The sequence below is a fragment of the Lepeophtheirus salmonis genome, chromosome 4 (genome assembly GCF_016086655.4).
Source record: "Lepeophtheirus salmonis chromosome 4, UVic_Lsal_1.4, whole genome shotgun sequence".
Classification (NCBI taxonomy): domain Eukaryota; kingdom Metazoa; phylum Arthropoda; class Copepoda; order Siphonostomatoida; family Caligidae; genus Lepeophtheirus; species Lepeophtheirus salmonis.
This window is the reverse complement of record NC_052134.2, coordinates 13,974,930-14,119,108: the sequence shown is the minus strand read 5'-3', so window position 1 is coordinate 14,119,108 and position 144,179 is coordinate 13,974,930. Positions and strand designations below refer to the sequence as shown.

The 144,179-nt window shown below is 29.4% G+C and overlaps 1 protein-coding gene across 2 annotated transcripts; it reads left to right on the top strand.

Annotated features, from left to right (window-relative positions):
- Positions 1–40,810: 40,810 nt before the first annotated feature.
- On the top strand, positions 40,811–130,221 carry LOC121116847 (FMRFamide receptor). 2 transcript variants are annotated; one of them, XM_040711150.2, is made up of 9 exons: positions 40,811–40,937; positions 110,018–110,198; positions 110,260–110,498; positions 111,364–111,385; positions 120,826–120,991; positions 127,226–127,342; positions 127,415–127,674; positions 129,459–129,551; positions 129,616–130,221. In XM_040711150.2, exons 2-9 carry the CDS (start codon positions 110,047–110,049, stop codon positions 129,812–129,814), a joined length of 1,248 nt encoding a protein of 415 aa, XP_040567084.1. In that variant the 5' UTR covers positions 40,811–40,937; positions 110,018–110,046; the 3' UTR covers positions 129,815–130,221. The 2 variants fall into 2 exon arrangements, with proteins under 2 accessions (XP_040567084.1, XP_040567083.1); XM_040711149.2 differs by having other exon boundaries at positions 129,613–130,221.
- Positions 130,222–144,179: the final 13,958 nt, after the last annotated feature.

Sequence of the window (144,179 nt, the reverse complement as noted above, 5' to 3'; positions counted from 1 at the left end):
TTATAGATGATCCTTGTAAAGTTGCAGTAAAATCCTGAATATGAGGAATTGGATATCGATCTGGAATTGTAGACGTATTCAAGTCTCAATAATCTCCTTAGGGACTCCAATCACCATTTTTCTTTGGTACTATATGAAGATGGGACGAGTAAGGACCACCAGATGGATGAATAATTCCAAATTCTATCATGTGATTAAATTATTCTTAAATTGCTTTAGATCTAGCTGGAGGATGTCGCCTTGCTTTGGCATGAGCCGGTGGACCTTTAGTTTCTATATAGTGGTAAACGTAGTGTTTAATATTTGCAACATAAGTTGGAGGTATGAACAGGGAAGGAATTTATTGAAAATGCATTGGAAGTGATCAGTAGAAGAATGAAAAACAGTGAAGTTGGCAGACGATAGTGAAGTAGGTATCCTTACAGCAGAAAGTTTGGTAAAACCATCAATGAGTCGAGATCTTCGTACGTCCGGCAACAAGTCAAAATAACACAGAAAATCATTAAACGTTTCACAAATAATATCCTCAAAACATTGTCGTCGATGGAGGCTGTGCCCACAAGCTGACGCATCCTACGCAGTAGTTGAGAGGGCATGTTGTCTCCTAATTCTTCTTTTAGAAGGAGCTGTTGTAGTCGTCGCTGCTCAGATGCCGAAAGACGATCAATGATATCATTTGTGAAGGATTTGAAAGGATCTCCAGTTGGGGGATTAACAGTCCCATGCCATGCCTCTGTAGTGACTTCCTGATTGAGGGCACCGACTACATAATTAAATTTAGTATCTGAAGAGGTTATTTTTCTCGATTTGAATATGGCCTCGACCTGGCCGTACCACATTTGTAAGTTGCTAATCCCAAGCTCAGGCAATTTAACTTGCGCAACTGTCGACTGGTGAGAGTTGCTGGGAGTTTCAGCCAATGAAGTGGCTTTGTCTTGCTCTGAAGTAGGTTTCGACGTCTTCAGGTCTAGTTATTGCACCTGGTAATAAGTAAAAGATGAATTAGTCGCTTGTCGGGTTAACCAACATATATTACTAGTCATAAACAAATTAACACAGTGAATAACGTCTCGTCGACTCTATATTTCACACACTACTCTTAAACGGAAAAGGACAAAAATAATCTGAAATAATATAAAGTAATTAAGTGATGCGCCAATTTGATTTGTATTCGCTACATATGTAACATAAATGCTATTTACAGTGCGAAAAAAACTTGTAGTGACAGGCACAAAAGTTTAGACGTGTTTTAAGGATCCCCTAGAAATGCTGGACATTCATTACTGATATGGGAGAAATCAATCTGGCATAATTCATATTTATGTTATTATTAATCTTTTATCCAGTTTAATTTTTTTCTTCAATACATTGCTAAGTTTAATTGCGTTATTTGTTGAAAAATAAATTATCTCAAAATAATCTTCAAAATCACAAGACAGGTGTCATGGATTAAATAAAAGATATAATGGACGTTAATAAATTATTATATATTTAGTTTGTTAAATACATGCAATACTACAAAATACATAAATTCTGACCCGCCATTAGCACCTTCTACCTTTATTAATCTCATATTTTTACTTTTTTTTTGTCAATTGTAAGTATTTAAAAGTAAAACTTTTTGCACTAATTTTATACGAAATTTATGAAAATTTCATTCAATTCTCTTTATATTTAAGTAAATTGTGTTGTTTTATTGAAATATCATATTAAATCACAGACATGGGTTAATGTTATTTCATAAATAGTATGGGTTGATTCACATAAGGATCCAAATTCTAATTTCGGTAATATTAGGCGAAGTACTTGTAGAAAAAAACTAAAAATTGCCTTGTTTGATCATTTTTTGATGTAGAATTTAAAAAAAAAAAAAAAAACAACAACACATTAGAACATCCATAAATGTAGATATTACCTTTAAAAACACTATTTCTGTGTCCGTGAATAGACCTTCATCTGCGTGCGATATTTCAAAATACCCCAATTTTTCAATTTTTTTTTAGACAAGTTTATTTACTATATAATCAAAGCTACCTTTATGGGAATTTGGGTGATTGACAAATGTTGTCAAATTCAAAATTCAGATCTACGCAAAATTTTCACTTCAAGAGATAAAATCAAAATAATTTCTGCAAGATTTTTGTAGAAAAATTATCCGTTTGAAAGCAAATTTGTTTTAAATTATATAATTGAGTAATATATGTAATTTGTAACATATGATAAAAGTCGCTCGTTATAACTCTAAAGTCACAAATATTAAAACTTTGAACAAAATAAAATACATTTTTAACGATTCTGTAATTATCTTTCTTGTAGATGGAGTAGCTACGTGCAGATCCCTTTTTATCTGGCATGCCAATGATTTTTAATACGCAGTCAAATGGTATCAATCATACATCCTCATGTTGGGGCCAATGATTTTTTTTTGTTGGAGTTAGTAGAATGAACTACTATTAAGATTGGATTCTGGGAACAACATCATCAATTCCAATATTGCACTTAAATATGTACCTAAGAATGAAATAGAAGAATAGCGAACTCTGAATGCAGATCAATATGACGGAATTGATGATGCTGTTCCTGGAATCATATCTTAACACCAGTTCATTCCACCAAGTGTTGATAAAATTGGGGCAAAACGGTGTAGTGATTATGAGGAGTTTGCTTGTACTCATGATTTTAAAGTTGCATTCTGTTTGGACGAGATCAGTGTTGGCTCGTATGCTGCAGTTGCTGGTGGCTCTACTTGATTTTATAGAAAAAAAACCAAGACATGGGCATTGATGTCAAGTTCTTACAACCTAATGGTCTATCAAAAAAATTTTATTGCCTATCAAGCTATGAACTTTTCTGCAATGTGTCTCATAATCCCAGTTCGTTTTAAAAATGATCATTGTTTGATTTTTTGAAGACTAGCTGGAGTACTCGACATTGCGTAGAATTATCAAACGTCTAATTTTTCTATATATTATCCTTAATATGTATTAATATTAACAAAACATCAGTACCACAAAAAAACATATCTGTTACAAGTTACAACAAGACCATCGTATAATATCGATTAATTCACTATATAGTTAAACTGTTGAATGACGATTATGACCACGATTCAAATAAGTTAAATAAAATTTTAGATTAATTTGTTGGACATAAAATTAAGAATTTTGTTTTTGTGAGGTAATCAGTACTTGTTATAAAATATGATATAGTCCTTCTGGTATTACTCGTATTATTGTTATTATAAGATACTTTTATAATTATGAAGAAGTCTACACAAGTTGGCTATCTTAGTTCAACTAATATGTATACAAGTCCTCCTATGAGACTTAATTACACGCTATAACCAAGAAGATCACTAAGAGGTCCTTCAATGCTCCCCCTAGATTCTACGCCAAGATAAAAAAACCAATCATTTAAAACATTAATAAATGGGAACATTCAAATAAAAAACATTGATAAATGACAGTATTCAAATAAGAACCTAAAATGAGAAAATAAAAGTAAAAAGATAAAATGAAGTTGTAGTTGATATTTTTAAAATGAATGATAAAATCCTTGGTGGAGGATCTATAATAAGTTTTTAAAAGCAGGGAGAATGTCCTGAATACCAAAAGCAGGCTTCAAACGGTTGTCCAATATAATATCGCACCAATGACTAAGGTCTATTTTGAAAGTCCAGTCGGATTTAGACAATACTTTGAATTGATCAGTTTGTATTTAATAAACACATAACTTGCCTTTTTGAGCGGATCTAGAGAAGTATGGACTCGCCTTATAGGCTGAGAAACAATTCTCGGCAGGATGTGCTTCATATTCCTCATTTTATTGAAAAGGTCCCTGTCCTTTGGATCATCGGAAGAATCGGCCAACACCATGGGTAAACAGGGAGCTGATCCAAAAAATTGTCCATTAGCAAAAATGAGGCTCCCGGTAATGATGGAATGAATGCCTGAATCCCTATAGCGCAAACGGAAGCTCCTTAAACCATGACTCGCCCTCTTGGTCCATCCTTGCAGCAAATGCTACCTTAAGAGTTCTAGGAAATCTTTCCAGTATTCCATTCGAGTCGGGATGATAAGCTGTAGTTAAAAAACTGTTTGATCCGAGTACTTCTCCCAGTCTCCTCCAAAGTACTCCCGTAAATTGAGCTCCACTGTGGGAGGAAACAAAAACAGGCACGCCGAATCTTGATATCCAGCCCGAAAAGAAAGAATCCACAATGGTCTCAGCCTTAGTATTACTCATCGGAATAACTTCAGTCCATCTTGTGTCCCAATCTGAAACTGTTAAAAGATACTTGTAACCATCTGACGGAGGTAAGTGACCAACAATATCTATGTGACGTGTACAATATTTTGGAGGATCAAAAGAAAATGGAGAAGGACCGGACGGTTTTGGGTGAGCTACCGCTTCGTTCTTCTGAAAAGATAGGTACTCCTGGGTTCATTTTTGACAGGTTCTCTCAAATTAGACGACGCGAATGACTTAGATACCTCACCTAAAGTAGCTTTAAAACCTCTTGTGTGAAAGACCGTGAACGAAATATTTTTTATTTTATTTAACTTATTTGATGACACTATGGCTCTGAAATGTATTTCCGTCCATAACCAACTAGAAAAATACTTCTAAACTTCTTACTAACAAAAGACCTCGTGTTAAAATCCAGGCTACGCGGGTCGTTTGAAGTCTGGTTCTTTAACAACTCTTCAAGGATACATAATTAATTTATTAAAAAAATATGCTTTTTTTGACGGATAAGTTTTAGGGAGCAAAAAGAGTAAGAGTAGGTATCGAGTGTTAGGCAAGTAACGAGTATTCAGGCAAGTAACAAGTATTCAAGCTAGTAACGAGTAAAGCTCGTAATTCCTAGATTATTTTTTTAGAAACTTAAAAAATACTCATGTAGTAAATTCAGCTTGCAGCATATCACTAGTATTTATGCTTATCATCATAAGGTAAGAGACCGGAAGGGGAGGGAGAATTTATTGCATACCCTTGAGGAAGTAATAGGGCTGCTCTTGAAGGGGGGCGATGGGATATTATTTGAAAAAGTTTAATATTCAGTTTACATACTGAAAAGTAACTTTTATAAAAATAACATAAAAAAGTAGAAAGAACTATTATTTCCTCAAAAACTTCAGTAAATGAATTATGGAGACTATTAATAATAAAAAAAGAAATGAGAAGACTTGGTCTTTTCTCAAAAAAAGGTAATTGTAAGAATAAAAAGTAGTATTTTTCTTCAAAAAAAAAAAAAAAATTCCAAAAAGTTCTACTCAGAATATTTAGTTAAAAAAAATCTACTCCCAAATACTAATAATTATCATAAGAGCCTTCAGATTTAAGTGATTTTCAGTAAAAATATGTAACTCTATTGTTTTTGTCTAATCTCAACCATCATCAAGAATTCGAGAAAAATGAAAAGTTTTCCAACTATCCCCAATCTCCGCTAAAAGCACATTAGACCTATTCAAAAAAACAATTTTTTGAGTTTTGTTAGGTTTCTGTATTTTTTACCATACTTTGACATGTAAGAAGAAAGAAAATCATTTTTTGGAGGTTCTGAATACACACTTGACCCTCTCACTTTCTGCTTAAAGTTGTGAAAATTGTTGGTTTTTTTCGAAAAATAGTACTTCTTCATCAATTATTTGAAAAATGGTTGGCTGCACAGGTTTTTACGTTTAAAACTTAATACAATTGACGTTTCAATCTTTTTATGTCTTGTTGCAAAAAAAAATACCTTAAGTGATATTTTTTTGGCAAGGTATTAGGTAATTTATTAAAAGCTAAAAATCTCATCCATTTTGTCTTGCAGGCTCTTAAATCTACAAAAAAGAAGAAATTACGTATTTTAAGGTTTCAAACAGAGTATTATTAAAGTAAATATTAACCCACAATTGATTTGTCCGGATAACTCTTCTGGGCTGTCCTGATTTTCATGTTAAAATATCCTCATGAAGTAATATATTACTTTATAAAAAAAGTTGTCAGTTAGTTAAGCAGGCTTTTATGGAACTACCATTTTAGAATAAAAACATGTAAAGTGCTATAAATGTGTTATTTAAATACACTTACACGTGCTCCAGATCCTGGAAGTACCTTATACACAAGCTCTTTAGCTTGTTTAGACAAATAAGAATGACACATATAGAAAATAAAAAGATTAAATTAAAGTAAAAAAAATGGTGTCACGTAAAACAAAAAAATGATAAATTACACATTAACATATGGGCAACACTTGTCATATATTTTTTATTGATTTTTCGTGCCATTGCAGAAAAAAAAATAACCAAGTTGCTTTGTCAGTGTTACGTTGAATATCAATTTGGGAAGTAATATTAAGTAAAATATGTATATTATTTCGGTGTGGTTAAATGAAAGGAGAGTTATTGTTCGGATAACAATTTATATTCTGTGAATAAACCTTTTACTCGATCTCACACTTGTAAGGACTTCATTGGATATCCTTCATCTTATATCAGTGACTCATAGCTTCCAACTAATATACAAGTCTCTCATTACTTTTTGTATCTCCAAAGTTTGTCTGAATATAAAGGAAACTTTTCAGTGAAAGATCTTGCCAAAATTATAATTGAAGCAATTTTGCCGTTTTGGCAGATGGCTTGCATAAAAAAAATGGTATTTAATAATTCGATTCAAAGCTTCACAAAATTACATGATAAATATGCCCTTCTTAGGAAGTATAAAGGAAGAGCAGGGGAATCCAATAGAAAGAAAGATGAATTTATGTTGGAGCTGGATAGTTTATTTGACAATGTAGCTGGCTATGCTATCAAGGAAATCATGTCCAATAGATTATTATCAAAGGAGAAGATGGAGGAGTACATCTAGTTTTATCAGAATCAGAGAACAGCGCAAAAAGCTCATATGTCAGGCCACGACAAAATATATGAGATAAAATGTAAAAAAAAAAAGAATGTGGAAATTAATAATCTTGTCGAGAACAACGTAAATTATCAATAGTAACAATTTCCCCAGAGTCATTTATAACTATTAGTATGTAAATGTATATTAATTCATTGTAACACCTTCTGAACTTTCAAATAATTTAACACCGCCATCTTGGACCAATTTGGAACATGAAGACGCAGTTAATAATGAATATATCTTCGCCAAAACATCATCACTTTGACTTCCCTCCCCCAAGAAAAAAAAATAAAAATAGAATCTGACATCATCTCCAACACAGCTGATTGGCTAGGATTGTCTTACAATTCATTGACAGCTGTTACTTATGCCAAGCTAAACTCTGGTGGTGCAAACTTAAACAATTTTGTTATATCGGCATCAACCACCAATAGAAACCGCATGATTAGAAGATATAAAATCAATAAAGCATTTATGTCATCGTCTATTGGAGATCCTGCTAAATATGCTGCACTTCACGGGGACAGCAAAATCTTAAGAGACTTTCACGGATCTAACGCTGAAATTCTGGCTGTTCTAGTTTCTGTCCCTCCCAGCTATACTGAAGGAAAACTATTGGGTATACCTATGATAAAGAACTCATCAGGAGAATTTCAAGCCAATAAATCAATGGAGTTAATGAAAACATGGAAAATGAGAGAGATAATAACTGCTCTGGTGTTTGGCACTACATCAAGTAATAGCCGAATACATAAAGGAATTTCAAAGCTAATAGAAAACCAATTGGGGGAAAAAACTATTTCACTTGACATGTAGGCACCATATATTCGAGATTGTTGGAGGCATAGTTTGGGAAAAGTTATTTAAAAAAGTCAAATCTCCAGAAAATCCTTTGTTCAAATATTTTAAAAATCGATGGGACAACTTGAAAAACAAAAAAAACCCCAGGACCTTAACTTGGAAAGAGCCATGTCTAAATGAAAAAAAGGAGAATGCTTACGGAGAATGAATGAAATTTTGGCATCTTACAAATCTCCAAGAGTAGTTGCAGAATATAAAGGTGCAGTGCTTTATTGCATATATATCTTAAAGTATCAAAATTACAAAGCTATGTTTAAGTATTATTATGTTATTTTGCAAACCTTAAACGACTTAAAGAAACTTTCCCTTCAGTAAACGAAAAAATGAAATATGAAGCAGTCCAACGTATTATAGATTAGATTAAATGTTTCTATGGTAAAACAAGAATAGCGGCACTCACTAAAAAAACATTGCAAGTAAATCAATACCCTTTATGACAAAAATCAAAAAATTGTCTTAAAATTCCTATTATCTAAAAAAATGGTTTTTATTTTCCATGGAACACTAAAATAAACCATGGCATTCTTATCTATTAATGCCAAGGGAATTATGTTGAACAGACTGAATAAGTAAATAATATTGTTCAATATACCTATAAAGACTAAAATAACATTAATCTTTGTATCAAAAGACAAAATTTGTCAAGATATTTTATTTTAACAAAATATTATAAATGTGTCTGAGAATTTGTGATAAAAAAAAAAGAAATTAGCCAGTTTGAATCTTCAATTTAACTAATTACAATTCATCTGATACAAAAGTAAGTTACAAATATTTTTTAAATTTATTGTTCATTTGTTTTCAACTTTATGTAAATATATTAAGGAATATTATGTAAATATATATTTTTTTGAAATATTCTTGTCAATATATTCTATTTTCTCCATATGCATCTTTAAATTTTCCGATAAAAACCCAGTTGGAGTTTTTTTGTTCCTTGAGCACGTAGTACTAATCCCTTATCAAGGAGTCAATATGGAATTTTTTTCAATGAGTAAATCTGAGGTTACAGGTTTCTGGCTACCTGATGTTTTTAAAAATCTCAACTTTGTGATAAAAAAATAAAAACGTAAAAATTACATGCAACAGTTAAATGAATATGAAATAATTATTTGTATTATTCCTTGTAATGTGCGGCCTATATTTTTAAATGAATATGTTTAAGCTCGTAATATTTTAATTAAACTTTGTATGGATTAATAAAACGTGTAACTAATGAATAATGATAGTAATAATAGATATACATATACTAATATTAATATACTATATATATGTATATTAATTATAACTTGACACTTGGTAGTTGAAAGGTTATGCATTTTTCTTGCTTTCATACCTACTTATCCAATATCCAAGAGTACTAAAAGAAATGGTTCAATTATACTCAACTGTATTAATATGTATCTATACTTTATAATGTACTCGAGTTACCTCACTAGCATGAGAATGTGCAATGTATGTTATTGTTAACTTTCTTTTTTTCCCTCATACCAGTTTTCTAAACGTTGAATGGTTGAATTCAAAATAGCTCTGTTTGAGCTGCAGAGTCTGGAAAAAATCCTTATATTGCAAGTCTAAAGCGAGTTTTTAAGTCTTTGCTTTAAATTCTAAGTCAACTTAAAGTCTTTGAATAATTGTTTAATAGATAAAAGATACTTTTAAGAGTACTTTAAATTATGTACAAAAAAAATAAAAATGAAATTACTTTTGAATTGCAATTATTCAAAATATAGACTCGAGTACAAGGTCCCACCTCTGTTAAGTAATGATCAGTTAGTTATTATTATCGAAGAATAGTCTAAAGGGCGGGAAGAATTGGGTAACTAACAGCTAAGGAAAGGTTGTTAAATGCAATTTAGATAAGGACATGATAATTACGATTTCGAACTCTCCTTGAACTCCAAGTGAAAATACTCGTGACTAGACTTGAACTCGATATTTAAATATTCTAATTTATCCAACAAATTGAACTGCAGACTTGTTACTTCTAATATAAATCTTTTATTTAATATTTCAGCATCATTTACATTTTTAAAAATAAAAATTGAATTTTAATATTGATAATGAGTAAATAGGAGCTGAAGTCCAGTATTCAATACTCCGAGACGATTCGTACTTAAGTCTAACTAAACTAATTTTCGAAGAAAAAAGATTAAAAGACTTGATATTGGACTCAAACTTATAATAGTTCTGACGTTTGGGTTTTTATTATTTAGATAAACATATGAGCCTGTGATGAAATCCTAATGTTGAAAAACTTTTGTAAAGTTAAATTAGCATACTTTCTTTATTGAAACCCATACATAAAAATACATAATAAAAATGAACCTGTTGTAAATTTAAAATATCCCTTAATGCCAACATTTTTCTTTATGATCTCAATAAGTACAAATAATTATTTTAATTAGTTACTTCACAATAGTAAAACTAGTCGTTTAAACCTCATAAAAAATACTTATAATTTAGAACCTACGGGGCTGTATCTTTTGAAATATAAAACTCACATTTTATGTCATTTGATATTATATAAAATTTGAAAAAACACATAATATTTAATTATTCCTTACCTTACATACTTATTTAGGGATGTAGTGATGTTGACATCCCATCCGGTTTCGTCTTAAAATTTAAAATCACGCCCAAATTAAACTTAAAATCTGTCCCTTAGAACCTGTGACATCCTCATAAATCAATCTTCTATAATTATATAAAGGCTAGCTTATCATTGATTTGGTTCACAATATGTAAAAATTATTATCAAAAAATCATCAAAATGCTAGTTTCTTTATCTTAAAGATATAAGAACTCAATGTTGAATTGAGTTACGGACCCAATAGTTCATTTCTACGTAGGACTAAATTCAGTTACCAACTTACAATTGTTTATACTATTAGACGATGTCTACCAAATCTTTGTTTTTGTATTTTGGATCCTAACGTGATCTCTGGGAATCAAAGGGTTACGATTTGTAGAGGTGCGATCGTAGTATTTTTTGGATGAGAGGCCCTTTTCTCTCTTCTTTTCCTCTTCTCTCTTGAAGTCAGAAAGCAACATGCGAGTGTAGACAATGGACAATTCTGGGACCCCAGTTCTTTCGAGTTACCAAATATGTCTCTATTGGGCTGGACTGAGTCCTTCAGTTCTTGGTGTATATCTACATTCTAGGAGTGATGAACAAAATGAAGGTCAGTCATTAGATTTTTTGAGGATTATCTTCATGGATTTGACGGTAGCCTTTACGTACCTCTTGGATTTGAATGAGTATGGGGATGTTAACTCATGTTTAATGCCTAAACCTTTGCACCGTCTGTTCGAATATGTATTGGAAGCCCCCAATCTTCAAACCACGTAATCATGATATCAGTAATTGATGAAGTTGAAATCTTTTGCAACTGAAAATCGGTCCACGAAGACGGGATATGTTTTCCTATTGACTTCCATTAGGTCGAAAGACATGGATTCATAGGACATTGACACTATATGTAGATTAATGGAGTGATGCTAGAGGTAATGAAGGGCCTAGCTCTTGGGATGAATTACAGCGTAATTACAGCCTTGAATTACTTGAGGATAAGATTCATGTATAATCCTCAGTTTTTGTTGACCATGCCATGAAACAATTAATTCATATTGCAGATCTGGAGTAAAATATGCCGTATGTTTATACAATTTTGATACAAGATAGACTGCACCCCTGTATCTCTAGCTTTAATTGTTCGATGCTGTGATGGAGAGTCTTTTGTTGAGTCTATATCGGTATTGTACTTCAATTCCAAGTCGTGAGAAATAAGATACTTAGTTGCTCCTGTATCTGGCAGAGCTTTCATTGTATAAGGTTGGCCTGACCTAGGATACACTTCAGTCTTGAGATATTGAGTGATGTGATCAATGGATAAAGTTTTCTCTGGGATCGTTGACGTTTTGATTGGCTTGGCCTTACTTTGCACTGAAGATTTAGCATATTTTCTCTAAATGGCCCTTTTTTATGCATTTCTTAAACCTCTCATTTTTAGCAGAACATTTAAAGGGTCAATGTGATATATTTGACTCGCCCATTTATATCAATTACATTTAAGTTCTGGTGGATGATGAAATTTCTTGTTTGTTGTTGCCTTTGTCTATCTTTGTAAGTTGAATGTGCTGCAACATCTGCTTGTGTTTCCTTTTTTTCCTCCATAGATGATGCCCACTCCCAGGCCATGGCTATCTGGATTAGCTTTTCGTGTTTTGGCTCACTTCGCAGGAGAAATTCTTCACGTAGACGTATATTTTTGTACTTGGGATCAAGCATAGGTTGTACAAATAGTCTTCATCTGTTATGCTGAGCTCTGCTTCTTGTTCTTGTAGTCTGAGATGGAGATGCCAGTCTGATAACTTTTCTCTCTGCTTTTGAAGACATTGAATGAAGCCATACCGTCGTGTTAGGAGGAGAATCGCTTCAATAATTTTTTTTATATATTTCATCTGAATATCCTTTGCTACACATTATTGGAGTTTTTGGAGTTCTTGTGAATGATATTACACTTTGTAATCTTCAATCTATACAACTTTTTAAATATCCCTGTTGTTCTGCTTTGCTCATTTGCCCCATCCTATTTGTTGAATTGTAGAGCTCGTAACTTTTCCGCCATGATCCAAATTCTGATAGTGTCGAGTGTTTCTTTCTTTTGGTTTCATGAAATTTTTGGATAATTTTATGATTGATACCCATAATTTCTCGACTGTTTCAGAGACATCTTGAAGAATAATCTCTTCAATCTTGGCCTCCTTTTCTTCCCATTCTAACTTTGAGTTGAAACTCGTTCCCGTTTCTTAATAAAGTTGTTAAGTACTGTAACTTGACGAGTTATTTCGTGACTTTATTCGTGAATTAAGCACTTTAATTTTCGGCTACGCCACGTTGAGTTACCAACTTAAAAAACTTTTATACTATTACACAATTATGTAAAACATTCTATATAAAGATACATTCTAATACTATATCCATACAAGTTTTAATCTTTCTATATGATGACATCACAGACTACTATCAATGATACCACATACCAAATTTGAGCCGAATCTGTTTCTTTGTGAAATGGTGTCGTAGAATGAACCATATATAAATAATCATTTGATGGCATATTACGAAAATATTAACCCATTTATATCTAATGAAAGAATAACGCTAAAAAATCCTAAACTAATAAATATCTGATCAGATGAATTTCTAATTGATTCGGTCTGTACGTACACAACCATACAAAATAAATTAATTATGATGTGGACTGGGCGTCAAAATGAGTCTTACAAGCTATGTATTACAATCGGTCAAGTCCCGGTCCTGACCACCTGATGGTGCCACTAACAAAATATTTTTCAGAATTACAAACATTCAAAAGTTTATTGTCAAAATTTTATGACATTTGGTCTATTATTTATCGAGTTACAGTAGTTTAAATGACGTTACTTTTGTGATTCTTAAAAACGATGAATACAAAGCAATTTTGTGTGTTTTATCATTGCTTTTTATGGGAAATCCCCGTTCAAGCCCAAGCTTGGCTTGAAAAATGTTATCCAAACTCAGCCCTACCAAAAACAACCATCAAATAATAGTTTGCCGATTTCAAACGTGGTCGTGGGAGACCGATTATGCTAAACGCCCTTGTCGGCCAAATTAAGCGGTTATTCCGGAAACATTGAAAAAACCCTCTCACTCACAAAGTGAAGTTGCAAAAGATAGGTGATACTCTGAAATTATCAAAACCTAGTGTTTACATCATCATACACGAACATTTGGGTATGTAAAAGCTGTTTTCTAAATGTGTGCCGCGTTTGCTTACACCAAGGCAAAAGCAACAACGAGCAGATGATTCTGTTTGGAGATGTTCACGCGAAATAAGAAGGAGTTTTTGCGTCTGTACATCACAATGAAACATGGATTCACCACTTCACTTCGTAATCAAAACGGTAGTCTGCTCAGTGGTGTGAAGACGGAGCATGCCATGCCAAGACTCAAACATCAGCTGAGAAGGTGTCTCTATATTTTGAGATTTGGATTGAATTTTATTCCTTGACTACCTGGAACATGGAAAAACAATCAACAGCTACTATTATATTGGTTTGTTGGATCGTTTGAAGGCCGAAATTACCCAGAAAGGACCTCATTTGAAGAAGAAGAAGGTATTTTTTCACCAAAAAGATGCTCCGTCGAAAGAGATTGGGCTTAGATTTGAAGGTCTCAATAAATCGTTCTACACCCGTGGTATCGAAAAGCAAGAGAAACGTTGGAATGATTGTATCGTTCTAAAATGAGATTATATTGATGAAAAAAAAATGAATTTTGGCAAAAAAATGTTGTTTTCCTATCAAGGGCCGGGACTTATTGACTGATGTGTTATGTATGTATACATATGTATCACTTATGATATTACATATAAGTTAGTATTAATTTCTGATATTGATCAATTCCTTACTACTTTTAAGGGAACAAGTGTCTCAATTTAAGAAGATTTGTCTAATTATATAGCTAGTATATAATACATATTAGTATTATCACGATTCCAGTACCAAAAATTAATATCAGTATTTATAAAAAAATTTCAACTAAAAATATTGAACAAAAATGTCGTTTAGGTAAATTTATATACATTTACAAAGGCAATCTGAAGGATTTTTTTGGGGATAGTGGGAGGGAGCTGGCAATGAAAACTCCAAAATTTTGGAGGTTACATTATCGACAAGACAACTTTTTATGACGTAATGGCTCTACAAGTGTGGGTATGAATAACAATTGAGTAAAGTATCGTATTAAATAATGCGTCAGTACCTCATTATCACCATAGTACCAGTATACCGGATAACACCGCTACATATTGTAATTGTGTGTGTGGGGGGGGCTTAAGACTTCTTTCTCTATCGCTCAACTTATAGTTAGCCTAAGTAATTGGGATATCCGAGAGTCAAATACCTTCATATCTATCCTTTCTGCAATATCAGGTTCTGTTCAAGGGATCTACCTTCCTCACTCCCTAGATCGGATATTATTTCCTTGTGGGCATTTACCTTTCACATAAAAATCTGACATCTGTGTCACTTCTCACCTCTTGACTTATTGTCTCTATCTTCAAGAATACATCATTTTCTACAGATCTTCTACGGTCTCATCATAGACTTCAAAAGATGTACGGTCTAACTGGACACTTCAAAAACCACGCCCCTAATTTACTTTTTGAGTCTATTTTATCACTCAAAAACAAGTGAAAGATGATTCTAGAGCCTTATAAATAATGTGACTCTTTATTCTCTATAGTTAGAACTGTAAAACCTATCATATTCTGCTATTAGATATAAATAGTTATTGTATATTGTATGAAATCATTTTAAACATATATTAAATATGAAAGACTTTCATAAAGAAAAATATTATGGAAAATACAGCAAAGAACATAAGAAGAACTGTAGGTGGAGTATTATAACTTTTCCAGTTGAATCCTCTTAAAGTCAACTCCGCTTCGTCTCCTAGTCTAAAAAAAATCTTTCCTTGATAAGAGTCGTTTAGTATCCAGTACAATTGTCGTGACAATTTCCTACTTTATTAAATAGGGAATCCTCTTCAACGCTGCTTGTCACATCTTGGAATAATACTCTTGTGAATATCATGGTGGTAAAATTTTCCGACTCCACCAAAAATGGTACCGACTCCGACTAAGCAACCCTGCTTACATGAAAATCGTACTTTTTTATTCTAAATATAAAATAACTGAATAAATGGCATAATATATTAATTTCATCTTTTGATAGTTCGGTTAATTTCCAAAAAATTGAAAAAAAATAATTTTGAAGGAGGTTCTGTCTTGATCTCCGTGAGTTCTTCTTCGATCAAGAATCTCTCCTAAATAGGAAGAATGTTCAGAGTGATAATTATTCGACTTCACATCTTTAATAGATTGACATAATCCTATTAATCTATGACGATATCCGGTGGGGAACAAGATTGGTTTCATCTTTTTACTGTTAAGTGTGACGAGGTCCATCATCATCATGGACACAGCATACATTGTGGTGGTCACATACGTGGCAGATTCATCCTGAGGTTTGTTGGGGGATGTCAATACCCGGTTATTATGTCAGTTAAACATAAGTCTTCTCATCTGAAAATACAATGATGACAGCTAGATTTTACTTCCTTATGTTCAGGAGTTTTTTTGTGTCTCAAGCCTTCCACTAATATACATATTAAAAATTTAGTATGAACCAAGGTTAATAGAAATAGGTCATTATTGAATTCGGAATTTATTAAGCTTTTATAGTTTACCTCAGATGAAGGATATATTCCATAATAAATTAAAAGAATTATAGCTTGTAAATTATGGTTGAATATGTGTTCCTTCTTCTCAACTTGTTTGCTGTAAAGCTTTTATTTGCTCTTTAGTATTGGATTCATTTATGGGAAGATACTCACTTCGCACAAGTATCGCCATCGGAATGGATCTTCTCATGAAGAATCCGCCTACTAGATATAAAAATAATTAGTCTCCAATGATAATATAAAATAATTAAAACAATATATCGACAATTGAGAATCTTAATTTATTTCTTAAGTGGTTTACAATTAATTGTGTATTCCATCAATTCTGATTAAGTTATATATCTAGTTCATGACTATTTAATGTATTTATTAGTAATTTGAGTTCATATTAAAATTTGGTACCGAAAGCGAAGATCCAAAAGATTTATTGGCAGACAATGGAGGGAGTATAAGATAGGAATAGGAGCCACGGAGGTCAACATTCATCTAAGGATAAATAAAGGCATTGGGGCTAAAGTAATATAAATGATATTTTTGATCTGCATTGAAACTACTCACCCTTCAATAGCAGTCTCATACATTTCACCATCATTTAAAGTAACTCGGTCGATGATAATCTTATTATAGTTTATAAAGGAATCATTTTCGTACCATTCAAAATGAGTCTTCGTGTCATCGAAAACATCGTATGCTCCCTTGAATGACAGTTTCAGAGCTAAGAGACTAAATCATTATTCGAAGGCTTTGACACATGTTTTAACATCTGACATTATTAATTAATAATTAAAAAGTAAAATAATTGACTCAATATAACTTTATAAATACTAGAATATCAATATGAAAAACCATAAACATAATACATGTGTTAACGTCTTCAGTATAAATAAATGATTGGATTTATAGGAAAAGCACCATTTTACGAAAAAATATGAAAAATACTGACCAAACTATTTCCTAACGCTAATGGTTCTTGATGTGCTACTTGGTTTAATACTTTAGTATATACAAACTAATTTTTGACTGTCTGCCTTTGTATCTTTTTGGTGAAAGGTTGAGTGATATAATACTAATCCCATCCTGTAGAACATATTAAGACCCCGATGATGTATATCAAACGTATTGTTTTCAATAAAATAGTTATGCATTAATTATTTTTTATATAATAAGGTAAATATATATTTATATAGATTAATCAACTAGTGTCCAAGTATGTTAAAAATTATAGATTCTTGCTAAAATTTCAAAAATAATAATAGTAAATATGGAACATTATGAAGTACACAGCGTCCACGATAAATTGGAACTACTTTAAACTTCATCCAGATCCATAATGTGGATATTCGGGGTTAAATCATACTAATATAAAAGGTTACGTGAACAATACACTAAAACTTCCCCCACAATTGTTTTGACAACAAAAAATAGTCATCATGGAACAAGCAAGGAGAGACACCATCCTGGAATTGGCTCGCGCGGGACACAAGCCCTCTGCTATCTACAAGCTTCTTAACTACCCCAAGACCACGGTGTACCGGGTCTTCAATGCCTGGGAGGTTGAGGGGAAGGTCTGCTGCAAGGCTGTGAATGAGGACCTCGGGTACAGGTCATACCGAATGGCCAAACTACACATCCTAACGGCATCCATGAAAGCCACCAGGCCCACCAACTGTAAGCGTCTCCTCAATGACCTGAAGAGCCATGGAGGAAGAATCATATTCTTCTCCGATGAGAAGATATGGACTGTCGACAGAAGCTACAACGTCCAGAATGACAGGTGGCATGCCAAGGAGAGAGAAGAGGTCCCTGCGGTCTTCACCACAAAGTTCCCGGCCTCCGTGAGGGCCGAGGTGTCATCTGTAGCACCGGTGAGGTGATGCCTCCTTTCTTCTTCAATCCCAAGGAAAGGGTTAAAGCGATAAGGTACTGCGAAGTCATGAGGAGTTCATCATCCCCTGGATGAAGGATGCCGCCGCTGGGAGGGAGTTCATATTCCAACAAGACTCAGGGCCTGTACACATCGCCATGAGGACCACTAACCTCTTCAAATCCCACGACATCACTTTCTGGGATCACAACACCTGGTCCTCCAACTCACCCGACCTCAATCCGTGTGATTACTACTGGTAGGGGAAGTTGGAGAGGAGGTGTGCAAGGTCAGCCTCAAGAGCATCGCAGCCCTGAAGGGATCCATTACCAGGGAGTGGAATGCTGTCGTTTCCTAGGATGTCGTCAGGGCATGCAAATCCTTTAAGGGCAGTATGGAGAAGATGGTGGCTGCTGAGGGAGGACATGTTTAATAAATTTATTGTTTAATATCATGTCTAACTTTTTCATATTAACAAATACACTCCAAATTCCATTTTTATCAAGCAGGGTGAATTTTAAGATAGTTCCAATTTATCGTGGACACCCTGTAAAGCTAATAAAAAGTTAAATTGGAAAATTAGAGTCACTTCAAGTCTTGAATAATTATCATAAGTTTTTCACAATTAAAATAATTTCCTTGGGTGGAAAATTGGTGTTAAATTATGTTTTTACAATGACAGAAACCTTTTTTTTCATTCTTCCTTCTTCTTTTCTTACAGATTTCTTCGTTGAAATAATTATATTGCTATCAATCACACTTACGATATAAATGAAAAAGTTCAAACCCTCAAATGATTTTGGTTTAAAAATTTTCTACACATCAATCATCAATACAACTTGTCTACGTGTTATAAAATAAGTTTATATGTATTCCAATACATAACGACATAAGGAACACGTTGAGTTGTGTAATATTTTTTATTTTATGATTAATTTGGTGGTTAGGAACATGGCCTTTACAATCTTACATAAATGTGTCTTAAAAGCATAGGTAAATATATACAAGATAGAGGTCATGTACAACTTTTACAAAAATGTAATGCTGTTTTTGATATTTTTTTGTTTTTTTTTATACACCCGCATATTCGTATTTGGTACTCATAATCTATGTACTTTATTATAGCATGTGTTCGCAATTTCAGCCCCCCTTTCCCCTCCTACCTACATACACTATAATTATGTATAAACCTAAAATATATAGAGATGACAAGAATTTTTTAACTTGACGCCTTGGCTACTTAAACAGACAAAAAATGAAATTCTGATCTTAAAAAGTGTAGTATAGTTGTTGTATTTGGTGTCATTGTAGACACGTTTAGAACTGAAATGTTAGTAATGAAAAACGGCGTTTAAAAATTAGAAAAGAAAAAATGTTTTTGCGTGTACTGTTTCTTTTTGTTCATTATTTAATAGGTCGTCGTTGTGTTAACTTCACCTATAAAGTAAGCATTATCGGCTATTTTTGGTGTAAATTGTTTTAAAACTGAATCATAAGGCCCAAAAATGTACAAGGCACGCTAGTAACATACGAAGGAGGATTAGGGATTCCCAAAGGCAAACACAGGAATACCAAATCAAGGCTAATAGACAATGATTAAAGGTCTTACTACACTAGATTCCCATCTAGAAGTGATTACACTTTTTCCTTTTCTAATTTTTAAACGTCGTTTTTTATGACTAACATTTCAGTTCTAAATGTGTCCACAGTGACACCAAATACAACAACTACACTAAACTTTTTAAGATCAGAATATTCATTTTTTGCCTGCCTAAGTAACCAAGGCATCAAGTAAAAAAAAGTTTTGTCATCTCTATATATTTTAGGTTTATATATAATTATAGTGTATGTAGGTAGAAGGGGGAAGGGGGCTTAAATTTGGAACACAGGCTATAATAAAGTACATAGATTATGAGTACCAAATACGAACATATGTCATATGTTCGGTTTATGTTTTGAAGCGAGTTAACGTTAACTGAAAGAATATATACTGCCATTCTTTTCGGGGTTGCTTATGAGGCTGATACATTGTACTCAGGGAAGACTGGGAGTTAGATATAGTTCTTTATGAGTTAAATGCAGATATTGATCTAGATGGCAGGATTTTATTTTTTTGTTATAGTAGTAAGAGCGTTTTTAGAAGTTTCCCTGATCGAAGAACTTCTAAGGCGTTCATCTTTTTAAGTAACAGGGGTGAGCTGAAGATATTATCTGCTAACAGATTGTTTGCGTCATTCTCATTTTCTTAAGTTTCTTGTGAACCTGGAACACAGATTTATTTGTCAGGATTTAGAGAATTCGAGTTTCCAGCATCCACTTCTTCACGATCCACTATATCAAGTTTCTTTGACCCACAGTTCTCCTCTACAATATTTGCTTAATTAGTTTGTTTTGTATCTTCGCTTGTCCCGGATGATTTTCCGGCTTGAGGTTCATAGTTCGGGATTTTGTGGTCTTTGAACTCTTTGATTTTCTGAATCAATACTGATTCGTATTCTTGGAGCCGCGATGTTTTTTCCTGACAACTTACCTGCGCATATCCAAACTGGAAACAGTTTTCACTTAAAGTGTACGCCAGAAAATCTTAGATTGACAAGGTTATTATTAGCGGGCATTATTTGAGGTATAGTATAAGGATCTGCATGAACTTCAAATATATAGTTCGACGTCCTCCATACTCATTTATATTTTCTAAATTTCATTTCAGCGTCTTGATGTTCAGGGTTTGTTTCAGGATAGGAGTAAATTATTTCAAAGAATTTACCGATCCATTCTTTTAATTTATTTTCATCCACCCTTTTAAACGTATCAATTGGCTTTATTCTTATTCTCTTCTTTTTATTGATTTCAAGGTTCTCCATTCCTTTAATTCTCATCACTATTTTAATGACATTTTCGTTTTGATTCTCCACTTCTGTCGTATATACTTTTTTAATTCTTTTAGCCTTGGAGGATCTATGGGTTAATTTGTGTAAAGAGAGGCATAACCATAGCCGTACTGAGCTTGAGCGCCGGCTCTTTCATCCAACCTTGAAACCGAAAAATAGACCTGCATTATAAAGGGAACTTTGATTAATTTTAATTTTATTAAAAATCCTTTCATTACTATCTTCCGTCAAGGCGAACAATTTTTTTTGAAGCATCACTGATTTTTTGTTCTCTGTTAAGCGCTCTAGCATAAGTTATTATATTTTTTTCAGGAGGACGATCCGTGGGACTGGATTCCATTTCAATAAAGAGGTATTTAGTTTAATATAAATTTAATAAAAATGGAATAAATTCGAACAGGTAGAATGAAAGTACGTCGGTAAAGTTTATATTGACCTGCTCAGTAAGTCTGTGAGTAAGCACCTAGAGGAGAAGGAGAGCGCTTCGAGGCGATGATGATAAAAAGGAAGACAAAAATGGAGGAACAAAGAAGGAAAATCTCCTTTACTTAATTATCCTTAGATCCTTACATCATGAAAATCACTAATTAGTTATTTGTGTAGACACTTAGCACTTCTAGAAGACACTCTAACAATCCCTTATGGCGTCACAAAGTAATAGACACAGTTTTTATTAATAAAAAACAAACTCTATCCGCACTTTTTACAATTTTTATGCAGAGAGGAAGATAAAAATACCGTCACTCTAGCAATACATATACTAAAAAAAAAAGATTCGAACAGCTTGGTATTACGGATGGCATGGTACATATAGATCCAAAATTCATTTTTAAGAATCTATTCACTGTTTCATGTCAAAAATGGCAAAGGTACAGACTAAGGACGTCTTGTATTTTAGAAATAAGTCCTGGAAGATCCACAGGAGAATTTTTTTGTTATTTTTTCCAAAAATAAATGCATACATTTAATTTCTTTTTAAAAAACAAGAAAAACCTTTAAAAGTAATTATAACAATTTGATGGTGGAGCCCTCTAGGTTTGTAACCTACCTCCTAATAAGTAATCTTGATACTATACACAATATGAATATGCTAATACATATTGTTTACTAACATTTACTTGTCAGATTCGCTCGGGAACCTCACTTCTTGATATAATTAGTTATCTACCGGGTTTTTTTCCTCATTCATTATTGTAATTAAACTTATAATATTTCAAATTCTTTAATTGACTATTTTCTATAATTATTATTAGGACATTGTATGTTTTCGGGGTTGGATTACAAACTGTTATGATCTTTGACTGATATAATATGTGTAAAAAATATGTGTTAAGACCGGGGAATCACCAAACTTATTTTTACTAAATGATAAATGAAAAAATGACGCGCAGGGCGGCATACTCATTCTATTTTGATTCTTATAGCAGTGACAGATTCACTTTCAAGAAACTTTCTCGTGAAGAAGTTTGTTTGAGTTTCTAAACTCCATTTCATGGATTGATAATTTTCATAGTGTAACTGTTGTGTCTTGACGAGGTTGAAGAGACACAAACTATTTATATAAAGGAATCCAGGACTACCCAGAGAAAATAGGAGAGAATAATGAGTTTAGAAAGAATGCAAGAATTGTTAAATAGGAACACGTATATTCTTATTAATACATAATACACTACTCTGATATATATATAAATAACACATGGCTATTTATATGGATAAAAAGGTAAAGACTGTACTTTACATACATACATATATATATAAACGACAGTACTAGAAAAGGAAGATAAATAATAAGAGAATAAGAGTGAAGGAATGGAGACACGAATACATTATAGTAACGTTCCAGAAAACTTTTTGTAGATGTTTTGCTTCATTGTGACGAGAAAGATAATAGTCTTTCAAAACTGCAACACTTTTGCTACATATTACGCACCTCGCTTTTTTCTGGTCCTTTGTTTCCAAAAGGAAATACTTTATTACCCACTCTTAATTGAAAACGCATCACTAGGCGTTCATTTCTCTTTTTTTATTAGTCGTAATAAAGAGTGAAGGAAATGGGATCTGAAAATGAAAGAATAGAAAGGATAAATAATTGTAGGATAACCAAACGGAGATGGAGAAAATGAATGTAGCTCCTGCTGGTGCTACATGTGCACTGAATAAAATAAATTCATAAAATTTCATTAAATACATAAAACAAGACAAAGATAGTCTATAGTTATTTAAAAGATAATATTAACTAAATACAATACAAGAATAGTAAATGTAAGGAACATAGCAACCAATATCTTCTAGTTTTCCGAACAACATATTCAAATTTATTTTTTCAAAAAGTTTCGAATTCCATACGTTTTATAAAGCATATTCAAGTACCGACAGCTGGCCAGATGAACTGACGTCGAAGGTTGGATCTGTGCTGTGGCCCGTAGTTTGGTAACCCCTGTATTAAGACATAAAAAAAACACCCTGCTGTTTATAAATGAGCTGAGAAATTCAAACAGTTTACAAAATTGGCCCATGGAACTTTCAATAGTTAATATTCCAATGATCCCTTGTTATACTGAATTCTTCTTGGGTCATTTGATAAATATTGGTTCTTTGCTGTTTACATCTGGTCAAGTTTGAGTTTTTCTTTTTGGATCAAAATGGCAGTCAATAGAGGAGCGTCTATAGAATTTCCATCAATGCAGTCGTCATCACGAATATACAAAACAAAGATTAGATCATAAATGTATTGAATTATTACACTATTTCGGAGCTATCGGTTCCTTAGACCCATGATTGGTAAACACCAAACTCTATCATTTACATAAGTAATTAGCATTTAGATTTTCCATGATAAAAGAAATCGGAGTATAGTTTCATTTATTGTTGATATTACTAATTAGCGTCATCAGAGTTAGCTAGCTCATAAATAATAACGTCACATCAAAATATCTTTGTCGTCACTTATTTTCAAGAATTCCTTGAAATAACCGGTTTTAATCTGTATTGATGTTCTCAACTAATATCAATAACTATAAGTATTAAATTGTATCGCAATATTTTTTTGACTGTCATAGTTTGTTGTAAGAAAACTTCAGCTCTGGAGTGAAAATATATTTTACAACATTCTTATTGAAAAAGGATACAAGGAAATACTCGAACCATGTTAAATAGTTTAGCTGTTTTATTTCAAGCGTATATAGAAGTATCTTTTCTAGGGTCTACACAATGCCCAGATACATATCAAATTTGATTGCTGGTACCTTTATTTTTTTTTCTGGAGACATCGTTTTGATAGTCGTAATAGCTTAAGGGAGTATTAAAATCTCTATTGACAACAATACCGTCACAAACTCTGGCAAAGTTAGTTATGAATTCGTTTATTTAACTGTATTAATTTAATTCGACGTTTGATCTATAAACTGTTGCACGAGATAGAGTCCATTTATTGTTATTGAATAAATATATGTCACATTTCCCTTCTTCCTTTTGTTTAACTTTGGTAAATGACACTAATTCCATGGGCCATACTTATATTTATAATAAAACGTATAACAAACAGTTTCCCTGTCATATTATGTCGTGTGTCTATGAGGCTAACAATTTCGTGAGGTTTAAGTAGTTTCAAACAGTAGTTAATTTTCTTATTCTTCGACATCGTTATTAATGAGGTTATATTTATAGATAATATTCGAAGTTTCCTTGAGTTCATTAATAGTATTTTTCTAAGGGATTGGAGGATTTTAAGTTAGCAATTTTCTATACATTCGAGTTCCTGATCAACTTCATTCAATATAATCTCAAAATATTATTTTAAAGTTGTCTTGGGGTTTCTTGCGATCCTTCATCCACATTTTCTCTGCAAATGTTTGGAGGAAAAACAGAAGTTGCATCTTTCAATAGCACTGCCAAATTTTAGGACTATTTTTTTTTTTTTTTGCTTCCTACAGTTATTACACATAGAACTTTAAGGAAAAATTTTATTTTTAACTTGTAATCATTCATTGTGCAGAAGCCATCCAAAATGGGGAGTTTTTTCCCCCTTGTATCATCTCTTCATTTTATTGTATTAATTTTTTATTTTGTTTTTATCTTTTATATTAATTTGATTATTTTTTTTTAATATTCAAACTCGTAGTTTTATTGAGTATTTTCCACAACATTTATTAAATGAACTCCTTCCTTCATAAAAAAGGAGAATTCTCTAGGGATCATTATCGCTAATTTGAGCTATTTCAGTCAATTTCCTTTCCAGAGATTGAATAAGTTATATATTTGTTTTCATATGTGGGTTCCAGTTGAATGCTTTTTTAACCATATTCTCATTTCAATTACCAAGATTCTATTTTTATTATTTTGCTTTACATTGAAAGGTCCTTGTTCATATAAATATACTTTTTGATGACTCATTAGTTTATTTGTTTTAAGAACCTTACATGCTGAAATGTTGGGAGATTATAAGAGGACCACGAATTAAATATTTATTTAAATTACATCGATTTTCAATTATACTTATAAATACTATTATTTTATTTTACTGTTTTTATATAATATTTAGTCTCTCAACGTACGCAAGAGCTGTTTCATTTTGATTTATCCACAGGCAAAGTTGACACAAGAAGTTTCAACCATTAAAATTAATGTTAAAGAGCTATTCAATACCTATGTAAGCTCTTCGTACCCTTTTTGAAAGTACAGATAAATATAATAATTTTATATACGTCAAAATTTGATAGATTATGGGTCTTCTCCCTCACTGTTGCACGACCCCTGCTGTAGTATGAAAATGGTGAGATAAGTTACATATTACTTAGCACTTTCGAACAAAGTGTCATATTTCAATATACCTTCTAGAAGCTCTGAATTTCATATCCATGACATATTAAAACTGTCAAAAATGGTTAGTGTCAATATATATATATATATATTATGTAATATCAAATGTAATGCATGTAAATTACTTTTTACTTTTATAGCCTTACTAAAAGGATATACTTCATATATACATTTATTTATGTATAGCAATGTGAGTATGTTCATTGTTCAACTCCATACGTACACATTGGAGGAAATAAGAAGATAAATGAAGTCGATGGGGGCACAAAATGTCTTTTATAATTGAATTATGTTTTGAAAGATGAAAAACTTTATAGAAAAACTATATATGACATACCTAAGTACAAATATGCAATTTTATATAAAGTAAAAATAATCAAGAATAAAATTATGTATAAATTTCACATAAATAATTTGGATAAATAAATTATCTTTAGCCATTTTAAAATTTTATTTACTGCCAGGAATAAAGCTTTTTCAGAGCAATTGAGTTGATTTTTTATTGCAATTCATTTTGAGAATGATTGGTTAATTCATTATTGCAATTTCTTATCTTAAATGTATAACTTTGGTGTTTATATTAGGTATATTTGTATTTGTTGTGTATAATATTTACTTAAACAATGTAGATCAATGATAAATTCTCATCGTTCATTTTTTTATCAATAAAAATTTAATAATGTCATTTTCTTTTATTTGTTAAACAAAATATTTAATTTTAAAGAATAATCACCCCTCCTCAAAATTATATTCTAGTACCAAAAATTCATATAGCTTTTATCACTAAGTTTAATAACCTTTAATGATTATTTGATTCATAGAAAAACAAATATGTAGAGATGACAAGATATTTTTGATGACAGTTTCGCATTATATGGCAGACATCTATTTAAATATATGTATAGCTCGCGTAGAAATAAGTTTAGATTCTATAAAAATGGAATGGGTCCTTGGTTTGAAAAATAAATTTGGACTATTCTTTGTTTTTAATATATCAGATGAGTTAATGAAATTGGTTAAAAGACTGGCAAAAACAATTTCCCAAAGGAAAAAACCCCTCTCTATTTGGATGATTAACTTGTTAATGCTATGGCTGTCTTATCTTTCTCCGTATCTGGCCTTTCATTCTACTAATAGAATATAACCGGTACTTTGATATTCTATTAATTTTTCGAAAATCTCATTCACAGTTAGTCCCTCTATTTGGAATGTTTTTGGCTCACATTCTCAACTACGTGTCCAGACTTGTATTTTTCTAATGTTTCCACCTCATTTCTTATACAATCTTGTCATTCTATAACTGTGTTACATCTAAATTCATTGACATTAAAAATTCAAACAATTTGACATACATTCAAAATTTTCAATGAGTAGATTTAGATTAATGCTAAAGTTTTTGTATAACTACACCGAAGATGAGTCGATAATGATGTTCTTCCTGACTTAATCTTTAGATACAATCTTACCATAAACCTGCTTCATTTGAGTGCTATACCCTTTGGTGTAGACAAATTCACCTCTTTTTGAGTTAAATTTATGTTAACAATTCCGAGACTATTCAAAGTACGTATGCCTCTATGTCCTCATGCTATTTTGTACAAGTTGATCCACATTCATCATGCCCTTAAGAATACCTCGAATAGCACAGTTCTGGTTGTATCAAACTTCATACCTTTACCTTGATGGACACTATATCTATCTATCACTTTGCACACTAAAATACATCACATCATTCTTGAAAGTGCAGTTGCACAGATATCCGTAGATGGCAGTAGCACATACTTTTTCCGAGTGTTGAACTTCGAAACTTCGAGTTGGGTCCAAATCATAATACCATTGAGACAAGTTTTCACTTAATACAATATAAATCCATCAAATAATGAATTAAAGTACCCATAAAGACGTTATTACCTATTTGTCACAGAACTAATAAATATTTCCTTCCAATTAAGTGGTAATAACTCATAACATCAACGGACTTACTATTTCATTGGCCATGATCCTCCATCATTCAAACAAATGGGAAATGGCTTATTCTTACATAGAAACTCTAAGGGACACAATTATTTTCCATCGCTGAGACGATAATGATTACTACGACTAAATACATATAGGTTATATATTGATCCATCAGTGATAAAAAAAATGAGAAAACTACAAAATTCAAAAGATTTTCACAAGAAAAAAAGTAAAATATTAAATTGAAATTAAAAATAGTAAAATAATCAACAGTTTACCATCTTTTTCTTGATGCAGCTACACCCTTTCTTATGAACAGCTCCAACTTATTTTAAGATATTTTCAAACCTTTTGCCCTATGTTTTGACTTCAAAATTGAACAGATGATGATCAAAGGCTATAACTGAACACGAATTTTAATCATGTTATATATATAAAACGATTATTAAAACGAGGCAAATGCTAGGAAAAAAAAGATCATTTTCGACATATTGCCAATATTTAATCAAATGTAGGTATATTAGACCAAAATAAGTTAAATTATCAAATGATTAAAATAACGCAAAATCTCAGAAAAAAGATAAATGTCTCCAAAGAAAATGCTTGTCATTCTGAGAGAATTGCTTCTTTTTGTCTTGCTAAATAAACGGCAGTTGGTTGAGCTGTAAGAAAATGTACAAGTGAGTTAACAATCTTTCTTGTGTATTAAGTAAAGTTATAATTGATGTTGCAGTCCCCCTTAAAAAGACTGGATCAGTAAATTTGAATATTCTCTATTATTAAAGAGACGTGATAAAAAAAACCGTTACACTGTTTTATAATGAAGCAAGTTATCCTCCCTAAAGAGCTCTGGCCTGTTTGATTGACATATTTGGAGAACTTATATTTATTAAAAAAATACTTGAATCAAAACATATGGTATTGTCATGAGATATTTTTGAGCGATCTTACCAAGATACCTCAAATACTCAAATGTGTGTGTGTCATCATGGCTGCCCACAGGATTTTATTCTTTTAAAAATAAAGAACGTGACTAAGATTTTTATTGAGTTCAATAAAAAAATCTACAAAACGCCAAGGAGGGGGCAATGGAGTCTATGGTTGAGCGCTAATGTTTGCAATATGTCCTTTTTTTCACTATAGTCATAAATTTTACATTACATTTCTATAATATGCTTTTGTTTTTTGTGAAACAAAAAAGTTAATAACTTGTGTCAACTTTTCATGGAGATATTATAAAAATTGATTTTCAAGGGTGTAATTAATATTTTGAAGAAGTAATGGAGTCTGCTTTTCATTACTTTTACATCAAAATCACTTAAATGATTGACTATTTTGCTATCAGGTGATATAATTAATCAAAAATTACTCATTGAGGATACAGTTGAGATAAATAGGAGACAGTTGTAACAATGTTCGAGATGACAACCGTCCCGCTTGATTAAACTTCTATATTACGTAAAATTAGAAATTTATACATAAAAACTAAGAATAGCTGGTTGTGAGAGTCCTTCTGTACATGTACTGAATTGAAATTAATTTCTCGGATGTATTATACTGATCATTGATTTATCTAATAAAATCTTCTTACTTCCTAACATACTGTAAATTTTAATTATACATTAAACGTTAATAATTCAAAAATCTGAAAGGTGTATTATTTATTATTCAGTCTAATTTTATGAATTTCGAACAGGTATATTACACAATTTACAATTTATTTGCGTGAATAAATCTACAGTTTTTTCTTAATCAACAATACATTCATGTCTCATTTTATTTTAATCTATTAAAATTACATATTTATAACTTGCTTACGTGTGAAAGAACCATTGAACCTTTGTTTATTTAATGTGCCTTAGAACACTTGTTACTGAGTATATTTCATCAGAAATGTCAAATATGTCACCCTCAATATAGGGACCATAAAATATAATTTCAACAATTCATTATCATTCACAAGTGCACCACAAATTTTTTATTTAAAATGTTGAAATGTATCTTTTGGTTTCAACTTTTTGCAACCCACTTGGTTTACACATTACAATTGTAAAAAAATATATTAATATATACATAGTACATATATATTATATATTATTTCTAATCTCTAGAATTTATTTAACAATATATTTAATGATATAAATACAACAGGTAATGTTGTTCTGTTGGACATATGATTTACGAATGAAGGTTATGGGCATTGAGTATCTTCGTTCCACTTTTTATGCAGTGATGATTAAATTTTTGATAATTCTGGAAATACAAATAATATATGGAATTTATATGACATACCAGGACAATATCATAAGTTAGGTGAAGAAGACATAGATATTTTTTGCAATCCAAAAACAAAGACGTCTATATAATGAGAGACGTCTTTGTTTTCCCAAACAGAGGCAAAATCTCAAGTAGGCCATATTTAATTTAATTTTTTGTGATGGACGCCAACTTTTAAATAATACAATTATTCGTCAATTGTGTAATACAATTGTTGGAACGCACGATCCGTAAAAGCTCCACACAGGAGATTTTCTTCAAAATCCTTTAATGAGGTCTCAGGTTCGGATGAGAAAACAGATACTCGCCTGAGTGCCTCAGTAGCAACATGTTTTTTCCTGGTTGCCAAAATACGTTTATGTTATTACCAAGGAGTCGTTCTCACATTTTCATAAGACGAGGACTAGTAATTATTTATACTTATTTCTTGAACAAACCTTCAATAGAACGATGGTCGATGATAGCTGTAAATGATTTAATACCCTTCAGGAGGAACTCGTATTTTTCCATGGCCCTGGATAAACTTAATAATTCTTTTTCAATCGTTGAGTATCAAGTATGCGTCTCAGTCAAGGGAAATGAGCTACATTGAATAAGTTTCGAGATGGATGTGGATTTAATTGAGATTGGAGATCCTTTAGATTTTTGTATTAGAATAAATCTTAATCCATGATGGTGGGTGGGTCTTTTAGATTTAATTCCATCTCTATGAAAATATTTAAATTCGAGAAGCGCTGTAATAACATTTTTAATGCTGTTTGGTACTGTTTTGTTATCATCGGACTTGTCAATCCTTAATGCTAATACTTATGCTTCAAAGATTAATTTAAATATGTTATTTCGACTAATTTTAATCCCTTTATTTATACCTGGCAGAAGGCCAATTTCAAACATGTCTCAACACTCCCTTTCTCTAGCTACGGCACTAATTCATCGCTTTAATAATTAACAAAAAAATGACAGTTAAGATAGTTTTGTTAATTTTAAGATAACATGAAAGACTGAGCTATCGTGATAAATATATGTTTAACCACTGTTTGAATACATTTTACATGAGGAAAAGTTGTTGAAAATGTCAAGTTGTGAAAAGTTAATATGAGAAATATATACTATAACCGATACCCGTCCGATACAGAGAAAGTAATGTCTGAAATTGATGACTTGAGGACTATACTGTTATATGTTACTGAACAATTGTTTATACTAAATATAGGTAAGTATGATTTTGATACTCCACTTACCATCAAGTTCCTCGGTCATAACTAGTTGTACCTACTACAAATATTGAAACTCTCATATTTTTTATTTTAAAATAATTGAGTCAATCTAAAGATCCCATTCATTTATAAAGAGTAAAAACGTTCATCAACACATATTCCAAAGTATACCATAACTAGCATGAAATATACCTACAACTCTATTTTTGTAAAACCAATGTAATATTTAAGTATAAGTACAATCCGTGGGACTAATAATTCTAGAGTCGGCATATTTAAGGTAGTGAAATTGAAAAAATCTGTAAGAAATATATAAAAATATATGAATGTTGGTACAGTTATTCTAAAAAAGACCAAAAATCTATTTAATATCAAAAACATGAGATGAAATAGCTTGATAAAAAACAAGATCAAAATTCCTCCCATGCTAAATAAAGAAAATTATAAAAGGGTGGTAATATTTATCCATGGCCCTTCTGTGAAAGTTGAGCCACTGGCTACAATAGTGTTACTTATTATATTCATCATTTTATTTAATCTACGTCCCATTGTTTTTTCATTATAACTATATAATGACCAATAGAAAACATTAAGAACATACATTTTCTCCCTAATCTAAGTCCTCCTCTTTAGACAAAAGCTTATACAAGTGATCAATATTTGAACAAGGTAGTGGCCATAGCGACACTTTTGGTGTCCACTGGGATATTATTTATAACAAAATAAGCAGTCTCCATGAATTTATGTTTTTAACTCTGAAGGGAAAAAATTTTTATAACTGCATAAGGGAAAACGACTGAGTGACGTCATCTGCGGTATCATAAAATGCAAAATCTTTCGATCGAAAAAAGATTACACATAGAACGTGTATTTAATTAAACTAATAGATGGGGTTACCCCCTTTGTTTTAAAGCTTTACTCTGGAGCAATGGCTCTAAAAACATTTAAAGTTCAACCCTTAAGATATGTGTTTAGACAATGCGCTACCCCTACATCTCTCGTTGAGAGATGAATATCAAATTTATGTAGAGTGGATTTTATACAAATATATGACTCAAAGGCAATATCAACCCTGTAAAGTTCCATAAAGAGACAAGTAATATAATTTATTTGACCATATTGATGAAAAATAAATATTTTAATTCTTCATATACTAAAAAATATATGAAAAAATAAAAAATATAACGACGAAATAATCGAATATATTGTAAATATAAAATAAACGATACATGTACTACTTGGCATAGTAGCATTTAAGCCAATAATGACATACTGGGCTTAATCAAAAAATATGTTCAAAGCTTTTAAAGCAGTATAAAAACTGAAAATAACTCTTCTCAAATATAGCCCTTACTATAGGCTATCAAACTACATAGTTTTTCAAATTTGTATAATTGATTGCATATTTTTTAGGTAATATATGCTTAAAAATTATTAATGGAGAAGATCACTCAAATTAAAGACCTGAAACTAAAAGATTTTTTTTAGGTGCTGTTCTTTATTAGAATGACATAAGGACTTTCTAGATATATTATTTAGGTGTTGTTTAGTCTAATCTCTCTACCCTCTCTTCAGTGTTTGGAAAATTATAAGATTGGCTAACCATATACTGATTTAGTTCATTTTATCTTTCTATTTTAGAAGAATATGCTGATTGATAAAATGAAGATTAGTAATTGTCATATTATGGTTTTGTTTCAAAAGACAAACTTTGATAAACACGTCATTATAGAAATCATAGAGTGATATGATCAACAATCTATATCGGCTATGTTGTAGGTAAAACATTACTTTAATTTTGTCTTTATTTTATTAATAAAAAAATAAAAAAAACTAGCCATAACTTTCTATAGAAGCTCATTTAATATATTAAATATTTAAGTTTTTTGGAGCTGAAATGATTTAATTTATATTTAAATAGAGTTACAGAAAAAGTCAATTTTTCTAATATAGCGCCAAATGAGGCTAGTCTAAGTGCCAAAAACATGTGACGGTCCAACAGCATCTACTGATCTAAGATTTACCGAAAATTAAAAGTAAAATTAAATGAACATACCGCTATGTCAACAAAATATTGGTTGGTGTACCTCGATAATCGTTTCAAGACCTTCACTCATTCCAATCTTCTCCCTTCGCTTACTACATACACATACCTCTCTCCTTCCCCAAATTTACATGTTTATTCGAATTAAGATATTGGTTTTTTCTCGATATAAATTAAACAGAAGAAATGTTTCTTACTATAAAATTGAGACGAAAATATTTTTATAATATCCTTGTATTTCATATGTTTGCCCCTCCTTCTATGAATGTAAATTCTTATTTCATCTTATAATAGAGGTAATAATGGCCTTTTCTGGAGTAATTAAGCGTCGACTAAAAGACAATTTTTACTTAAATAGAATAGAAGATAATTCAACAAGAAATCATTTGTGTTAATCTACGTTTTTATGAGCACGATCACACGCAACTACTCAGTACTAACATCAATTCATATATATTCAGTCCTCCAGAATGAAAGAATAATAATAAGAGTTTGAGAAGAAAAAATAAACAGTATGGGATGACCGATGAGTGATTTAGTCTCTCGAATGCTCACTAGCAAAAACGAACAAACTAGTGTTTTTGTATGGTAAATACAAAACGCCCTGGCAAGTTAATTCATTTTTACATAAGAGCGCTTACATTTTATACAAATCTTAACATACTAGTGAGGTCATCAAAAGAAATCAACTCCTTAAAAAATATGTGATATGAAGAAAAAAAGGTTTTTCTATTTCTAGCTATTTTTTTTCATCTTTAGAAAAGACTCTCTATGTAAGACAAAATTTCACCACTTTAAGACAGATGTTCTAAAAAACACAAAAAAAAACGTATTGTGTAGAATCTCTAGTTTAATTTGAATACATTTTTTAAAAGTATAATGCTTCAAAAATTTCGCAATGACCTCTTAAAGATGGTACAGCTTTAAATCAGATTATAAAGATGCATTAAAATTTATCTATGTTAAAATTAAGTTATTAACCAGCTGATCCGAAATTATCCTTTATATAATATTTTCAAACTTTCGACGCCGTTTTTATATTATATTGATATAATATATTTTCATAATGAATTCCCCGATTTGTTGTTCATTTATTGACAATATCTGTGATATCTGAACTTCGGAGCATTGAGACGTTACATTTCGTGATGTGAATATAGAAAAAGGCGTAGAATTGAAAAGTACCTCGAAAAGGGTTGTTTCTGTTCTTTGGGAGGATTGAATCCATTATGAAATAAAACTCATTGTTTTAATTGGTTTGATTATGAATGTGTTTCTTTTCTGCAAGAAAAATGCCTAGAAATGTCTTCTATTTCTCAATTGAGTCATGCACCCCATGTGTTTGGACATTTTGGTGCCCCGGAAATGGAAAAATAAAAGATTAGTTTCGAAATTAGTGGATGGAGAGTTAGTCTCACACCTCATGGCTATGGGAAAATTCAGAGTTCAGGGACTTCAAACTCATTATTTGAAAGATGAGTTTACTCATAAGTAACATTAGTTAACTGAAAATCCATATAATAACCCGTACAATCGAAATATGAAAGAAGAAACATTTTCTGCGCAACCTTATGAAGGATCATAGTATTTTTGTACTGGGAAGAGTTTAATGTTTTCATTCTTTGTAATCTTGTTTTAAGATTATTTTAAGAAACTATTAAGATAGGTTCAAATTGTGTAGCATCTCTTATAACATTATTTGCAGCGTATAAATGTTGTTCTTCGTCTTGAAATTCAATGTGATAATTTTGGGTTAGAAAGTTAAAATAAAATTGGAAGTTCTTCTACTTTTAACAATTAATTTCCTTTACAGAGACCAGAATCAAAATTATATCATAATGGCTTTTGTTAGCATACATCGTTATTTATGGTGTATTTGATAAAGTTTCTATAAAATTTCTTGTTGAAAATCATACAAATTTTTCGCCACACGGTAGCTTCGGCATCGGCTTCAAATCTATCCAGGAGAATGTACTTCTCCTGGAGTTTTACATGTAAAAAAGATGGTCCGATTGCTCAGAAACTCTTTCTATGAACTTATTAAAACATGTAATTTTTTCCTTTCTCTATGCCTGAAGAAACTATCATAAATAAATAAAAAAAAATATCGGGGGAAAGAATAAAACATCTTCTGAAGAATGTCGTTCCTTTGATTTCTTGTAATGAAAGGAAAAAACTTTTTTTTAAATCTATAAAAAATGAAACGAACTTCTCCAACAAACACCCGTCACTTTATCCAAAGATTTTCATCATTTTATCATCACTATCTAATTATTTTGGAGAAGATACTTCTTCAAAATTATCCCCTAATTTATTACAAGGTATCACTAAACATTAAATTGTTTAATTTTATTGATTTCCTTTTACATTATACACTCATCATACTATTTTGATTGTACAAGTAACTTATCAACATTTATATATTATGATCTAGAACAAGGACTCTCACATAAATATGCATCTGATGTGTTTAAATCACATTGAAAAAGAAATAAATAGCGTTTTTCATACTAAGGGTATGATTTGTACATTTCGAATTTTCAACATATGGCTTCCTCCATTTCAGTATGTTCTTTTTTTTCTCTTCATCTACATATTTTACGTCATTTCTAACTTTGTTAAAAAATAGTAACCCTTTTTTTTAATCACTGACATATTGTGATCGACAATATTGCTTGATGTAAGGTAGTTTAGTATATTGAGAAAGGGCGTAAGCTTCCTCTATTGAAATTATTAATACATGAAAAATTACATTATTTTTATTTTGAATTATTTATTCTATTGAAAGTAGGGATAAATTATGTTGATATATTTTAAAACTGAATGTTAAAAAATTCTAAAACCATTTTTGAAATGTCTGCATCATACTTTTAACTCGACTTATCTTTGTTTAAAGTTGAACATATATGCTTTTTGTTCATAGGCTCATAGCTTCAAGACGAATTGATTCAAAAAGCTTAAAAGTATTGCATTTGATAGCTGAAAGTATGAACTTCAATTTAAAAAAAAGATTCTTTCCAAAAACGCTCTATATCCTTGTCAATTTAAGATAAGGGGACGACAATATTTAAAGGAAAAAACTCATTTTTGAATTGATCTCATAATAAAAGTCAAAAAAGTATTTGTATGCCCCAGCTAGAAGAGATAGAAACAAAGACAGAGAAAAAGAAATGATATAGAAACAAAGAGAGAGGAAAAGGATAAAAATAAAAGATATATTATACAATTTGTTATAACATTAAGCCTCATGTCTCAAACTGTATAAATAAATTATTTCATGGTTCATGGACACAAGAGGACTCGTTGCATACCCATATTGAGTAAGGGATTCCAAAAATGGACATTCAAGGGAGTCCTCGGAGTAAACTCTTTTTCTTTTTCTCTCACTTTGAAAAAAAATATACCAAATAATGTTTCCCTTCTTCTCGATGACTTCTCTGATTCTGCTAGGCATGCGTAAAAGCTGATTTTCTAAGATTTAGGGGTCCAGAGTTTGCCAGACAGTTTTGACTTCCTGAATGAGCTTCTCTTTGGATGTGCAAGTGGTCAGGCTACATTTTTTGATTGAGGTTACATGAATTCTGAATATAATTCATGTACATCGTTTTTGTTTACTTTTTATTTCAACCATATTGTCTCCTTTTTCATATTTAGACCCTTTAGTTCTAAACAATTTGGACAGATTTTAATGGTTTTTTCTTCATGATAAATCAAACTAATTAACATGTACTTAATGTATTCATATTTACATCTTTTACACACAAGAATAATTCAGTTCCAATTATTTTATTTTTGAAACAAATTTATTTTCAATTCAGTATATTTTAATTTTGTTATAATGTCATAGATATTAATATTTTCTAATTTCTTAATGATAGTTTTAGACAAATGCTAATGATTTTGGTAAGTGTTTTGTTGTGGGTGTTGGAGTACATCTCTCGATGGTTTTTTACGACTTGTAGAATAAATTTAAGTTATGAGTCGTCATTTTTTATTCGCCATAAAATACTGTAATAATTATTACGTTGAGCGGAATAACTTTTTCTGATTCTTCACTTCCATTTGAAAGTGTTTGGTCAACTTCTAAACAAACTATCCGGTAGCACTATTATTTCCAGAATTTTTTTTTTAACTTCTTCGTGAGAAGTCTTCAATATTTTAATGCAAAAAGTAAAAATGTGTTCTTATCTTTTGCTCTTAAATTCGAGGGAGCTTAGCATTTTTCTTGTTGTAGTTAAACTTACTTTATCATAGAAGTAAACAAGTCCAACGGTTCCTCCGAAAAATACCATACTTGTTAGAAAAATTTGCATGAAATGGATTTTTAAATATGCCTAGTGATTGAATAATATTTAATTAATAACTTCATTAGACTGAGATCTTTTAACAAAGTAATGGATGTCTGAAATGATTTTAACGAAGTTTTGATATATACTTTTACAATGAAAACACGTACATAATGTAATTTTCGTTTTTCGATTAGAGTTAATTTTAGTTTAAATATCCAGATTTTGATACTATCTATCACTTTTGAAAGCCGACAGATATAATGTATTACACAAGTTGACATAGACTCTACGTTCAGGGGCATCGCCAAGGAATATAATTAGTAGTACTATTAATTCTCTATTTCTGTATCTGAATATTTTTTAAAGATTATCTTTTTTAAATTTAATAGTTCAATCTCTTATGTCCTCCAAAAGACTGGTTACCTCTTTATCTACAGCTCAAGGGTAATATTTAGTTTTGAGATTTTTGTCTTTCAAATTTTTTTGAGGAACGAACAACTAGTAACGATGTAGGAGCCATATATTATTGGAAGACAGTTCCAATAACTAATTCCATTATATGGTGTCTACAAGCAAATGGTAAATTTTTTTTGCCTAGTAATACAAGTCAATTTTCATTATTTTTGCCGGTATTTTGAATTTTAGTGCTTTGATTTTGTTTCCAATATCCACATCTTTAATTGCTTAAAAACATTACCTTGTTCTTCTCCTGTCCCAGGAGAAAGTTTGTCCAACCATAATTTCTTAAAAAATCATTTCCCTGATCATTTTTCCGTCCCAATGCATAACAAGACAAAACTTTAGGCCTGAAATTTGCGTTGATATAATAGGATTTTTTTAGTTTGTTCTTTGGCATGATTTGACGAATTATTTTTCTTTTAAGTGAGAGTTATTTCACACTGTTTCACAGACTTCTAGCTGCTTCTGGTAATAAAAAAATTGATTTATCATTTTATAAATTTACTATTGAAAAATTTAGAATTTTTTTTTAATAACATTGGTGTTTAATTTTGAGCTATAAAATTGAATTAAAATCGTCTCTTTTCGTGAAAAAGTCATTAAGACAATTGTTATTAAAAATTTACATATTTTCGCTGAATTTAATGTGAATAACAGCTTGTAGCATTCTTTGATATTTATCAAACAAATATTTGGTTTGCGATATGCAATAGGGAATAAGAGATGGGTTATGGGTTAATTTTCAAATAATGTTATTATAAACATATATTTTTTTAGATTACTATAAACTGTATTTAATTGTAAATTTATTATTTTTATAAAAAAAAAACAACAACTTTAAATTAAATTATTAAAGAAAAAACTTTCGGCTCATTGAACTACCTCTAAATATTTTCAAAACTGTTCAAATTTTTCTCAAATGTTTTATTGTACAAAAAAAATAATTTTTTAACCTAAGCCATTTTTTTTTAATGTTCCCTTAATTGGTTATGTGCGGTTGCACTGACTGTATAAGTAAACATTATAGTATTATTATTACTCCATCTAACCTAGGAATATTTTGGTGAAATCCATATACAGAAAGTATATTCCTTTCTTTAAGAATCACTGGGGCACCATTTACTCTTCCAATAAAAAAAAAGAAAACCATTGTCACCCAAATGAACACGCTTGCTAAATTTCATTATTCCAATTAAAATTAATTTTGTTATTTATTAGGTCAAAAATATGTTTATGACATACATAAGGGCCACTATATACAGTGCACCCTGTTACTCATATAGACAGACAGGTAAAATTTGTTTTATTAATAAGATGTACTCTCCGGATCAATTCATATTATTTATCAATTTCAGCGATGAATATGACAGAAATGTATTGAAGGAGAGTGTTGGATATCTTATTCTGTATAGAACATGTCTTGCTTGATAATAGTTTAGAAATAGTATATCCTCTAGAGTTTAATATATAATATTTTTTCTCCAACTATTAGTTTAGATTATGAATTCACAAGTATAAATTGAAATAATGTTAAGGAAGTATTCAATTTCTTTATAAATGGTTCTACACAAAAATTTATGTAAGCACTAATAAAGACAATTAGAATGGTATAAAGGGTGATTCAAAACGAGCAGTTTTTTTTCAGTAGGAATTTTTTGACAGGCGTGGGCGAGTTCTGTCAAATTCATACGTGATTTTTACTCAGTATTGTTTATAATTCTTCATGGAAAGATATACGCCACAACAATTGTACTATGAAAATCAGCGTTCTGTGAAAGAAGTTTTTCGCAAATTGCAGCCGCTCTCAACATTTTGGCTTGTTGTATGCAACAACCTGGCGCATTTTGAAGAAAAATTTGGTTTGAAAGACATTTAAAATACAGCTCGTGCAAGAAATTGAAGCCGCCGGACCTTTATTTGCGTCGTGTTTTCAGTGAATGGGCTCTTGAACGTATCCAAGAAAATCTGTTTTTTCCGCTCCAAATTTTGTTCAGTGATGAGGCCCATTTCTGGCTCAATGGCTACGTAAATAAGCAAAACTGCCGTATTTGGGGTAAAGAACAACCCAAATTGTATCAAGAGCATCCATTACATCCATTGAAAACAACAGTTTGATATGCCTTGTGAGCTGGTGGAATCATCAGTCCATATTTTTTCAATTGAATTGGCCACCAAGATCGTGTGATATCACATCTTTGGACTTTTTTCTTTGGGGCTACATAAAATCAAAAGTCTATGTGTATAAGCCAGCGACGATTGAAACATTGGAAGCAAATATTGAGCGAGTTATTCGTGAAATTCCGGCCACAATGCTCGAACGCGTCATCGAAAATTGGCGCGAAAGAATGGACCATTTAAAGGCCAGTTGCGGCCAACATATGAAGGTGATTATTTTCTAGAAATAATTGTAAACGATTGTTTTCTCGGTTCATAATAAAGTTTTCACCATAATATAATATTTTATGTATTTTATTTCTACAATCCAAAAATCGCTCGTTTTGAACCCCCCTTTATTATATACAAATGCATATATATAAATATTTATCTCGGTGTTTTGATGGCTAAACTCCTTAGAAAGTACTTGCACTAGGATTCGAAGAGAAGTAAGATATGGTTAAATCATAAAAGTACTAAAAAAATAATTACCGACACACTGTTAAAGCATACCATTGTATTTAATATCTAACAAAAGATGTAACATTCAATTATTAATTTTTACCGCATACACATAAATGTATAACTTTTAATTTCAATTTTAAATTTTGTACGTGTTTGAGCTTTTATTTAAAAAAGTAGGATATATTGTGACGAGAACCAATGCTTCAGACTACGAAGAAACCCTTTTTTTCTTCTTCTCTCTTTTCCTCTCTCTTCCTCAGGAGTAACCATTTTTGCGCTTTTCCCCCCTATCATACTAGTTTTTTCTTATTTTCCTTCGTTATTCTGAAAATATATTGTAATCAGTTCATTTATCTCATAGAAACAATTGTGAACTTCCACATCTTTTATCGAAGAATAAGAAATAAAATATTGGATTTGGAAACAACTTCGGTAAAAGGGAATCATAAAGAAGAGTCAAGGTGAGTTGCAAGACATTTAATGGTATATTTAGACTCCAATAATAGTTATCATGTAAATCTATTCTCTACATTATGTAGTTGTAATAAACAAGAATTCAATATTAAGATCTCCAATTCTTTTACTACAAGATTTCGTTTATGTACCTTATATTATTCGTGAATAAGATTACTATATTAGATAGTGATTCAACATTTCTTAAGAAAATACTAAAGGCAGGGAGTAGCCAGCAGGGCCTGTAGCGCCCCCCCCCCCAAATTAATTAACTTTTTCTTACTATAAATTTTTTAACTGAAAATATGGGTAGAAAATATTTTTTTCAAGATTCATTTTCTGAAAAGAGGTGATTCGGGCAAATTATGGAGCGGAGCAAAAAAAAATATGTTTGAATTTTTCTCCCAAAAATTTTAATGTTTAAATTTTTCTCCCAAAAATTTTAATGTTTGAAATTGTGTCCAAAAAAAATTTAATTTTATGTGAATAGCCATGGGTCTTTGAATTTTTTTTCGAAAAATTTAAACTTTTGATTTTTTTCTTCAAAATAAATCCTAAAATCAAGGGCCCCCATAAATATAATCTTGGGGACGCCCTTGATAGGCAAAACATAATATAGAGTAAGGAAAAAGTACATTTATGAATTATATACATAGGTCCAGCACCAATACTAAAACAATCTTAAACAAAAATCAAGAAAATAAGAAATTCCCAATGTATTGTTGTACATTATAAATATAACATATGTAAACGCATCAATTTTTTAATTGACTTATTTTGGTCAAATGTGGGATTAATATTATAATTTTCAGAAAGATTGAGAGACTCAGAATCTTCATTTAATTTATGATACTTTTTTTAGCTTAGATGTGACCCTTCAAATACAATCTATTTTTGTTTAAATAATGACATTTTTACAACCTTTATGAGAAATTTATAGACCCTCCCCGGAAGAATTTATCCGAATAATTTATTATCAATGTAAATGTTGTAGAATAAGGTTTTTCCATTTTTTGTTGAAAGACCATTTTGATAGTAGCAATTCAGTATAATCAAACCGCCGTATATTATAATTTATCCCTGTGCGTCCAATTTATTTGCACACACTAAATAGTTCCAGGCCAGATAAAGTTTTTCATCAACTTGAGACATTATTCAACAAAAAGTTATTTTTTAAATAACTTTTGTTTACCATGTTAGTAAGAATAAGTAATTGTTTTTATTAATGAAGTTAAGTCTTTGCTATAATGGGCATATAGCCATAAGGTACATAATGTTATATGTTTTAACATAAATATTAAAGTGTACACATGGGTAGCGATATTCTTTTTGCATTCTTTGACCATAATATTTTTTAAACTCTCGCTTGGGAATTTCTACATACATCATATAGAAACCAAACAATTATTCTGTTCTTCAAATAAGCTTTTTATGTATTTATGCAATTTTCTACAAAAGTAATACAATCGATGGAATAATTTTGCTTATCTCCAACTGCAATATTGTTTCGATACATTTGCCAAAGTTTTTTTTCAAAATATTTTGTGTCCTTATACATCTATTTTTATTTTAAACAATTTAATTCATATTGATTCAACTCAAAACTACAAAAGGCATCAATATTGTTTGCCACATAGTTGAAATTGAATAAAAAAAGTGGAGACACAATAATATCCGAATTTATTTTAAAACTTTTTTTTAGTACTTCTTGCATGATAAATGGATTATCTTACGTTGTATAGATACAACATCACATAGTATATACAGTACACATACCATAAGAAATTGTTATAATATGAAGTTAACATTTTATATCTTTTTATTATTTTTATGGAAGTAAATGTTTTGAAGAATAAATTCATTTGTTATTCCGATTTGAAACAACTTAAGTGAAATTGTTTAAATATTGATCCTTTTTATCCTTGCTATTCTTTTTATAAATCTTACTTAGTATTCAAACATGTGAACAAAATTTTATTGTTTCAAAAATAATTTAAATATTAAATAACCCTTGATGTGTGAATCATGAATATATTATTAATTTCTCTTCCACATCAACAGTAAGATCTATTTTGTTAATTGGATACAAATATATTTAAAAATTAGAATTGAAAATTTGTAAAAGTCACCCTTGTAAGAAAAAAATAAGTCATCCACATAAAAATAAATATATTATCTGCAAAAGAATAACACCTCAATATTTGGATTTGTTTTTAAGGCATAAAGGTTCATCTATATTATAAATAAGTGATTTTACAAAAGATAATTCAAGTCCAAAAGTTTTCATTTAGTGGAAATATTGATTTGTTTCCAATCATATTGAGGCAAAAATTACACGAATTTGTTATAAAATTCTATGTATTATTTACCAATAAACATATTATGTTTTTATTATTATTGCGCAAAAAAAAAAAAATCTTACACAAAAATCAACAATTAATTTGTTTACTTCATATGTATGTACATGTAGCTTAATATTTCATTGGTATATTTGGGTCAATTAATGCTTTTTATTTAAACTTGTGGAATACAAAATTAATTCTAACTTATATTGTCCTTTATATGATCTTTCAAATAAAATATATCGATGTATCGTTCTTCTATCGTGACAATCCATTTTGACTAGTCCCTGTGCAATTTGCAGTACACCGAAATTGTTGAAAAAATATTTTGATAGAAATTGACGATTGTTTTTAGAAGAATACAATTACACTTACACAAATACACTTAATTCTAGCTTGCTTTTGTGTTGAAAGGCCAAAATATTCTTCTGCAAATGAAATGCCATTTATAACTTACGCTTTAAATGCATTAGTTGGTTTTAAAATAAATGAGAAACAGAACCACTGAAAAAATGGTCGCCTTTATCATTTTTGAACTGAAATTTCTCACAATTGAATAATCCAAAATGGAATATAAAAGCCACTTTGGTATTTAACCTAAACATAAATTTTATTAACTAGTAGATTACAGATTATTTTTATTCAAATGTTAGCTTAAAGCTGTAAAAAGTGTACAAAATACTCAAAAAAATTCTGATCGAAAATATTTCAAAATGAGCATTGATATTAAAAAAATAGTCTTAGTTTTGTGATGAACTCTTTAAATACTACAATATTTAGTTGAGCAACTTTATTTATTCATTTTTTTAGCTTACTTGTGTTATTATAAGAATAATTAAACTATTCAAAATAACCTTAAGTAAAGTAAAAAAATAGTATATAGGTATATTATACATGTATGTAAGTATAGTATTTCTTCAAAAATATAAAAACATTGTTGTAAGCAGAGATAGGGAATGTTTTTTTGAATCTCAGGTTACTGCTTTCAAAGAATACAAAATCAATATAACCTAAAATTAAACTATAAAAAGCAAAATATTAGTCAATACTAACACAATAAATTTATAAATATAAATAACTTGCTACAAAAAAGTAGATGTCGACTGTCTAAGACGTTCATTAGGTGTATTGTTTCAATAAGTAGAATTTAATGATCATCGTTTCACAAATTCGTGCAATATTAATGTAATCAAATTATGAGTGCACTTAAAATCCATACCCCCTTACTTAACTTATAAACTCCTAAGTAGATTTATAAAGGTAGAAAATCGATAAAAAAATTGCTCTAAAAGAAAAAATGTATCTTTATTTTATAAATAAAAACAAAAAATAGATCAAAGTTAAATATCAAAATATACTTGCATTTGTTTTTACCCAAATACTGTATAAATTTCTATTTGGTTTCTTAAGTATATGTTACCTAACAAAATATGATAAACAATTTTTTCCTTTTATTATAAGTTTGTAAGTATCGTTTATTTTTTACTTTTATTTTTGTATAGGCATTATTATTTAAATTAAATTTGACTGCAAAAATGTATTACACTAATAAATTATATTTGTTGTGAGGTAACGTAAAAATAAAAAAAGTAAAAATACCCATTTAAAAAAAAATCAAATAATGAATATACAGCTTAATAATTTATAGTCCATTTCGGTAAAATAAAGGGCTTGTATATAAACTTCTGGAATGAGTTTGGATAGCTTAGAATGCCAAATATAGTGTTTAATCTTCATTTGATCTATAAGACATAATTTGACCCAAATATTGGGATTAAAGTAAAGTTTGTATCATTCTTAAAACGCATTTTCGCTACTTACAGTGCAATTTGCAGCACCTCCAAAGGATAAATTCCAATATTTTGTTCTTGTAAATTGACAATTATTCCTTACAGAATACAAATGAAGTCCTGAAATCTAGCTTTATATCTTTCTCAAGTTACTAAACATAACAAAGTATCAAAGCTGCGACAATAAAATACATGACTTTCATAATATAAAATTAAGTAAATGTAAAGCTTAAACTACATTTTATTTCAGAAAACATAATTTTTTTCTCCATAAGCTATTAATTCATCTTTGACACTTAATAAATATACTACGGATAACAAGTACATATAATTTAGAAGTTTAAACAATTTATTTTCATCCTATTAAGATAAACAAAACATTTATGTACATCTTGATATACACATGCTTTACATTGGGCTATTTGTTTTTCCAGTATTTAAGATCCAAATCTTCAATTTATCCTCCGAAATATTTCAATCTGCATTAGTGATAATGAAGCATTACATTGCTCTTTTTTTAAACTTGACTATGTATATATGTATACACATATATTAACTTAAATTTTTTAGATTGTGAAGTAGTTTTTTCATAAATATATGAATATAATCATAATTAAATCGGTTAGTTACAATTAGTCTTGGATGATTTCTAGCCTTAAAAGAAAAAATCTCTCAGAAAAAGTACTTTTCTCTAAAGAAAAGGAGCTAGTTCAAAGGGAAAAACATATGTGATAAATTTGGAAGATTGTAAAGCTCAAGAAGCGAACAGGGCTGAGTTGAAAGGTTCAAATCAAACATCAACTGTTAATTTAAAGAGCAATCCACATCGTCTACGCAGGCATCTAGAGATATTAATGAAAGTATCTCAGATTCTACTGTGGAAGCAATTAGTCTCCTCCTTGGAACCATATTCAACATCTGCCACTCTGGGTAATCATAAGCCTAATAAACCTTTTCTAATCGACATAGTTGTCTCACTCAGTCGTACTAGATCCCAGTGACTAAAAAAACTTAACAGAAATGATTTGCACTCTAATTGCAAAACGTCCAACGAGATGAAAAAGTCCAAAAATGTCTTTCACCATTAAACTCCAGCACAATTTTTTTTAAATAAGATAATGCGCTCAAACACAAGTCAAACTAAAGTTAATGCTTTTTCCCCGAACCAAGGTATTCGCGTAAATAAGCAAGCATTTGATAAAACCCATTCTAGCTTACGAATTAGTAGAATAATTTCCTCCAATATTAGAGGAGGAAGAGATAGACTATTCCGACATACACTTATGAAATGTATGCTGTCTTTCAAACCTGATATTATATCCCTACAAGACGTTAAATACAGTGTATCCTCTATATGTAACTCTTCATGTCACTCGTGTCTACCTCCTGAGTTTTTTGATTTTTCTGTGGTTCTGGGTCATTCAGAGGGGGCATTAACATTTATTTTAAGAAAAATTGAGAATCCTGCATTTCTAAAAGAGTACATAGATTAAGGGGAATGGCGTAAAGTTTTAATACAGACTTCGAGTTTTTTTTTCTTTTCTAATTAACGTTTATGATCCCAATCAAAAGTAGTCGCAGTCTATTCAAGCTATTCTCAATTACCTAGGAAAAAATTCAACCCCACTCTCGTTAATCGGACATCTCAATGTGGATCTTGATGCATCGAGATACTATGCAAATAAAGATATTCTGGAAAAGTTAATCTTAAAACTAGATTTGGTGGATATAATAAGAGTTCAGAACTCTAATAGTTCTTTTTCATGGAGAGGGGGAGACCAGTCTTCAAGTATCGATTTAGCATTTGTATCTCAAGAACTGTTTCCCCATATTATAAATGCATCTTACCATACTGATCCAGCCTCAGATAATAGAATTATGGATCTTGAATTTCGTAATGGAACATCGTGTAAAGTTTATCAGATACCAAAATGAATATTGTGGAAAAATAAATTTGAGGATCTTTTTTTTAAAGACTCAGGAGTGATTTTCATTGTCCATACATGGGTGCAAGAGCAGCTGCTGTTTTGAAGTTTTGTATAATTCAAACGTGTAAGAAAATTGTTAAGAAATGAAAGAAAAAATCACGGGACTTTCAAGAAAACTTGGAGGAAGTTTTAAAGAATGTTACGATATTTTGGAGATCTTTCACTTTGGATATCGTTAACACAGAGAGAACATCAGATATAGTTTAAGAGGAGAGAAGAAAGCTCAAAAAGCTAAAGAAAAATGAGAGATGTGGAACTTCAAGGATTACTAAAATTATTTTCAATGGTAAAACTTTAACAAAGCCCGATTATATTTTAAGATGCTTGCAGACAGATTTTCAATCTACGGTCGAAGGACGGAGGTCTATTTTCCTAAGAAGGCAAGGTGTCATGCAGGGTCTACTTTTTTCTGCTAATATTATTTCTGATTACATCAAGAAATATTTCAAAGATAACAAAACGACCGGTCCATACGGAATTGGACGGAAATGTTTTACCAGCATTTGATCTGAAATTACCCCTTATTTATTATGTGTGGTAAGGACGATGGAAATGCATGCTAAGCTTCTGAGAAAAGTTAAAAAGGGAAGAATTGTTTTAGTTCCTAAAAAGGAAGAAAGAACTAGTATATGTTATTGGCGACAGATAAAAATCCTTGATGAATCATATCGAATTCTTTCAGGTATAATTGCTTAATCAATGGAACCAATATTGAATATGAAAAAAGTTGCCCATCAAAAGGGGTTTCCTAAGATAGAAAAATATTTGATGCTTCAAAAAATATATTATTTGCAATTGAATTAGTAATTGGGAGGGGGAATTTTGGGGCTATAGTGGTGAGGACTGTAGAAAACCGTTGGATTCGTTCTTCACAATCTTATTCTCAGGTCAATTAAGCACTTTTTTACCAAAGCGTTTCTACAATCCAATTAGAGCCCACCTTCTCAACAGATCATCTACTATTACGTTAGAGGGAAAAGTGAGTGATCTTATAGGTAATTCTAGAACGTAGCTGTCGGCAAGGATGTCATACAGTTCCTTTACTGTTCGTAATGTCATTGAAGTATTAGCTTTAAGCTTGACCCGTAAATGTTGTGGATTTTGGATTAATTATATTGAGTCTAAACATTTAATCGATCTTTATGCAGAGGATGTCTCACTGTATGTAAATGCTTATTCTTAATTTCAGTTTCTTTGAAGATTGGATATAGCATTGTCTCATTTCATGGGATTTAAATAAAATCAGGGCTCAGCTTCAATGTTATGTTCTCCCTATTGGGCTGTGGTTTCCTGTGGATGGTATGGTCATTGCTAGTGGTACTTTAACCAACAAGCTTGTAGTGATTGGGATTGATTATGGAAGAAATGGAGAAACAGAGGCTAATTGGACTTTTTTAAACTTTAAATTGGTTAATAACGTTAAAAAAATGGAGAAACTTAAACTTAAAAAATCGTATTAATCTTTATAATACACGTATTGTTCTGCTTGTTTTATATAAAGCAACCTCCTTGCCTATAGTAGCCGATAAAGCTATAATTGGAGAAAATTTATGGTTGTCCTACCTTTTACATAAATCTTATAGTTCTGGTCTGAGTAGACCTAAACATCAGTTAGGGGGAGGATTCGTTCCCTCATGGTCGATTCTTCCAAAATTTATTAAAGAAATTCTTATTGATGTTTCATCTAAAGTGGACCAAGAGTGGAAAACAGTTGCCTGTAGTTCACTTGTCTATAATTGGGTAATGATGGGTTTTGCTTTATCTAATTGTTTGATTGAATCACTTTTCCCTACATGGGGTGCGGTATAGAGGGTAAATTGGAATGGTCAGTCTACGTATAACTCCAATACGACAGAAGATATAATTAGTAATAATAGTATTATTTTAAAAACTTGATGGATCTAGTCAATTTGGCGATTGAAACTCTTCCAAAAAATATCTTAACAATCCACAACATAAATGATAGCTCTATTTTCAATTGTGGTCGGTTTTTATTTCCTCTGAATGTGTGTTCTTATGGATTTCCAATACCTTGGAAAGTTAAAACGTAACATCCAGCGGTAGGTGTGGATGAGGTGAATAAATTGTGATATAGGTTTTTAGATGGCTTTGTGCTAGTATAGTAGATGGTAAAAAGTTTACGGCACAATTTGAAATATCCTCGGGATTTATTTATTTCAATTCTTCCTTTAAAGACGGTGATATGCTATTTAACTCTGTGGTTCATGCTTTTTGTAATTGTAAGGGTCTACAAATCCTAGGAGAGTATTTTTTGATCATTGTGAAGGTAGTTACAGAAAGAGCCGTTTCTCAAATTCTACTGTTTAGATTATTGAGTAGAAAAATTAATGCAGCAGAAAATACCAAAGCAATAGAGCATACCATTTTAAATTGCAAAGCTCCTATAGGAGAGAAACTAACACATTGGAAGCCTATAAACGTGAGGGGGGAAGAGGGATTCTCATTGCTGCAGCTTCTACTACTTTTACAATTAAAATTCCCGATGATAACATCTCAATTTGGAAGTTTGCTGGAGATCTAATTAAATTTCATCCTTCATTTTCAGCAAGATACTTGATTGTTTTGTGTAAGATTATTGACAATTTAAAAAAGTTCAAATTTTGTAGTTCAAAATAGTCGCTTGATTTTTTTGTTTGTTATTCTAGTGATTTTTTGTTAATTTCATGAGTTTTTTTTTAAATTTCAGAAACTTTTTCTTGCCTTAAACATCGTTTTAAACCTGTATATTGGAGTGCATTTTAGTATTTTGTGGTTATTTTTTTCTAGGAAAGTAATTTTAAACTAAAATATTTATTTATATCCCTATGATGTAACTTTTCTCGATAATAAAGAGATAAAAAATCAAAAGTGTTTCAAAAAATATATTTGATGTTATTTGAAAAGCTATTTTTAATAATCTATTTAATGAAGGCAAATTCTTTAGGTATGAATTTTATCCACCATTTAAATTAAAAATATTTTTTTATCTATGATTTAAAGTTAAGATCAATTCCTGATTAAACTACGTTATTTAAACACAAAAAGAAAATTATATATTTTTCTTTACATATTAACATATCTAGTACGTTAGCATAAACAAAATAATGACAAAAAAAAAAAAGAAGAAAATAAGAAAATCCTAACTTATTGTTACACATTACTTATTCTTATAGTTCATGCCCTAAATTAGTTTTAGCTTAGTGTTTAATTTAAAAAAATTGTTAAAATTAATGATTTTTCTTTCGTACTAATAAATAAATAAAGTTCTGGAGATAGAAACCAACCTGACTTGCATCGATCTTCACTTGAATCGTGTAAGTACAATAAGTCCAACAGACTTAAAATAGAACCTTCTACAGCCCTAAATTACTTAATTCAACATCGAGGTGACTATTATATGTACTTTAAATGTATATTATACATATATACCCATATTTTATAGGCATATTTGAGTTAACAATATACTTTATATTTAATTTTTTGTTATGAATTAGATCCAGAAATTCATAGAAATAATTTATATCTATTTTTTGATTTAAGATACTTATCCATCAATTTATCATTCTTTGGTTGTGCCAATAAAAGTTTTCTACTTGAAGTCAAATTTGCAGCACCTCCAAAAGCTTAATAAGAATAATTTGTTGATAGAAAAAGAATACAATTTCTCGAAGGATATAAATGCAATCTACACTCATTTTTTACAAAAATTATTATAACTTGAATGTGTGTTGACCTGTCACATATTGATTAGATTTATGCATATATTGATTTCTTCTAATTTTTAATTTAAAGTCTAATAATCTAAATTAAATATAAATACAAAATTATTTTTTGTTTACGTATATCTTGTATTCTCTTAAAAATTCTTCTTAAACCCATAATTATAAAACAAATTATTTCCATCCCAGATTTATTTGGAGACTAAGAGTATTACAACTTCCATATTCGAGCTTGTCATGGATTTATCTCTTCCCTGTGATTCTAATGGCAACCATTTTTTCCTGATTGTCAATTGAAAACTAAAAGGCCTAAAATAATATGACGTAATAAGAAAGAAAAGGCGAAATCATAAACACAAACTTTTTTCTTGGTACCACAGAAATATTTACAAAAATACCATTGCAGTCCACATTTTAAGGTGATATTAGTGTTGAGACTTGGTCTAATACTGATTTTTTTAAACTCAGGTCTAGGTTGTGTTTTTTTATACCAGCCTAGACAAATATGTAAGACGAGACCAAAATTTAAACCCTAGACCGAAGTTATAATTTTCTTCTGACGAAAATTTTGCATATAAATTCATTTTTTATAAAAAAAAATAATGACTTCGGATCTTATCAAGGCTTATTTTTCTACAATAGTAGTTATAACCCAATTAGTTAAAATTATAACAATTTAGACCCGTTTAAGATTTTCTGACTATTACTTACATATCTAAAATGAAAAGTCAACACTATGAAGCAGATAATTTGAGATCTTTCAATTCGGTAAAAAAAAAATGTTCAAATTAATTTCCAAGTTTTAATTGGTGTTACAAATTATGTGCTATTTTAATCTGACTGGCAAATTATTAAAACAAATTGGAGTAAGATGATGAAAATGTAGGTAAAGAAGTTAATAATTTTAAAGAGATACACACATAGAATTATATCTATGTCTATATCGTATGTAAATACATGCTTCTGTGCACTTAAAAAAATAATAAATTATATGTATTTCCTTAAGACGTATTTGATTTACATATACAAATATCAATAACCGTTCTTAAAATGAATCATTTTCACTTCATTTGAGTGTTTAAATTTGATGACTCATCCAATTTGGAGTTCAACATTCAGACTTACTGAAAATAGAGTTTACTTTCGTGTTTGCTAGAAAATAGGAAGTTTAATTTATTTGTTCTCAAAATTTCAATATTCAAGATATAACTTTTAAGATTGAAATTGTTGGATAAACATTGTTTAGAATGTTATATAATATTTGAATAAAGTAAGTTAGGTAATAATCCAAGTACAATAATAACTAACTAATTTTAACTTTTTCTGTCGAATTAAATTGAACATTTATAAGTATGTTAAACAATTTATTTTATGAACAGATATATTATCCATTTAAAAACTGGCTAAAAATACCATTTAGGAAACTTATTTTAATTTCTACATCTCATAGGAATAAAAATATATATATAGAGGGGTGACCATAAGTTTTAAACCATTTTAAATTTTGTATATTGAGTGATAGCTTGATCGTAGAGAAAATCACTTTTTCTAAATACTTTAGATAATTTATTAAATTTTATTTTATATTTCATAAATTATTCCATATAACTGCCTCCTTTATAGACTTCCTCCCTTAGAAGTGATTGAAATGCTTCACATGCTACACGTACCATAGATTTGGGAAGTTTCGCCCATTCTATCTGAATTAAGGCACAAAGATCTTCCAAATATAAATATTGACGAGTTTTTACCTTCAACTCAAGATAAACCTACACAAAGTAGCCAAGGGGGTTAAGATCTGGACTCGAAGGGGCCACATATATTTGTCCTAAAAATGAATTTTTGCTTTAAGCCACTCTTGTCATTGAACACTGGTATGTATTGGAGCTCCATCTTGCTGAAAGGTCACCTTAATCGTTTTAGATGAATTAGCTTTAAACCACGGAAAGACCAACAGGCTCCAAGAAATATAAAATGTAGTCAACTGTCTTCATAAAGAGACCCTCCGGAATAAAAACCAAGGAAGCTTATCTCCTTTACTTGAAATCCCTGCCGAAGCCAAAAAGGATCGACTATTAACCCATTTTGGAATTGTTCTTTGGTCTTAGGATACATTTTTTGTTGATGAGGTCAAGATACGGTCGTTTTAAAAGTTGAATTTTTGATCCATTTCCCATTTCTTCTTATCTGAAAATACAATATTTCCTCTCTACCTTCACAGTTCCAACCAATAACGTTTTACTTCTTTTAATCTAGTAAAAAAAAAATCTACGTTTTATCCGTGCATTTTCCGTGAGATTCTGACCGTAACAAAACTTCAGAGAAACCATCCATAAGGACCTATGGATGATTCGATTTAATAAAGTCATTGCCATGTTGATCTCCTTAGCCATTTTCGTAGTGATCTGTTGAGGTTTCTATATATTTTTAATTTTAACTTTCCGGATATTATTCGGGTTCTGTGTGGACCTTGGGTATCACTTCTTGGTTTATCATTAACGTTTCTGGTCTCTCAAATCTTTTTATCGTTATATATAACAGACCGGAGAATGATCAAGGTCTCAAAATCTGATAAATTTATGGGGATGATTTGCCAGTACGATGAATACTTCATCTTGATACCGTTTTTCTTAGATGCTGCATCTTGACTAATAAAAATATCTTTAATGCTCCTCTTTTTATATCAGAAAAGAGAGGTTGAACTCAGATTACATAACAGCCAACCAGATTGCAGTTAGTATATTTTACTGCTAAATTTAAAAGGCTTAAGACTTTTAGACACACCTGAATATGTATGTACATTAAATCATTCTCTTGGCAACAACTTGCTATATTAAAATTGTATAACTTTTTAACTAATTGCATTTAATATGGTAATTATCTGTATAATTATCTGGAAATATTTTATGTAGGGTTTATCTTATTTGATAGCCCTAATCACTCTTTTGTTAACTTTAAAATAGTTCAAAGGTGTAAAAACTATCTCTAATATGTTTCTACGAAACTCTGATTGCTTTAAGTTATCATTTTTTTTTTTGCATTTTCAGCATTATTTCTTCTCTTAGAGCTAAATCAAAGTATCAGCATACAACAATTGATCTAATAATATACTTATCAAGATAAAATTGAATATTTTACACTGCAATATCAGTTTGGACACATTGTAGTTCTTCAATAGTACCAAATCTGTTTTTGATTCCCAATTACTAAAAAAACCACAATTAACATGAACCATTTTGATATTTGTATCTTTTATTCAATATATTTAAATTTAAAACTGCTTTTAAAAGTTAAGCAGGCGATTATCACAGACTCAGATAATTTTGATCACAAAATATTTCATTCATGAAAAACGAGTGTGGCTTAAAATATGCCGGTCGTGAGATATGGGCATTTTATTTGAGTTATATTTTCTTGTTAAACCATACTAGTTAGTCAAAAGTCGATTACAGTAAGACCCAAATTGTCGTAACTCTTGCTTTTATTTTTTATGCAATGATTTTGTAAAAATATACTTATTAATAATAATTATCTGATCAAACATTTTTTTCTACATACACATAGCCAAAATTATGTACATTCTTCTTGACAAGTTTTTTTTAATAGTAATGAAGGCACATGAATAAATTGGTCCCATAAGACCACATAAACCCAATAAAATAGTCAATTTTGGCCTTTTAAAAATCAAAAACATATCTTACTAAAAATGATATCCATTATTTCACACCTGTACCATTATTTTTTTCTGATTTCAAATAATTTAATAAAAAATAATGTAAATAAAAAAATGTAGTAAAATATAAAAAGAAAAATTTTCATCAATATTTCACAACATAATGGTATTTTCGTTTTATTTAGCCAAAATTCCTAAGCACTCTTTACTTAAAAAATGCAAGATATTGACAATTTCAAAGTTAAATTTGTTAAAACTATCAATCTATAAAAACGACTTTCGTGGTTTCGTATTGAGTTTTACATATTTAAATTATGTAAATATAAATATAATAAAAAGGCTCTCTGTTTAGTGTTGAGTAAACTTTAATATACATTCATACATACTATTGCTGAAAGTAACCCAGTCGCCATTCATAGATAAAGATACCTTACATACAATTATAAAAATTTATTTTCCTTGACGTCTATGACATTTAACAGACGCCCATCGACTCAAAAATAAAAAAATATACAACAGAAGCAAATTTTAACAGGGATAATAAATAATAATTAAAAATAAATTTATAAATTATGATGTTGAAAATCATTTGAGAAATATTAAATATGTTAGAAAATTAGAGAATATTTTTTTCATTATTACCCATGAGGCACGTTTAAAATTATGACATGATTTTTTTTTTTTGATTTAATCAGCTCTAAGGCGCCTAAATATAATTACCGAGACTGCACTTTTTTTTCAGTAATAAAACATTCTCATGATATAATAATTCCTATTTTTTCTTATATAATACTATTTTCATATTCGTATGTTATTCCTTTATTAATTACATATAAAAATACATCTTGTATTCATATTTACGAAACTTTTAAGATTTATATTATGAATATATTTACGAGATGCTTATTGATTCCTCATAATGCATCGTTGAGCAATTTATCAAGCAGTTGAGACTATGAAATTCAGCAATGGATAACATATGTCAACAAAAAAAAATCTTTTTAGTTCACTATTAATTTATGATAGAACTTTACCAGCTAATCACACGTCTGTAATTAGTTTTTTTCGTAACAAATTTGGGGTTTCAGAATTTTGGATTGGATTTTTCTAGTATTTCTAACCTTTTATAAAATTAAGTCAACTTTTGAATAGAAAAAAACAAAATAATAAACTATATAAAAATTATTACATGTTTAGCAAAATTTACTGCTAATTTTCAAATATACACTTATATTGAATAGAAAAACCTCCAACTAAGAGAATCTGTAGTTTAAAAATTAAAAAATAAACATGTTTTCTAAAAAAGAATAACATCTCAATGTTAGAATTTTTTTTAAATGTTCATTTCTATTGTAAAGAGCAATAGAGTATTTTATTCAAAAAAGTCTAGTTCAGTAGCAATATATATATATATATATATTTCAATTTTATTGACACAAAAATTACACGAGTTTGTTATAAAATTCTATTTTTTACCAATAAATATATGTTATATGTTATTTATGCAATGCCGGATATATATTTTGATATAAAATAATGTTTAAAAAAAATAAAAGAATGTTGAATATTCCAATTTCTTTGTTTTCTTTAAATATATGTATGTAAGACTGTACCAAAATGACAAAAGCTGGGAATTTGGTCTCGCTTGATATTTTATATTTCGCATTTTTCCCCTCTAAACAAGAAAATAACCATCAAACGTACGAAAAAATGGTCCTTCATGGATGCGTTTTGATGTGAAACTTTGTAAAATGTTGAAAAAAAGGAAATTTTGATATTGTTTCTTTAAAATTATGGATTTGAATCAAGTTACAGGATTTTAACTTTATTAAGTATTATATATAAAAAATATATTTTTCAACAATAACTTAACAATTTTTTTTCTAACTTGCCTCATTAAATGAGTTTTTTAGTTCCAAACATACTGCTAATAAATTTTCTTTTGGTACCTCGTATTACGCACATTTATTTTGATGTTTTTCTTCATTTTTAAAACTCAAATCTCGTTTTTTGATACCAAGTGTCAAATATATTATTAACAAATATACTTCAATCTTCATTTATGCCAATTAAAACATTATATTGTACCAATTTATATTTTTGGACTACGAAAACTCTCTTCCGTAACTATTAATACGACCTGTAATTGTTTACATATATATGATTAATGTCAGTTTTTCAATTAATATTATTGTTTGTTTATAAATGATAACTTTTCAATAATATTGCAATTAACTTTAAAACCTTTGTAATATAAATAAAGGATTAAACGGTAAATATTTAAAAAAAATAATCATGTAAGATGGAATGAGACAAATAATATTTTAGTTTGTAGAAGAATTGGAACATGACTTCTAAAAAGTGCTACACCTCTGCTATTGTTAAATATGTTGGCCCTTCTTCTGAATTACCAAAATCAGATTTGCCAACTTTTCGGGACATATCGAAATGTTGTCAGCTACTTCAAGAACGTTTATGTAGGACCATAAAATAAGTGCAATACTGCATCCATGATGGCTGACGTTCTTCCACTTGTACTTGCTACATGGAAACAAGCCAATATTAATCTTATCATGATCCCTATCCGAACAATGGACTCTTCAATCATTGGAAGATTAAAACAAAAATGGGATATTCTTAAAAAAATCACTGGCAAAACGGGGAAAATTGGAACATTTTGAGCATGGACTTGACATATTATTCGACATTCTCACATGTAATTGTCCTTATTTATCCTGTGTAAATGCAAGTTGCAATGTCAAAAGAAGTGCATCAATTCAAATATCATGTCTCTGTAATCGAAAATCTAAGATTCCAAAGGTAGAATTAGTATTTATCCTAGATCAGAGAGAAAATTTTGGAACAAAAGGAACTTTACAAATAGGAAATCAGAATGTAACAGAATTAATACTTGAATCAAAAACAACGAAATATAAAAAGCAAAAGGAATGTAAACAAATGTATTTGTTTACATTCCAACATAATGAAGATGAACAAAATATAAAAATGGATTATTGTACAGAAGATGATGATACAAAACTCAGGGATCATCTATACATCAATTGAAGGAAGATTTCGGTCAGGAAACACTTTGCAAAATCGGATTCAACTTCCTACCTGAGCTCAACAAATCATTACATATGACATTTCTGCGCTGTCATTGCTGCTAGTGTTTTAGTGGATTACAAATTTTAACACCAGACCCAAAAAGTAGAGTAATGTTAAAATGGTAAAAAAACCATTTGTTAAGTGTTTGATTTGAATATTTGAATTTATTTAAAGCACAATTCACTAATCTGGCTGCCAATTGTTTTTTAGCCAATATAATTTATTCGAAGATTTAAAAAAAAAAATTATAATTAATTATTTATTTATTACTAAAGAACATACTAAATAGTATGTAGTTCTAGAAGGTTTAGTTCAGCTGGAAAATATCTTTAAATACTTTTTGTTGAATTAGAATTTCCTTGCGATTAAGTGCTAAAAATTTTAAAACTCTGTATAAATTAATTATCTTTATATATAATACAGTTTTATGTGTTTCTATGGGTGCCCATACCGTTGGGCCCAAGAGGCTGAAACTTTGTATCAGTAGCTTATTATTCACTAAAAACACTAAAATTGTTTTTTTTTTGGTACTCCAGAAAAATAAATACGGGATTCACTTGAAAATCTATAAGTGACTGGCGTCTCAAAAAAAAAAAAAAAAAAAAAAACTGTACGAATTCATTTATTTATTCAAAAGCAAAGCAGTTATGGTAAAAAAAATAAATCAGTGAGAATTGCAGTTCCGAAATTAAGGTACAAGAAATATGAATTTTAAATCGAAAATTGGATTTATAGAAAAAATAAACTTTGTAAAATTTGTTTGGAAATACGTTTGGATTTATATTTGATAAATAAAAATTGATGTTGAACTGAAATATAAGTTAATTTCTGAATAATTTTTCCATAATTTTATCTTTTGTTCATCAAACATAAATTTTCAATTTAAAAGAAATACCACGAAACAGATTTTTGACATAAAATGTATAAACTTTACCATAAAAATATGTAGTATTTTAAATATCCGTAACACTTTATTACATAATTACGGAAATATTGGCAAAAATGGACCAGTTATCGAGTATTATTTTTTCCACGACAATATTCTCCATTACTTTTTCAATTTTGCAGAAATGTTCTTGGATGTCTTTGCCAAGGTGTCGTCTTGGGTAAAAACATAGTTTTCCTTGGCGAATGTGCTCTTGAACCATGGCAACACCAGTGTCCCCATCTTACAACTCAAAAAAAAAAAAAACAAAAAAAAACTTTATAATTTAATACGTTAGAGAAATTATCACTCAAAGATATTTCATCAGCTTCATCCCCATATCTCAATCTCCTCCATTATTATTTTTGAAACGTAATCAAAGCAAAAGCTTGTCAAGTTTGCAACCCTTAAAGTGTTATTGAATATGATTGTAATTAGTTATTTCTCAAAAAAAAAAAAAAAAAAAAAAAATCTCTCATGTTTGACCTCCGTCTAGAGGAAAATGTGATCACAGAAGGCTCAACGTTTTTGTTGTTTCTTTAGATTTATGAAACTATATGTCAATGTTGTAGACAAAAAATGACAATATTTTGATTAAACAACCTAATTATGTAGACTTTTTTTTTTAAAATAACATTTCCAGGCGTCATCGATCTAACTAATGATCCTTGCACACAAAATCGGTTCTTTTTAAGAGCAAGTATATTGCTGCTTTCTGATGTCATGTTTCGCTTTCTGGACATGGTATAACGTTACAATTTAAAATACATGTACGTATCTTTTATATAAGTTGCATACATGTAATGTAAGGAACAAACATGAACAAATAAATAAAATCAATAAAACAGAAGGAATATTGAAATATAAAAACTAATTCAGTTCTGATAGATATAATTAAAAAAACACATTGTACTTTCTTTTATAATTTTATACTTTACAATGAATTCCTCGCTTATAAAATTGAGGTTTTCCCCAGTGTAAAATTATTGAATAAACTTGACGATGAATGAATAAATATTGTCGTAATTTCCTCTAACTGGCATATTTGGATCATGAATAACACTAACCATAAGAATCCATAGAAGGTTCATTGAAAAATATATTTAATAAAGCTTAAATCTCATTATAAAATTAATTTTTTTTAATCAATACACTTTGATGATATGCCATGCTTTAAGTTTGAATATTCAACCACTAAATATCTATTACAGATTTGAAGTGAATAAAGTTACTCATTTGCGAATTTACCTTAACTTTTTTTAAAGTTCCATCCTTAATGAATAAAAATATTGCATTTTCATCTATTAGAAAAACTAAAAAATATGTAAAACCTATTTTCGATATTTACATCTACAATGGTATTGATTATATTCTAAGTAGCATTTATTGAAGCAAGATTGAGAATATTAAAAAATGTATCGAAAGGATAGTTATATGCAATGAAAATTATGTAGGAACAGTATAGAGATAGTTTTTACACCTATGTAAAGGTTAGTAAAAGAGTGATTTGAGCGATTAATCAAGATTGGAAGTTAGTTTGTACTATTTATCAGATCATAATTTTTTTAAGTATATATTTAAATATCGATAATTATGTTTCTTAATATGAGAGGGGAAGAGAACGCAAAACCAATTCAAATCGACATCCTTCATAAAATGTTACCATAAAAAACTATTCGATTGAATACATATAATAAGACACAAAGTTAAATAATATTATCTAGGCAAATGGTTTCTAAATGAAATATTTAATATATGTGCATACATGAAGGAAGTTAACACCTTGAGTATTTAGACTAGATTGATGTATATATTATAAAGTTCTTATTGGATAAAACATGTAAATATAAACAGGTTCTACAGATCCCAAATACATATATTTATCCATTGCCTTTTGATTCTAGACTTGAAATAACTCCTTAAAATTGTGGTTTTTTTTTCCAGTGTTTATATGAAAAAGGTTTCTGTTTATTAAAGGAATTGTTTAACTGTCTATGGAAAATTTAAAAAAAATAGAGTTTTCATAATGAACAATTATATGTATATTGAAGTCATAAGGTTGTATTATCATTATGAAGACTAAAAAAGTGGTTTTCAAATTTATTAAAACATAAAATTGATTAGTGATTTATTTTTTATGCAAATAAAGGGAAGACAAATTGGGGATGTAACAAACTTCCGATGTATATCCTATCACAATTATACATTTATAATATTTAATAATTATTATTATTTATAAATAATAATTATCTATTCATTTTAATAGCATAATATATAGTATGAATAAGGGTGTTTTCTTAAGTTAAATATACTACATAGTTACTCCAGAATATATAATAAATATTGATTTATAATTACTTATAAAAGTTCTTTATACTATTGCTTATTATGAGTTTTTATAAATATAACATTCGTCCTCTAATCGCAGTCCCTTAATCTATTACAGAGTGCGACAAGAATTTTTTTGCACGATTAAAGTAATTTTTTTACAATAGTTAAGGTTTGAGGTAACATTTCAATCAATGTTCGAATAAATGTGTTGTTTTTCTTGCGCATGGTTTTAATTTGATCAAAATCATACGAAAAATGAATGAACTTTGAAGCTGAGAAGTAAAGCGGTTCGGATCTTCTGGAAGTGGGTGTGGATTCAAAAATAATTTCTAAGATTGTTGGTGTAACCGTGAGGAAAGTCCAAAACATCAGGGTCGCCAAGAAAAATGGGAAAAGGGTCACAAAGAGGGTAGGAAGTGGAATAAAGAGTTTGAAGTGAGATGAAACAATTCACAAGTCCCTGGAGGCTAAGATGAAGGAAGCCAGCAGCAACAATGTGCCCATTAGCTGACAAGTTCACCATCAGGAGGGCAGTTCAGGATGACCTTGGACTTAAAAGCCTCTTTAGAACTCCACTACATCTCCTCACTACAAGGTGAAGGCCTTTAGGCTTCAGAGATGCAAAAATTCCTTAATTACTTGAAAAGTCATCTGTCAACTGTGAAAATCTTCCCAGACAAGAATATCTTCACAGTCAATCAGTTTTAACCATAGAAACTACAGATTTATAACAAAATCACCTGAAGAAGTTCAGGGCACCTTCAGGACAAAACATCCTGCCCAAAAAATTTGCTTGGGAGTCGTGGCTTCTGGTGTGACTAAAATGGATCCCTTTTTCTTAAAGCCCAAAAAGAAAATCGGGGCTGAGGCCTACTACAAAGTTCTGAGGTAAAAAATCTTGCCCTGGCTGAAGGCAAACTATACCGAGAACCAATATGTGTGGACCCAAGACGGTGCACTCAGCCATTCGCCCTTGAAGACGCATAGCTTCTGCAAGGAGCACTTTGCTGACTTGCGGGACAAGACCTTCTGGCCTTGTTCCAGTCCTGACCTCAATCCCCTCGACTTCAGTGTGTGGAGCGTTTTAGAATGAAAAGTTGGAAATACATTTCACCGAAATATGCAGTATTTCAAGGCCAGCATCAAGAAGAAATGAGCTAATATGTCCGCCAATTATATTATGGCAACCTGTCCCATATTCCGATCTCATGTGGAGGCTCTGATAGAGACTGGAGGGGGCATATTGAATAATTCTTGCCCAGATTGAGTACTGAAAGTTTTTTCATTATACTTTTCTTATAAAAAGTTATTAAGGTTTGGTTTCGTTTCTTGATCGCTGAAAATTACACTGTCATACTTTGTATACAAATCAACAACTGAGGTGTTACTCTTTCCTTTTCAAACAAATTCCTCGAAGTAAGGCGTTATTTAAATTTTTTAATGGTATTGCCTCAGGATTTGATGATCACACTTAAAATATAAGAAGATATTGAAAATAAATAGAACGTTTTGAAAAGGAAACGTTTATTTTATTGTGGAATACTGATTTCCTTACTCAAAAGTTGGTTTAAACCTAGATTTGATGATAAAAAAAACATACATGTAATTATTGCATCAAGTACAAATAAATTTAACTATGCAACTAAAAATATTTTTTTAAATCTGTATTATTAATATATGGAAGCTTCATTAAATTTAAATATAATTGACAACTCAAATCACCAACAATACTACAAGTGAATTTTTAGTGCAAAAATATTTATCAATCATGGTTAAATCTTATGGAGTATCATTATAAATAGCAATACTATTACTATTTGTTTCATTGATTCCTTATTACCTAATTTAAAGACAATCACAAGTACTTTTTTTTAGTAACAGCGCTAGTATGTTATTTTTATGAGGGTGTTTATATTTAGGTCACTGTGCATTTGGAGCATCAAATTTACTCATGTGAGAGCCATTATTTTGATGTAATCATGTAATCCTTCCTTATGGTACACAAACTGTAGTCTTTTTTTAACTTAATATAGCAATTGCATAGTTCTATAGAACAACAATGCCTTTCCTTCTTTCATATATTTTTAATTAATTAATATTTTAGAATATTTCGGCATGAATATTCTCTACCAAGAAAAAAAAATTATATAAGTAAATGTGACTAATTTGAAGTAAGTTTAAGCTTTTTATTTAGCTATGTGATGTTGCAATCCCGTGCACGGCCAATATTTCAATATAATATATTATAAATATATTAATGTACTCGTATATGCTATTTTAAAAATTCCTAGTTTTAAATTTTAATGTTTTTATTTTTCTGAAAGATTGGTTATTTAATAATTTTGTCGTATTCTTTCTGAAGAGGTCTCCAATGGAGACGAAATCGATTAAATGATACTGATTCTCTAAACATCTTTGTTTTACTGGGTTGGTTGTGTCAAATCCGTCTTCTTCGAAATTATTTATTTAAAGAATTATATTTCGTTGCTTTCCAACGTAAAAATAAATAAAATCACTTCTTTTGAATAAATGTACACATAAACCTATCACTACACTCATCCTCATCCAACTGATGAAAATATACAATCAATAGAGGTTATTTTCAATATATTCAACTTATATAGCGGAGAAAAAAAGTAATTGATCTTCAGGCTATTTTGTATTTTTTCCCTTTGATAAAGGAAAGAACAGTCTTTAATTTTAATGGTATGTTTATCTTAAATGTAAGATATATTATATGAACAATAAAAAGTGTTTGGAGGAATAAAATTGCCTAGTTTAACTCCAAGATTCTTCGAAGGGAAGATGGACAGGGATGTGCAACAAAAATCTTGAGCGGCAAACTCCTACCTTTAGGGCAAGACCTTAAAAATAATTTGTGTAATGAGTCTTCCAGTACTAAAATGACTCAAAATATTGGTTCAGAAAATCTTGATCAGTGAAGAAACTTACAAAATTGGCAGGGGCTTTATTACTTATTTCCTAAATGTTGTATCCATGGAAGTATATTTACGGTATTACCATTAGAAAATTATTTAAATAAATTATATTAAATTAACAAAAAGATAATCTATTTTCATTTTTACTTAAACAACTATATATTTAGAGTAAATTAGCCATGCAATACCCTTTAATAATACATATAAATGCAACACAGTATTCATTTTCATTACATTAAATTTAATTAATTATGTAATCATACCTCAAAATAGCTATTTATAAAATGTTGCCATGGAAAAAAAGAGGTTTTCTTTTATTTTCTAACCTTTTCTACCTCTATTCTCACTCTGCAAAACTAATATTAATTTGTTCTATGCCTCAATATCCATTTTGATAGACCAATATATGAAAGTAAGTTTAAAAATATATATATATATCTTTTTTGTTAGATAAAACCATTGTTCAATTTAGTTAAGTCTTTGGTTTGTTTTAAATAGTATAATGTTTTTATTTAGTGGGATAATGGAATTAATTAAAAAAATATACTAGGTGGCAAGTGATGTTCCACTTTTTCAAATTAAAAAATAACAAAAAACATTATGTAAAATGTACATACTACTCAAGATTAAAAAAACTAATAATAACAAGCAAAAAATAGGTTTAATGTTTTAATAAACTATTTTTTACTTAATGAGTCGAACAAGCTTTCAACGTTTTTATACTATATACTTTATTACGTCATACAGCATTTCTATTAATAAAAAAAATTATAAATAACTTCATAGTTTATTCAATTATAAGGAACCGTCTCATATTGAAATGCAAATTTTCTTTTTATGGATTATGTCTGTCAGGCTCTGCTTCATCTACTTATCTTACTAACGACTTATACAACCTAGTTTTACATTTACACACAGTATTATCATTTATTCCCACGTTGAAAAATTATAAAGTGACTATTGCTTGTTGAAAGGCTTAATATAAGCCCCTCGTATAAACGTCACTATTTCAAATAAAATAGTCTCGCTGACGAATATGGAATAAACACCATCAATCATTTTCAAATAAGTTGTCAAGACAAAATCCTATAATTGATTATTTTAATTCACATTACAAAATTCATGACGTCTGGAATATACAAAATTAACACTTTTCCTTTTTTCTATTTTTTTTGTTCCTTAATAAATCTTGTTGTCATAGAATATTTTTTCTTAATTACATATATGTCCAACATAATCTTTTGAAATGGAGATATAACATCTCCTACACGATAAATTGTATGGTATTTTATTACATAATTCTGCCAAGATCTAAGCCCATTTGTCATTGTCCATTGTGTTTGGGTCTACAAATTTGACAAAATTCCAATGTTTGAAACAAACATCTGTGTTCGAGTCATTATGCCCTGTTGCATTCTCTATGATGAGCTTTCTCCCATGATTACATAGCAATGATTTCCAATATTTTAAGTTTCCAATATTAACTTGAGGTAGAATCTTATTGGATGATTATTTAACCATGAAGATAACATGTACACTTTTCTCTGATTTATGTACCAATAACAGCATAATTGATATTAGTATCTCTATTTTTCTCCAACCATTCGTCATATTTGAACTAAATATAAAACGGCAACTACCTTATTCTATTGGAGTAGACCAACTCAGGTATTTTGTTTTTGTGACAATATCTTTATGACTGACTTGCACTACAAGTCCCAGTTTTAATACAAATAGAGTATGGTGCTGCTTTAAGTGGGTCATTATCCTGGTATCAATATAGTACCGGTATTTCGAGCCACCCTACTGCATCGTTCAAAAAATCTTGCTATTCCCAAAAATTAATTTTACTTTTCAAAATGAGTTTTCATCAAATTCTTCATAGAAAAATTGACCAAAATGAAATATGCACAAATTTATACAATTGTAATGTAAATTTAATGTTTAAGGAAAAAATATTTTGTTATTAATTAAAAACCTTAAAGGTATAAAAATGATCTTCAAGTAGTTGCATTGTAAAAGCATAGAAATCTAACTTTTAAACTACTTTTTTAAACTTATGTGCACAAAAAAATCTTGCTGGGGGGGCATAAAAACAATATCTGTACAATTACATATAAATGTTATCTTATATGAATGCACTTTAAAATATCTTTATAATTCCTATAAAGAGAAATTATAAATCTGAGTAAATCCTTAGAATCTCATTTATTCTTTTGAAAAAGTTTCTTATACTGTTAATATCGCTATGAATTATGTTTGTACTTATTCTATGCATGTATTTTGAATATTATTCACCCTGTCATAAAAAAAAAGAAACATTCAATTGTATGTATACTTCATATCAACATTTTTAATTTTCTTACAAATCCCTTCATTTACGAGAATATGCCAATTGTGGAGTTCAAATCTGTGTAACTAGCATGTGTGCCCCTACATTGAAACTCCATCAAATATTACATTTTTATTTTTGTCAAAAGTAATTGTGTGCTTAGTATCACAAGTATTTTTAGGATATATCGCCCTCATATACCTGTATATATATATATATATAGGATGAATACTTCTGGTTACTATCTTAAAAAACCTTGATTACTTCTTTAATTTTTCATAGCTCTACAAATGCAAACGTAAAACGAAGGTATATTATTAGAATGTATGTATTTCATCATAGATAATTTACAATATAATTCCTTTCATAATAGAGAAACAGTTCTAAACAACCTTTTGACTTTGAATGTTGGAGAATTACTCTTGATAGCAGTCTTCAGAGATTTGAAAAAATGTGTGTTGGGTAAGGCCCTGAAAGAATTAATCAAGGGATTACTCTCCGAGAAGTAGAGGGCCATAAATCAAGTGACTAGTTGCAATTGACATTTGGAACAGCCATGCCTGGGTCATCTTGGTCTTATGAAAACATAGGGCCTACCTCTAGCCATTTCATTCATACAGGGATTATGAAGTTCTTGAGAAACTCCAGATATTTTGTACATTCTTTTTGAGACTTTGAGGGAAGGAATACAGGAGATATGATGCCAAGGGGCATAACAGAAGAGGGAAACTTGTGCTGAACCATGGGAACATCCTTGAAGATGTCGTCAGAGAAAAAACAACCTGCCTAACCGAGTTGTGTTTAAACTTCTTCAAGAGGGAGGTGGTGTTCATCTTCCCGACAGGTATATGCTGTTTTTACCCAGAGTCGGAGTCGTAAATTTCCTATAAGTTGAATTAGCAGCATTGACTGTGTTTATTCATATTTTTTTTTTTTTTTTTTCCCTCTTTTCTCTCAGCATAAGTAAACTAGAAAAAAAAAAGAAGGTTCGAACTCATCATATTAAGAGACAATATCCATTTAATATGAATGCTATACATCCATATTGAATTAAAATGCCCACTTTTCAAGTTAGTCTATGTAAAAATTGAATTACATTGGACTTTTAGCGAAGGAAAAACAAAGAATAAGGGCGAAGATATATTTATGCTTTAATCTAGTTCCCGGTGCAAATCTTCCGGTCACTATAAAAAGTATATTATAAACTTGGTTGTGAATATATGTTGGTCTTTGATTGAAATGTAGGAAACGATGTCGGGGGTCAGAAGGGTAATTTTACTAACATGGTGTGTCTGTGTATGTTAAATAAATTTGTATTAATGAACTAAAAGTAATTTGTGGGTCGCTTTAGAATTTGGTTTTTTATTGTGTTATGAACATTTCCAATTTTTTTCTCATACGAATCCGTCAGTTGCCTCATTAACGACACTAATGGTTTAGAGCAGATCATCTCAAACACTATTCGATAGATAACCTTATTTGGCTTTGAAACTTTCCTGGGAAACCAAAAATTCTAATAATTTTATTAGGTTATTGAAAAATCATCGCTCAATAAATGTTTTCTACGTAACCCACCTTAAGAATTGTAGGTTTCGAGCATATTAACTTATCCAGGACATAAGAAAATATTTAATAGGACAAAAATTAGTTTTGAATATATATGAATTAGACGTGGATTAATATATCGGGTCAAAATTTGAAAACCGACATTACCCACAAAATATCTAATATCTTTATGGTATCGGGAAAATTCTTTTGTAATATATACTATTCATTAACAAGTTTTTCTTCCATAAAAATTGTTATTTGTTTAAATGGTCATCTTACTACAATTACCAAACCAGGATCAAAATGATGAATTCGTACTTTATTACTCACATAAATCAGCTTTTTTGATCAATGAAATCATTAACTAACCAAGGCTAAAACAAAATCAGTGAATAACCTATTTATAAGTTATTACATTTCCAAAATGACTAATGAAAAGTTGTCGCATTTTGATAATTTTTTTCGGAAAAGGATATTGGTACATTATAATATTTGAAAAATATCAGACCGGAAAATATTTTAAAATTACTCCATTTCTAATATGAATCAAATTACAAATGTCAGTTACATTCTGATGTGCTATACAAAAAAAAAGTATTTTGAAGTTGTTTTGTAATTCTCAAGTGGGAACTAATACAAAAAACAATGTAATTTATTCTTGATGATGTATGATAAAGTGCAAACTTTGTACGTGATATTAATATATATTGGTAGGTATAACATTATTTATAAGTGCCTATAATTGCAAAAATGAACTCATCTGCATGAGTTTTTTTTTTTTTTTTTACAATTTAATTGATTTAGAATAAATGAGGTTTTTGCATTTGATTACTTTTGTTGTGGTAATTTTATTTTGTGTTTGATTTATGTTGGTATCACTGAAGAAAGAATTCAGTGATAACTTATAATTAAAGAAAATCTTAGCATAGGTTCAAGAATGTATCTTCTTATCACGAGTGATATATCTCATATTAGAATACAAAATATTAATATAATCTTTTGATATTATCTGATGAGTACAAAATCCAGTTAATTAATTTAATATAATCTTTAGTACTGGACGTTTTTTTTCATAAAACTTTTACACTTTTTATAAATGCACTTTTATTATATGGATAAAATAAGATTCTCAAAAAGTTAAATTTTATAAACTATGTTATTTTATTCAAAATCAAGCATGATCATTAGGCACTAAACTAGTGGATTGCTTATTAATATTAGGTATTTTTCTGATCCCATTAGTGAATTCTAGTATTACCAAAAACTTACCTATAAGAATACTAAGATATTGTAAAATTAGTCAAATTGTTTTTTATTTTGTAATGAAAGACATTATAGTTCAATATTTTATATAATTTTCTAAGCAAATAATTAATAACTTTCAATGATGCTTGAAAAAAAAAAAGATGTGGAGTGACGTAGCTCAGGTTAGATTCACAGTTATTTTTTCATTCAGTAACTTATTTGTATGAACTGTAATTTTTTTTGAGCAATTGCATTTCTACATCATTACTCTGATGCTCATGGTCTTGGCAAAAATTGTTAAAATCTGTATGCAAATTCTTTGTCTTGAATAATAACTTATTGACTCTATCATAGTGTTATTGATATTTTATAAAATATCGAAACATTCAATTATATTTTACTTAAATAAGAATTTTAATTTATTTTATTAATCAACAGAAAATATTTATATTACATAAAATACGAATTCAAATATTTAAATGTAGAATAATAATACTATTATCCTATATAAGCGGCTCTACATACTCTAATAAATGCTCTCTTTGGAAGTGATCCCATTATGATCCCACTCTGAATTTTGAATATGCTAGAAAACATATACTGAGACATGTAACACTAAAATTAAAATTAAATCGGGTATGATTCCCAGGAAAGCCAATTTTAAAGGCCGCTCCATGGCTCCAAACTTATTTTGTTTTATTAAGATAGGATTATAATTGAATATAAGTTAAAGTTTGGGTTCTTGTGCATTTTTTTAGTGAGCGGCCGTTTTCAAGGGAAAGTCGTCAATTTATACCTTTGCATACCTCCTCCCATATCACTGCCGCAAAATAGGTATCCCAAGCGTTCGTCTTTGCTTTATCAGTCCTTAAAATCATATTTAAAAAAACGTTAAATGTTCAAAAAAAAAAAAAAAAAAAAAAAAAAAATGTTCTGTTCAGTTTTCTGTTCATTGAACGCATGTTCCACGAATATATAGATCGATAAATCTATTTTTTAATCGTTTGACTATATGTATAATGTGTTAAAAGAACATACTTCGCGTCCTACCTATATACTATCAACATGTCACTCGTTTTGTCGTGGAGTTTAATTCGTTTAGAGGGGTTTAAAATTCATTTTCACATTTTTATTAACTTAAAAAGTGTTATAAGTACACTGCTTTCCTTTTCTGAACCAGTGTTGGACCTCAGCCATATTCATTCCACCAATGTCTGTATCTTCAATCTAATGCTAGGACACTTTTCTTTTCTTTTTCTTGTACAATATTTTTGGGGCGTTCTTATAATAGGAACAAGACTTTATAATTGAGTTGAATTTTTTGATAATTTATCACTCAACCTTTGACGATTGAGGGAAATGAAAGTGAAATAATGATATAGCAAAGCAAAGCAATATTAGAGAGCGTAATAAATATTGAAATGACGTCAAACTAATATGGGAGACCATCATATACAACAATTGCATATAATATAGTTTATCTTTAAGGCAAGTCAATATTAAACGTGAAAAATTATGTAGTTATGTCTCATAACGATTGTGAGGTATATGAACAAATTTACTGCTTATTATTACTTCTTGAAGTTGAAAAACCAACAAACAATTTCCCTCTCACAAATATTTTAGATAGTTCTCTACTTTATCCTAATCCTGGAGATAATTTTGGCTATGCTACTCCTGTTATTTATGGTTAAGTTAAATCAGAGTATCAAAAGATTTTTAATGACTCGTAAAACTGCCTATAAAAGTATATTGCTCTACAACTTTTCATTTAGATTGCAATCTATGTACTTATATAAATAATTAAATTTCACTTATTTCCTCACTTATAATTATTAGAAATAAGGTTTTAAAAATCAATTTGATCCGGAAGTTAAATATGATTTATGTATTTTATACTGTACAAAAAGTACATGAACATTGTACAATGTTTTGCATTTCATAACTTCTACAAAAGAATAGCATTTTTAAAAAGAGTCCAAGAAAGTCGAGATTTGAAAGCATATAAAATAACTATTTTAAATCAACAACAAAATTCATTTAAACATACCAGCGATTATATTTAGTTAAAATATTAACATATACGGCATATACACAAGAATTATGAATGATATACATAAGAAGCCAATAATTAAAAATATATATATATATAATCTTTCAAAACGTTCTGCATTGTTTTCCCATAAATGATTATTAATTATATTTTATTTAATTCTTCAATTGTTCCCCAACATTTAAAAAAAATAACCCGATCTAAGATCAATCTAATGTATGTATTCAATGTCCTTACATAATATATACCAAATAAATATGTATATATTAAATTTGTTACAATAAGTAAAACACAAATTCAATCATTCACAAAGATATCTGGAGCACCTCCCTTAAATATAATACAAATCAATTTTGACTCTATTATTATTATTTTAAGTAAATTAAGTTGAAAATTGGGTGAAGCTTAAATTTTTGTGGAAATGATAATTCAAAAACATTCGGTTGGAAATAAAATTAAGCAATGATTAAACATTTTAACGCTAGGAAGGTCGCAATTGCGTACCACTTTGGTGGGCAATGTTATGTCATTTTGATATTCCCGGCCATTAAAGTATTACAAACATTTTAGTGGTAGCTCAACAACTCAAATTTCCCACTTTTTTCCCACAAACACATTATTTTTATTAAATTATTAATTTTCTGTACCACGTTCTTGCACTATGTGGTTCTTGTTTTTCAAAAACATGCTGTTGATATTATAAAGAAGTAGATAAAAATAACATCATAGCTATATAATAAGTTCTAAACATAAGTACGTTTTCAGGAACTATCATTCATCACATTTTAAAATACTTTTAGAAAGTAAAAGACAACTATTCATAAAAAACAACTGACAACACGATCATGATTAAATTCAACTAAGAAAAAAGGGTATTTTTTGTCTATATATTATTCTTTAATAATACTCACTAACAATACCACTATGGAGTATTTAAAAAAAAGTTGTAATTAGGTAGATATAAGTTTTCAAGACACTTATTCAGAGGATTTAATATCACGATTCAATACAATCGCAATTTAGTATATCGAATGCTATTTATGTTTACAAAAATATAAATAGATTAGCAATACGGATATAATAGGTTAGGAAAAAAGTAATTTTTTTTTTTTTTTTGCCTTATTTCAATAGTTTATCAGAAGTGCTATAACCATCCGGGTTAAACAATGTATGCTCGGTTCTGTTGGATAACTTGTTGCTAACGATAATCCAAATTCATAATGTCCTTCTCGTAGAAGCCCTTGCTCCTATTGGTGAAACACTTAAACAACCAATTTTCACAGCCCTTTATTGAAGCCAAATTTGTACCCTCAAGCGCGTTGGCCATAGACAGGAATATTTGGTATTCACTTGGTGCCAGGTCTGGACTGTAAGGGGTATACAAAATAACTTCTGATCTGAGCTCCTGTAGTTTATGGAGTGTTATCAAAGATGTGTTGGGCCTGACGTTGCCTTGAGGATTTGGTTTTCTCCTATTCACCAATGTTGACCGCTTCTGTTCGATCGCCAGCTTCAAAGGTCGCGGTTGTTCACAGTAAAGGTCAAAACTGAGTAGCCCCCCCCACCCTGGAACTACTTTCGTGCAACACAGTAAAAATATCGCCCCTATATACATCAAAAATTTTCTTTGTCCCTTTCGACACTTGTCTCCCTTACAGGTATTGAAAATGCAAAATATGGCCAATTTCTTCCATTGCAATATTCATACTCGAAGCACAATAATTCACGACTAAACCGGTCAAGCGCAATATTGCCCAAAAAAGACTATAGTGTACTCTTACACCTTTATAACGCTATAACAACAAGATATATTTCGACAGGAAAATACAAAATTAATTTTTCTCCAATCTATATGTGATAATTTTTTTATTCTATTAAAAGCAGCTTTTTTTTATACTCATAATTTTTTTTTTTTTCAAAAGCGTAAACAAATCTGTACAATGTGTTGGATTCTCTCTTTTTCTTCTTCCGAGAGGGCCTCTTTTCTTGAAAATCTCATCAAAAAAGCTTTAAAGCATACATTAACATTATATTTCATTTGAGTGAATAGTCCCCCTGAAACATATATAAAATGTACTATTTTCGTATAAAATCTTAGGAAAATATCTTGATTTATTGCTTAAAAACAGATGATCACGATAAAAGGTACTTACGTAGACCATATATGTACAATGTACATATATAAACAACCTCAACAGTTATCATTCTTAGGACTAAATGGTTAAATAATTTTAAGCATTGGTGATATGGCAACCCTGACAATTTGAAGAATTTTTAGGAGAAAAGCAGCTTAACTCTCATGATGTTTAATTAAGATATAAAAATTAAACCCAAATCTCACTCCGTCTCTAACCAGAACATAGACAGGAATTAATGCAATATCAATCCTCATTTACTGAGCAAGTAACATGTCTTGGTGGACATGGCCCTAGGGTTAAGTTGTTCTTCTGAAATAAATGTATGTGAGTTCAAACGCAGGTGTTTCCCACAGAAGGAAATTTCCTATGTCTATTTATTGTAGTACCATAAATGTTTACTTACACCTAGTTGGTGCAATTCGATCTGACCAATAGGGGGAAAAATAACATTTTAATTGCAACGAGGAATTACATTTATGACACTCCAACAAGTTCTCAATGTTAATCTCCATTATTTATGTAATGACTTCATATTTTTATCGTCTTTCCTCAGTGATTGTAGAATAATGATAACAGCTGTCGAAAAAATAGCTCATTGTATATTCCTAAACACAAAAATATTACCCGCAAGGGAAAAGCATATAATTTACAATTCTACAATCTACATACATAACATTTATCATATTTTCCCCTTTAACACAATTTTTTTTTTTGGTATTCTTTAATTAATTAAATTCAAAAATATGTATGTAAAATGCAAATGATTATTAAATTTATTCTTAAAGGAAGGGGGGGGGGGAATCGTACATTGTTTTTCCAATAAATTAAAATGGAATATAAACTAATACTTACATCAATGCAACAAAGTTTGTCTGAATTGCTGGATGTTTTCCATACGTCATTTTTGAAAGAAATAACAATATTGGATTCAGGATAGGCACCATAATAAAGAAAAAAAAAGTGGAGTACCTTTCTATTTTGTTAACTAAAGTTAATCGACACCTGATAGCTTCAAGCAATGCTGTGCTCTCCCTTCAGTTTTATATTTACACTACTTTTCTAGTTTTTCTGTATGTACTTTTTCTCTAAGGTAAAAAACGATATGGGCTTATTATTTATGAGTCTTATGAAAAGAGCACGTTTTTGAAAAAAAAATAAAAAAATGTTTTGTTTCCTTTATTCTCAATTCTTTTTATTTACCTTATTACGAAAGGAACATCATTTATAAATATTTGCAAACATGCAAAATGCCTTAATCCATTTGTCAATGTTGGAATGAATGAGTAAATAAACTTATTTTTAAATGATCATATAATATTAAAAAAAAACATACACTATTTTGCTCTTGTTGCTATAGAAATTGCAGAAACACTAATTCAACCATATTAAACTAAATTATGTTTCTGAATATATAAATAAAGTACAATGTATTCAATGTCGACAAAACAAAACGAAAATAAGTATTTAAGTAGTTTTCATTACTCAGAAGTACATATTCATTGGACGAGTATTACTCGTGAAATGGTGGTATTGTTAATTTGATTTTATAAAGTGGAAATAATGTATTCAACTCATTATTAGTTCGATAGTTATATTGTCATTGTTTTGTACTTTAATTCAACTTTATAAAAAAGGTACTAAACACTTAATCTACTTATTGTAATTCTTTTATTTTCCTTTAAAAATTGTCTCTTTTTAAATCTCTTTTTTTCAAACTTTGAAGTATGTAAGTAGAAAGTGTTAATGGAAATTCAATGTCCTCCACTTGAAAATTAAGTTAAAAAATTGGGAGAAATAACCAATAAATACATTAGTTTTTTTGTTATATACTACTAGAGATCATTGATTCAATACTAGAAATGGGATAATTCCAAAAAGAAATCCCCTCTGCTAATTTTGGTGCCAATTCTAAAAAAATTACGAATGTCGATTTTTCATCGGATTTGTAGAAATTTGTCTGAAGATTCATTGATATGCAAATGAATCTTCCGACAAATTTCTACAATTTTTAGACTTTTTTACATCTTGTCATATTTTTACTTAACAAAAGACCAATACTTGTTAGAGCATAATAAGTATAAATATTTTTCTTGAATTTTAGTATGTGTCTGTATTTTTAAAAAAATCGAAAAATGTCCCATACCTTGCCTCATAGGCCCTATAGATATTCTTAAATGCCATTTTTGATGATTTTGTTTAGTTCTTGGACAAAAAGTATGTATGAAACATGCAATTAAATGTGAAAAAGGACATTTAACTAAAATATGATTATTTTTGAATAAACCTTTTTTTAATATTTTTTTATTAAAAAGTGGACGGCGGAACTAAAAAAATAGTTTACTCCTTTATTTGTTAATTTTTTTTTTTCTTACATTTACCCATTATGGGATAAAAAATATTAAATTTTCCTTATTTTACTTATTTCAATTTCTTATTTTATGATATTTTCTAAATACCAATTTGAAAATCAGAATTGTATATATATAGCTTCTACATTATTTTATATATCTTCTCAGACTTAATATAATATAATAAATTAAAAGCTGTTCCTTGTACAACTTTAAAATCAGGCAGGACTGAATTAAGTAACCTAGTTGTATCTACATCAACTACTAGTCGATGATTTCCACTTATAAAATTTATGAAACCTTCATATCATCAATCACTGGTGATCTTCCTTCATATGCTTAACTACACGGGATGGGAAAATGTTGATAGATTTGTATAGATATAACACTGACTTTTTAGCAGTTTTTGAGTCTGGCCCACTAAGATATCTTGAAGGGGAACTGTTCGGAGTGCCAGTCATTAGTTACTCAACTGGAGAATGCCTTGTCAAATGTATAAATAGCTATATCAAATACATATAAATTCACCGATAGGATTAATTGCTAATTTTTGACAACATCTCCAGTAATTGTGGAATTCCCAAAGGATCCGCTCAGTTTATAGAATAAAAATGAGACAAAAAGTTATTTTATCTAGCATACAGAGTACTGAAGGTTGTTATTGACAAAGTTAGGGAAAATTTGTTTGATAAATTTATGTGTCCAGAAAATCCTTAGTTCAAACACTATGAGAACATATGGGCAACTTGAATTAAGAAAATCCAAAAAGTCTCTGTATTAAAGGATTTTGATAGATAAATTTCGAAACCCAACACATCTTCAAGAGTTGATTACTAAAAAATGGCAGAGCCTACTATAATTTCACTAGGACACACTTCTCCTCGAGTTATTCCCAGAAAAAATCAGGAAAGATTTATCAAACAAGATGGATGCGAAGAAAATTATAATATTCAAGTATATTTTTATTCAATAATGAAATAAAATATGCCAAAGATACAATGAAAAAGCTAGATAAAATGAACACATTCCTTACTTTATTTTATAAGGCAAAGTTGATGACTTCAACATTTCTTGTGGATGCTCCTACCAAATTTTACAAAGATATCTCGTTGCTTAGAAAAATTTAGAAGGAATTAGTAGTTGTAGTTTGAAGAAACTTTATAAACACGTGTGGTATTTGACACAGGAGGTGGTTCCGTTTGTAGTTAATTTATTTTTCTCAACCGCTAGGTTTTTATTCATAATCATTTATTTAAATAAAAAACTAAAGAAATAAATAGATTAAAAAAATATCCTTTTGATAGACCTAAAAATCAAAAAAACATATTCACACATACTCTATTATAATATAAAAAACCACTAAGAAATGTACAAATAAACCTTTTCCAAAAGGTATAAGACATAAAAAAAAATGAAATCATAAGAACAATAAAAAGCAAATAACAAAAATCATCATTCCACAATAAGTATCATGTACTCAGACTTAAATTATGTTTGCATTATTCAGGAATAACTTAGTTGATGATTAAAAGAGGAATATTTCCTGAAATTATATTTGACTAAAGAAACCTATTTTTAGACTTTCAGGTTTCTTTAGTCAAATATAATTTCAAGAAATATTACTCTTGTAATTATCATCTAAGATATTGCTGAATAATGCAAAACAGAATTTAAGTCTGATTACAATCTATTTTTTTAGATTATAACTGAAAAAACCAAACTATATTATCTTATTTTTCTGAAGTAGCATCTTTTATTAGCCATGGTGAGTATAGGATCAGATTAGCTTCAAGAGCTTGTTACAATAGGGTCACTAAATGAAGACTACATGAAAGAAAGAAATTATATAATTGATATTCAGTTGGGCAATTAAAGGTGATTGACCGCACTAATAACTGAAAATCTCAAGCCGAAAGAGTCTTCTAGTCGTAAAATATGAAAAGCGGGTATTTGAATTTTTGATAAAATAATATTTTTAATAAATACTAGCAAGTTTAGCAGGTCAGCTGGTTCAAGTATAATGAATATACACGTTTAGAGACGTTTGGTACGGTATCATTTAGAACACAATTGTTTAAGTTCAATTTGTTTAAAAATTTATTTATTTTCAGTTTTTGAGTATATTTGATTCATACCTTATTTTAGTACGATCTTTTATAAAGTTACAAAACAAAAATCTTCATTCACAAGACGGATTTTTTTTTCATAGCTTAGAAAATGAATAAATAGTTAAATACCAGTAATAACTCATTAATCATGAGAGTCGGAATAGAAATATTGGAAATTACACCTTATTTTTCCAATGCCAATTCTGGAAAAAAAGAAAAAAAACAATAACGATTAATCGATTCACTATTCAATATTGTGGGAATTTTGAAAGTCTAAAAATTTGTCAATTTATTACACTTATTGGGATGTAACTTTAATGCGTATATATATAGGGCAGATTAATAATAAATAGTGTTGTCTTGGTCCATATTTATTCGACCTAGTCCAGACTTAGATCGGGTCCTAGTGGTTCTTAACTATTGGTCCTCGGAAATTCTCTTCATTTTTGTTTTATTAAGTCAAATAGGATATATGAGGTATTTATTAAAATAATTGCACATATTTCGCAAAAAATATTCATGTTTTCAACATAATGCATTATAATACAAACATATTTTATGTACTTGGTTATATACTTTATTCTATTATATAACGGAGTAATTAAAAGAGGGAAAACACAATCAATGACGTCACAAAGGATCAATTTAGCTTTCTTTAAGGATCGAGAAATCGAACTGGACCGCGGTCCTTGTTCTTAAATAAGAAGAACCGACGTAACGGCAAAAATCAAGACCAGTGATTGACACTTCAGTTGCACAATAACAAAGATATGCTTCCGCCCCCCTCTTCTTACTAATACTGTTTCGACAATGTAATCCCAGTAAGAAATACTTTGTGTAAACATTTTTGGAATAAAATCTGTTGGCCTCTTTTTTCCCTAGATCGACCCCTTGATTTTTTTCATGTAAGGAATAGTTGAGAGGAAAGGCAGTTAAGTTTTCAAAACAATGAAGGACCTTTTTTTGGCCCATTTAATAAGATATTATTATAGTGTTAAATATATAGACTTGAGAATCGACTTGGACTCTAATCCTATTTAGTACTGAACTCAATAAAATAAAATCCACTACCGATCCCTTTTTATAATTATGGACTTTAAAATTAGCTCAAATTAATCGGAAGAATAGAACTGTACCCGATAAAAATATATGATAGTAAATAGTCATCTTGGGACAAACTCCGAGAAAAAACTTAAGGTCTACATTAAAAACCGTTACAAAGGGTTTTTTGCCTAGGCATCACCAGCAAGGGCTACCATTTTACATAAAATTTGTATATTTTCTTCTGGATAATTAATTCTTCAAATTTATTTGTAAATTTTTTGAAATAGTTTTTTGAGATTTCATTAATTTTAAATCTACTGTGGTATCGTTTTCAAAAGCCAACCTACAGTACAGTATACAATATCCACCATTACATCCATCTTTGCATCAAGGAAGATGTGCTTATTAACTAAAGATTAATCAGGTATTTTTATTAGAAAGGGAGTTTGATATTACTAAAATACAATTAATACTCTACAAACTTATATAATTAAAGTATTTTCACATAGGTGTGAATAAATATTTATTTGTTTTCGTGTTTTTATATCGTTGTTTTTTTGTAAAGAAAATTATAACGATTAATTATATCACGCTTATTGTATATTTATGATTGAACCTTTGTTGGAAATATATATAAGTAAAAATGTAGGGTTCTTTATCTTGAATCATGCTTAATATCAACACTTAATTATGTTGAAATTACTACAAACTTATGTATTTTTGTAAAAAAAAAAATCAAAGCCCTATGTTATCTTAGAGTATAAACATTCTATAATATAATTAGACTAAATCGCTTTACTATTTTAGAATTGATAATAACAATTTTTAAACAAATATAAGGGGGCGGAAATCATATCACAAGAAAAAGGGCGTTTGATGATTTCCGCCATATTGAAAATCTACATAATCAAGTTTTATAAAAATAAGAATTTGTTTTTTAATTGGATGAATAGAAATGGTGAACTACTACCATATATATATATATATATATAGATCTCAAAATAGGAGTGACTCAAAAAAGAATTAAGATTTAGCTTTCTATCAAAAATATATTTCCATAGCGTATAGTTTTATTATAAATATTTATCAACATATTTTAAAGAGTATTAAGAATATGTTCATCTGGCATTATGCATTCTTATTTTCATATTTTATGCTATAAATTAACAATTCCATTTGAATGAATCTCCCATTGTTCTCTTCACAAATAAAATACGAAAACAACAATAGTTGAAAAAACTTGGCATTTCCTTCCTTTTTTTCTTTGGACTTAAGTAGTGTTGAATAAAGGTAGGTGTTGAGTTTTTGTTTACTTTTAAAGATATTTGATGAAGCTTCATATTGATTTATAAAAAAATATATATATTTAATTTGATAAAAGTACTAATTATGAGCCAATAGATTACACCGCCTTTGATTATAATATATTTTTTTATGTTAGTGAAAGCGTTCTAAAATAACAATGTTTTCAAAATTATTTTTATATTCAATAGATACTAAAAAAATAAGGAAGAAAAGGCTGACTAGCTTACATACACTCAAAGATGCAAAGAAGAAAGAAAAATAAAAAAAAGACAAGACTTTGAACTGTGCGATAATTATACACAGACGGTGAGGTTGTTCTAATTGAGTAATTAATGGCATTGGTAATTTGGAAGGATCTCTTCCTACGAAGTATTCGGATATATGTATCTTCATATAACCATCATTCTTATGAATTCATATATTTTCATTTGTATATCCTAGCCACACGCCTCCTTTTTTAAGTTTTATCTTGAGAGATCTGGTCCCTTAGGACGAAGTTCTCAAGTCTCACTCGATGGATAACATTTACGTTAGTAGAAACATCGTTCATTGGTGTGAAGTCCCTTAACATCAAGGTCTGTGGCAGCGACTTCTATCTTATGGTCCATAGAATAAATGAGTAGTCTGTATCTTGTCTGGAATTATCCTATACTCCGAATACTACCCTAAGAAGTAAGAACTGATGGGTACCATAAAGAGACAGACGTATTTGAATAAAATACTCTTTGAGAGATTTCTCATTCTCCATCCACAGCCCCTCCATTGAGACTTTGGAATCAATTCCTACTTAAGTCAACTCCATGTATATTTTAGTCCTTCAGTGTCTTTGATGTAAAAAACGAACAGCCCATAACTCAATCCCACTGATACTCATTCAATTTATAAAATATTTGATTGTGCTGTGTGGTCAGTAGTCTCTACGATTAATTAAGGATCTTAGACTAAACTCTTCATGGCTCACTCCTGACTCCATTATTACTTTCAAATATATTGTCATTGAAAATAGTGTAAGAAGATCCTGAACTCTACCTTAACCTCATTTTTTATACAAATTTACGTTGCTATTATAATCATATACTATAGCTCTTAGGAACTGTTACGTGATGATTTGGGAGAGAAAATTTAACAAACTTTTAAACTTCAATAGAACTCTTTTGAAAAATCTAAATACCACTGCAATTTCAAAACTGAGTGAATTTGGAATCCTCTGCTTAATTACTAAATCTCTTGTAACTAATCTGGAATATTTCACTCGTGAGGAAATTATATTTCAACACAAATAAATTATTCTAGGCCATAATTAAAGGTTTCCTTTTAAAGTTTTTAGAGTGTTATAAAAGTTGCTTTATAGAAGAAAATAATTAAAAATATAACAAAATAATACAATTGTTAGTCGATCAATTTAGAAAATTTATGGTATTATTTATAATACTAATGCATCTCCATTTAGTTTGTTCAAATATGTTTGATTATTTTGACTTCATTTGTGTTATTAAGATTTTCATTTTATATGCACAAATGACATAAAAAATAGAAAAAAGAAGAAGGATCACCTAAACAAATTAATATATATAAACATTTTAGTTTATAATTATACTCCTCCTAAAAAACCAACAGAATCATTATACACATACCACAAAACAAACACAAATTAATAAAAACTGCCAACAAACATAATTCGGAAGACACACACAAGAATATAGCAAGAGAAAATGAGAATAATATATAATAAATAATTCACTATTCAATGTACAAACAGTCTCCATAGTAAAACTATTTCTTTTTAGAAGCATTGCAACACCTTAAAATCCACTTGAAAAAGTCCCAATATTTCCCAAGATCTTGATGTAATACTTAATAAAATCAGCACCATATTTCCATTCAGATCCAGAGGTGTCTAGAATCATCAAAGAGACGGTGGCATAGCTTGCAATAGCTGAAATGATAACAACTTTAATCTCCTCAGGAGGTAGAGGTTCATAATTTGTAAATTTTCAGGCAATAAGAGCTATGAAATTCAACAACGCTAATTGAAATGCCTTCGTCTTTCCTGAGGTTCCCTTTAGTTTTGAAAGTCCAAACAAAACCAGTAATCGTACTAATTTTCATTTTGGGTAATACAATACACCTTTAAGATAAAGGCAATAAATTGTTTAAGAATTAAAACACTGGTGCAATCTACGATAACGTGTATAGAGGAGTTAAATGTTTTTCTACAGTCCTAACATGGAGCTTTATGAAATCAAGATCCGCTGAGATTTGAAACCGTACATTACATTATTACAATATTTTTCTCCCAAGAATTCGGGATATCTAAAAAAATGTTAAAATTTTCATATGTCAATAACATAAATATTAAAATCCCTCAAATATAATATCTTTAAATGCCATAGTATAGGAGGAATAGATTTCTTAGAAGTCCTTTTAAGCTGAAAATTTTGGGTGTTTTACTGTTTTGTTAATATTGTGTTTGTATACCTTAGTGAATTCAGAGAATAGAGGTTGCAAGAGCCTTCCTATTCTAAGTTCTTAAAATATAATTTGTACATAATATTCAGAACAAGATAATTTATATATATTTTTATAATATATAATTAGAAAAATGAATTTGAGGAAAAAGTATTGGTAGTATATTCATGAAATTATGTATTAAAAAAATATGCATTTTTTTCTTCCTTTTAAAAAAATACCAATATAATAATTATTTTATTTTCATGGTTATTTTGATTTATAAAATGATGATTAAGTAGAATTTTTTATTATATTATCTTTAAAATCGCTATAGTTATATCAAAAGTGTACTTTTCTCAGTTACACTGCAACAACTTTAAAAAAAAGTTACTAACACAGAAGCTTAACATAACCAATGTTCACAAGGTATAAAATTATTTAAGTCTTTAAAATGCATAAAAAGTTAATTAGTCGGAATCATTACAGGTTTGCCTACATATTTTAACTAATACCTTAAAAACTTTTAATTAAATGATATATAAGGGTATTTTTATTTCTAATTTTTATTTAATATATTTATCATAGTTAGTTCCTTAACTTTTTGCATAATTTAGAATTTTGACTCACCTTTTACTTTTTTATTTTTGAAAATAATTGATTATATTTTCAAAAAAATCTTCAAGTAAAAGTTATTGAAAGATTTTATTATTTATTCAACAGGTTTTATAATTTTTAGCTATAAAAAGTTATGTATATACATAATCTTACATAAAAATACTATGGCAAGAATATTCTTAAAATAAATATTATTCTAAGATATGAGAGTAAATGATTGGTATGACATATTAAATTATTGCTAAAAGTAGGCAAAAACACATATTTTACAGTAAATTTTCATACCTAAAGCAAATAATGTACGCAACAAATATAAAGTAAAAATAGGTAGATAACTTTTGAACTAAAATTTGCAATAATGCATGAGTCAATCATTTTGAAAATTAACTGTCAAAAAAATAAATTGAACTTTTAAAAAGCTTTGTAGGTGACAATAAGTGTTTTCAATATTTAAGTTTAACCCGCATTTTATTTCTTTTAATTGGTCAGATGGAGTTGAACTGAAGTCTATTTACATATTGTACATATATTTCCTTCTTTAGAAGCGACTGTGAAAAGAACCTACGGATAATGAGTTCAGAAAAAAATATCTTCAAGAGCGTTTTCTAATGAGCTACCCAGCTCCATATCTCGTTGTTTAAGGATAAAAATGACCCACGTTAAAAAATATTCCATAAAACGAAGTGTATATTTGAAGTTTGAGATAAACTATATTTAATATAATTGATTAATAAACTAATAACTAATTTTTCATTTAAATAAGTATTAATTTTACATACACATTTTTTATATAAAATATATAATATAAATCTGAGTAATACGAACAAATCGATTAACATATAAGTTATAGTATGACTTAATAGATGAATAGGATGAAAAATAATAACGAGATTTTATTTCCTCAATTTTATTACTTTTTTATAAGCCAAATTACACAGAGTCGTCCAATTTATATAAGCTTCACCGTCTCTTTACCGTTCAATGCCTAACATTTGGACAGTTTTTTTTTACTTTACAATCTAAAAGTTTATTCTAAGAGTCTGATTTCCAAATCTCGACTGGAAGAACCGCAGTTTTACTTTTATTTATTATCAAGCCAGATTGGTAGTAATATTTTTCAAAAGACTTTAGAATGACTTCACTTCTTCTGACTAAATAACGTTCCGTATTGGCTCCGACAAATTATGTGACATCATCTGCATAAGTATCAAGTAAATGTTTAGCCTTACATAAGGAAATTCTAAAGCCCCTATATCTCATTAGTAGAGATATACGAAATTCTTCAATTGTGGGAATAAATAATAAGAGTGCTCCGGGACATCCTTACTTCCATATTCTTTTGAGAAGAATAGGCTCACTTATACAACCATTGATAAAGATTGTACATGAGCCATTATATAGCAAGTCTCTTATAGGATTGAAAAAGAAAAAAAAAAGGCTTAGGCAATAGCTTTTGAACAGCCCAAAGTATATGGCTGTGTTTGATAGAATCAAATGCCTTTTGGAATTCCACCACAAGAGTTTTCTAAAATTCTTTATTCTCCTTCAAAGAATCAACAGAGGTTTTAATGTTTCTACATATATCAGTTATTTTCCTAATGCTAATTTTTTTTTCGGTGCCTCCCTATCTTTTGGACCCAATTTGTTTTGAAATCACTCCTACTATGATTCCATATATTTCGTTCAAAATTGTTATTGGCCTAAAAAGACCACAGTGAGTACCGCCTCCTTTCTTAGGGATGAGTGCAATTCTGTCACAGGTTATAGAAGGAGGTAATTTTATAGGGGGGGAGGGTATTGAGGGGGGTACCATAATTCCCCATCGAAATTCCAAACTTTAAGAGAAACGGTACAAAAATATCGGGGGGGGGGATGGTAAAAAAAATCCTCGAGATAGTCACATTCAAAACTTCTGCTAGACAATTTAAGAACAAATAAATATCTGTATACAGTTCAAGACTACGATTTCAACCGAAAAAAACAGTCAATAAAAACTCACCAGACAGAAAACAGGTTTTGGACCAAAGTCTCAACTCTATCTTTAAAAAGGTTCAACTACATTGGTTTTTACTTCTTATAATATTCTTATGTAGATTATTTTGTATAATCACTCCTGGCTAATTTATATCGGTAATAAAGTTGTCCATTATGATGTGATCCATTGAAAAAGCTTTTAATAAGCTTTCTAATGGCCTTTAAATTAAACAGCGTTTTCTACTAATTTTTTTTATTAGAAGAAGGAAGGAAGAGTATATGTTGTGATTAATTACCATTTTGGTCCTCATTCTCGTTAAGACGATTTGTATTTATAAATAACAGGATATCCCCATGAGAGATTGAGGCATACTGAGTGAGAGAAAAAAATATAATAATTATCCCATTATACAGTTATTTTCTTAAAATATGTATCTCAACGGAATATGATTCAGTAATGCTATATATTCATGATTTGCTATACTCAGCTATACATAAGTACATATATATTATACAATAAATCATTTTTAAATTAATATATTTTGAACTTTTAATATTTTGATATCTAACAAAATTTTCTTGTAACACATGTTGCTACTATGTTATACATGTATGTTTCTTTAAATAAGTAATTAAACCATGCCTATGCTAATAACATTTTATTAGCATATAGCAAATATATATGGGAGTAGAGTAGAGAAATGTTGGCTATGCGCTAGAATGTTTGCAATGCGTTTTTGCAACTATCTGCTGGAGTTATTTAGTCATAAGTTGAATTTTATTTTTACTATAATTTGCTAAATATCTGGCATTTAATTGTCCAGCATACAGTTCAAAAAAGACATATTTTTGGAAGGATCGATCAAAAGGGAATTTTAATACAGGAACGATACAGACTAACCATGTACCAAATTAGTTTGTCCTAAAAATATATAAGAGTTTAAGACCAGTCTAAGATTTTCAAACCGAAACCTTACTTTAAGTAGTTTGTAAATACCAACTGAATCAAGTATTTTTCTTTCTTTTAATATGGAAGATGATAGCCATATTTATTCTATGTATTATTATAAGTATTTTATCATTACGTGGCGTAACATATTGTACATTTATAATATAATTTTTTATCAGCTGTCACTTTGTCTATCTATATTAAGAGATGGGCATACTGAATAAAGAATAGACTAATAGTTAGTTCGATCTTCTTTTCTTTAATTTGTTTGATCAATCGTAATATATTTTAATCTGTTTCGATATGTAAATGAGATTAACTGGCCAATATTTTAAATGAAGATATTAAATGATTATGAATATTTTTTTTTTCTTTTTAGAATGACATAAGAAATTAACTATAAAAGTTTTTAAAATAAATTTTATTCTTTTATCTTCTACATTTGGTACGAGTAAATACAATAACAATCTTTAACAAAAATCAACAGAAGAAAACACTTCAATTTTTTTGTTCTCAATCAAATTCAATATACACCCCAATATTTTCTTAGATATATTTTAATCAATCATAAGCTTTGTATTCAAACTTCCAAGATGATTTGTAACACCCCATAATATCAACTAAAGTTTAAATTTTTTATCTGATTACTGAAACTTAATTTAGTACCATTATGGTCTTTTAAATATAAACTATAAATTTCTAATTATTTCGTTAAGTAAATGAATTTTTGTTATTACTTGTACAATTAGTCATCCAAAGGATTTATCAAAATATTTTTTTGTTAAAAATGGATATTAAGACAAATAAAAAAAAAACCTTATGAAATCCATATTCAATTATAAATACTAAATGCACATATCCCGAATATTTAATTATTTTTTTTTTGTATCAAATATGGTCATGAAGAATTTTACCCTTATTATGGGTTTGAGTAAACCTTGTGTAAGAAAAAAAATCCGTAACCTAAATTAAATCAGATTTATTTTTTGCAAAACTTCATGTTTATTTCAAATACGTGTTTATATTTTATATTCATACTTGAGTAAATGCCATTTAAAGATGAAAAAACTGCCATATATTATGGATTTTGTTTGTAAATGAATAACGCCATAGTTTTTTCAATTGCTTTTATGCAAAAAAGCTTATACGAAGTATAAATAATGCAAATTTTATTACTTAAAGCGTTTTTGCTTTTAAAAGGTCTATTTTATACACCATAATGATTTGAAGCAGAAATGTTAAAATCCCATGATTATTTGATATATACTTTTGTTTTGTACTTCGGTAAAACGATATTTCCACTAATTATATAAAAACAACAATAGTTTTAATTTTTTTAACATTTCAAATACAATATTCTTTAATATTATCGGCAATGGTTTTCTAATGCATTTAAATTTATATAACAGAACTTGTACAATTGTGTAATTTATTTCCACTTAATATGGGCCGGTATAAAAATAACAAAAATCTTTATGCACAAGACGATTGAAAAAAATCAATCACTTTGTTCATTATACTGATTATATGAGTTCACTGAAATAAAAAATGTTGGATGTCTCCAGTGATTATTTACAGAAGAAACATGTTCTCTCTTCTGATGTTTTACCATTTCACTACCCAAGATTAGTAAATTATTAAAAATTGTAAAAAAACATAAAATCAATGAGGCAATAAAATGACAGATTGTCCTTATTAAGCCCATAAATTAATACAATTTTAAGATCTCTACCCATCCAATTTATTGATAGCACGGAGTAGTTACTGCGCACGTCCCTGGCCAACCCCTTAGGCTTTAATTCTATTGTAATCATTAGAAAAAATACCCTCGAAGAATGGTTAGCCCCTTTTTTAATAACAAAGACCAGCAAAACATCAAACCCACCGGGAAAACCATCACTTGAATTCCTTTCCAACATTCTAGTTTCCCATACAGACAATACATCAGGACCAAACGACAAGAGATGGTAAATTGTTTTGTTTTTCTTTTACTTCTATTTTTGTCCGTAATAGAATTAACATTGGCTGAAATTAACTATTTCTTGAATGAGGACTTCTAAAATACTTGTAAATATTTTCATTTAGCCCACGCTTTCGGATTTTTTTTTTTATTATGTTCCTATAACTGGTTAAATGGAGTTGCACTGATTAAGTATAAGTAAACATTATAGTATTACATTTACTCCATTTGATCTATGAATCTTATGGTGAAATCCATATACAGGAAGTATATTTATTTCTTTAGGAATTGCTTAGGCGCGAACGCACTTTGAATTCAAGAGAATAACTTTTTCCGAGCGCGCTGTTCATGAGCTACGGCGATTCCTTGTACATCTTATCATTTTCTGGAGGTGCCATCATGGTTTTTCTTTTGTTCTTCTTCGGAAATCTCTAATCCACTTTTAGGATTCTTTGTAGACTTTATATTGGCGCAAGTATTCCTCGGAATACATATTCCTAAAATCATCTTCCAATCTTCTCTGAGGGGTCGTCCTTCGGCAATAGAATTATTATTGTCAAGGATCGCTCCTTAGTGTTTTTCAACTGTCTTCATAATGTTGGCGTATTTTCTGTTCCTTTCATCTGCCAGATCAATGTTATTAAGCTTAGTTGTAGATTCAGCAGCCTTTATATATTTGAAAACTCTTATTTCTTCTTTGGTAGAATCTTCTTCAATATTATGCCTACTGGATCTTATGGTTTCTTATTTTTCTTCTTTGTTCATTTCACATTCCTCTGACCTTATAGTTTCGTTGGTATCCTTCATTTCTGTAGTTATATTTATTTCCTTTTCATACGATTAAAGTAACCAAAAATATTCCAGTTACAAAAAAAACAAACACGTAATGCTGGTGAACTTAAAAATAGCCTCTTCACAATAAAAAAAGGGCCTTGCATATTTTTTCTAAAAACAGGGATTATAGATTATGCTTTACAAATAATTTATTTGTTAAAGGGAAAGAAAAAAGATCTGTCCATAACCTTTTTTCCTAGATTTCCGTTACTTGTCCTTCATCATATTACAGAATATAAAGCGTATGTACAACTCAATGAGGGATAAAATACAGTTTCACCCCTATTTTTTTGTATTCAAAAGCAAATTTTCAGCAGTATAAAATATTATATTGAATTTCTTGTCTAATGTCTTTGAGTTTGGAAATTTTAATGTAATCATAAGATTGATGATATTTATCCCAAAGAAGTTCAGAAATATATTAAATGATTTCATAGTCAAATCAATTGGAGTATCATTAAATATAATTTTTATAGTCCTTGATGCTGAGGTCATACAAAGTTGAAAATATCAAGAAATTTTTGCTTGAAACTATCTTTCTCTTAAAAATGAATGTTGAATAAAAATCAGCTTGAACCAATAAATCATTCTGAATCATGCCCCGAGTTTTATATTTTATGAAAGGATTGAGGATTTACTTTCAATGATAATTCCTCTCTTTTACCCCAAACTTTTTTCAAACTGTCAGAGTTAGAATGCCATTTTGTAGGTGTTTTTTACGTACTGACAAGTCATATTTTATACAACTCTCTCTGCTTCTCTCTCTCTATATATATATATATGTACTTACGATGTCTATTCAAGTTTTTTTGTTTTTTTTTCGTAGAAATAAATATACTTCTTTTTACAGTAGTTAACAAGTATTAAAATAAGAATTGCTTAGAGTGACAAGTCATTTATTTAAAATATACCAAATATATACTGTGCATATAGTAGTGATAAGACACTCCCTGATATTTCCCTATTTCTAAGCTCAGAAAAAGTAGGAAATAAAACCAACACTAAAATGTGTATGTCTTTCCGTAATATTTACAAACACAGAGAAAGCACTAACAAGTGAAGTTGAATAGGTAGTTTTTTGTTCATATTCTTTATTTATGAATTTTTATGATTGAAGAAAAGCTTATAGGATAATAAAGTCTCTATGGAACTACCTATAGGCTAAAATTGAGTACATATACATAGTTTTACGTTATCTCGTATAATTTTAATATTTATATACAAACAAATTATAGACTTTAAAAACATATACAATTCCTTTAATATTTACTTTAAAGTTATTGTCCAAGTTATAGAAGAATCATGATGAGTTTTATCAGATTTTAATTTTGTAAAGATAAAAGTATAAAGTAGATACCTTAGTATAAATTTATACATGTTGTTATAACTATTATTTTAGAACAATTTACTGTATACATAAGAATAAAATCCTTATATTTAGGATACAGTATTTAAAATTTAGTAGTATATCAAGTTTCCTATCCTTTTATGTGTTTGAAGATGTATAATAGTCTTTTATATTAAACTAATATACCTTCCTAAAAATTAATTTTGCAACCTATTTCTTTTACATCGACAATGATTTTTGAAAATCTTCTAAATAAACGAAATTTTATTCATAATTAAAAAAAAAGCCTAATAAATAAATTTAACTGTATTGGTTAAGTTAAAATATCAACATAAACGGAAGTTATAAATATCTTCTTGCCAAGTTTATTATTCTGAATTTCGTTTAAGGAAAAAATCCTTTTAAGACAACATCCTACAGAGATTTAAAAATAGGTATTTTTATTCCAGTTTATGTGTCTACATTTTTGAACCAGAAGTCCCCAATCATGCTAAATTCATGATAATCTTATTCTATTTTTTAATAAACTCCTGATTTTCGTATGTTCATTAATGATTTTTTCTTCGATTTGTTTTAAATTAATTCATTAAACCATATTACTTCCTTTGGATTAACTCTGCAGTGCTATCTTGATTATTTTTTTCAGTCCTAGGACCGCTCCTTATCGGTCTTTTATGGTAAATAAAACATCTGAAATGTTGTAGTTGCTAACAATATAATTTCAGTTGTTAAAAAAAATATTTTAACCTCTTTTAAAGTGATGAGATATGTAAAGTTTAAAGTTGAGGTTTGGAGCTAAAAGTATAACGTATTAGACTCAAGTGTTATAATGGTTCTTACTATTTCCCATTATTTTCTTCGTTTTTATTTTCCTCAATCCTAACTATGAGCGAAGAAAATGTAAAGATAGCTAGGACTGTAAGATTAAAGGACCGACTAATCGGCTCTTAGGACTAATAAATAACCAGGCATACATTCCCAATCAGTTTTTTTTACTGATGGGGGAAATAAAAAATAAATAAATATGAATACATTCCTAGAACCGATCTAACACAAGCTATAAATCATTTTTTTAGGAAACTCCGTGTTGAGCTCGTTTTAGTTATACCCTGGAAGAGTTTAACAAAAAGGGAATCTTAACAACAAAAGCTGACAAAATATCTAAGTGGAGCTACTTTTTTTTTGTTATGTTTGTTATTTCTTATGGAGGGGGGGGGGTCACAAGGGTTTTTGCCCTAGAATGACTTTTATTTTTAATTTGGTTGTAATATTATGAAAAAATATGGAAAATAAATTTTTTATACAGACTTGTAGAATTTGAATTTAGACTAAAACGTGAGATGAAATCAAATAATTTTTATCTCATCCGTAGGGTGGAATTAATGGTTTTGTCGGACATTTCTTATATGTGTCCCCAAAGGTTTATTTTTTTCCTGTTTGATATTCTGCAATTTCATGTTAACGTTTTTCTTTGGATTTAGAGTAAATTTTTTGTTCCAACAAGATAAACAAAACTCTTTTTTTATCAAATATTAAAAAAAATTAGATAAAATTACCCAAATACCCCATCATTTTATTTTCAAATTATTTAAAGTAGTAAACTAATACATAGCTATTATCATATTCCATACATCAACCTACCCACATACTTGTATGTATGCTTTATAAGTTCTAGCTAGTAAAAAAACTTACAATTAAAACCCTACACGACTTACCAGATTTTAACAATAATATGTAATGCCAAAAATATATCCCATGGAAGATAAGAAAATACTTGAAATGACCATAAACTCTTCAAAAATATGCCCTTTCTTCCTTCGATGAACCCTCATAGAATAATTGATTAATTGTGGCATTGCCAAGAAATGAGATGGATAAGAGTAATGATGGTTTTTTCATGGATACATAGAATAATCCCTTCCTCATTCTTGACATTGTGTTTTGAGAGCATTTCTGAATAAACAAGTCCTATGTATGATCTTAATGATACATTTAAGAACATTAACAATATTCATAAGAGGAGTACTACAATATGTAGATTGATGCAACATATGTGTGTATTAAAAAACAATATGACATAAGTTGAATATTTGAGAAAAAATAGATATTTGATATCTCGTATTTAAGCCTTCACTACATGGCTTAACATATATAGTAGAGCTTTTTAACGCTTTTTCCAGCGAATGAAATTATTTAAATCTTATTTAATGCTAGTGTTGATTAATAGTTAAATAAAAACGATAAAATACATTGTATTCTCTTTCATTTTTCATTTTTTAAAGTGTAAGATATATTCATGACATTTTTTTTTAAATTTCAAATAAAATGGTGCAGACTAGAATTAAATGATATTTATAGAGTTTATTATGACGCAGTAAAAAAAATGAAGAAACGTTCTTCCTTTGGAACCGTCTTAAGGTCTAAAATATACAGGGTAATACAGCATAATGTATTTTTTCATAAATGTGTGACAATTAGGCTTTAGAAGTAGTAGCGGTTGGGGTGTGGTTTCCCTCTATAAACGAAATTCTATTTTTTTTTTATAAATACAATCAGTCGCTATGGTATGTTTGGGTAGGGTGGAACATGCGTTTGCTTTCGAAAATAAATATTATCAAGAAATGTTTAGACAGAATATTATATAAAAATAGACTAATTCTAATTTGTCTCCTTAGTTTTAAATGGTACAATTTATAAAAATCAATTATCTGCTTCATTTTCTAATTTACAAAAGTAAATATTTTTCTATAAATTTTAATAATTTGAAATTTGTAAAAATCTTTGAATGCAAAAACTCAACGGATAATAATACTAAAAATATAAAATTGGTGCGGTTATAACTCATATTTTACGAAAAAGTTCTTAATTAATGAATTTGGACAAATTAAGTAATTTAAACAGGATTTATATCAGAAAAACTAAAAAAAATTAAACTTTTGCAGAATCACCAATAACTAATTATCTAATGAGTGAATCATCTAAGATTATATTTTGTTTAATTTTTGTATTAAATAACTATCTCCTTGAACTTCTCGTTGAAACGTTATTTTATGAGAAACAAAAAATCTGAAAAAATCACAGGGAATTGAATTACCAAAGTTCGTTTTATTCTATGCATGTACAATTGCAGACATCATCTATTTGATATAAGTTTTAAAACTGTTTAATAAAAAACTTTTAATGTGTACTATCATTAGGAAAAAACTTTTCTTAACCATAAATCTTGTTTCATTGCCTTGTGGAAAAAGGTTGCTGCACTTTTTTTTTTTTTTTTTGCAAAATAAGACTACAAAATGAAACTCTTCTTAAGGGCTTGCTCCTCCGAACTATAAAATATATTTTGAAAAGATGCCAAATAAACAGAAGATTTGAAATACATTTTCTAGTGGCATTCAGAACTTTTATTTACTTCAAAAATATGTTTTTTTTAAGCAAAGATATAGCGTAGAGGCTGTAAAATTCATACATGGTCTCCTCAATCAAAGTCATGTCACTCTGCAATTACTTTGAATGTAGGGAAAAAAACATTATATTTTTTTCTTTGAGTGAGAAGAAGCTATACATCTACGTATTCGTAGATAGGTACACAAAAACAATAAATTTGCATAAACAGTTATGTTTGGTATACTTATGGGACAGCTTGCCAAGATACTTGGGTACGCATAAAATATACATCATTATGATAACTAATCTGAAAGATACGAATATCTATATATCATGAAAAGTACTTGTACCAAGTAAAAAGAAACCGTAAAGGTGATATAAAAATCCTTTTATTATATGTCCAAGTAGGATTCCAATTCTTAGGGATCTAGTAAACTAGTACAAATCTTCAAAACCTTTATTATCCCATAATTTTCAAGATTGCGTCTCTAATTTTAATCATGAAATGTGATTACTATTCTGTAGTTTTGTAGAATAAATTTTAAATGATTTACATTGGAGATAGTTACGCGGTCCCCTGCTCCCCCTCCATATTTCAGGGATTATGTCATATCACTGAACTATATTTTCTCCTCCTTGTACCTGAAATTTAATAGTAATGCTCAAAAGTTCTGGATTCGTACTGGGGGTCACCAATTGAGTAACTTTGGTATAGAGATTTATCTTTGGAGTCCATGTCAACTTTGAAGTCTTCAAAAGAAGTACTCAAGTATACGTCCTTAGCTCTGATATAAGTTAAATTTTCAATAAATGCCCAACGAAAACTTTCGAGGGGCTCAGATCGGGCTTCAGTCAAAGAGAATTATTATTATTACATTTGTTTTTCGTTTTATACTGTTAGTGGTATGTAATTGTAGTTCATTCATAATTACGAAATTGGTTATGAAGGTACTGGTAGAGCCATAATTATTTGATGTATAAGATAAATGAGAAAATGAAGCTTTTTTCTATGGATCAACATAGATTGGTCCATTTTTGACTTTGATGGAGCCTTGCAACAAAGATTTATATACTTTATTTTGAATTGTATATTAAATGAATAGAAAGTTGAACTAGAATATAGAGTGGGAACACTGTGTAGTTTTGAAAATATGATGTTTTTTCAAGACTCACTAGTAGCCTTTAGCTCTATAGTATAAATATATATCAATTAAGAATAATTATAATTTATCAATCTTATACATGTTTTAAAACGTGAACCAATTTTTTGGTAAACACTGAAATATGCAAACGTACATAAAGGCTAGACTACTGTTTTAACAATTTCAGAATAAATAATTCATAATCCTACCTTAAATAACATTTAATGGTCACTATCATTTTTCTTTTAACGAATGATAAGTAATTTTATGATAACCATAGTCTTTAGCCTCATAATATGGTTTTATGTACCATCAAAATATATTATTAGTGAATAAATCTACAATACAAGGCATATGCATACCATGTACCGTACATATTTGTATAAATGATTGAGAGTTATAAATCAAACATACATAAATATCTAATATTGATTTATATAACATTATTATATGGACATAAGATATTAACAAAAATGTGTTCTTGTATGGTTGAGTTTATTCTATAAGTAGAATGTTTTTTAATAAGCAAATCATCAAGTATTAATATTGAATCATAAATACATTTTCTCATAGTAAAATAGAATTAACAAAACTAAGGGAATATTAGAAAATATTTAATGAATTCATATATTTATGTATGTATTAGAATCCAGGACTTTTCAAGATTTTTTTCTCTCAAAAACATTGATAATATTTCATACCGTACTATTTTATTTCAATGCGTATTGAAATAGTACAAAATATATTCTAAATTGTCCCGGATACAGGAACAGTAGCAGTATTAAACTAACTGCGTTTAAATGCAATTCGTAAAAAACGTTTTGTATCTTGTTTTAATATTAAAGAGAGATTTGAATATGAACTTATATCATTTAATTCGTTAACTGAACTTGAAAAAAGAAAATAGAATAACAATGGCTTGTGATGGACTTTTTTAGAACAAAAATCCTATCTATAATAATGACGCAAGACAAAATTTGAAATTAGCGTATTTAACAATATAAACGTATGGCAGTTATTATTTGTTTTTTATTAGTATGTGTGTTACCTCTTATTGAGTTAAATACATAAAAAAATGTTACAACAGTATCACGAAAAGTGATTTATATGTATATGATCACAAAATATATGTTATGAAACTTCAAAAAATTCTCTAAAATCGTATACTGAGTTTTTTAATTGTACATGAAATTGAACAAAAAGCTATTTCCGAGAACTCACGTGTATTAAATCATCTATCCAACTAATTTTATATGTACATATATAATTATTATATCTTAAAATGGTTCAAACTCATAAAGTTCCATTAAAATACATTATGTATGAATTAAGACATGAATACAGACCTGGATCATAGATTCCTTAATATTTATAAATAATATATGCAAATATAATTTGATTAATGAACTTTTGGACTGAATCAACAAAAAAAAAACCTGATATATCTTATCGAACTTATTATTTGATTAATAAAAAATAGCTTAAAGGGATTTACATGAATTGAAATAATCAAATATATATATAGATATATACTTGTCTTCAAAATTATTCATAACCCTCTTAATTTTGTGATTTTTCATTTTTGTGATAAATGCATTTTTTTACAAGTTTGTATATAAATTATATGTACCAACAAATGAAAGATCCCAGCTTGTGGGCATCAGTCATGTGGTCTGATGATACGAAGTTAGAGCTATTTGGTCATACGGATGGTCAGTATGTCTGGATGAAGAAAGGAGAAACATAGAAGCCTAAGAACACTGTCCCAACCATACATCATGGTGGTGATAATACAACGCTATGTGGATGCTTCTCTTCTAGTGGTACAGAGGACCTCATCAAGTTCCAAGGACCCATGTAGAAGGAGAATTACATCAAGAGACTTTATAAAACTTGAAATAGTCGTTTTAGAAGCTTCTGCTTTGCTACAACTGGATGTACCAGCAGGATAATAATCCAAAACACAATGCTAAGTTTGTGAAGAAATGTTTCAAGGATAACAATATTAACATTCTAGAATGGCCGAGTCAAAGCCCAAACTTGAATCCTATCAAGAACTTGTTGTGAGACTTGAAGACAAGAGTGATGTATAGGAAGTCTACCGACCTAGCCTAGATTGAGGCTATTGTCAAGGAAGAGTGGGCCAACATTCAATTGGACACATGCAGGAAGTTTGTGGAATTGTACAAAAATTGTCTAGAAGCATACATAAAAAAAAAGGCTTTGCTATTGACGATTAAAACATATAGGGGTATGGGGTATGAATGATTATGAATATAGTATTTTTTCGTAATCCATCAATAAAATAACAATGAAATCAAAAGTTCCCTGAATTATTGTATAGTTGTCATTCATTCACTTCTTGTTCACATATAATTAATAAAAAAAAACATGACAAAAATGCATTAGTCCATCACAAAATTAAAAATCACAAAAATTAGCAAGGGTATGAATAATTTTGAGAACAAGTATTTATATATATATTTAAAAAAAATATTATAACGTAAAAGAAAATTAAATTCTGTAAAAAGTTTTATGGAAGCAGCTCAATAATAACTTAATATTTTAATTATTTATAGTAGGGTATTGTAAATATATTTCATATAAGATAACAATTTATTACGAGTAATAACGCTTGAGAGAGCTTATAAATGTTGGGTTATATTAGGTTTGGGAAAAGTTGATCTCGTATTTCCACCTGTTTTTTTAAATTATTATTTGTTCATTATAGGTCTCATCAGATCATGCGATAAGTTATTGTAAAGGTGTGAGTGAATACTAAAAATACTTTTGGAATAGTATTGCACTTCGTAGGTTCAGTCGTGAATTATTGCTCGTCGAGTATGGAGGAATAAATTTGCCATATTTTACATTTTTACAAATAACTCTTCAAAAGCGACTATTCGATGAAAAAAAGTAGAGTGTTTAATACAAAAAAAGTAGCTAAAGCCCTTGCATTTTTGTAAATTTCCTATATAATTTACATATTTTTTTTGGCCCTTTTTTAGAGGGCCCACTTTTAGAGTGTTTCGAAAAAATATTTTGTTTAGCTAAATTTTCTTTATTTCAATTTATATTGAGTTATAATTTTCTTTAAGGTATTGTATAATAACTGATTTTGAAGGAAAAAAATCTATTTTTTGATGAGCATAACTTTTGTAATATTGCAGTCAGATTTTAATGGTTTTCCTGTAAATTATACCATTTGAATAATTATTGATTATTTGACTGTTAGTGAATATATATTTTTATCAAATTCAGAATACACTCATGGAGGAGAAATTTTACATATTTTAATGTTCTATACAAAGGGATCAGTTGCAACAAATGCTAGAACCTATTATTTTATATATCTACGCTTCACAGTAGTTATGTTATGTGAGGGAATTTTTCTGATCTATAATACTGAGCAATGATCCATAATATAAATTTTATAAAGACTTAATCCACCGGAATACATCGAAAACTAACAACTCATCACCTTTAAAGGCCTAATTATTTAATCTTTAAAAACCATTTTGTATAATTTTCTCAATTTCTAATTTTAATTCTATTTTTCGATTTTACAACCATTCCAGAATATGTGGAAAATCATCATATTTGGCGAATTTTATTCCAATGTAATTTGTGTAAAACTACTGGCTAGTTAAATTTTAAAAATTATCCCACCAGTAATAGATAGATGTAGTTGTGTTGTGTTAGGAGTATATGTGTTGACGTGTCTAAGTCAAACCAACCCCAGGTAATTAAGTCAATAACAATGATTATAACAACTATCTACAGTCTCTCTTACTATATCAAAACAGGATTAAGCAATATTGCTGTATTATAAAACATGTTTTTTGTACTTTTCAATCGCTTTCCATAACCAAAATTGTGGAAAATGTCCAAAAATCAGTTGGTATGCCAATTCTTTTCAGCTGCAGAATTATAATTCATTTATGAACGAGAGCTAATTCTAGTTTAACCAAGCAAAGTTAAGAAAAACTGATATTAAAAAAAGAAGCAAAAACCTCTACAGTTGACAATAAATTACAGGGTATATTTTTTGTGGTAGTGAAATAAATCCTAGAGAACTCAAGGATAATAATAATAACTTCCTTTTTTTTCCAATTTGATTAAATTTGTATCACATATGTCCAGATTGAAAGGAACTTTTCTGACCTATAAACATTTTAAATACTCTTTTGTGATAATTTATTTAATGTATTTCAGTTGGACATAAGATAAATACATACATAAGAATAAACATTTAAGAAATTCAAATAAGTGATTGATACCAATTTAAGAAATGCATAGAGACTTCAATCAATTATTTTAAATCATTCAATATAATTTCGATGATATATTCATTCAGGTACATCAAACGCCTGATGTCCTTTGGATTTTTAAAAATCAATGAAATTGGAGGTGGTCCAGGGTGGCCATCGAATGGTAATACATAATGCTAAAATTTTGGCGCATTTTTGATTTCGCCCATTTTTTTTTTTTTTTTTTTGCAGTTGGCAAACTGAAGAGTAAATTTTCTTTCCTAGACTGTTATCATTGTTATTTAATTTCTGAGGAGTGAACTTCCTTTTTTAACAACATATCATTGATATATTCGAAATCGGATGGATAATTTACGTGAGCTCATAAAAGACGGAGAGTGACCACGAGGTACTATTGCAATGTTAATTGTAAGCCCTCGTTGGAATAAGAGCAGAGTTGAAGATCGACATCAGAATTTGTTTTGCCAATGTCTTTGTTTATTTCCTTCTCACCACCCTCCTTCTCACAGCTGTTGTAGCTGATCTAATGAAAGGTCATGACAATTGAGCTGCTTTCTTCCAAAACATTCTGCCAATTGTCAGAGAAACAATGTTGATTTTCAGTTTCTTTTTTTATCATCCCAAATATACACATGATTACCATCACTGATTATATATATATATATGTAGTCGTGGCCAAAACAGAAAAATCCTTGGCCTTTTTATGTTTTCCTTCAACGGAGGCATTTAGAAATTAAATCTATTGATGTCTTCTTAATAGGAAAAACATCGTTCAAGCTATGTAATGGCTTGAAAATTGTTTTGAGAACTTCCCTCCAGTTGCCACACAGGACCACTTCCAAATTCATTGTTTTTGTTTTTTTTGCATGCTCATTTATATTTCGTGTTGGATGCATCCAAATGAGTATTGTGTAGGTCCTTAAGACTGATATGCAGGACTGAACTGGACAAGACTTTAGTGTCTAACCTTAAATAAGAAGCGATACAACATACACCGAAAAATCCGAGGTATGTATGTACAAGTATTTGTATAGGACAAAAAAGGAGTATATTAAGATACATATACTGATAGAAAGAGGTTCTTGATATACATACATACATGTATGCACAAGTATAAAAGTTGAGCATTTATATAATTTCTTATCTACTTAGTCATTTGCTGTGCTTTTAAATTAATTAAAACTTTGAAGTAAAGACATCCATTTGAACATAGTTAAAGGAAAAACAAATGTATGTAAGTAAAATATAGTTTACAAGATCATAGCTTTGTATCTCAAGAAATTGTAGGTATTATTTATATATATGCATAAATTAATTTGCATTTTTGAAAATAAAATAAAAAAAAGTTTTAGATGCGCTTTGTTTCGATATTAAAATTCTTTGAAATAACATTTGTTAAATTATATTCATTATTATTTAATTTTGGTTAGTCATACTTATATATTAAATTTTAACAAGTTTTTTGGAAAAAATAATAATAATATTCAGTCAAATGTAGTATAACGATCACTTAATTTGAGCGTGTCACTGTACAAAGTAGCGATTTACACATATTTGTATAAAAAATGTCCTACAAATCAGGAATTGCTTTAGTTTCTTGGCAATTTAAACAGTGTTTGTATTTTATTTTCCAAAGATATTATCATTATAATTTAATTATCGAAGAGTGTTCATCTAAGTACAACGTAGTAATTAGTGGGCGTGTCCATGAAAGACAGAGAGTAATAATGAGGGTATGTTCTGTATTTGAAATCGAATGTGTTTATTTTACACGGAGTAGAATTGAACATCAACATCGGTATAATTCCAGTCTATATCTCATAGCTTTATACAAAGTGGGATTTACGTTTATTTTTATATACTGGCCAAACATAAATTTTTTTATAGGTCCTCCAAATTATTATATACCTACTATCTGCTTTGAACCGTCACTTTTTTAAACTTACATGGTATAACCTTTAGTGCAAAAGAAAAAAGAAGGAGTGACCAATCATATACTTACATAGCCTTTTTTGACGAGTTTAAAGATAAAATATGTATACAAGCGCATTAATGAATGTTTTTCCATCTCTCTCTATCTGAGAATGAATGTTATCCTATTTTTGGGCAGACGTGAAAATTAAACATAACTGCATTATTTTATCACCTATTTTCAAATTTTTCATTGTTCCAAATCTGGTTTAAGATTTGACTTACCCTAAATGATCACTTTTTCAGTTTCCCATGTCTGACCACTTAGTACAACTTTGGCTCTAGTGACCAGTTCCCATATATTTTTTTGTTTTTTAATATATATATCAACGTATTTCTACATGATATGTAGGGGAAAAAGTAATAGGTTTAGCTAATAAAAATATTCCCATAATACATAGAACTATATATTTTAATAGTTTTTTGAAAAAAGTATTAACAATAAAAATAATAATAATAACAAAAGATATGTAAAATATTTTTTTTTGATTACTCCTAATAATAATTAATGAAAATTTCTTATTTCAATATTAATAATATATTCTACATCAGTTTCATAAGATTTAAAACTATGCAATAGTTAAGTATGAGAGTACAATTCCTGGATTATCATTATTTGATGAAATTTTTACAGTACATATGTAGTTATATTTATTGATCAACTCGTTTTAACTTTCTAAATTAGCTTTTTTAACTCTCTGTTACTTCCGGGAAGTGTTTATCCTGCACCTCCATCCCTTGAGACTGAAATATCCCTATATTAAGTTAGTTAAATATTTATTACTGTTTGCCATAAATACATAAAATCTAAATTGTATTAATATACGGCAACAAACACAACCACACAACGGGGTGTTTGAGCAACTACAGCAGACTCTAAAAACTAGTTTACATTAAAATTTTCAAAAGTAATATTTTTTATTTTTTTCAATTTTATAAATTTTAAAATACGAATGTCTTCGTTTTCCTCATTCATGGTTTTATGTCTCCCGTAAGACAAGGCCGGTGATCTATTGATGAGATGGTATGTACTTTGCAATTCTTCCATAAATATATTGCACGTTGAGCTACTGCCCTTCCACTTACTTAAGTGGGCTAGAAAGGGCCCATATACAGTGTAGGCTAGTATAATGAGACTCAATTTTTCTGTTCCACGCTTGATATTCTTCGATTTTGGCTTATTAAGCATAGTATGTGTATGTTTCATACTTTTATCTTTTTTATATTGGTCACACCAATATTTATAGAAGAAGTCATGAATTACCTTCTATATGTAGATCGGAGGCGTCCCAATCATGAATTGGGTTTGGCTCAAATTGATGTATCAACTTGGTGATGTCCCATCCAACCCCAGTGTTTCCGTTTTGGTCTTCAGATCCGTCCGTATAGATGGTTGCTTCTAGATTCTTAATCTGATTATTATTTATCCAAATGCGATTACTTTTTATGTAGTCCCTTGGTTGATCCATTCCGACTTTTATAAATATTTTACTACTATGGAACCGATACCCACGACGTTTTGGATGATTACCAATTCCTCCACAGGTATTACGTAAGAAATACTTCGTTCTTCATCTTTATTTCGTCGCCTGTTCATTAATGTATATGTCCAAAGGAGTAATATCTCAAAACTACCTCCATTCTAGCGGTTGGTGTCGATCGATATGTGTGTGGCGATAACATAAAAACAAACTAGCATTTCTTTGATTAAACAGAGAAAATCGCATTATAAATTTTTTACTTCAATGAAAAACCGAAGAGGAAATTTTAATGAGTCAAAAACAATATTAAACCACTGAAGAACTGTCAAACAAGTTATTAATATGATTGATATTTGTTTAAATTTTTAAATGAACATATAATATACAAGTTCAGTCAATTTGATCGTGCTGTATTTGAATAAAATTGAATTTTGATATCATCAATATAATCAATTTCAGTTGGTGAGACATGTTCATAACATGCTAATCCCCTTCTTATTTTCGTTATTCTCGCAACATGAATACTTATACACTTTTTTTATTATAATTTTCATGTCATGACGTCTCAGTATCTTTTATTATCAGTGTTACCAAATAAGTAATTTTTATCAGGTTCAGTTAACCTGAAAAACCGTGGCTTCTAAGGACCTTATCTCTTTTTGAACAACTATAAATTATAGTCCTCATATCAAGGGATACGTTTATCATACTCTTGTAATATTGAGAAAAAGTGTACCAGCTTGTTATCGCCACACAATGAGTCATTCCTAAGAGTGATTTCCTTCAAATGCTGTTTATTTGCCTTGCACTTTTCTTTGCAGTGATTGCATGTCCTTATACTAGATATCCATAGGGGAGAAAAGGTCTGATTATACCTTCATACAACCAGAGAACCTTGTCTGAGGTGATTCTCCATTTTTGTCCTATGATTGTCTTGCCCATATTTCATATCTGAGAACAATTGAAGGTTTTTTTTTTTTCAAATGATCTATCCAAGTGAGTCCTTGATCTAAAGTCACACCTAGATACTTCATGAATGTGCCATATTCCATCACTTTGCCATTAATTTCTAATTGTAGAAAGTTTTTTGATCTAAGTTTATCGAAGCTTTCGAAAAGACTACAGCGCTTGACATTGATGGGTTAAAAGTAAGACCATTTTCTTTGCCCCTTCAATAATAGTATTGATTGCCCTCTGCATTAGTTTGACAAGGGTGAGGGGATATTTTCTACTAATTAAAAGCAGGATGTCGCCTGTGTAGTCAATTACCTTGATTTTTTTTTTTTTTTTTTTTCAAGTAAGGTATCCATAATCATATTCCAAACAAAAGAGCGATAGAACGCCCCTTATGTGATCCCACGGGTTGGATTGACACAAACTTCATTGCCTATAAACTTTGCTGTGACTGTACGGTACTTAGTAGATTTTTGTAACCAGGCCTGATACACTCTGGAATACTTAGTTTTACCATTGCTGCATCACCCAAATGAAATTGTATATAATCAAATGTACCTGTGCAATCAAAACTTACAACAAATATACATTGAAATTGGTAGATGTATTTTTCTTTGGCATCGGTCACTTGTGAAAGGGCCGTCTCAGTTGATAAGTCCCTCGTATTGGCATGTTGTGAGTGGAGTCTTGGCATGACTTTTTCAACTTCCCACTATAAAATCCGCTCAAGCCCTTCAACTGTAAAGTTGTAAAGAGTTATTGGTCTGAAGGATTTGGCCAGACTGTAATCTTTTTTAACTGGTTTGGAAGAAAAACTTAATTTAATTTCTATCCAGCATCTAGATGTATAACCAGTTATGAGGATGATTTTATAAAGTTGGGAGATATTGGCCCCATATTGTTGCAGTAAAACTGGTTTCAGTTTATCAGGTCCTGAGCTTTTCATGAGCCAAAGGAGTTGAAGGATTCCCTGACCTTGTTCTTATCCAAGAAGTATATGTTAAAATCATTTTACTTGCATGGATGTTCCAGAAGACGTATTGAGTCTACATTGTGAGTAATGAGTGTCCATGAGTATTTCTAGTGATTCCGAAGGTGTGATTACGTGTACCCTAGATCATTTTTCAGAAGACCAATAGAGTTGTACGTTGTTTTTGGAAATACTATAAGTTGAGCGATATCTTTCGGGCCTTCCACTTAGCTGCAAAAACTCCTTCAGGATTCTCTCGGATCTTTTTTAAGCGCTGAACAATAAGCATTCATTGCCATAAGGTATTCATCTTTGTGGGAACTACTATGAAGCTTTGGATCGAGTTTTCTGAGTTAATACTTTAGGTTGGCATGATGTTTTAGTCCACTAGGGAATTAATTTTGTTTTTTTATGAACACTAAATATCTAATGCCATGTTGATAGCCTTGTTCAGCGATTCAGTGCACTCATTAATAACATTTGGGGTTGAACATATAACCGGTAATTATGCTGATTCTGTGTGGGACCTGAAGATGTCCCAATTAGCTGTTCTAAAATTTCTTGACTGCTCTGGGAGTGGTATGTTTTTGCTGAATCCAATAACTATGTTTCTATGGTAGGACGTTGACGGTCTAAGATCTACGTGCTTTTTCGAATTTGTTGAAGGCATGTTGATTCACGAATGAGATGTCGATGGTTAAACTGGCCGATAAAAGTAGAGTTGTTGCCTTCATTAATAACAGTCACATTGTTTTCTTCAGTGATGTTTTCTAGAGACTCTTCTCTTGTATCAGTTTCTCTACTACCTTACACTTGATTGTAGGCATTTGAATACATAGCTAAGAGAAGTGGGTTTTTTTTCTTGTTTCCAATACTTAATGAAAGATAACAATGCTTCATTCTCAGTAGGTAATCATTGTTCAAGGTAGGCAACAGAGATATCCATTACTAACCCATCTATTTTCATACATATCTTGTATATGTATCGGTCTGAAAATTCTAGAACTGACCATGCCTGTAAATGGTTAGAAGATCGTATACAAGCCCTTCCATTTGACCCAGGTGAGGCGTGGATTGTAAATCCTCTAACGTTGAGACTTTTCGTTGTGACATTAGTGAGATATTGCTTGTTTATTAGGAATATTTTTGATGTTCTCAATTTGAGCTCCGGGTTTGCTGCTTTAGAGTGCTTGAGTGTTAATGTAAAAGCAACTGATCGTCACTAATTTTTTGGGTGGTTTTTTAGCTTGATCCATTCTTGTGCAGCACTATCAAAGAACTTGTATATTTTGTACTTTTTTTGGACTCTTCCCAGTTAGGTTGTTAACTTTTGTTGTTGACTTTTTTTTGGTTCTGATCGAATTTTCCAGTCCTTGGATAGGCCGTTGCATGTTCTTTTGGTGCTTCATCTTCACTGAGAGCGTAAGTGTCTACACAATTGGATCAGTGGTACCATTAACATCCATAGATTTGTTGCCACCACTATCAATAGCAACGATGAATATAAAAAAAGAGACAGAAGGAAAGGGGTATGTCTTATTCTTGATAGAACATGTCTTGCTGGTTAGTAATCAAACAATTATAATAAATATATGTCATTATTATAATAATTTATTTGAATTTATCTTTGGGATTGATAAATAATAAGAGAGTATAAAAAAACATTCAGTAAAACTTCAATAATTAGTTAATTACATAATTTTTTAATAACTAACGTAACTTATCCGATAAAATTTATTTAAGAAATATTTAAAAATTCAAAATTACATACAATATGGAACATACATATTAAACTCAAGATAGCATAGGGATATTTGATAAAATTAGAATTAATTCAGCCGCTACAATGTCTATAAGATTTATCGTTATTTTGTTTAGTTAAAATTTCAGATTATGAATTAACATAAATTATAAAGAACAAAGTAATAATAGTTTGTCCACTGATGCTAATTGTATCATATGGGTACTTCAACAATTAAGTAATGTAAAACAAAAATTACAGAATCAGAATAAATTTCAATTAATTTTTTTACTTCATTTATATGTTCAAACAACCATAGACCTATAAATCCTAAAAACTTATGAATTCAATCCTTGATGAACTCATCTTTATTTCTTCTTTTTTTTTCATCAGTTCTAGTAATGACATTACAAAGGACGGTTCTTAAGACAAGAGGCTTAAGATCAGATAATGAGGGATGTCAAAAGGTTTAATCTCAAAGGTGATCAAAATTGTCCTTTTATAATGCTTGGATTTCGTCTGCAGTTGGGGCTGGGCTCCATCCTTCTGAATGTCATAATATTTCTGACTCCTTTAATATATATATATTATATGTAATACTCTTTAATGTCATTAGAACTAATTTGGCTCTACTTCTGGACCACCCTGTCTATTATGTAACTCATATGGCCGATATGATTTAAAAATTTTCAAATATTAAGTGGATTTTGAATATATACAATATGTTTGCATAATTCAATATGCTATTTCATACTTAAAATATATATATCCTAACATTTTAAGGACATGTATTTTTTAACTTTTGCCTATGTAATACAATATGTACAGTATAGTGTAGAGTATGCATCCATCCATCAAGAAACAAAAAGCATATGGATTTAATATACCCTACTAAATGCATTCATAAATGTATTTTAGGTACCGAAGTACACATATGTTAACTTATTTGTAGATACCTATATCAATTTTGTTTATCGGAAATATATTTGAATTACAAATTACATTTATATCGAGAATAGTATAGTTGAATCTACTACTACTATTGTAGGAGTACTTACACATCGAAAGTGGTACTATACCAAATTGATATCCCCAAAACAAAAATCTTCTTGTTATATATTTTTATTTTTTAGTGAAAAAAGTATCATAAGTATAGATAACAATTTTTTACCAGAAATGGTACTAAAATATTCGTATCACAAGAAAACTAGTCAAAAATGACCTTAACTTCTCAAAAAATCAAATTAATACATTTCTTTTTTCAAATTGATAATTGAAATACCAGCACAAATGGTTTAGCTAACCCATAAGTTGCATTGATAAAACAAAAAATAAAGAATAAGGCTATGCTACTATATTATTAACTAATCAATTTATGCAGCATAATGAATAAATATGCTTTATAAGTGAGATGAAGGATTTACATAAAAACTTCACTTGTAGTTTTTTTAGGGGAGTAATGCTTATATGATGTCATAAATCTTAATTGTCATTACGTTTATTGTTTAATTCTTAAATATTGATGGGTTTTGTAATATTTATACAAGCTAAGGTTTAGTGAAATTTTAATATTAACCATTCATGGGCAAATAAATGCTGCATCCATCCGTTAAGTCGTTTACAAATTACAATCCCAAAAATTAAATACCTTCAAGACAATTTTAAATTAAATTTATTATAAAAAAAAGCTCAGAGCTCATAGATAAATTCAGTTGAATATCCAAAAAAAAATTCTTTTACGTGTAAATGAATAATAATAGATATTTGACATAATACATTTTATTCAAATTTGACAAAAAAAAATATAAACATGTATTCAAAATTATTCATACCCTTCTTAATTTTGAAGATAGTACTTTCAATAATACTACAGTAGGTGGCTTGGCGTAGCCAGGTCCATTAACAAATTACAAATTAATTCAGAATTCTGTTGATTCATACAAAACAAAAAATAAAGACTGTAAAATTCTTAGAATTATCTTCACTGCGTGTGGGTCTTTGCAGGTTTGAAGAAGAAAACTTCAAGCGCCAATTAACCGTCATGTTATTGTCAAAAACGGTATGTCTTCTTTTCTTTTCTTTCTTTTCCATCTCTGAACCTTATAATCTCTTTTTTTTAAAAGTGTGCTTAGATAAATACAAATATGCAGCAAGAATAATTCTTAGAATTTTACATTTTATATTTTATATGAAGTTGTTGTTTGTTCGTCATAAAAATCCTTTTAGAAAATGCTATTTTAGAACAACTATAGCCTTAAATGACAAAAAAAAATGTTACCAGAACCCTTAAAAAACTATACTAAAAATTTCAGCAAAATCCATTCATTGGTTAGGCCGTGAATCCCAAAAACACTCATACACAGGTTTGCATTTAATAGATGGATACCAGTTCTACGAAGATTGGCCTTTAACGTTTTTGCCTAGAATCATAATATTTAGGCTTCATTGCATTTATTTATAATTTCTCAAAGATGGAATACAACATAAAAATCACATTTACAAACCTATATAACTAAGAATAAGTACCATGCTCTATGTTATTATCTAAGGCAAAAACAAAAACATCGCAAGCCAAAACAGTACAATGTAAAAATAGCAGAATGTGAAAATGTTACAAGGGGAAAATGTCTCAAGGAAAAATTTTTATTATACAAATACTTTCAAGACGGAAACGTTAAAAGAAAAACATTTCAAGGCGAATCCTCGAGACGCGATAGATACCTAGTGATGTAAATCCTGTGTTTTTGATTTTTTGGAATTGGTAATCTGAAGAAATTATTTTCTTTTTCTTAGCAGTAATCATTATTTTTTAATTTCTGAATAGTTAACATACTTTCCTAAATAGATCCAATTATATTCAAAACCTAATTGAACATTCATATGTACTCATAAAAGATGGAGCGTAACCCTGAGAATTGGTTGTAGAGTTATAATTCTAAGTCCCTATTGGAATCAGATTAGAATTGGGGATTGATATTCGGATAATTTTTGACCATGTCCTTGTTTATTTCCTTCTTCCTCTCTTTCCTTATCACATCTGGTTGTAGTTGATCTCCTCTAAAACATTCTTCATACTGTCAGTGTTACCATGTTAATTTTCCGTTTCACTTATTTAACATGCCCATTATAAACAAGATTTTCATTACTATAGATACCGATGCATAATAAGTTAAAAATGACCAAGAACCAATTTTAAAAGAACTATTATGATTAAAAAAATCATATCCATGACGTTTGCTATAATAAGTAATGCAGGTTTTTTTGGCTGTTATTTCAATAGCACAAGTAAATAACCAGAAGTTGTTTTCGATTGTTATCATTGATTTCCTTAGAAATATTTATTTGTGTTGTAATTCTGCCAAATAATTCTGGATTTGCATAAGAATATGATTTTTTTAATCAGGAAAATACACCTTTTTGCAAAAATTTGATAATTGATATTTGAGAAAAGCGATAATCGGGTAAGGAGTTTTCTTACGTTTGTACTATGTAAATACATCCACAACTTAAATTTTTTGTCTGGTATCATACAAATTGTTTCAAATTTTAAATAATTCCTTGAGATTTCGCTAAATCTAAGGGCTTGTTGAGACAGCTTGAAACAATTGTCTCAACCAAAATATATTTATAAGACAGTTTAGGAAAATCATCCTGGCTTCACTGAAAAGCGATCTTCCACACATCGAATTTCACCACTATTTTTCCAAATTGTTCACTCAAAAGTATATGGAGTAAGACTTACAAATGTTTGCCGAATTAAATTATTAATGTCATGAGTGACTTTGATCTACAGTACTAAAAATAGCAACGCATATTAATTTATGGTATTGACTGCAAATTATATAATAAAATATATATGTAAACAGCATATTTTTTTAAGTAAAATAACAATAATAAAGGCTGTTTATTAATTGAGCAAATAAATTAACAACAGCATTGTATTAACCGTCTCATCAAAAACAAATGTAAACTGCCTTGTATCAAATATTAGGTAAACATTATTGAAATATCCGGATTGAAAGTATATATTTTACATTAAACTTTCAATCAGATGTACATATAAAATATTAAAATCATTGTATTAAATCTACGTTTTTATATATGCAGGTATCTTAAGTCAATCTCTTTTTTATAATATGATGAACAAGACACTAGACTGCCCAGAGTTTACTGAAAATCACGAATATATATTAGAGAAGTTGACGTTTTGGATCGAGGGAGTTGTTCAATGTGTTATAGGATTTGGTGGTCTATGTGGAAACTTTCTATCAGCATATATTTTGTCACGGTATGATATCTCATTTTCATTACAAAGTGCATAATATATCATGTAAACATTACCTTCATAGAGACGAAATGCAAAACTCCTTTAACCTTTTACTGATTGCTCTGCTGACATTCGATAGTTGGTATTTATTTGGAGGGATTTTGGAGTCCTTTCGACGGCAATTTGATATGGGAACAGAGCTTCATACATTATTATTTCCTTACTTCCTTTACCCTGCTCAAAGTATAGCGATGAGTGCATCTATATTCATGACTGTGGCAATTGCTTGGGAACGATATATCGCTGTACATTATCCTATTGGTGAGTAGAGTACTTCAAATATAATAAAACATATATGTATAACCAAAGCTTTAAGCCAACTGGTGAAACGCACGTGAGAAGATTTCCTGGGTTACGTGAAAATTGGCCCTTTTTAGCAAAATGTTGCTTTTGAGATACCACAGATAACACGAATTAATCATTTTTCTTTGTGACTTATGCAATTTTTTGTTTCCTTCGTAGAATTCATCTTGTTAATTCAATTAAAAGGGTGAATTTGTGAAGGTTCCATAGTAGGTATTGAGTAAGATTTATTGCACTCTCAATGACCTACTGGACAAAATAGTTTTATCGTACGCAATTATATTCGAACATACATTGATTACGTGTTTCATTGTTTTACCATAGAGTTTATAGCTTTGTATATACATAGAGATAATAAAACAAGTATGTGCCAAGAAATATTATCAATGGATGACGTCACATTTTATAAAATAATCTTGTAGTTATTTCAATTTGAATATCCTTAGAGTTATTATAATTAGTATCCCTTTAACCAGTTAAAGTTATTAAATTTATGACGCGGGTATAATATTTTATTAGCCCAATAATACTTACCTGCCAAGTATGGAAACTAATTTAACTCATCCATGTTTATTTCTCATATAACAAATGTCTTTTATTTCATTAGTTATCTACATATATACATGATGAAAAAACATTACCACTTCTTTCCTGAGTAATTCATTAGTGAGATTGGCGTTAGCCTTTCTCAGAATCCTTTTTTGATTACCTATATGCTTCCTATTCAACATACCATTATGGGTAATATGTGTATACATGTGTTTATTCATTTTCAATAAATTAATGCATCCTTTATATATTCTTTTTTTTTTTGCATTTTTAGATTACAATCAATCCAACGGATGGTAAGAAATAACATATTGCTTTATCTTATTACTATTTTATTTTTTCATGAATTTATTAATTCGATACCCCCGAAGGATGGAAAGATAATTTACCCAAATGTGTATTTCTGTATCTATTCTATTTGTAAAAAACGTTCACACTGATATCGAAGAGTTTGTAAAAAATTAAAAGTGATGTCAGGTTGGAGGCATAGTTGTTAATCTATTTTTTGAGTAAAAACACTTTGAATTTCACCTCATCTAATAGTTGAAAAAAGAAAAACTAAACTATTTATGCATAAAAGTAAGAGTTTTTATTCTTATAATAATTATGTATAATGGTTGTTTATGCCTGTTTAATATGGCCAACTTTCACCAAGATGATGACATTAAAAATATTGTACATTTAAGTTATTCTTAGGAATGAGGCGACAAGCATATAAACGGGAAATAAATAGTGGCCTTGAATTTTGATAATTAAAAAAAAAAAAAATACTGTTCTATGTTATTTTTTTGTCTCGTGTCTTTGTTAAGGATAGAATTTTTTTAGGTAAACATTACAGTTTTATGAGTGAATGAGAAGACATAATTTACAAATAGCTTTTTTTGTTTATCTGTCAACCGTTTTTGTCATCTCTTTTCTGAAACTCCATTTTGTATACACTAAAGTATTAATTAGATACAAGCGAGTGTTATCGTTTATTTTGAGGATAATTTCAATTATCATATTTAGCATGATAATTAGTCATTTGAGCATGCACGTCAATTTAATGATATTATCAAAGAACATATAAATTATATCTTTCGTTCATATATAGTCGCTTTTGATATGTACAAATATATTTTGTAAATCCTTGTATGATTATATGATATTAATGAAGCTTTCTAATGTTAAGTGATATAAATATAAAGACTAAAAATTGTCCAGTCCACTGTTATCTAATATTTTGTTTGTTTTATCCAATAAAGAGTGTAAAGCTAGTGTCTATAAATTAGGTTATGTTAAAATTAAATTACTTTATTCTATTAACTATAGAATTAATATATCGACAAAAATGGGGATAAGGATAATTATATATGTACCTAGAAGAAGTTATGTAATTACATGCCCTAGTTGTTTGTACCAGTAGAAAAACATATAAATATTTACCAATACTCTATTTAATCCGATTTTGGATATAATTATAACCATTTTGGTGCAGTTTTTCATTTCGAGACCCTTGAATTAATTAAATCTACCATTTACATCTGAAAATAATATAATGTTGACGTGTAGCGCTGAAGGTCTTCAACAATGAATATAAGCCGTCCGGGATATCAAGTATCCATGGAACCAATTATCTAAACTACACGGGAATAGTGTGATTCAAACATTGGTATGTTCCATTTCTGTTGATATTTCTTTCTTGACTACAATAAAATATTTTTTTACTGAGGATAAAGCAATACGCTATCTAAAAGCCCTCATTCCATTTTTTGGGTCAAAATTAGGCTTAAGGAAAAACAGAATTGTCAAAACTTAGAATTCGCTTGGTTCGACAATTTTTTTTAAATACAAATTTTTTACTCGGGATGAACACGAAGGAAGGACATCTAGTTAACTATTGTTACTGCACCGACAGACTAGTGGTTAGTAATCAATCAATGTAGTAACACTGTAGCTAACAAAGCGCAGGAGAACTATTCTACAACTCATCCTTATCACTCCCGATCGGAAAGGGATATCTGTGGATGCACTGTCCTTTTCCTCTAGCGGGGACATAAACTGCCTGTGTGTAGTGAAGACTGCTTTACATGGAAGTTGATCACCTTTGCCACCGTAGCCATGACATCATTGAAATCAGAGATATACAGTTTAGCACACAGGTTTCTGTGATGAATATGCTATGAAATTTCATGACGGGGTGGGCAACTATTTCTTCAATTAGTTCGACAGCTCCCTTCTGCCAGTCAGCCATTGAAGGATTGCCGTCTGTAGTTACAGCAAATACCTTCCTCACATTAACTCCCATATCCTCAAAATGCCGCATAATCGCTGTAGCTACATTCTCGCTCCTGGTTGTGTCTGGTATAGGCTATAAACGGCAGAGCCCCTCCCTCACGGTTGTAGTGTCGCTACCACGATATCTTGCAGTGACAGGCAATCGAGAGATTTCATTCACGTTAACACTCTTATTTAGGGCTTAAAAACATTCGCATCAGTCAGTCCCTTCGTCTGTTGGATTCTAACATTACCTGCCATATCATCGAAGCGCTACTGAACAGTACGAGACGACATGGGCATGTCCTTTATCCGTGTTACGATAGTGTATTTGTTGGGCTAGTCGTCAAAAAGAGTATCTGTGCAGCTGAAAAGCCCTTCTTTATATACTTCCCTTCAGTAAACGGCTTCCCATGCTTAGCATGACAACTATCCATTACTTTAACTGGCTTCTATGACATTGTCCTGCCTGTTTACAAATACCTTAAAAGAGATGATTGTTTGCCATATCTAGCCACGACACGTTTAATGGATTTGGCTCTTCCGGTGGGGTCTTTATAAAATTTGTCATGTTTTGTCTCGAAGTACTTATAAATAATGGAAGTTAGATATCCAACATTGTCCCTGCAGAGTTTGCACAGAGTTTGATATACACAAAACCATATTCTTCTATCCAGGAGGGCTGGAATGCCTAACTTTTTTTTTTTGCAGATGGCTCCGTCATCTGTTATCTCAGGTACTTCTTAAGGTTAACTGATCTTGATCAAATTAGATCCACGTTCTTTGTTTTGATTAGGTCGTAGTAAGGTAATTTTATATACGCTTATGCGCCTTTTGGAAAATAGGCGGGAGTTCAGTGCAGAGCGTTGATGATTCTGGCAGTTCAACAACTTCTTCTCACTCGTGATGGATTTGATCTTTGTGCTATTTTGCTTACACACCTTTTTTCCCTAAAATAACGTATATAAACGTTTGCATTTTCATGAATACATATTAGTATAGTCTTAATTTGAGATGGCGAACATGTCAGGTATCCCTACTCCTCACAACAGGTACGAAATCTATTGCAAAATCCTGCTGTCAGTCAGATATTTTTTATGATGCTGGTCCAGCGTGGCGCGTGACAATGAATATGTCTCTGCTAGCCAGCAGTGCACGGGTGCCATAGGTTACCAATCCCTGTTCTATATAGCTAATTTGGGTATCCTGTACAAGTTTTCTCAACACATCATACTCGTTTTATCTCAAAATTGGAAACAACGACAGAGGATAGTTGAAACTCAATTCTAGCCACCTTTTTAATAATAAGGAAATAACTTCAATACCTCTAGTGTAGGGACCCTAAGCAAGGAATATATTGACTGCGGAAGAGGAGTAGGATCTCGACTTTTTCAAGTTATCTGGATAATTAGCACTTCAAGGGTTACGAAAGTAGATAGAAAGTCTCATTGTATGGAAGGATAGAGATAGTAGAACGTGCAGGCAAACTTGTACTGGATCCACGTTAATTTAAATAAAATAACTACCTACTAATGGTAATTACATATTAAATGTCCATTATTCATTAGTGAAAGAGATATAGGATGATGTGTGAATATATTCTACCTATCAAATACATAGATACACCCAGAATTATTAATTAACATCAAATTATAGAGTTAATGAACGTTGTTATTGTGCTGAATATAATGGTTTAATTTTTATCCTTGAAACGATTGCAAAGTTATGAAATTTATCAATTTATGGTCAATTAGATGTTATAAAATTTTAAGCCATAACAATATGTTTCATTTTGTTATATATTATTTTCTATGGAATAAAAACATAAAAATCAATTATTTTAAATTTTGATATTAGAATTCTGTACTATCAAATATGTGTTATATTAAAATAAGTGACAAGGTCGACATTAACACTAATAAATTTGAATTTTTTGACGTCAAAATATTAAAAAAATTTATTATAAAGAACAAACAAGTATATTCATTCATACGCACACAAAAAAACAACAACTTTTATTTGGAATCGCTTTATGTATATGCCCGTACATTTTATCTGTATACATATCCATCTTGTATTCAACCAAAATAATCATTTAATAATCTGTTTATAAAACGTAAAAACATATGAAGGATAGCTTATGTCCAAAAATAATACACAATGGGTGCATTATTTGACAGATGAGTAAATCTTTGGACAATTTTGTTGTTACAACAAAATGTTACTAACAAATATTTTCAGTATGCTTCTGCTTTTGATTTAATTGAGCTAATAAATATTTTAACAACTCGTTTTTATTTAGGACTACCAAAGGGTTGTCCGACCTTACTTGGCACGAGGAGGGAGCAGGAGTTTAGATTGATAATAATCAATAATATTTGTTCATAATATTGAGATACTTTCGGTATTGGTGAGCATTGTAATATTCGATTATGTATTATTATGAATTGAAAAACATAAGCTTCAAAAAACGTACCAACATATTTTCAGTTTAGTCTCATCTTCGTCTTGTATCGTCGTGTCTTTGCCAGAGTTTCATCTGCGTCATAATATTGTCCTTATCACACATCTTTATTGTTTCGGCATAGTAATCTTTGATTTTGTCTTCGTCTGAGTGATGTCTTTGTCAAAGTTTTATCTTCGTCAGAATTTTTTTTTTTCGATAGAGTTTTGCCTTTGTCGAAGTTTTGAATTCTGACATAATTTTATTAGATATATTATACCAAGCATGAGTAGTGGACAAGCCACGAGTAATTTATGAGTCACCAGTAAAACTCGTCGCTTAGACCGACTAGCCGGATTTTTTCCAGCAAAATTTTTGGTAATTCTATAATGACTAGTACTTCATGACGAATTTCACTCGTGACCCATCACTAATAACTAAGTAGTTATGACGTCATAGATATGCAAAAAGGTATCAAATTAGCATGTATAATTAACTACAGACCAACAGGAGCTCAAAATTTATATAGTGTGCACATATAGACTAGTCAAAAATTGCATTTTCGACTATCTTCTACCCATTTTAAAAGAAAAAGCGGGTCTCTAACTTTATCCGAAACGTATATGGTTATAGCATGAGGTAACTCATTTTTTATAAGAACTACGTGGGTGAGACTTATTTTTAATAAGCTGAGGGTACCACCATTTTAGAATTTTGAACTCCCCTATAATTGTCATTTATACAAAAATTGAAATATATTTTTAGATTTTACTTTTATATATCCATTGTTTGGTCATGGTTATCATTTAATTCTTCTTCGTATCGTCCTTGTCAGAATTTCGTCTTGGTCATGATTTCTGTCAGATTTTTATTTTGGTCTTAAAAAAGTTTTATTGACAAAATGATTTCGTCTCGTCAGGCTTGACGAAGTTAACACTGTTTGGATGAGAAGTAACTACTTCATTTTTGTCAAAAAAAATCCAAACCAAAATTGGCCAAGAACATTAAAATAAATTGTATTAATCTAATTTTGCAAAAGATAGTTAAAATTATTTATTGACATTTTAACTGGAGACCAAACATACATAGATATTTTTCTTGCTTTCAAAAACAAAACAAAAAAATATGGAGAAAAATGTCGTCAAAAATATAAACCTCGTTCATAAATTTATTTTTTGCGAATATTGCAAAAATTATGAAATAAAATGTTCCAAAAATTTATAATACTTCATTTTGTAATGTTAGAGTTTAAAATTATATGTCAAAAATGCATTAATTTGTGGCATTTCTGCTTAAAAATCGAATATTGACTTTTGATGAAAAAAAGAAAAGAAAATTAAAAAAATTACAAACATTTCAGTTAAAAAAAAAAGCTTTTATATGTCAAATTTATATACAACCTAATTTCCAGACACATTGCTTTAAACTTAATTTTATCTACAAATCCCATGTTTCATTGGAAATACAATTTGCACTTGAATAAAAAAAAAAAAAACGCAATGTTCACGGACTTCTTATTTTGCCTATAACTTTTTTAATCTTTTAATTTTGAATAAATTGAGAATATACAAATTTCGTTCGTTCTTTGAACTGCAAATAACTTTATTATTTATAACTCTTGTCTCTTTGATCTCCAAAGACAACTTTTGTGTTTCGGGTATAGAATAAAGACACCCATTCAAAATTTCAGCCTCCTACTTCTAACGGTGTAAATAAGAGATAGTATTTTTATCTACCCAAAATATGCAGTATTCATATTTAATTTTTATGGGTATTTAAAAGTAGTGAGTTAAGGTTTGCTATCAAATGACAAACTTAAGTAATTTATAGGAAAATATGATTTTTTTACAAACGCACACATAATAAATGTATGAACATCCTTAACCAGCAATCTAGCCTGGAAGGTTAGATTGCTGGTTAAGATGCTGTTTGATGATAGACTCATACAAACCCAATTTTCATTTTGCAAGAAACATATGCTAACAATAATGTACAAAATGAAACTCTTTTTAACATTTTATAATTTATTTAAATAGATTTGATCAATTTAGGCATGAACATTATGACAATTAAATACCTCCTATAAAAAAGAAGAATAAGGAAAAGCTACCCTTCATACATAGGATGCATAAAATGCATTTTAAACTAAGATAAAAAAATAGAGTCTTTGCGTGTAAGGAAATATATCCATAAAGATTAATTTTTGGAAATGATTTAAAATTACATTTAATGATTCTCTGTATATATTTGGATGCATCAAGTGCCCCTTGATTTTTAAAATTTTCCAAGATTTTGTCCCTATCCCTTCAACACGTTAATTAGTAAATACTTTTTTCAACATACAGGTGTGGCATATTATTTAAATCACTCGTGATTTTGGTTAGTAGATATCTCGTCCATCAAAGTTGCTCAAATATAGTTTTTTTATTTGCATTCAAGAGGATTAAGACAATTTTCACATTCCAAAACACCACCCTCAAAGGGATGTGGCTAATGCTGCACGAATTGAGGTAATTCTACGAAAGTGTCCGAGAATAACTAGAATAAAAAATTTTGAACATAGAAGTGGGCCAACTTAATCTCGTGTTACTAGCCACACTCTCCCATATACTATACATACCCCTTCTCTACTTTACAATAATGTACAGCGTGTTATGCAAAAATGCACCAAGAATTAAAACTTAAATAAATTCCAAACAAATTAACGAAGGTCAATGCAACATCCGTTATGTGTAAGAGAGAACAGTATTAAGACCTTCCTTTAATTATCTTACAATTTTTTTATAAGCAAAGTCAGTTTCGTGATGTCGTCAAAGAAACGTAATGTGCTTGATTTGCTGCACGCAAGAGTTCCTGTGTGTGAGAGGGTCAAGATTGTGGAAGTGAACAGGTTCCCTATTTTAAGGATGAGGAAGGCGTTTGAGGGCTATGACAGCTATGAGCGGAGGTCTAGGAGGAGGAACCACAACATAAAGTGATTTGAGGAGTTCATGAGTTCCTTGAAATACAGTATTGAGGAAAATCCTCAAACTTCGAAGTGCAAGTTCACAAAAAAAGCACATCGTTAGTGAAGGGACGATCAGGAATGCTGTGAAATACATGGGCCTCAAGAGCTACGTCCGCCAGAAACTCACTCATAACATCAATGCTAAAGGTCCCCAAATTGCCCATGGCTAAAAACTCCTAAATTGGAGGATTGGTGATTTTGTTCCTAGATATTGTGACTTCCTTGCTAACCAGATCTAAAACCATTTGACTATGAAATCGGGGGTGCTATTGAAGCCAATGCCTGTGCCGTCTCTCCCACAGAAAAACTTTTGAGCTGAACACCTCCGTTGAGCGTGAGTGAATGGCGATGTCTGATGAGTATGTCATCAATGTATACAAAGCCTTCCGACCTCGTGTAGAGGCTGCAATTGAGGATAAAGGTGGACATTTTGAATTTTAAGGAACAAACATGTGCTTTTTTAATTTATTAATAAATATATAGGTGCTAACTTTAATCACGTTTGAGCTCTTGACGATTTTGTTAATGTTGTCCACTATAATACATTTTGGCTTGCTCCCACTGTATTTCTTGTCAAGGATAATATATTATTTCAGACAAAATGAAATACAGGGAATGAATATATTAATGCACAAGCTAAAATGGGACAAAGAATTAATGAAAAATCGACATTGGTAGTCCCACTGGTCACAGTAAAAGCTGAAATAAGAAAAAAAATTAATTTTGTTTGTTAGAAAGAGTGGCGTGATTATTCAAGTTGTCGGAAAAAAAACAAAAACTTTTTCCCTCGTCATTGTGAGGATTATAAAATATATAAAGAAATAAGAACATTAATTTAAGAGGTTTTACGTTTTGTGACTGGTCATATTCTCTTGAAGAAACATCTAAAGAGGATGGGATGGGTAGGGGATGACTCATGCAGGTTGAGTGGAGAAAAACTAGAATCTCCCGTACATCTAATAACGAGATGTGATACCCTTGAAAACGTGAAAAGAAGTTTATGGGAGCTTAGTCGAGATCTGTAAAGTAATTAGAGATACATTTAATGTTTCATCGATAGAATTATTGCCACTGGACTTTTTTGGGATGTTTTTATAAAAGTTTGTGATTTTTACAGAAATCTAGAACTATTGTGAAATGATAGTATGTCCTTTAAGTTTTATTTTGAGACAGGATCTTATTTTCATTGTGGTCTGTTCATAATTATGTTTAATCTATTTTCGATCTATGTTTTGGTTTGGAAGTTATGTGTGTTTTAAGTCACTACTATACGCAGGGGTTGGTGGATTATATTAGAGTTTCAATGACATTGAGAGGCTGTGTTATTACATATGCTCCAGGGTAAGAATAAAAAACACAATGAAAACAATTTAAATTGTATTTTACATTTATCTAGTACAAACATGATTGTTGATTGTGGATATATATCTTTTCTTTTAAAGTTTTTTTAATTAATGATGTTTTAATTTCTTCTGATCATTTTATTATTTAACGACTGCAATTGCTTCATTAATCAATTTTATCTCCGCCAATTATCAATAGATTATTTAATGAGATTGTTTTAAAAATCTAGATTCATCATAAATTAAATCATTTAATAATTACGAGTACAATTTAAAAGTTATTTATTGTTGATAAATTATGAATGTAAATATAGTTTTGCTGTACATGTTGGCTTTTTGTAAATGTTGCAATTTTTTTAAAGTAAAAAATCCAATCTTATTAGCCATTTTAATGATGAACAATGAATTGATACAATCATTTCATTGTTATTAATTATTGAGTAATCATATTGTTTGGTGAGATAAAACTGTTGCCTTAAAATTTTTTAGCATTATTAAAAATATTTCCAAAAATACACTCTTGATATATTAAAGATTGTATGATAATTCAATCATTGCATTATATTAATCACAATTCTTCAATTAAAATACTTCATATCATTTTTTGAATGCAAGTTATACTTAGCAAATACTATACAAATATATATATCAATCGTATAATTTATTTTTTATAATCTAATTTGATAGTCCAAAGGCAATACGAAGGCGTCTAATAAAGTATTTGGTTCCTGTTCTACTTATTTCTATTATTTTTAATATACCAAAGTTCCTTGAAGCAAGAATTGTCTACGGATTTCCAAAGATCATGGATGGTAACAATACCACTACTCAACATTTAAAATCTATTCCTATGGTGAGATATTCGGAAATGCTTTAATTTTTTTTTATTAGTATAAATTTAACAACTAGTTTTTTGGTTTAAATTATGCCTTTAACCATGAGCAAATGTAATTGACAATCTATAATTTAACACGAAAAAGGATCTCTAATTATATGATTGTTTAATATAGATACGATTTTCATGATTAGTGATGTAAATGGTGTGTATTATTTATCTGGCTTTTTATTTGGAATTTGTTATCTGAAGAATAAAATTACTTTTCCTGAGCTGTTGTCATTATTACTCAACTTCTTTACCTTCTACATTCAACTTTATTCATAGCCTGATTGAACATTTGTTGTCTTTATAAAATACAGAGAGTAACCTTGAAGATTTTTTGCAGCGTTATAATTGTGAGGCGTTTTTTCACTAAAGGGTAATTCTTTACAATATCCTAGTTTATTTCCTTTTCCCTCCTCTTATGTTACAATTGATTGTAGATGATATAATGAAACGCCATGACTGCTAAGCTGCCCCCCCTTCAAACGTATGTCCAATATTTTAACCATAGCACAACAACATTATTCACTTGTTTTTAAGACTTTTTTTTTTGTGTTGTACAAAATAATAAAAGAATTACAAAGGAATATATGTACAAATTTTAAGACTCGTTGATCCTTTTTTTATTTAAAATATATCATTTCAATATAAGGGAGGCTATAATAAAGAGTTTTTTACATAATTTTTGTTTCAAGCATATCATAGACTAATAAATGCATTTTTTATTTCAAAAAGTTATTATTTCATTTGGCAAAAATTTCAAACTTTTGGTATTAATGGGCTCTATGCTCCTTTTGTGATTATATATAACTTTTTGAAATCATGTGCCTATTTTGCCAATAAATATTTTATAAAATTACCTACATTGTCAAATTAATAACTAGTTACTGCGTTATTGAGGTTGGAGTCAAAGTGACTTAATTGTTGTTTATAGATTGTATCCATTCCATGAAAAATATTTTTTTTTGACTAATGCTACAAATCCAACACTTTTTCATAACAACTTGATACAAAAATAGCAATTTTAAAGATGTTAACATCAAACTCAAATCATGTATCTTTATATAATGCCTAAAAAAGGGATTTAGTCTCGTTCTTTTGAAATCTACTTTTGATTTTTTGTCAAAATATCTTCAAAATTTATTATTTTGTAGATATTATTCATCTTTTATATGTATTTCCGAGAAATTAACTCTTTAAACAATGCAATAATGCCATAGACTCCTTGATTTCTAAAAGTTGGAAATACTATTGTACATCCAAATACATACCTACCAAAATCGATCATATTCATCAATAACATTCTAACTCCCAAAATATCAATTATCAAATAACTTGTATATGTACCAATGCAATATCTTGCTGCATTCTAATTAAACTATTATTACAATATTTATTCAATTCTCACAATAAATATATCTTGTAAGGATACTTTCAGACCCATTAGACCTATTATTTCAAATGATGGAGTGTTCTACTCCTTTTGAAGTTGTGCATTCAACGCGGCCCTTAGAAACAGAGGATATTTTATACATATTCTAAGTATGTGTCCCGTAGACACTAAATGATTTTTTTTTCAAATCTGAACCTGGATTATATTTACATCCTTTGACAAATTATGGTCAATTTATATTTAGAAAATATTCTGGTTCATCCTTAGACGCGGCACAAATTGCACGTAAAGTATTAAAAATTCATCGTTAAAATGAAAGAAATATAAGTTTATAAATTTTATGTGAAATGTTATGTTGGGCCAATTCAGTGGAATGACAGTTCTAAACTATGGTTGACATTTTTTGGTAATTTCAACACATCCTAGAAATTTGAATTGACTGAAATATGTCTATGAATTATTGGGCTGTAATAAATTTCTGATGTAAAAAAAGTAATAACAGAGCTTTTGTCCATTTCTTTATTTTTGTCCAAGATCATTTATTTTTACTTCATTATTTTCTCTTGATGGTGATATTTTAAAATGAGTAATAAAAGAAGATTGTAAGGAGTGTTGCCTAAATTTTCATATATAACACTTACGGTAGGGCAAAATGTTTAGGAAAATAACAGGTTTTATATTAGAAAAGGAAAAACGGGGTTTAATGTTAAAGCCTTCATAGCAATAATACATTTTCTCCCTCCAAAATCATACAAAGACAGCTGATGTTAAGAAGGGTATTAATTCATTAGTACCATAAACATAGTTGAAAGTAATATTCTAAAAAAAACGACAATGAAAGTGGTTACCCTGACAATTTGAAGGATTTTTGGGAGGAGAGATGCTTATCTATCAATAATATAGACAGAAATGATAGCGATGTTAATCCTCAATTATATATTCTAATTTATAGAAACTAAGGTGATAGAATTTCCATTCAAGTTTTACAATATGTTTTTTTTTATATATAAATAAGATACATGTAACTTTCTCAATTCAATTTCCTTCATGTTCATATTTACGAATATAAATATACAAAAGTACATATATTTGATTTAAAAAGGTATATTTACTCTTTTAATACTGAAACTATGATTGATGTTTATGTATTAAGTTGTTAAGTACTAAAAAATCATTCTTGAAAAACAATTTTAATTCTAAAATAACCATTAAGGATGAAACTGTTTTCATTAAAATACTTCCTTCCCATATTATTAAGTTGCTTGTATAGTATACACACTAAATACGGTATTTGCCTTAGACTGGACTGGAAAGAATCAGTTAAAACGGATACAAAACTACTCTCTAGTAGCTGGAGACTGATTTTTTTTGGTCAAGTCTTTAGTAATTTAGTAGTTAAGACACGATATTTGACTTAAAAAGCGGTCTTAGACGGTGGGTTAAACTTAATTGTTCTAAAACTTTTTACTTATATTTAATCGGTCTCAGACTAACAATATTGATATAAATTACTGTATGACATCATCTGAACAATATTTACTCATTTGAAGTCACAATAAATATGATCAAATGCTTATAAAAACAGTCTTGGGCTCATTTATAATTTCCAAACCGATTTGCAACAATATTATCTAGGTGCCTTTGTACAGATTTTTTGACTTTTTTAATATGCTTACCTTTGATAAAGAGTTCCTTTGGTCCTATCAGTCCTGAGCACCAGTCTTGGAGATAATTGGTCCTTCAGATTTTCAGTACTGGATCCCATTGAAAAAAAATATATAGTTGATTGACTTCCTCAAGAATCCGCACTTGATATGTTTTAGGAGTGATATGAAGGAATAAAATTGAACCAGACCGAGACTGAACTGGACGAAACTCCAGTATTCAGTCCTAAAGGAGGACTGACACAACACTACCTAGAAGCCATATAAAAAATCATCTATAGGATTTTTATGTTGATAAATTTTATTATGCCTGTCTTCCAACGGAAATATTATTAAAAAAATTCTGTTCCATAAATTAGATGAAAAATTATGTATATATGTGAGGCTACAGGTGGAATTTCCGCTTATTTATAAATACTTATTAAGTTTTTTTGTAGCTGTGATTTAAATCTTGCAAAATTTTCGAATAAAATTTAAAAAAAAGTTTTTTAATTTATAGTATTAGTATCAAAAACGGAAATTACTCGGCGCTGGCGGTGGTTAAGATTTTTCTCGGGACGGGGGGGATGCTTTTATTTTTTTCTACAAAAATTAGAAATTACTATTTAAAAAATTTAAATTACTTTTTGAACATTGATTATGCAATGTGTAAAAAAAGTTAAAAATTTTTGTTGTTTTTTAAGAAAGAAGTAAAAATTACTTATATATTTCTTTTAAAAACATGAACAGCATATTTTCATTTTTTTTGTTCATTTATGTTAAGCAGTATATAAACATTTGCCTTTTACACAAAATATTTCCAAATTTGACCATAAATTTGTTCGCCCGTCATCCATAATCACAGACCTGAACAAGCAATTGTTAAAAGTTACACTACATTTTAATTAAGTCAAAATACAGCTATGTTCTAACGTGGACAAAATACCATTTATATTACTCATAAATATAATACGTATGACTTCTAAACAATAACAATGTTATGAAAGAAGGAACATGATTTGAACCAAAAATAAACTGTTTATTGATACAAAATAACGATAGTATTTATGGATACGCTGAAATTGTCATTAATAATATCTATTTATACATATAACAAATAATTAAAATAACTGAAACTATAAATATTACAAAGAAAAAAATTGAAGATTATGATAGCTTCATCATGTTCAGAGTTTCTTTCTTTTATAGTAGTGATTTGTTTGTTGGTTTTTTTGGGTTTTTGCATCTTTTAAGCTATAAGACCCGGTCCAACCAGCAATATTTTATCTAATTCTACAATAATAGAAAATTTGACAATAAAATATAATTCATAATTTTTTCCCATTTATCCTACTAATCGAATACATAATATTAATTCAATTTATTGAATTAATATTTATGAGTTTATTTAAAAAAATCTTGAAAAACTTTTTCACTCATCATGAAATTCTCTTTTAAAGTCTTTCTTAAGTGATACTTTATTTTTTTATATAGTATTTTTGGTACATTTGTTCTTTTTAATGAAGAATGTTTTTGTTTTTTTTCAATGTTTAATGAAACCTAACTTCATTTTCATTTCAAAAAACGAAGCTATGATTTATGTATATCAACCCATACTCTTAATTCCATAACATTACCACTTTATACTTTCAATAAACAAATTAAAGTATTTTATCTTTTGTGAAAATTTCCAAAAATACAAGTCAATTATTTTTAACTATAATATAAAGTAATTGAAAAAGATATACAAAAATATTAGTTTCTAAATAAAATCCTTCATTTTAACTAACTTTTATGTATAATTAGACACATTTTGTCGAGCAGTATTCAGTACATATAACTCACGATATATTTTATATTTCGAATGCTATAGTATTTTTTATCAGTTTTTATTTCATTTAACTTTCATCTACATAGTTATTTCATTTCAAAAAAGGTTCTGGATCGAATCAATGATCTATTATTTTTATTGTTAAACTCAAAGTTATATTTAATTACAAATCCAATATTTGATTTGTAAATATAACTACTATCAATGGCACAATATTCCCAATTTGAGTCAAATTTGTGTCCTTGTAGAATGACTCATACTTGTATATACATACAATTGTTATAATTTTTTCTCTATTGTTAAGATTTTCTCCAATATGAACAAATTGATCCATGGTCCAATGGAGAAAAATATATTCATAAATATAATAAAATACATTGTTCCAAAATTATAAAGAAGTGCAAAACTAGAATACATCTATTGGTCATTCTTACATAGTGTAATCCGAATAACATTTCTCTCAGATCTAGGGCCGTCATTTAATAATAAAAAATATGCGCACAATTTATAAAAAGGCAATATTCTTTTGACATTTTCAAACTAATTTAATGCCTCGAAGCTTGAAATTACTCAAAGCTAAAATAAATAATATGAATGTAAGTATCATAAGGGCAATTAATATTTACCAATATGTTTGATATTGATTGTAAATGCCCAACATACATAAGGACAATTATACTATATTTTTATTTCCCAAATTAACAAAAGGGTAGTTTTATACAAACAATTAAATATTTGAAAAAGTATATAATCTTTAAGTAAATATTCATATTAAAATTAAATGGATGTAAAATATGAACATAAATGGGAATTCTCTAGCCAACAAGTTTCAATTAAGATTTTTGCATTATAAGTGCAATGTTTTAAATTGAATGCATAAAACCATTGAGTTAAAAAATTGGGTTATGGGTGGAGAATCAAGTTAATTAATATTTTGGGAGACTTTGGTTTTGGAAAGGCTACTTGTCTCAGGCTCCATTTCTGATTGATGATCCTGGTATGGGTAAAAAAAAAAAATTGAAATTTTTATTTTGTTTAAAATATGGATAACACTTTAAAAAAATATATAAGTAAGACCTTATCTAAAAATGTAATTTTAAAAATGCAATGGGACATTTAGAAAAACGCTTCATCCGATATATTTGTTCAAAAAATACTATTAAAAAAAATGGTCTCACCATTTTCATTTCTTAATAAGTGGAAATATTTTTAAAAAAAGAAAGAAAAAAGCCCAACACACCTACTTTTGACCCTGGCTCTACTCACATCAAACCCGGCCCTTGACACTCTTCAATAACTTTTTAAGCTTTTGTATGTAATATGTTTTTGTTTTATTTCAGATTAGGGTAACGGAGTTAAGAAAAAACCCAAATTATGCAATCTATTACAACAATTGGACACGTCTTGCTATTCTTGGCATCATACCTGCGTGCATGCTTATATACCTGAATTATAAGGTATTTTTGAAGGATACTGTATTCAAAGCTCTGACAAGATAAAATATTATTGTTCTCTTTTGGTTCTTTTAGATTTATAAGGATATTAAACAACGACAAATTCGACGTAGACAAAGCACATCTCAAGTTACAATTAATCATCAAGCTCGTAGACGGCAAGAGGATAATTTGGCTGTTGTTTTTATGGGAATAGTTGGTGTTTTTTTGCTTTGCCACATTCTGAGAATCTTTATTAATCTACATGAAATGCTAGTTATTCGGCCTGCTATGGAGTGCCGTGAAGCAAAGTTGCCAGCGTTTCCGTTTTGGGTTCTTGTAACTACTGTATTTAGGTACGTAAAAAATGGTTTTGTAATATATATATACATAATTATTTGAATCTGATAATATTAATAACCTAAAGAAATTTTTCTTTTTCTTTTGGTTCCATAATATCCATAGATTGTACATACCTACAATATATGCCTGCAAAGTATGTATAATATGCAGTATACATACAATGCGAATGGTATTTATTAGTGTTGGGATTTTGGTTTTCTAGAAAATATATTTGAGGAGAAAAGAAAATGACTTTTTTTTTTAATTTGATTTTTTTTTTCGTGACCGGTAATTTTTCACTGAATGTTGATGCCGCAGGTAATTTTGGATCGAAGATAATTTTCTGCATGCCATATTTGCAGCCTTTTTATTATTTTATATTATTGTTTCAAACTTTACTGTAGTATCTCAATCAGATTAATTATATAGCTAGGAGAAGAATAAATAATTAGAAGAAAGGAATATTAAATGAGCTGTAATACTTGCTGGAGGAGAACATGCTCCAATCATTTGAGCTTTGTACATTTATAAAGCTATAATTTATGTCGTAATTGTAATTTTATATCAACATTACATAGTTTTTTAAAGTAAATCTTCAATTTTGGGATAATATTTGAAATCCCAAAAAATGATGGATCGACTGAATGTATACAATTTAAAATAAAAAAGAACAGGAATGATTATAACATTTTTTAATCAATAGTTGATAAATAATAAGTCAATTATAATTATATAATTTTCCTTTTTTTCTTCTTCTCCTTGCTATATAATTAATCTAATCCAGATACAGCAGTAAAAATCGAACTCATAATATAAAAATATAAAGAGTTGGAAAATATGTCATGCTGCAAGTCTCCTATAGGCAAAATTACACGCGGTAAAAAGTAGGTGGCTAAATTACCGACGGCGAAAAAATTTCCTGCAAAATGACTTAGAACCTATTTTTTTATGTGCTACCTTTATTTTAACTATGGGAATTACGGGTTGGACCTAATTATTGGTCCAGAATGGTCTATAAAATATCAATTAACCGGGGGAAAGGAATCAATCTGACTCTCAACGCTAGCGTTTATATGTATTTATATGTATCTAAATTAAACATCAAGTATTTATTATTAAAAGATTAATTGGTAATAATCCAAAGAAATCCTATTTTTATTTATATAACTTTAAAAAATATATAATCAATGACACATTTCAGATAAAGATTGGAAGGGTAACAGATGCTGCTTAAATATATATATATATATACATTCTGTAGAAATAAATATTTCAGACTTGTAAGTTAGAAAGTGTTATTTCATTTTTTTTTTTAAAGGGTAGTTTTTTTATCCTTTAACAGAATTTCCTTATAATTGAAGATTCTATATGAAATATAAATATATTTTTAAATGAAATAAAATTATTTATAAAATAATTTTTATGCATAATTTATTTCTTTATTATTCAAAAGTTGCATCACTTTAAAAAAAAAGTAAAAATACTCAAAAGTTTCCAATCAAAAATTCTTCACAAGCGGATTTGACAAGAAAAACTCATTATCGATTTAATTATCTAAATATATATATTTTTAAAAACTAAAAATTTCTTGAATTGTGTAATTTATATTAATGCAACTCTTCAGTTTTATTATTTTCCAAATAAGTTTTTCCCTTCTGTGACAGCTATTAGTATATATTACACACTCTAATGTTATGTTTAACAAAAAATGTGAAAGCAAAATATCAAAAAACATTTTAATATTACAGAGATGACTTTCATTTTTATTAATATTTCAAATTGTATATTTATTTTCCAGTCATTTACTCCTGGTATTTAATTCTTCGACAAATATGATCATATATTGCTCACTGAATGCAACATTTCGTCGGCATTTTGTTGAAATCCTGAGGTGAGTAGTCATTGTTATTATAAAATTTATTTGGAATTTTTCAGAAGTTTCTTTATTCTAGAAGATGTTGCTTTTCCTGGAGTATTTTTAAGAGATCCAGTAATTATGATGGAGATGCAACAAATAATTCAATTCAGATGACAGAGGTGGATCACCACGGAAGTGACAACAAAATCAATCAATCTAGTCACAACAGCAATAACAAAAAGATTGGTAAAAAGAGAAAAAAGCTATGTGGACTATCTATGAACACTGCAATATAATATTTACCTACATGTTCCAACCAAAAAATAATAATAATGAAAGAATATATGTTTTTATTATGTGTCTTTTGTCGTCTATGTAAAAAACCAAGGGATTTAAAAATAATGCTCATCATTAGGCACAATGAAGTGAAATGAGAGCAGACATCAACTGATGATTTATTCATTTTTGCTTATTTATTTTTAGTTGTTAGACTAATATACATATATGTAATACGTTGATGAAAAATTTATGTAAACTTGAGTTATTCATTCTTGTAGTAAATTATTTTATGTAATAAATCATTTTGTCTTTTAGTTTTGACATATTCCCCTCCCCCTGCATCTGACACACAGTATTCAGAGAGCCAAATAACTTATGCATATATATAAATGGAATAAATAAACAAAAACAAGTGCTTTTTCAAGATTTTGAGTTAAGTATAGGTCTCCGACAAGGAAGATTAGATTGTTATACCCATTGCAATAGTAAAAATGGTATGGAAGATTGTTTGTCTCCTTACGTTTGGACCATAAACATTAATTAGTACAAATGTAGAATTTTCATTGGGTATTTTAGTTACTTATACTTGAGTAAGATTTGGTAAATGGGGGATCTATGAAAGACATAGAAATCATATGCAAAACTCCTTAATTTCAACTTGAGCCGGTAAAGAAATGGTTAAAGTATCGTGTAAGACAGATAGGGCAATTATCCTTACATGATAAGGATACAATAGTCCTAAAAATATATAACATCTGGATTAATTGATAATAATTGAAGCATGGTCGGACATGTGATCCTTATATTTAGCAACATGATTTTGTATATATCCATATTTTTTTCATATTATCGAAATGACTTTTTTCAATGTAATGGTCTATCTTTATTTGATCTTCCTTTTTATTAAAAAACAAACTTTTATCTGATATAGTATTAGTTTAATAAGGCTGAAATGATACCAATAAACCTAATTTTTTAGAAGTTTTGCTAAATTTTTCATAATAGAGAGGATATTTTTGAAAAAAGTCTAACTTGCTTTAATTATATATAATTACTTATTTTAACAATATTTGTTTTGACAATTCTTCGGCTCCATCTATCACCCTATTACAAGACACAATTTTCCCTGCAATATCATTAAGAAAAAATATCTTCTCTGCATAACATTTATCATCTTCAATTATCCGTGAAATGCAACATGTAGAATTTTCATTTTTATTTCGTTGCACATTTGTTTCCTTATAATTACTTGACACATTTCCCTTTCTATTGTAGGGAGGCATATGTTTTGGGCGAAAGAACATATTCTAAGCAGTTTTGAGTATTTTTAAAGTGACAAATCTTCCACACACACATCAAATATTGATTTTTCGTAGAAATGCTTGTTTGGTCAAATTTTAGTGTTTCTTTTTTGACATATTTATTGAGTAATTATAATGTCGTGGATAAATTTCATAAATTCAAATAATTAAGAAGTAATTTGACCTACATGGTTAACGCCAATGTTGAGGCCATTAGGTAGTTTGACCAGACACTTTTTTTACAATTTATATAGTTACAACAATTTTCTGGAAATCATTTAACTCAAAATATGACTGTAGTACAAAAATCTTGCCTACTCTGTTTTTCCTTAATTTATTTAGTATTGATTTGCATTGTTAGACGAATATTTAGTATCTTCATATATATCAATGAATATTAAAAATACTCGCTATGGTATTTGCATGGAAGTTGGATAAGCTTCAGCAATATTGAGTCTTTTTTTCGATGAAGTTTATTTTGCATTATACTCTTACTTCATAAAAATTTTCCCTTATGATAAGTTGTCAAACTATGATAACATTTTATTTCTCCATACAACGGTAATTTATAGTATGTCAGCCACTTGCAATAAAATTTTACAATGAGCTCTAATACAAAAAAATGAGTTATAGTGTTTCGATTTTATTTATTTTTTAATTAGAAAAGTTGAGCTAAAATTGAATTTGCTCATTTTCACAAATAAACAACCCCTCCCCCTGTCTAAAATTCTTTTTTTTTTTTTTGCCTTTATTGGCATACAATTACACATTTACAATATTTTTATAATATACCACAATATACTGGAAAAATAATTTGTTAAAACATGTAGACAAACAAAAATTAAAAGTTCATTATAAAATATAGTACAATCATGAATACTTAAAATAAATAATTTAGAAATAAATTAATTGCACAATGAACTAAAAAAAAGAGTTTAAATCTTCAAAAACATCCGCATAAATATTAGCAATATGTAAAGTTCCATCGAGGTTGTTTTCTTTTACTGTCTGTAATATATAAACTATATATTGCATTTTTATAATAATTGTATCATCTCTCTTATGATTTGAAGTAGAGAGGAAATTTTCGTAATTTTACCCAGTGGTTTATAGAATAATGTATTAACCATTTTAATAACGCCCTCATAAATTTTAGATAAAGATATACATTCCCACAAAATATGATCGGTTGTTTCTTTTGAACATTGACAGAAGGAGCAAATTCCCCGTTCGTCATTAAATTACTTGACAGTAATCTCAACTGTACAAGATAGTATTCTATATTTAAACCATATTTCACTCGGCGTTCGAAATATTCGTTGAACGGTGTGAAGGTTGGTGTGTACATACGTTTTTTCATGTAGGCAGTACTTGTATAACATTAATCCAGTTTAAAAGGGACGAGAAGACGTTTAACTGAATTGTTTTTTCCAAAAATAGATAAGTAAAAAAATAAAGCAATTTTATTCATTAGACAATCTGTCAATTTAACATCTGGAGGAATATCGGAATTTATTGTACACACAACATTTTTGTTAAGACAAACTCTAGATGGTATCTTCCATTGTAAAGATTCCTCAAACTTTTTTACTATTTCAGTAGCACTATCACAAAAAAATTTGAACACTTTGAGTATAATGATAATACTATAAAAACATCCAAAAGTCCTAAAAGTGAGCTTAACTAAAATTCCACGTGGTTTAGCTTTAAGAATTCATTCAATGAATTTTCTAATAGTCTTCATATTCCCATAACTTTTTAATCCAATATGATTTCAGAGACTTCCATAGATAAACGAAATCCATCAGACCCAGGCCCCCAAAGTTCTTTGGGTGATTTTTTTTTTTTTTTTGATAATTTCAAGTTTGAATTTTCTAGACATAATATTTCCCTAGCGATACTATTGTTAAAGGTGTAGCACGGAAGAGGTGTATTACTTTAGGAATAATATAAATATTCCTTGCTCTAATCCTATCCCATACTTTTAAATTGAAAGAAGAGAAGTAAGAAGTATTTTCCCTAATTTTCTTACATATCTATTTCCCGTTCATTTCGCAACTTCCTTCTCCTATCCAAGATCCCAATAGTTGTAAATTTGATTTCAATTTAAAATGAGGCCAAGTTTTTCCAAATAACCCGGTTAAAGGACTGATAATTTCTGTTTTCTCTTCATTCAACAACAGACAGATAATTTAGAGAATGAAAATAAGACCCCCAACGTGTTTTTTGATTGATTTTATTGTCTTATACATACTCCTGCAAAATATCATTGTTAAATCGTCTGCATAACATAGACATTTTAAATTTGAGTGTGGCAACTGAAGCCCTTTTATTCCATGTGTGTGATATATATTTTTTATTAGTCAATAAATCATATAATAAAAAGAATTAGGGACAGAGGATCTTCCTGACGAACGCCTGTTGTTCGAAAAATATTCCCATTTGTTTTTACATTTCATCATTGTACGAGTACGCACTAAAGTAACTGAAAACATACAAATTATAAAATTACCAAATCCTTTTTGGTACAGCATCTTTATAATGTACTCATAAGACAGAGTATCAAAGGCCTTTGCAAAATCCACTTCCATCACAGTCAAGTCACTGTCAGACTCGACAAGAGTAAAAGGGATTCTATCCGTGATCTTGTTTTTTACAAAACCATATTGTTGGCTATTTAAAATTTTGCTGAAAACTTTGTTTAAGTGATTAGTGATCATTAAAAAATAATTTTTGTACAAACATAGATTGCATTACAAGAAGTCAATTTTTTTTTTATTATATCTAGTATCCTTTTTTTGTTTTGGAAGAAAGACGATGTGTCCCTCTGAAGTGAAGTCAGGTAAAACACCATAAATAAGAACCTCTTCATAAAACAAGAGTAAATTCAGAGCAAGATCGGAAATATATTTCATATAAAATTCAAAGGTTTTTATTTAATTTGATATTTTAATCAATAACAAATATAATTTCTTTTACTGAAAGGTGACCCTCAACCATGTTGTTATCTTCCTTTGATAGTGAAAATTATTTATCAGACCTGCATTTGAGGTCTTCACAGAAAGAAGCATTTCTTCAATTGCATCTCACACATTTTAATGTATGTTTGCAGTCGATTATACATATTTGAGTAAAAAGACTGCATCGCCTTGCAAACTAGTTCAGGATCCTTCCTTTACATACTATTTTTAAGTATGATTGATAAGTTATTGAAAATGTTATTTTTATTTTCAAGCTACAAATATTGTAATTTTGATTTCGATAAATCATCTATTCTTGTTATTTTCAATTTAACTCTATGAAAAAAACCTGCTTCTCAATAAAGTTGGCCCAGTACATATTTTCTCGCATATTCAGATATTAATGTTTGTTAAGATTTTCTACTTCATTGAGGTATCTGCTTCTTTTCTCGGCACCTCTTGCACCTGTTTGTCAACAAATACCTATTATTTGGATGAATTTATTTTGCAATTAATTGAAAATGGCACTACCATTCTTAACATTTGATTTTACATTTTTAGTTTTATCAATTACTCCATCATTCGCATCAATGTCCTCCAGTAGTAAAATATTAAACTTTAAAAGACCTCTAATTATTGCTTTCTTTGAAATGGGACTCATTTCAATAAATAAACCACTATATTTTAGTGTTTATCACTTTGTAAGACCTTATGTGTCTGTTTGATAACCTTTACAGAGAAAAACATCTATTCTCGAGGACACAGGTCTAAAAAATCTATTCACAGAAAAAAAGCATAACTATAATTGAGTTTTTAAAATAGAAGAGAGGGACGCCGTAGCTCGAGGATGATGATTCCTTGTACGCTGAATAGAATATCGACCATATTTAAGTTTAGTATAAAAATCTCCTCCCATTATTGGTACACTTGATATAACATCTGAAAGTTTTTGGTTTAAAAAAAAAACAGGATTGTCACAATTTAGGCTGTATATCCTAATTATATCAAACAGAGAGCTTAATACCCTATTGATAGACCTTGATTAGAGTTCTCTCAGAACAGCGGTATTTTACTTTTGCCTGTAATTTTTTTAATCAATCGTGAAACAGCTCTTTTTGGATGTAAGAGAATGAAGAGTAGCATTCTGGGAAGCAAAAGTGATTCTCTAAACTGCACCTCGTGCCAGAAAATATACCAATATCAGGAGTTTTTTTGTAAAATTTATTAATCTAATCAATTCATATTTTCTCCCCAAACTCTGAAGAGAATTGTAATTTAAAGATAAACAGGAGATCATGATTTTCTAAATAACTTTTGAGGTAGCTCATTATTTTCTGTCACCATTTGAGATTCTGAAACATTGTATTGAAGGCAGATCTTGATCTACACAGAATAAAATTTTCTTCAGAAATATTACCAGTAAGATTTCTTGATGAAATATCACTTTTGATTTTGTATTTTAGTTGGTCTTTCAATATTGCTATTTCCATTTATCTATGTATTAATTTATAATACCTCAGATGAACTTGTACTGAAATTCTCTACACATTTAGAATCCAAATTTTTACTTTGGAACTTATTAAATTGAATAAGTTGCTCCTTCTCCTTGATACTACATTGAGATAATAATTCCCCTTCATGCTTATGTTGAGTCTCATTTTCATGATCATTAATCATATTTTTTTAATCAGGGGATTCAGTTAGAACATCTTAAATGTAAAATACTTGAGCCTCATCTTCTTCATCAATAACACTAACACAGTTGCTATCAAAGCCTGATTGTTTCTAAAGATATATGAACACTTTCATTAGGATTATTAGCATTTTATATGTCGTTGTAGTGCTATAATTAGTGTCAATGGATTCATTTTTCTGGATTATAGCTCCATAAAACTCTCTTTCTCAAAGAAGAGTAGCCTTCTAAATGAGAACAGATCTTTACTCTAAAATCTGAAGCCTTTTGCGAGAGCATTTAATCCTGGAATGCCCAAAATGGAAGAATTTTTGACACTGCAGGCAGACTCCATTAAGCCTTAAGTTAACCAAGTTGCCATCTACAGGAATAATTTGAGGCATATTCGACGGGTCTCCATTAACCTCAAAAGTATAGTTTGATGATCTCCAAACAGACCTGTAGTTTTTTAATTTTTTTTTCAGCTTCACTACCATCTGGTTAGGTTCTGGGTAGGAATTAATAACTTTACAAAATCTCCCTATTAAATCCCGAAGTTTTTTTTGTATCAACCCTCTGAAAGGTGTTGACTGCAGTAATTTTGAATTTTTTCCTGATATCAAATTCAAAGTTTATCTCAAAAGAGAATCTCCATTATTGATCTGGGAACTCTGTAAATCACTCATTTTTTCCTGGTTTAGGCGTCTACGTCTGAACAAAGATTTTTGGGCGTCATGAATAAAAATGAAACTCACAAAACAAGTGTTAAATATAGTTAAAAGGGCAACATAAATTATTCAAGACAAGAAAATAGGATCCACATGGTCGAGCATGGGTAGATCTTGGTCCTGTATCATGTCTTCAGTCCTCCCTCTTCTGGATCCAAACGAACTGATAAATTATAGTACACGTTTCATTAGTACCGAAGAGAACAATAAATATACCGGATTGACCTCAGTGGGACAGATATGGAGCTGGGGTTACACTCCTAGTGCACTAGAGTTTCTTACTTAGGAGAGTATTATCAAAGTATTAAAAAAACATCCACTCCCATACGGTCCATTTATTCCTTCGAACATTATCTTGGAATCCCTTACGAATCTTGATTTTTGGAATGCATTTCTGTCAAGGACAAATCTTCAAGTTATCATACGATAGTTACGGAGTGCATCAAAAAACTTGGCAGATCTTCTGGGAAAATTTGTGAATAAGTGTCGTAAATTAACTTGAAGATTTGAATAATTTCGTGTACTCTGGCAATAAAAATGGTTCGAATGTCAACTTCCTCATATTTCTTAATAAGTCACTCTCAGATACAACGAAGAAGAGTTGCTCATTCTGTAGATTAGAAACCAAACAAGCAGACAAATGTTCTACAAGTGTTCAAGGATTCAAGGTATTAGGGAGACCGTAGAGAGGAATATTTATGTAGAGTATGGGGTGAAACTAGATATCCTAGATTGCCACATAACGATGCCGAGCTCACATACAAACTGCAGAAGAATTTAGAGTTTGGTAGTAAGCGTCCTCTCAATACTCTAGGCGATCCTGAGCAGAGGGATGGGCATCATTGGCTGTTTCGGGAAATATATGGGTCAATCGATCTATATTCTGGGATACTTCAGAGATAGGGGAGCCCGACTTGGATAGGAAGAATGGACGGACGAATGTGTATAGGAAAGGATGGATGTATGGTGGTAAAAATTTATATTATTAAAGTGTTTAGTGTATATATGTTTTTCTATTTTACACTAATTGTTGCTTTTTAAAATGATATTTTTTTATTGTTATGTTTACATAGTCCATCTACAATCAACTGGAATTTATAAAAGTAAGGGACGAGCCCTCCCTCATCCATGCTCCTTCCTTTATTTATTTTTTTTCTCCTTCGTTTTTCTTACGTTGGAGTAATAATGGTAATAATAATAATAAAAGTTCAAAATTTGCAATGTCTCTCATTCTCACGCATACATATTTCATTTAACCATTGGGACCTTCAATTTTTGTGACAAAGCTTTTTTAAGCGCTTGCAAACACGGACACACGTTTGTTGCAGTTTTTATAGAAAGATGCGTAGTCAAAAACATAGCGTACTTGAGCACTTTCTATTTTCATCTATAAAACCAAAATGAATTAAGCATTCTACACTTCAAGAGTTTTCATGTTTACATTATTAAATATATTGCGTCTTTGCGAAGGTGACGAGGTACCAATTATTTAATTAAAAGGAGGGATTCAGGACGACGTGGAGGAATAAGACAAGGATTATTTATAGACACCTCGATATTCTTAGTAAAACAAAAACCTACTCTGGTATATACATAGATTGCAAAACTATTTATACTAATAAAAAGGTAAAAACAGTACTTTAAAAATATATTACATACAAGAAAATACAAAAAAGGGAATGAGAGGGAAGGAGAGACGAATGTATTACAAAACACAAGATCATTATCTTCATCAGGTAAAGAGATAATAAACATTTCCCACCTAAATGTATACCTAAGATTAATTATTTTAACAGCATCCTTAATATTCTTCTCACTTTTTAATAAAGCCTTTACATAACACATTTTAGTCTTAATCAAAGAGAAGTTGTTGCCAAGGGTTCAGTCAGTAAGATTCTTATTCATAATGAATAGTAATAACTACTTTTGACCTATATATATAGACAAGAAATAATATAATAATGATATTAATATTAGAAAAGAAAACCCATCACTGTCTAAATACACACGGAGCTAATTCTGCATAAAATCTTCAAGCAACCCCACCGATATATAACAAAGGTAAATAAGCGGAAGAAGAGAGACAAAAAATCCAGAAATGCAGATCTTATAGTCCAAGATCCAACGTCTTCCAGATATTTAGGGATTTTCCTAAATTTTCCTTTTTCTAGGGGTTTCCTCTAACGACAAAAGACACAAAAACCCTTCCATCACTGGTTATGTCCTTACATATGTTATTTAAATAATAAGAACACTTGACATGTTTCAAAATAAATACATAAGACTCCTTATGGTATTTGTATCGAAGTTTGATAAGCTTTAGCAATATTGAATCTTTTTTCGATGAAGTTTATTTTTTGCATTATTCCCTTATTTCATAAAAAGTTTCCCTAATGATCGGTTGTCAGACTCTGGTAATATTCAATTTCTCAATTGAACAGTAATGCATAGTATATCAGCCAAAGGAAATAAAATTTTGAAATGATCTCTAATACAAAAAAATTAGTAATAGTATTTCAATTTTATCTATTTTTTAACTAGAAAGGTTGGGATAAAATTGAATTTGCTTATTTTCACAAATAAACAACCCCAACCCCTCTAACATTAGATTCCTTTTTTTTTCCATTAGATTAAAATTATCTTATTCACTTATATTTGATTCGATTTGGAGATAAGTAGAGTGTTTTGGATCGTTTGAGTATCCAAAGTTGCTTGAGATCGTACACTTTTCTTTTCCGCCTCTTCACTTCTACTGTAGAGTTTTCTCTCTCATTTAAAAAAAATCTAATAATATAATTAGCTAATATGTTTAAAAAAAGAAAGCCAAAAAATAACTTGGTCACCCTGACATTTTGAGTTTTTTTTTTTTTTTTTTTTTTTTTTAGTAGAGCAGCTTAGTTATTGGGATGTTTCATTCGATTAGGTGCAAGCAGCTATGAGATGTAAGTAATAAACACAAATCCAACTCAGTACCTAGTAATGATGAAGGCAGGAATTACAACGATGTCGATCCTCAAATCTACTTTGAGAGTTCAACAAGGATTTATAGAAATCCTGTTCAAGTTCGAAAGAAAGTGCAATCTTTTATTTGAATTTTGTTTTAACCTATACTTATTTTCAATTGTCTTTATGTAATCTAGCCACTTATAAGGCCCATATGTGTATTATTTCATTATTTATAGCATTTTGCAGTATTATTTTTTGTCCTAGATACGTGACCCTTGATTTGAAAACTCATATTTAGGAGAAAACTGTGTATTTAGGATTTAAAAGTAACCATAATCCTATAATTACCATGACTTATTCCCTTAAGTGTTCCATCAAAAGGGTTTCCAAACTTTTTCAGGCTGGCGCCCCCTTTTCTGATTGGTATCATTTCCTTGATACAGCAAATTAATTTCATTGAACTTTGTGAATATATCTGACAATAAGCAATAATATCCTTGATGTTTTTTAGATCATGACAACCCATTTTTAAAATCAAACAAAGAATAAAAAGATTTCATGAAGTTCCCCCCTTGATAGCCATGTAACTTCTATGCCCAGCAATAATTGTGAAAACTCTTCATCATAATCGATGCCAAGCTGTGAAAACAGTCTGGAATGGGGGATAGTGGCTGGATCTTATTTATTGTTGTGGTAAAAGTATTATTTGATTCGTGAGACGACCACTTAGATTTTTATGCTACCAAATGCTGTTTGTGAATTACGCATAACACTGCAAGTACACCAGATACGCCTTTTCAAGAAAACTGATAAATCAACGAGGACGACTAGTTGGCCATCTATTGTACCGCCAGCATGTTAGCATGGGGAATGTTTTTTCTTCATTTCAATGATATCAAATACTTACTCTCCTTTAATATTTATTATAAGGTTTCTTACAAATATCATTTTTTGAACCAACGTTTCATCTTCGACAAAAACAAAAATATGGGAGAATCACATATTTATTTCTTAGTAAATTGGATTCATCTAACTGCTACCTAAATTATGTTGTAGTAATAATATTGCACAATTTATTTTGTTTTCAGCCATTTAATCTATTCTTCCTTGAACTTAGTTATTACTGAGAGGTGTAAACTTCATAATTTGGTCTGGTGACTTATGTACAACTGTGTGCATAATATTTTTTACTGCTTATCGTGTAACGCTTACCAGATATAGCAATCAGCAAATATATGTATTTAGAAATACACAACTCGTTAGTGGATTGATGTGAAGTGATAAAAACCATATTTCAAATAGTTTTTCGTTCCTTGGACTTTTCTCAAAGCAGCAGACAAATAGGTTTCATGACTCCCTATGACTTTTGGTTAGGATACGTAGTTAAAGAAATAAAAGATTATTCATTTTAATATAGTGTCATAATCACTGGACTTCCTCTAAGTATATGCTTGAAGTTTTAGAGTACATAATTTGGAATCTTACATTTATGTAATTACACATTTTTAACAAAAGTAAAAATATTCAATCTTACTAATCTGTTTACGTTTGAGAGTAAAAGTTTACTAGTATAGGATAAATAAAGCTGAGCTGTTTGGTCAAATAAATTACTCTTTTGAGATTAGAAAAGGAAAACAGTTTGTAGAATTTCCCTTTTTTTCTTATTTATTCATTATTTCTCGAATTATTGTTGTGCTAACATCTCCTCAAATAATATATTGTTCGCTGAGTACCTTTGAGTCTGTACAATAAAATTAGTTAAATGTCGAAAAAAAAAAATCTCCTACGTCTGTATTGAAATTAATGGAGGCCAGGAAATTTGGAGTAACCTACCGGATGAAAAAACAAATTATTTTGTCGAATATGCCGTTGTAAGTACTGTTACAGCCTCCCATACTGATTCAAACGACACTTAATGTCCTCGTCCCACATCAAGAATATGAATGCATACCAACAAAATTTGAATCATGAGGATTCTGAAAACTTTTACAACGATGTCTTAAGGATGCTAGTTACCTGGAATATACGTTTTTCACTGTGGAGAACCCCATTTTATAAAAGCTTCTGAAAAAATATGCCCATATAACCCTCCCTAGTAGAAGGGCTCTACATAGATTAATGGAGTTTGTCAGCGAGGATGTAATCTCCAAAATTAAAGGGAATTGGAGATAAGGATATTTTCATAACTGGTGATGAAACTATAGACGACTGAGAACGATCAGTGTCGATTTTTGGAAGGTCATATAAAGGAGCTTATGCTCTACACAAAACCCAAAAACCCTTTTTCGTAGGTCAAGGAATCTAGATAGGGTGTCATGTTATTTTTTAATAAGTTAGTGGCGTTTCGAAAACAACTATACGAATTACTACATTTTCTCAATTTATTCAAAATCAAAAAAGTAATGGGCTAAAAAAGAAATTGGTGAAAATTGCAATTTAATTTATTTCAGGTGCAAAAAAATCAACTTACAATGGAAAATGGGATTGGTAAATTAAATAAAGTTTATAGAAATTTGTCTAGAGATTCCTTTGCATATAAATTTGCTAAATAAAAATAGATGTTTAACAGAAATATATCTACCATTTTCTGAATAATTTTTCAATTTTTTTTCTCTTTTTTTTTCCATTTATTCATCAAACGTCAATTTTCCGTTTTGTGAGAAAAAATGCCACAAGACGATGTTTTTTGCAATAAAAAATGCCGACGCAACATTCTGCTTATAGTAGGATTTTCAATTTCCAAAACATTTTATTGCATAATTTTTGCAATATTTCATAAATGAACCAGTTATAGATTATTCTTTTTTAGACAACATTATTCTTCATTACTTTTTAGTTTTTGCAAGTACAAAAAAATAATGTTGTTTTTAAAGTTACAATAAATGCTATTATCTATTTTTTTTGCAAAATTAGTGCACATTTTTTTTCTATTTTCTTAGATAAGTTCGAATTAGGAATTTTTTCAAGTAAATTAAAAACGTATTTCTCATCTAGACAATTTTTTATATGGAAATATGTTGGTATGTTATTTCAAGTTTATAAAACTTAATTTTTTTATATGCATAATAATACTACTAAGGTAAAAAGGGGCAAAAATAAAAGTATTTTTTTAAGGGGGAGACGCAAGGGGGGAGTTGTGATAAGACTTTGTAGATTACCTTACTTAACCAGATTGGTATAGTGTGAAGAATCCAAGGGTATTAGAATTAGAATTATCAGTATTATTATTATATAATACAACGAAATATTCATATAATAATTAATAGTATATTTAATATATATAAGTATTATCAGAATATTTTTTTAATTTTCTCAATTAATCGACCATTTTCAATGTTATTTCCCTCTCCCTCCTTAGCCTGAGCAATGCCGTGTAATTTTTAGCTAGTAATGCATATATAATATAGGTATGCTTTTCTAAAAAATAATATAATTTTCATTCTTTTCGGTTTACTGGGCTTTAAGATTTCTCACATTACATTTTAATCTCTTCAAGTTTCCTTTTACTTTTCTTATAATCAAATCATCTTTTGAACGAGCTAACACCATTATAATATTGATAGTATCTTATATCCTGAACAAATCTAAATTCTTTTAATATTTATTTAATCAAACTTGATGGTTTTATATGAATTGTTTTTGTTTGAAAATAATATCATAAAATTTGTTTTCTTATACTTTTCTATTTTAAAGTTTTTACACGATATGTTCACATCAATATACGTTAGAACCTTGATCCTATTTCGATATATCTAAAATTTTGAGAGGCAATATTTTCTAGTATGTAAGTTAGTTAAAAGTTTTTTCGTAGACATTTATTGATTTAGTTGCAAACATAATCTACTTAAGCTATGATGGTTACTTTTGTTAACTAAATCTCTCAAAATTTTGAAATTTTCTCGCAATGGCTACAGGATACCTCATTAAAAAAAAATATATAGCCCATATCTTCTCACGGTCAGTTAAACTGACATGCTTTTTTTCGGTTTTATAAGTACTTTTTTAATACATATGGCTTTAAATTTAAACATAAATTACCTCGGAAGTAATCAACTCTTGGCTCAAGCGTCTCTCTTGGTAAATAATTATAAGGGAGCCATTTGTGATGACGAAGAACAAGATGAGGAGAACTTAACTAATGATTATTTTATCATACAATGGAAAGGTCCTCCCCCCAATACCAAATGTACCCATGAACCGAAGGCAAAAAATAAGAAAGTAAATAAATGAGTTGATGTAAATGAGTGGCTGCAACGCGACGTACAAAATGAAATAATTTTAAACTCAAGGCCCCATCCTGCTCCAACTTGAAATGTTCATGACTCTCCAACTACATTATTTAAATTGTTCATGACAGATGATGTAGTTGAGCATTGATACAATGAACGATATAATTTTTTTGGATGTATAAAGTTATCAATATAAAATTACAGATATCAAAATAGAAATAAATTTATATTGAATTTCTAATTTTGCTTTTCATTCACCTAAAAAAATATAGACAAATAATTGGCCTGTTTTTGGCCTAATTTTTATTCATTATTTTGTATAAAAAAGGAGAGTGAATACACATCCTTATGTTACCAGTGTCACTTTAAACTGACGTAAAGATATCAAGCCCTTAAGCCCAAAAAAGTCCAAACTTCACAAAAAGCGTAATTTTACATTTAACAGACAAAGATGCATCATATCTTTTTTATATTTTGATGTGAAAATATTAGTTGGGATAATATGAGTTAAGCAAATATACTTTTTTAAATACTTCATTACATTTG

What these genes read in the sequence shown, in the direction of transcription:
- LOC121116847 (XM_040711149.2), top strand. Translation starts at nt 110,047, where the DNA reads ATGATGAACAAGACACTAGACTGCCCAGAGTTTACTGAAAATCACGAA. An exon ending in TTATATACCTGAATTATAAG is followed by an intron (nt 127,343 to 127,414) that starts GTATTTTTGAAG and finishes TGGTTCTTTTAG; the next exon opens with ATTTATAAGGATATTAAACA. An exon ending in CTTGTAACTACTGTATTTAG is followed by an intron (nt 127,675 to 129,458) that starts GTACGTAAAAAA and finishes TTTATTTTCCAG; the next exon opens with TCATTTACTCCTGGTATTTA.